The 143,452-nt window shown below is 41.9% G+C and overlaps 3 protein-coding genes and 1 pseudogene across 7 annotated transcripts in view; 3 read left to right on the forward strand and 1 right to left on the reverse strand.

The window, feature by feature from the left end:
* The first annotated feature begins 2,451 nt into the window (after window positions 1–2,451).
* CAMLG (calcium modulating ligand) lies at window positions 2,452–15,981 on the forward strand. 2 transcript variants are annotated; one of them, XM_053566999.1, is made up of 4 exons: window positions 2,454–2,753; window positions 5,065–5,525; window positions 10,459–10,524; window positions 15,366–15,981. In XM_053566999.1, the coding sequence occupies exons 1-4, from the start codon at window positions 2,585–2,587 to the stop codon at window positions 15,555–15,557; spliced, it is 888 nt and encodes a 295-aa protein (XP_053422974.1). In that variant the 5' UTR covers window positions 2,454–2,584; the 3' UTR covers window positions 15,558–15,981. The 2 variants fall into 2 exon arrangements, with proteins under 2 accessions (XP_053422975.1, XP_053422974.1); XM_053567000.1 differs by lacking the exon at window positions 10,459–10,524 and having other exon boundaries at window positions 2,452–2,753.
* A 5,318-nt stretch (window positions 15,982–21,299) lies between these two features.
* DDX46 (DEAD-box helicase 46) lies at window positions 21,300–110,163 on the forward strand. 2 transcript variants are annotated; one of them, XM_053566406.1, is made up of 23 exons: window positions 21,300–21,480; window positions 26,440–26,628; window positions 30,520–30,663; window positions 40,105–40,201; window positions 41,406–41,571; window positions 44,462–44,613; window positions 47,260–47,373; window positions 49,716–49,881; window positions 50,486–50,606; window positions 52,359–52,534; window positions 53,485–53,606; window positions 58,896–58,974; window positions 60,722–60,804; window positions 72,581–72,745; window positions 74,303–74,465; window positions 83,487–83,680; window positions 88,190–88,327; window positions 88,931–89,080; window positions 93,794–93,970; window positions 96,333–96,551; window positions 97,490–97,634; window positions 107,694–107,767; window positions 109,528–110,163. In XM_053566406.1, exons 1-23 carry the CDS (start codon window positions 21,464–21,466, stop codon window positions 109,573–109,575), a joined length of 3,099 nt encoding a protein of 1,032 aa, XP_053422381.1. In that variant the 5' UTR covers window positions 21,300–21,463; the 3' UTR covers window positions 109,576–110,163. The 2 variants fall into 2 exon arrangements, with proteins under 2 accessions (XP_053422381.1, XP_053422382.1); XM_053566407.1 differs by having other exon boundaries at window positions 93,794–93,967.
* On the reverse strand, window positions 33,905–34,773 carry LOC128568662 (mortality factor 4-like protein 2; annotated as a pseudogene).
* Window positions 110,164–124,587: 14,424 nt separating the features above from the next.
* Window positions 124,588–143,452, forward strand: part of C17H5orf24 (chromosome 17 C5orf24 homolog) — a 21,008-nt gene continuing 2,143 nt past the window's right edge. Inside the window, exons 1-3 of one of the 3 annotated variants that reach the window (XM_053566970.1) lie at window positions 124,609–124,839; window positions 132,419–132,848; window positions 134,555–137,264. In XM_053566970.1, coding sequence (XP_053422945.1) covers window positions 132,422–132,848; window positions 134,555–134,595 — 468 coding nt within the window. In that variant the 5' untranslated portion in view covers window positions 124,609–124,839; window positions 132,419–132,421 and the 3' untranslated portion in view covers window positions 134,596–137,264. Of the gene's footprint in view, window positions 124,840–132,418; window positions 137,265–143,452 lie in introns of those variants that run through there. The other 2 variants (XM_053566969.1, XM_053566971.1) reach the window with 2 other exon arrangements.

Genomic DNA, 143,452 nt, shown 5'->3' on the forward strand with positions numbered 1-143,452 from the left:
GTGGCACCCTTTGTTGCAAGGGGCCCAGAAGGCTGCTTCAACCTCTGCATCCTCAAGTGTGAACTGGCCACAGAGCCCTGTCAACAAAGGTGATGGATCCATGGCTCAGTGCCTGTAGCTCAGTGACTAGGGCGCCAGCCACATACATCGGAGCTGGCAGGTTAGAATCCAGCCCAGGCCACCAAACAACGACAACTACAACCAAAAACAGAAACAAAGGTGATGGATCCAATTCTTTCATTTTATGGCATCCACTGTTATCCTAAATAACCATTACACCCAGGGTGCTGCTGGACAGGCACTTGCAAGGCCTTTTGCCATCAATAAAGTTAGGAGGCTAGATGCACCAAGGCCCATGGTGCCAGTCAGGACTTGGTGCATTTCACGCACCTGGGAAAGTGGAAAGTATTGACTAGCTGTAAATTTAGTCTAGAGTAAAAAAATTTTTTTTTTTTTTTGTAGAGACAGAGTCTCACTGTACCGCCCTCGGGTAGAGTGCCGTGGTGTCACACGGCTCACAGCAACCTCTAACTCTTGGGCTTACGCAATTCTCTTGCCTCAGCCTCCCGAGCAGCTGGGACTACAGGCGCCCGCCACAACACCCGGCTATTTTTTGTTGCAGTTTGGCCGGGGCTGGGTTTGAACCCACCACCCTCGGCATATGGGGCCGGCGCCCTACTCACTGAGCCATAGGCGCCGCCCCGTAAAAATTTTTTTTGGTGTGGGGGGATAGAGTCTCACTCAGTCGCCCTGGGGTTGAGTGCCATCGCGTCATAGCTCACAGCAACCTCAAACTCTTAGGCTCAAGTGCTTCTCTTGCCTAATCTCCGAGAGTAGCTGGGACTACAGGTGCCCACCACAATGCCTGGCTATTTTTTAGAGAAGGGATCTTGCCCTTGCTCAGGCTGATCTCGAACTCCTAAGCTCAAGCAATCTGCCAGCCTCACCTCCTAGTAGGGAAGGAATATTTTGAAGACAACCATTTCTGAAAACAGGTGAATGTCTTGTAACCTTGTAACCTATCAGGGGGAATCTAATGCATAGTGACTGGTGACACTGCTAATGTTAGCTCTTACTGTAAAAGTATAAAACTGACAAAAGGAAATAGGGGACTGTGTGCAGTGGCTCACCCCTGTAATCCTAGCACTCTGGGAGGTGGATTTGAAACCAGCCTGAGCAAAAAGCAAACCCTGTCTCTGCTAAAAATAGAAAAACTGAAGCAATAGGAGGCTTGAGCCCAAGAGTTTGAGGTTGCTGTAAGCTATGACTCAACAGCATTCAAGCCAGAGTGACAATGAGACTCTGTCTCAAAAAATAAAATAAAATAAAAAAAAAAAGAAAGAAAGAAATAAGGGCAAGAGCAGTTCTTTGAGGAGATAATGCCTACTGCTCTCTAGAATTGCTGGCTTTTCTGTGTAATAAGTGAAATTGTTGATCTCTCATCCATTTCTCCATTGACTGGCTTGACTGACAGACTAACCAACTCGTTGGTCTGGCAACATACTTATTTGCTCAATCACTTAGTAAGTCATTACTGAGTGCCAGGGCTACAGTATGACTTTCATAGGCCTCAGGCACTTTTGCCTTCTTGGTTCCTTCGTCCATAAAAACATAACTTAAAATTATATTTTTGACTGTTGCTATATTGACGACTATAATTCAATTGGATTCATTATTTTATAGTGATTATTATTTCTAATGATTTTAAAAGAAATTAAATCATTTGCGTGGGAACCCCTTAAGTCCTGGGCGTCCTCAGCACTGTGCCAGCAGTGTCTAAAGGCTAAGTTGGCCCTGCAGCGTGGCATGCTGTGTGTTCTAGGAATTGCATCAATGAACAAAATAAAATGCTTGCCTCCTTAAAGCTTACACTCTAGTTAATGAGAAACAGTAAAAAAAAAACTTGTACCTTTGACATGCGAGGTGGTTATAAGTGCTAAGGAGAAAAATAAGATGGTGAAGGGGAATGGAGAGTGTTGGCAATTTTGATAGAATGAACACGAAAGCCTTCCCCAGGAAAGTTTGATTTGAACATGAGTGAGGTCCTGAGAACAAACAAGCTGTATATTTGAAGGAAGTACAGCTCAAAACTAAGAATTACCACCAAGAAGAAATCCCAACGTAACCCTCCCTTGAGAGTCGCTCCCAGAGTTTCGTTACTCTCTCCCGCCCCCAGGAGCGAGGCCGCGGGTCAACCGCCATTTTGCTTCCGGGCACCAAATCTCGGCCGGGGATGCTCGTCGTCGGCCATCTCTCTCCCACTCCTCAGACTTGGCGCAGGCTTGCTTTAGCTTCAAGTGAACAGCAGAGGGAGCCCAATGGCAGGTTATGGATTAGTGAAGGCCCGCCCCGCGCGGGCGGACGGGTTAGCCGGCGCTGCCCTCATCAAAGATGGCGGCCAGAGCTTTGCTCGGTCCCGCCGGGCGACGCACGCGTGCTTAGCTCGCCGTCTGGGCACCGCGCTCGGGGGCGGGTCTACAGGGGGAGGAGGACGCGCGCCCTGCGGCCCTGCCTAAAGGCGACGCGCCGCAGCTGCAGCTGCTGCCGCAGCCACCGTCACCACTCCCAGATTCTGGAGGGGAGGATGGAGTCGGTGACCGTCGCTACCGACGGTGGGGACAGGTCCGGGGTCCCAGCAGGCTCAGGCTTGTCAGCTTCCCAGCGTCGAGCCGAACTGCGGCGGAGAAAGCTGCTCATGAACTCGGAACAGCGCATCAACCGGATCATGGGCTTTCACAGGCCCGCGGGCGCGGGTGAGAGCCCCTGTTTCCTGTCTCCGGTCCCTCTTTGAATCTTCAGGATCATTCTTCCCTCCCTCATACCCAAATCCGCCGACCTTTTTGACCAAGTCCTGCTCTCTGACCTCCCTGTCCCCGCCCCTTAGTAGATAACCCACGTTCAACCCACATTCACTTCTTAGCCCCAGGACGTTCCTGATCACTACCCTTAGTTTTCCTGGGGCCTAGCCCTGAGATTGTTATCACCATGGCTGCAAACCCGTGTTTCCTGAATCACTGTGAGTCCATCTGCGCGGTTTCCTTGAGAGGGACCCTTTCTTCCTCATCCATACCTTCGCCTTTTTTGAAGGGCGCACATTTTAGCACCAGACTTCTTCGTCCCGTTAGGAAGGTTGCTTTCCTTTATTGACGTTCCCGGTGTTTTTACTTCTGGTGTCTTCCCGAGCATCTACCTTCTTTTGCTTTTTCCTATATAGCTCTCGTCCGCCCAGATCAGCTTGTCTTTACTGACTCACTGTCTGGCCTACGTGGATCAGACTCTTGGGGTCATATCCCAGTATTTGTGTTTAGTGCCCTGAACACGGTTACCTACAGGTCTTATAAAAGAGGTGAAAAAGTAGGAGTGAGCATTCTTTATAGACTCAACAAGTACGACCTGCCTACCAGGGGTTTCCTCTTCTCATTAGCTCAGATTGATGCGGTTGACATTTAGAACTGCATTTAATCCTAAAGGACAGTTTCTAATTTCTCCCCAAAGACAAGCCCGGTGAGATTCTTTAAAAGTTTTTTTTTTTTTTTTTGTTTCCATGTAAGTTTCCATTGTTTCCTTTAATAACTGGCCTTTAGTCATTGGTTGCAAGCTCATTAGATTTTCAAGACTTTTGTTCTCTGAGACTTTATTTAGATACATATCTGTGAAATTGTAGACAGTTCATGTGAGCTCAAGTGAGATGTGAGAGTTCCATTTCAAATTCTTGAAGAACAAAAATTAGAAGGAACATTTTTTTCTATCAGGATATGTATTCTTTCCTATTTCTTGTATTTCTTGGCGGTACTTTTTATATTTTGCTTTGAACATTTTGTCTTTAAAAGACTTTATTTTAAGCCAGAGTAGCACCCTAAAACTACTGTAGTATCTACCAATGGCTGTTGTACTACAGAATCAGTAGTTGTAGGATATGCCACACCCTAACACTTACAGGGGTCTGGATTCAGAAATCAGATTTTATTTATTTTATTTATTTTTGTAGAGACAGAGTCTCACTTTATTGCCCTCAGTAGAGTGCTGTGGTGTCACAACTCACAGCAACCTCCAACTCCTGGGCTTAGGCTATTCTCTTGCCTCAGCCTCCTGAGTAGGTAGGACTACAGGCGCCCACCACAACGCCCAGCTATTTTTTTGTTGCAGTTTGGCTGGGATGGGGTTTGAACCCGCCACCCTCTTTATATGGGGCTGGTGCCCTATCCACTGAGCCACAGGCACCACCCCAGACATCAGATTTTAAAATACAGGTTTTAATTATTTTATATTTTTTACCATACAAGCTAGAGCAAGCAATGCAGTCCTATTTCTAGAATATGTTATTTATTAAAAATTGGTCTTGGCCGGGTGTGGTGGCTCAACGCCTGTAGTCCCAGCACTGTGGGAGGCCGAGGCAGGTGGATTGCCTGAGCTCAGAGGTTCTAGACCAGTATGAGCAGCAGTGAGCCAGAGTAAGACCCCATCTCTACTAACATCAAAAACAGCCAGACGTTGTGGTGGGTGTTTGTAATCCCAGCTACTGGGGAGGCAATGGGACAGAGCATCACCAGAGGAAGAACATTTAAAAAAGAAGAAAGAAAATGAACAACAACAACAAAAAGAGTACTTCAGGGCAGCGCCTGTGGCTCAAAGGGATAGGATGCCGGCCCCATATGCCGGAGGTAATGGGTTCAAACCCAGCCCTGGCCAAAAACTGCAAAAAAAACAAAAAACAAAAGTACTTCAAACAAAGAAGAACGAACAAGCGAGCTGAAATTAAAAATTAAAATTTTTTTAAAAATTAAAAAAAAATTGGTCTTTACAGCTTGTTTCCTCCCAAAGACCAGTTTGTCTACTAGTCTTATTTCCTACCCACAAAGTTTGAGTTTTTCCTTCTGCAGGAATACTTTTTAGGTGATACATTTTGAGGATGTAGAGGAAGGAACTAACTTTTATTTTATGCAGAATCAGTATTTATTTCATTTCAGAGATTGTGTTCTAGTTGCAGTAGCATATTTTTAAATATTAACATGTAAGAATTTTGCCGGGATATAGTAAATATGGCTTTTAAATTTCTTTTCTCAGAAGAAGAAAGTCAAACAAAATCAAAGCAACAGGACAGTGATAAACTGAACTCCCTCAGCATTCCTTCAGTCTCAAAGCGAGTAGTGCTGGGTGATTCTGTCAGTACTGGAACAACTGACCAGCAGGGTGGTGTGGCTGAGGTAAAGGGGACCCAACTGGGAGACAAATTGGACACTTTGATTAAATCATCTGAGTGCAGTAATGATGTCAACCTTGAGCTCCGGCAGCGGAACAGAGGGGACCTGACAACAGACACTGTCCAGAGAAGTTCTCGCCATGGTCTAGAACAGTACCTTTCCAGATTTGAAGAAGCAATGAAGCTAAGGAAACAGCTGATTAGTGAAAAACCCAGTCAAGAGGATGGAAGTTCAACAGAAGAGTTTGATTCCTTTCGAATATTTAGATTGGTGGGATGTGCTCTTCTTGCTCTTGGAGTCAGAGCTTTTGTTTGCAAATACTTGGTAAGAAAAAAGCTGAAAAATATTAACTAATGTAAATTGGTCATAACAAATGAGTGCTTTTAATCCATAAAATCATTGCCAGTATTAACCTAATATCTACTAGATCCATGTGGGTATTTGGAAATGTTATAAACTTCACTATCTTAGTTATAGAATCAGGTGTTCTAATTAAACATAGAGCCTAATGATAATATTTACAATTGGCTCTTTATATGTGTGTGTTTTGTAATGTTAGTTTTATATCCACAGATTCAACCTACTGTGGAATTAAAATATTTGGGAGAGGGTGATGCTTGTGGCTCAAAGAGGTAGGGCGCTGGCCCCATATACGAGAGGTGGTGGGTTCAAATCCGGCCCCTGCCAAAAACTGCAAAAAAGAAAAAAAAAATTTTTTGGGAAAGGCTCGGCACCCATAGCTCAGTGGTTAGGGCACTGGCCACGTACACTAGAGTTGGCAGGCTCGAACCCAGCCCACGCCTGCCAAACAACAATGACAACTACAACAAAAAAATAGCCGGGTGTTGTGGCAGACGTCTGTAGTCCCAGCTACTTGGGAGGCTGAGGCAAGAGAATCGCTTAAGCCCAAGAGTTTGAGGTTGCTGTGAGCTGTGATGCTATGGCACTCTACCGAGGGTGACGTAGTAAGACTCTCACACACAAAAAAAAATCTATATATATATATTTGGGAGAAAAATAAAATATTAAAAATAAAGGGCGGCGCCAGCCCCATATACACGAGGGTGGCGGGTTCAAACCCAGCCCCGGCCAAACTGCAACCAAAAAATAGTCGGGCATTGTGGCGGGCGCCTGTAGTCCTAGCTACTCGGGAGGCTGAGGCAAGAGAATCGCTTAAGCCCAGGAGTTGGAGGTTGCTGTGAGCTGTGTGAGGCCACAGCATTCTACAGAGGGCCATAAAGTGAGACTCTGTCTCTACAAAAAAATAAATAAAATAAAATAACAAAAATATGGTAAAACAACTATACAGCCTTTATGTAGCATCGGGTGTCATAAGTAATCTAGAAGTGATTTAAAGTATATGGGAGGAAATGAGTGAGTTGTATGTAAATACTACACCATTTTCTATGAGGGACTTCAGCATCTGTGGATTTTGGTATCTGAAGAGGTTCCTGGAACCTTCCTTAGATACATGTAACAGGGCAACTGTACTAAAAACTCTTTTTTTTTTTTTTTTTTTGTAGAGACAGAGTCTCACTTTATGGCCCTCGGTAGAGTGCTGTGGCATCACACAGCTCACAGCAAGCTCCAACTCCTGGGCTTCAGCGATTCTCTTGCCTCAGCCTCCCAAGTAGCTGGGACTACAGGCGCCCGCCACAACGCCCGGCTATAAAAACTCTTTTTACATACTGGGTACTATTCTAAGTGCTTTACATATGTTAGTTCATTTAATCCTCATCCTTAATGACTATACATCATTTGAATGCATGAGGAAATAAAGACTTACACCTATAATCCTAGCACTCTGGGAGACTGAGCCAGGTGGATTGTTTGAGCTTACGAGTTTGAGACCAGCCTGAGCAAAAGTGAGAGCCCCATCTCTACTAAAAATAGAAAAACTGAGGCAAGAGGCTCACTTGAGCCCAATAGTCAGAGGTTGTTGTGAGCTATGATGCTATGGCATTCTACCCAGGGCAACAACTTGAGAGTCAGACTCAAAAAAAAAAAAAGATTCACAGGTTATATCATTTTCCCAGGGTCACACAGCAACTAAGTGACATCTGAGTTTAAACCCAGCCAGTTTCATTCTAGAACCAAAGGGTTACTGACCAATTTTCAAATAATTTGAACCATTAGTATTTGGTTCCTGTGGTTCAGAAGGCATTTCAGCATTTTATAATGTGGTAGTTTTATAATGACAATCCATTTTTGTTGTACCATGATGTGGTCCTTTTGTTTTACAGTATGTGAAAGACTTCAGAAAACCATAGCTCATAGTTTAGCGTCTTGCTCTTTGAGGTATTTACATTTAGTAGTCATTTTATTTTTTTGAGACAGAGTTTCACTTTGTCACCCTCAGTAGAGTGCCTTGGCTTCACAGCTCACAGCAACCTCTAACTCTTGGGCTCAAGCGATTCTCCTGCCTCAGCCTCCCAAGTAGCCAGGACTACAGGCACCCACCACAACACCCGGCTATTTTATTATAGCAGTTGTCATTGTTTTAGCTGGCTCAGGCTGGGTTTGAATCCAGCAGCCTTGGTGTATGTGGCCAGCACTGTACCTGCTGAGCCACAGGCGCCACCCTGTGTGTGTGTGTGTGTATTTTTTTTTTTTTTTTGCAGTTTTTGGCCGGGGCTGGGTTTGAACCTGCCACCTCTGGCATATGGGGCTGGCGCCTACTTCTTTGAGCCACAGGCGCCGCCAATTTTTTATTTTTATTTTTTTTGAGACAGAGCCTCAAGCTGTTGCCCTGGGTAAAGTTGCATCACAGCTCACAGCAACCTTCAACTCCTGGGCTCAAGTGATTCTCCTGCCTCTGCCTTCCAAGTAACTGGGATTACAGGCATCTGCCACAATGCCCGGCTATTTTTTGGTTGCAGCCGTCATTGTTATTTGGCGGGCCAGGGCTGGATACGAACCCGCCAGCTCAGGTGTATGTGGCTGGTGCCTTATCTGCTTGAGCCACAGGCGCAGAGCCTTTTTTTTTTTTTAATATTTTTATTTTTTGGAGATAGAGTCTCACTGTGTCACCCTCGATAGAGTGCTTTGGTGTCACAGCTCACAGCAACCTCCGACTTCTGGGCTTAAGCGATTCTCTTGCCTCAGCCTCCTAAGTAGCTGGGGCTACAGGTGCCTGCCACAGTGCCTGGCTATTTTTTATTGCCGTTATCATTGTTGTTTAGCTGGCCCCTGGCTGGGTTCGAACCCGCCAGTCTCAGTGTTTGTGGCTGGCGCCATAACCACTGTGCTAGAGGTGCTGAACCTAGTAGTCATTTTAAGAATACCCACCATGTAGCAGTCACGTAAATAAGTTTTCCAAATAAGATTTATATCATTAAGCAAAATAATTTTTTAATAATCCTTTTTATGCAAATATTTTTAAATAGAATGTTGAACAGATTTGATTTCCTCTCTTTAATAAATTGTCAGCATCTTTATCAATGATCTTTTCAGCATTTAGTGAGCTATATATAGCTCTTTTTGTCTCTTATCTAAAAGGCTCTGTGTTTTCTTGCTTTTATAGTGGTGTCCTATTTTTGTGCCTTTTTGTGTGAGTTTTTTTGTTTTGTTTTGTTTTTTTTTTTAGAGACAAGAGTCTCACTTTGTTGCTCTCGGTAGGGCGCTGTGATGTCACAGCTCACAGCAACCTCCAGCTCTTGGGCTTAGGCAATTCTTTTGCCGCAGACTCCCAAGTAGCTGGGACTATAGGTGCCCGCCACAACTCCTGGCTATTTTTCGTTGCATTTTGGCTTAGGCCGGGTTTAAACCCACCACCCTCAGGTATGTGTGTGGTTTTTTTGTTTTTATCATCAGTTTTGAACTGTTTATTTCTCACTACTGCCATCTAGTGATGGTTGCTCCTTCATGCCATCCTAATATTTTTAATTTTAAAAGTAATTTTACAGCTTGGCATTTTTGGTGGCTAACACCTGTAATCCAAGCACTTGGGAGGCTGAGATGGGTGGACTGCCAGAGCTCACAAGTTCAAGACCAACGTGAGAATGAGACCCCATCTCTAAAAAATAGCTGGGCGCTGTGGTGGATGCCTGTAGTCCCAGCTACCTGGGAGGCTGAGGCAAGAGAATCACTTGAATCCAAGAGTTTGAGGTTGCTGTGAACTAAGATGCCATGGCACTTTACCAAGGGTGAGCAAGTGAGAGTCTGTCTCAAAAAAAAAAAAAAGTAATTATATAAATTGTTGTTTTCTTTTTCTTTTTCTTTTTTTTTTAGGGACAGAGTCTCACTTTGTCACCCTTGGTAGGGTGCTGTGGCATCACAGCTCACAGCAACCTCCAGCTCTTGGTCTTAGGCGATTCTCTTGCCTCAGCCTTCCGAGCAGCTGGCAGCTTCCACAACAGCCCGCTGTTTTTTTGTTGCAGTTTGGCCTGGGCCGGGTTTGATCCCTACACCCTCAGTATATGGGGCTGGCGCCCTACTCATTGAGCCACAGGTGCCGCCCCTTGTTTTGTTGGAGACAGTTTAGCTTTGTCACCCTGGGTAGAGTGCAGTGGGGTCATAGCTCACAGCAACCTCAAACTCCTGGGCTCAAGTGATTGACTTGCCTCAGCTTCCCAAGTCACTGGGACTACAGGCACCTGCCACAACGGCGGGAGGGTGTCTCGCTCTTGCTCAGTCTGGTCTTGAACTTGTGAGCTCAAGCAATCCACCCACCTCAACCTCCCAATAGTTCTAGGATTACAGGCCTGAGCCACCACACCTGGCCCTTATAATTGTTATTTTGATTTTTTCTGTTTTGTCTGAGAGGCCTGATCACCAAGGCATTTTATGTCTAGTAAGTATAGCTTATCATTTAAGGACCAAAAATGGTATCTGAGTTAATTCCTCGCCCCAGGGTTTACGGAATATTGGTGTTTATTTTGAGTGCTGGGCCTTTTATGTGTGCTTGCAAGATGTGAGTTAATTCTTCTCGGTAAGAAAGGTTTCACTGCATGATGTGTTACATATCTGTCACCATTTAATACTTTAATTAAAAGATAAGTTTCTATGAGACATTTTTGGGGACACTGAAAAACTGAAAAAACTGCATGACTTGTAAAACATGTCTTATGGTTAGGAAATCACATCTATTTCTTTACTTCACCGTTCTGCACAAACAAGATTACCTTTAACCACTAACATTAAGTATTTTATTATAGTTTTTGTTTAGCTTGGAATTTTATAGCTGCTGTTAGTTTGATTTATTGTGATTTGAATGATTACATGTAGATATATTTAATTTTGTCTTCTATCTTCACAGTCCATATTTGCTCCATTTCTTACTTTACAACTTGCGTACATGGGACTATACAAATATTTTCCTAAGGTAAATTAAAATGTCTTCTAAATTATGGTGGTGTATCTGGGTTGATTGATGACTAGCTAATTTTAAGAACCTAAGAATATTAGTCCTACTTGTGCTCTGAATCACTACTACTCAAACGTGTTTTCTGTCGAGAAGAGTGGCTGTTGCCTATAATCCTAGCTCTCCCGGGGCAGAGATGGGTAGATCACTTGAGCTCAGAAGATCGAGACCAGGCTGAGCAAGAACAAGACTCTGTCTCTACTAAAAATAGAAAAAAAACTAGCTGGGCATGGCGGCAGGTGCCAAGGGGATCACATGATCCCAAGAGTTGGAGGTTGCTGTCAGCTATGATGCCCCAGCACTCTACCCAGGACAAGTGAGTGAAACTGTCCTAAAAAAGGAAAGAAAGAAATATTTGGCCAATGTTACAGAATAAAATGATGATATTCAGTGATTGACTGCAGATATATACACAGTTTTACAGGGCTTGATCTGCTTGACATAGAAGATAACCTTATTTGTGTGATTGAGTTATATGGGAGTTTTTGTCAGAAAAATGGCTACTTGACTGTTTGCTTAGTCACATCTAATGGGCAGACAGAATTGTGTGGTTTTAATGGATTTGAAACATACATATATATTTAGTTTCTGGTTAATGTGAGGGTACAAACAACTAGGTAACAATGTTCGCATTGAAACATATGTTTTTGAAGGGTCAAATATGTCAAATACAAAAAGTGAAATAGTAAGGCCAGGTGCCTTGGCTCACTCCTGTAATCCTAGCACTCTGGGAGACTGAGATGGGTGGGCTTGATCTCAGGAGTTTGAGACCAGCCTGAGCTAGAGCAAGACCCCATCTCTACTAAAATAGAAATATTAGCTAGATATTGTGGCAGGGGCCTGTAGTCCCAGCTACTTGGGAAGCTGAGGCATGAGGATCGCTTGAGCCCAAGAGTTTGAGGTTGCTATGAGGTATGATGATGATGCCATGGTATCCCAAGGCCACAAAGTGAGACTCTGTCTAAAAAAAAAAGGGGGGGAAGGCAGCACCTGTGGCTCAAAGGAGTAGGGCGCCAGCCCCATATACCAAAGGTTGCGGATTCAAACCCAGCCCCGGCCAAAAACTGCAAAAAAATAAAGAAATTAAGGGTGGCGCCTGTGGCTCAGTGAGTAGGGCGCCAGCCCCATATACCGAAGGTGGTGGGTTCAAACCCAGCCCCAGCTGAACTGCAACCAAAAAACAGCCAGGTGTTGTGGCGGGCGCCTATAATCCCAGCTGCTTGGGAGGCTGAGGCAGGAGAATCGCGGAAGCCCAAGAGCTAGAGGTTGTTGTGAGTCCTGTGACATCATGGCACTCTACTGAAGGCGGTAAAGTGAGACTCTGTCTCTACAAAAAAAAAAAATAATAAAATAAATTAAAATGGTAAAGGGAAAAATGTCATTTTAATTAAAGTGTTTATTTAGAAATTTACCCTTGAAACATTGTAGTTTTGCAGTAGCAAACGTATGGAAACAACCTGTATATCCCCTAATAGGTAAAACTTACAGCATTTGGGGCAGTGCCTGTGGCTCAGTAAGTAGAGCGCCAGCCCCATATATCAAAGGTGGTGGATTTGAACCCACCCCTGGCCAAACTGCAACAAAAAAAAATAACCAGCATTGAGGTGGGTGCCTGTAGTCCCAGGTACTAGGGAGGCTGAGGCAAGAGAATCGCCTAAGCCCAAGAGCTTGCAGTTGATGTGAGCTGTGACACTACAGCACTCTACCGAGGACAACAGAGTGAGACTCTGTCTCTAAAAAAAAAAAAAAAAAAAAAAGCATATCTATTTAAAATGAGGATGCTCTCCATGTACTGATAATGGTACATTTCTCTAAGAAATATTTCTTTTTTTTTTTTTTTCTGTGGTTTTTGGCGGGGGCTGGGTTTGAACCCGCCACCTCCGGCATATGGGACCGGCGCCCTACTTCTTGAGTCACAGGCACCGCCTAAGAAATATTTCTTGCTTTTTCTTTTTCTTTTTTTTTTTTTTGAGACAGAGTCTCACTATTGCCCTGGGTAGAGTGCGGTGATATCATAGCTCACAGCAACCTCCAACTACTTGATTTGAGCAATCCTCTTGCATCAGCCTCCCAGGTAGCTGGCACTACGGGTATGTGCCTCTGTGACACCCACCTAATTTTTCTGTTTTTGGTAGAGACAGGGCCTCAATTTTGCTCAGTCTGGTCTCAAGGGTCTTAAGCCCACTTCTGAGCTTAAGCAATCCACCTCTCTTGGCCTCCCAAAGTGCTAGGATTACAGACAAGAGCCACCATGCCCTGCCTATCTTATTATTTTTTATCTAATTTATTGTCAGATATCTTCGCTTCCAGCTTTTTTTTTTTTTTTTTAATACTCCTTTAATTATTTATTTATTTATTTTTTTTGCAGTTTTTGGCCGGGTTTGAACCCACCACCTCCGGTATTTGGGGCCAGCACCCTACTTCTTTGAGCCACAGGTGCCACCCTCTAGTTTTTGATTATTACAGCTATGAAGAAGTTTCTTGTGTGAGTCTTTTTTTTTAGAAAAAGAGTCTCACTTTGCTGTCCTTGATAGAGTGCTGTAGCGTTACAGCTCACAGCAACCTCCGGCTCTTGGGCTTAGGCAATTCTCTTTCCTCAGCCTCAGCGGGACTACAGGCGCCCGCCACAACACCTGGCTATTTTTTTTGTTGCAGTTTGGCCGGGGCTGGGTTTGAACCCTCCATCCTTGGATATGGGGCCGGAGCCCTACTCACTCAGCCACAGGGGCTGCTCATTTGTGTCTTTTTATGTTCACAAACTTTTGTTTCTCTTAGGTAACTAGCTATTTACATATATATATTTTTGAGACATTCTTATTATGTCACCCTCGGTAGAGTGCCCTGGTGTCACATCTCACAGCAACCTCAAACTCTTGGGTTTAAGTGATTCTCTTGCCTCAGTCTCCCTAGAAGCTGGGACTACAGGCCCCTGCCACAACGCCCGGCTGTTTTTTTGTTGCAGTTGTCATTGTTGTTTAGCAGGCCTGGGCTAGGTTTGAACCCTCCAGCCTCAGTGTATGTGGCTGGCGCCATAACCACTGTGCTACGGGTACTGAGCCTAGCTGTTTATATTTTTAAAAATTTTTAACCATGTGACTGTATTTGGTGATATTAAATAAATAAATGAAACAAAACTTCTAGGTGTGGCGCCTGTGGCTCAAGCGGCTAAGGCGCCAGCTACATACACCTGAGCTGGCGGGTTCGAATCCAGCCTGGGCCTGCCAAACAACAATGATGGCTGCAACCAAAAAATACCAGGCATTGTGGTGGGCACCTGTAGTCCCAGCTACTTGGGAGGCGGAGGCAGGAGTATTGCTTGAGCCCAGGAGTTGGAGCTTGCTGTGAGCTGTGATGTTATGGCACTCTACCCAGGGCGACAGCTTGATTCTCTGTCTCAAACAAAAAACAAAAAAAAACTTTAGCTTTTAATGTCCTAAAATAATGAGACTAGAAAATATGTAGGAAATAAATGTTCTCTCATGCCCCAAAATACTCCAAATTGTTTACTGTAACTTACTGCATGTGTGATTAAACGTTAATTCCTTTGAATAGCAATTAAAGCCCTACAGGATGTTCCTACAATTCTCTTACAAATTACTTACTATTCTCCAATACACCTCACATTCTACTACCTCTGACTTAAGAGACTTACCTTACAATTAATTTCTCCTCTTATGCCAATCTAAATCCTGCTATCTTTGCAGTCTTGTTTTTAATTCTACTTCATTTATATAAAACACTGTAATAATTCTTTCTCCTTTGAGCCCTATGCTACTCATTACGCATATCATTCATTTAGCAGATATTTATGTCTTGTCTAGTAATGGTTTTCCTGCTTTCATTTGTGCTGTTGTATATATATTAAATTCTTTTTTAGAATTTAGAGACAATCTCACTTTATCGCCCCTCTGTAGAGTGCTGTGACATCACAGCTCACAGCAACCTCCAGCTCCGGGGCTTAGGCAATTCTCTTGCCTCGGCCTCCTGAGTAGCTGGGAATACAGGCCTCCGCCACAATGCCCTGCTATTTTTTTTTTTTTTTTGTAGAGACAGAGTCTCACTTTATTGCCCTTGGTAGAGTTCTGTGGCCTCACACAGCTCACAGCAACCTCCAACTCCTGGGCTTAAGCGATTCTCTTGCCTCAGCCTCCTGAGTAGCTGGGACTACAGGCACCCGCCACAACGCCCGGCTATTTTTTGGTTGCAGTTTGGCCGGGGCCAGGCTTGAACCCGCCACCCTCGGTATATGGGGCTGGCGCCCTACCGACCGAGCCACAGGCGCCGCCCTAGTTTTTTTGTTGTTGTTGCAGTTTGGCTGGGGCTGGGTTCAAACCCACCCCTTGGTATATGGGGCCAGCGCCCTACCCTCTGAGACACAGGCACCGCCCAATATATATTAAATTCTTATTTCTTGTTCCCAAGATGACATGTTTTTTTTGTTTTTTTTTTTTGTAGAGACAGAGTCTCACTTTATGGCCCTTGGTAGAGTGCCGTGGCCTCACACAGCTCACAGCAACCTCCAACTCCTGGGCTTAAGCGATTCTCTTGCCTCAGCCTCCCAAGTAGCTGGGACTACAGGCCAAGATGACATGTTTTTAAAACTTACAATAGTGAGAATGTTTGCTGTTGCCCAGCAGTTTGCTAATTTACATATTTATAGTAAGTATATGCTGATGTATTGATTATTTTGAAACTTAATAGTCTTGAAATCACTTAGGTAAAAATAACAGTATCGATGGTGTTTTTATAGGGCTTAAGTAGTCTGCTAAGTTGTTAAGATTAATACGAGTCTTTCTATACAGGGTGAAAAGAAAGTAAAGACAACAGTACTAACAGCTGCACTTCTGTTATCTGGAATTCCTGCTGAAGTAATAAATCGATCAATGGATACCTATAGCAAAATGGGCGAAGTCTTCACGGATCTCTGTGTCTACTTTTTCACTTTTATCTTTTGTCATGAACTGCTTAATTATTGGGGTTCTGAGGTACCATGAAGTCTGCACAACTCAGAAGCAGCAGCTTACAAAAAAAATTCTTTTCTATATTGCAGTGTGTTTAAAGGAAGCAAACTGGTTTACATCTTTTATAATTCTTTTCCTTTATAGGGCTTGTAAAATCCCCTTTATTAGGAATGGAATGGCAGTTTCCCTGATTTGAAAAGGTTGAGTTTGTTTTAGTACTGATATGAAGAATAGAGTACCAGTGTCATTAATTTTGATTTTCTTGTTTGATTAGAATCCCTATTCTATACTTTTCCCCTCACTTATTAAATTTGTAATTCCTCATTTAAGGGCTGAGCTAGTACTTAAGAGAGCAGATACATATGGACTTAGCCAGCCCTAAGGACTGCTGCTTGTATTTGTGTCACTTTGTCCTGAGAAATGAAGTCATCTTAAAAATAAAATGAAAGAAACTGAATTGTGTAACGTGAAATCTTGCACATTGTAACTTTTCTTGTTGAATTAGTATCTTAATTTTTTTTTTTTTTGTTATCAAGACAGAGTCTCTGGGCGGCGCCTGTGGCTCAGTGAGTAGGGCGCCGGCCCCATATGCCGAGGGTGGCGGGTTCAAACCCAGCCCCGGCCAAACTGCAACAAAAAAAAAAAAAATAGCGGGGCGTTGTGGCGGGCGCCTGTAGTCCCAGCTGCTCGGGAGGCTGAGGCAAGAGAATCGCGTAAGCCCAAGAGTTAGAGGTTGCTGTGAGCCGTGTGACGTCACGGCTCTCTACTGGAGGGCGGTACAGTGAGACTCTGTCTCTACAAAAAAAAAAAAGACAGAGTCTCACGGGTGGCACCTGTGGCTCAGTGAGTAGGGCGCTGGCCCCATATACCAAGGGTGGCGGGTTCAAACCTAGCCCTGGCCAAACTGCAACAAAACGTAGCTGGGCGTTGTGGTGGGCACCTATAGTCCCAGCTACTCAGGAGGTGGGAACAAGAGAATCACCTAAGCCCAAGAGCTGGAGGTTGCTGTGAGCTGTGATGTGACGGCACTCTACCAGGGTGACAAAGTGAGACTGTCTCCAAAGAGTCTCTGTCTCCAAAGAGTCTCTGTGTGCTGTGGCATCACAGTTCAAAGCAACCTCCAGCTCTTGAGCTTAAGTGTTTCTCTTGCCTCTGCCTCTCGAGTAACTGGGACTGCAGGTGCCTACCACAATGCCTGTCTTTTTTTTTTAGCAGGCGGGAGCTGGGTTCAAACCCACCAGCACTGGTGCATGTGGCTGGTGCCCTATCAACTGAGCTATGGGCGCCACCCAGTACCTTAATTTTTACTTCAGCAAAAAATATTTGTTGCTGGGTGGCGTCTGTGGCTCAAGGAGTAGGGTGCCGGTCCCATATGCCGGAGGTGGTGGGTTCAAACCTAGCCCCAGCCAAAAACCACACACACACACAAAAAAAAAAAAAAAAAAATTTTTGCTGAGCTAAGGAGTCTGTCCACCTGTCACCCAAGCCAATCAACGACTAGCAGATGAGAGATCAACAACTTCAACACTTTATTTACAGAAAAGCCAGCAATTCGTGGAGAGCAGCAGGAATAACTCCTCAAAGAATGCTCTATTCTCCTGTTTCTCTTTGTTATTTCTATACTCTAATCAAAACTAAACATTAGTAATGTTATTAATCATCATACTTTAAACAGATTCCCTCTCATAGGTTAGAGGTTACAAAATATTTCCCTATCTTAAAATGGTTATATCTTCAAAGCATTCCTACTCTAGACTAAATTTATAGTTAGTACTTTACTGAGTGTATGAAATGCACTGGGTCCTTGACTGGCACCATAGTTTTTTTTTTTTTTTTTTGCAGTTTTTGGCCAGGGCCGGGTTTGAATCCGCCACCTCCAGTATATGGGGCCTGCACCCTACTCCTTTGAGCCACAGGTGGTGCCTTAAGATTTTTTTTTTTTTTTTTTGAGACAATCTCATTATGTCACCCTTGGTTGAGTGCTGTGATGTCACAGCGCACAGCAACCTCAGACTCTTGGGCTTAAAACATTCTCTTGCCTCAGCCTCCCAAGTAGCTGGGACTACAGGCGCCTGCCACAATGCCTGGCTATGGCACCACAGTTCTTAGTGCATCCAGTCTCATGGCTTTCTCTATGATAGAAAGGAGGCCTTGCCAGTGAATGAATAACTCCAGATGGGGGCACATGGGCTTATCCAGCCCTGCCAGGGCCTATCCAGCAGCACCTTGCAAGTAATAGTTATGTAGGGTAACGGGGTGCCATCATAGTAAATGGAAGAAATGTTGAAGATCTATACGTAGTGGTTGGGTGAGGTGGCTCATGCCTGTAAAATCCCAGCACGCTGTGAGGCCAAGGCGGGTGGATTGGCTGAGCTCACAGGTTTGAGACCAGCCTGAGCCAGAGTGAGACTCTGTCTCTAAAACTAGGTGTAGTGGTGGGTGCCTGTAATTCCAGCTACTTGGGAGGCTGAGACAAGAGAATCGCTTGAGCCCAACAGTTTGAGGTTGCTGTGAGCTATGTCTCCATGGCACTCCACTGAGGGCAACACAGTGAGACTGTTTCAAAAGAGAAAAAAATAGCCTGTCTTGTGATGGGTGCCTATAGTCCCAGTTAGTGAGGGAAGAGAATCATCTGAGTTTGAGGTTGCAGTGAGCTATGATGCCATAGGACTCAACAACCTCGGGGCGACTGAATGAGACTGTCTCAAAAATAAATAAAAATAAATCTGTTCTAGCTGTAACATAAATTCTGTGATTCTAATCTAAGCAATATTCAAGTTGTGTTTGTTTTAAAAGTTAAAAACCAGCAGAGTGTGGTAGACATCTTTCTCCCTTGAATTCCAGATTGATGTATCCCTTTACATTGCTGCTATCTCTTGGATATCTAGTAGGCATATCAAAGATCACATGACTGAAACACCAGTGACTTTTCTCCAAATCTGCTATGTCTTATCTCCACAAATTCACAACAATCCACAAAAGCTCTGTTCATCTTCATTTCCTTCCTTTCCCTCAGCTCACATCCAATTTATTAGTGATTCAAGAACTGCCTCCAGAAAACAATCCAGATCTGACCACTTACCATCCCCACTGTTTAAGACACTAGTGATTTTCTATGATTTGTAAACTGAAATCCACAGTCCTTACCTATGGCCCATATCCAAGCAATTTACAGTAACTCAAAATGCTTGGCCCTCCTTGGTGTCTAGCCTGTTTTTACCCTTAGCAGGGACCACCAGACTCTCCAGTTTCTACCCTTCAATGCTACTCACTATTGCTACATGTGAGCAAGCCACACGGGAGAAGCAGAAACTCCCCTTACTCCTTGGTTTGCTTTTTTAAAAAGACAGGCCAGGTGTGGTAGCTCACTCCTCTAATCCTAGCAGTTTAGGAGGCCAAGGTGGGAGAACCGCTTGAGGCCAGGAGTTTGAAACCACCCTGAGCAAGAGCTCAGACTTCATCTCTATAAAATTGGGCGGCGCCTGTGGCTCAGCGGGTAGGGCGCCGGCCCCACGTGCCGAGGGTGGCGGGTTCAGGCCCAGCCCTGGCCAAACTGCAACAACAAAAAAATAACCGGGCGTTGTGGCGGGCGCCTGTAGTCCCAAGCTACTTGGGAGGCTGAGTCAGGAGAATCGCCTAGGCCCAAGGATTTAGAGGTTGCTGTGAGCTGTGGGACACTACGGCACTCTACTGAAGGCGATAGGGTGAGACTCTGTCTCTACAAAAAAAAAAAAAAGGAAAAATTAGGTCAGGCGATAAGGCTCACATCTGTAATCCTAGCACTCTCGGAGGCCAAGGTGGATGGATTGATTGAACTCAGGAGTTCAAGACCAGCCTGAGCAAGAGCAAGAGCTAGACCCCTCTCTACTAAAAATAGGAAAAACTAGCCAGGTATTATGGTGGGTGGCTGTAGTCACAGCCATTCCAGAGGCTGAAGCAAAAGGATTGCTCAAGCCCAAGAGATTGAGGCTGCTGTGAGCTGTGATGATGCCATAGGACTCTTCCCAGGGTGACAGAGGTGTTAATAAAAGGTAAAAATTAGGCTCGGAGCCTGTAACTCAGCGGCTAGGGCACCAGCCACATACCCTGGAGCTGGCAGGTTCGAATCCAGCCTGGGCCTGACAAACAATAATGACAATTACAACCAAAAAATAGCCAGGTGTAGTGACTGTAGTCCCAGCTACTTGGGAGCCTGAGGCAAGAGAATCGCTTAAGCCCAAGAGTTTGAGGTTGCTGTGAGCTGTGACTCCACTGCACTCTATCAAGGGTGACATAGACTCTGTCTCAAAAACAAAACAAAAAGGTAAAAATTATACAAGTATGGTAGTCTTATTTGAGGTTGCAGTAAGTCTAGCCCTGGTGACAGAGCAAGACTATGTTTCCCTAAATAAATAATAAATAAAAGGAAAACAATTTTTTTTTTTTTGGAGACAGAATCTCACTTCATTGACCTCGGTAGAGTACTGTGGTGTCACAGCTCACAGCAACCTCCAGGCTCTCGGGTAGCTGGGACTACATGTGCCTGCCATAACGCCTGGCTATTTGTTTGTTGCAGAATGGCCCAGGCTGGGTTTGAACCTGCCACCCGCGGTACATGGGGCCAGCGCTGCCCCGGGGAAAAAAAGTTATTGAGGAAAAATTTACATACTGTAAAACACTACATTGAAGCGTACAGATCAATGAATTTTGAAAAATGTACAAATTGAGACTTTTCTTCATCATCTTTGTGTGAGAAAATAAAATAGTAGAGAAGTATTTAAAGTAAAAATGATAGCCTCTCCTCAAATCCATTACACCTTTCTTTTTTTTTTTTTTTTTGGAGAGAGTCTCACTTTGTCGCCCTCGGTAGAGCGCTGTGGCGTCACAGCTCACAGCAACCTCAGATTCCTAGGCTGAAGCGATTCTCTTGCGTCACCCTCCCGAGGGGCAGGGACTACAGGCGCCTGCCACAACGCCGGACCATTTTTAGAGACGCAGATTCGGTCTCACTCTCATTCAGACTGATCTCGAACCTATGAGCTCAGGCAATCCACTCGCCCCGGCCACCCTTTTGTTTTGTTTTTTTATTTTTCTTTTTTTGCGGTTTTTGGCGGGGCTGGGTTTGAACCCACCACCTCCAGCATATGGGGCCGGTGCCCTACTCCTTTGAGCCACAGGTTTGGTTTTGTTTTTAAAGCTGGTCATTGCAGGCAATGTTGAGGACCATTATAATCTTTTGCTTATGTATTTTTAGTTCCTCAGTGAGGCTCTTCTAAAATCTCACCTCAAAGATCACTTATTTCCTCAAGTAACTCTTTTTCTGAACCCGTCTCCAGTGGTGGCCTTTCCTTGCTCTATTACATCTGCTTGTGTTTTCATTCCCGTCTATTTCCCCCACTTGAGTGTGAGTTCCCCGCAGAATCCAGCACAGGTCTGGCACATGACAATCAAATAAAGAGAGTGTATGGAGAAGGTCATAACATTGTTTTGCGCAAATTAAGGCATGTCTATTTCCACCACTAGGCTGTGAATTTCCCCAGGACAGACCCTAGGACAGCACTGCTGGAGATGCCTCTGTGATCCTCCCAGAAAAGATCCTCGTGGGGCCGGCGAGGTTGAAGCGCTGCTGTAAATCCGGCCAACCAGCGGGGATGTGCAGGGGTTGCGGGCATCCGGTCGAGGGCCTCCCTTTTATGCCGGGCCCGGCGCTGTGCGCCCTCCCAAAGACAGGGGGCGCTGTGGAGAAACAGCGGCTTCCGGCCGGCTTTTCCCTTCCTTCTGCCGCCAGCGCCAGCACGTCCTGTTTTCTTTCGTTGGCCGCGCTGGAGTGGCCGCTGCTCTCGTAGGTGCTGCCGCCTCTTAGTGTGGATTCTCGCCTGGCTCGACGAGGGCAGCGCAGTCTTTGTCCCGTTCGCTTGCGCGTCGTACCCTAGGGCGTCGGCTTTCGCGCAACCAGAAGCATGGGCCGCGAGTCACGGTGAGGCAGCGTCTTGGGCGGGCGAGGGGGTGAGCGGCTTTTTGGGGTTGAGAGAAGAGGTGGGAGTTGAGGTGGTCGGAGTGGCGGTCGTGGTGCGGCCCCACGTGTGGCCACGGCTGCTCTGCGGCCACTGGAGAAGCCGGAGGACCTTGGCAGAGAAAATGGCTGTGCGTCGGCCAGCGACGGGCACAGGCTTTCCCAGCACTACCGTCGACCGGTTCGAGCCCCACGAGCGGGAACCACCTTCTAGGTCTAGGACGTGAATGGTTGGGCATCATATCCCGCCAATTCCACGGAGCCTACTACCCTGATCAACTCAGTCAGTAGTGATCCCCGTTGAGTTTCGTATCACTTCGCGTTTGCAACATTTCCTAGGTCTCCCATCACTCTATTTTAGTTCTTTGTCCCAAGTCAGTTTAAAGAATGGTGGGGGCAGACATTTTTGCCTCATCTACATCGTTATACGCGACCGGGCTTTTACTGCGCTACAATAGTACTTGTTGCGTGGACATTTATTTTGCAAATAGATTTAGTTTTTGTTTGTGTAACTGACTCGATAATAAAAAATTAGTAGTTCCCTCATATTTCAAATAAATTTTCAATGTTCACGTTAAAACTCAAACAAATTGCTAGATAGCCTTGAATTAATAAGACTGTAACAAATGTTATCTCAGCACGAGTAGCCTTTAACAGCTAGTCCTTGAAAAAGCAGAAAAGAAACAGAGGTCTCAGTAATAACTACTAACCAGAACTTTATAACCTCTGTTCACTGATACATTTCCTTTTCAGGTTTTTCCTCCAAACAGCAAAACCAACCCCCTTTACAGCTCTGAAATAACTACGCTTTACTCTACCTATTTGTCCAGAGATAGACAAAATAATACCACCATAGATTGTGCCCAAGAACCATTGAGCCTGTACACAAAAGAGAACCACTATTACCCCCAGCTTCATTATAATACTAAAAATCCCACCCTAATGAGCGATTTATCCACCATTTTTTATTCATAAAATACATACATATTCCTCACTGTGCTTACATGTCCTGCACTCCACCCCACACAGATAATAATGTTCACTCCCCTTATACATTATTCATTTCACCTTTATAAACCCCCCCTCACTCTGTTAATCAGGGAGGTGGATTTAAGGCTGTCTGTGCCTTCTCCTCCCAGTTAATACATCTTCTAAAATAAATCTTTTTTTTTTTTTTTTTTTGGCCAGGGTGGGTTTGAACCCACCACCTCCGGCTTATGGGGCCGGCAAACCTACTCCTTTAAGCCACAGGCGCTACCCTAAAAAATCTTATTGGTGTGGCACAGTGGCTCACGTCTGTAATCCTAGCATTCTGGGAGACCCAGGATTGCCCGAGCTCACGAGTTTGTGACCAGCATCTGAGCCACAATCAGACCCCATCTCTAAAAATGGCCGGGTGGTGTGGTTGGAGCCTGTAGTCCCAGCTACTTGGGAGGTTAAGACAAGAGAATCACTTAAACCCAAGAGTTTGAGATTGCTGTGAGCTAAGATGCCACAGCACTCTACCAAGGGTGACAGTGAGACTCTGTCTCAAAAAAAAAAATCCTTTCTTTCTTAATAATGATCATTGACTCAGTAATTAGCTTTATGTGCTGCAAGCAACATGAACCTTTCTTGTGGGCTCGTTGGCTTTTAATGTTTTCTATTCTTTTGAAACTGTGAACTGGGAGATCTTATTAGAACTCAGATCTCATCCCAGCTTTCTTTGCTTCTTTCCTTCCTTTCCTTTCCTTTCTCTCTCTCTCTTTCTTTCCTTTTTTCCTTTCTTTCATTTACTTTGAGATGGAGTCTCACTTTGTTCTCTTGATAGAGGCCGTGTTGTCATAGCTCACAGCAAACTCAGACTCTTGAGCTGAAGAGATTCTCTTGCTTTAGTTTTTCATCTTTAGTAGAAATGGGGGTCTCACTTGCTCGGGTTGGATTCAAACTCCTGAGCTCATGTGATCCACTGGCTTCAACCTCCCAGAGTGCTAGGATTACAGCCTCATCTCAGCTTTAGATTGTTGATAACTTGTTGGAGACCTTGGTTTGTGCTTTCCCTTCCCCTTCAGAGACAGGGTCTCAGGTGCTTGAATGTAGTGGTGCAGTCATAGCTGCCCACATCCAGTTAGATTCTGCACCCTTTCCCCATTCTTGGTGTCCTTGTCTTAATTGAGGCCTTGTCTTAATTGAGTAATCATTTATTGCCCAGACTATACATCTATTTCAAATTGATTCTTCCCTGAATTGATTATCTTGTTCTGTTGCTCTAATTGTCAGATCCCTTACTTTATAGCCATAGTAACATTTTTCTTCTTGCTCCAGTCTCTATATTTTGGAGTGACTTCTGAAATAAAGATGAGATCATATCCTCCTCTGACTTAGTCTCCATTGGTTCCTACAGCTTTTAAGCTAAAGTTTAGACTTAAGAGAGCCTTCAGGCTGGGGACAGTGGCTCAGGCCTGGGAGGCTGAGATGGGAGGATTGCTTGAGGTCAGGAATTAGAGACATGCTTGAGCGACAATAAGAGCTTATCTCTATTTTTTTTTTTTTTTGTAGAGACAGAGTCTCACTTTATGGCCCTTGGTAGAGTGCCGTGGCATCACACAGCTCACAGCAACCTCCAGCACCTGGGCTTAAGCGATTCTCTTGCCTCAGCCTCCCGAGTAGCTGGGACTACAGGTGCCCGCCACAGCACCCGGCTATTTTTTTTTGTTGCAGTTTGGCCGGGGCTGGGTTTGAACCCGCCACCCTCGGCATATGGGGCCGGCGCCCTACTCACTGAGCCACAGGCGCTGCCCAGAGCTTATCTCTATTAAGAATAGAAAAATTAGTCTGGCACATGCTGATAGCTACTCAGGAGGCTGAGCTGTGGATCACTTGAGTTTGAGGTCGCAGTGAGCTATGATTATGCCACTACACTCTACTTGGGCAACAAAAGACTCTGTCTCAAACAAACAAACAACAAAAAAAACCAGCCTGTAGAGCCCCGTATGAGAAGGTCCAGGTTAACCAGCCTGGGAAAAACAGCAAGACCCCGTCTTTACCAAAAAGTTTAAAAATTAGCAGGGCATGGTGGTACATGCCTGCAGTCTTCTACTCAGGAGGGTAAGGTGAAAGGATTGCTTTCTTTTCTTAAAATGTGTACACTTTTTTCGGCATCCTCTGTAGAACAGTGGGAAATCCAAGAAGGTATGATATGCGGAAGTAATTGCAGAATTGAAATTACTGATACTTGATGTTTATTGATTGTGTAGAATGAGAAACAGAGAAAAGTACTAATAATAACTGATGTTTTCACCCTAGCAACTGGAAGTTGGGGTGGTAGTTTGGGATAGAAAAGTAACAAGTTTCGGTTTCTACACATTGAGCTTGAGGTGCTTGAAGGATAAGCAGGTTACACTCAGTGGCGCCCGTGGTGTGTTTGAACCTGGCCAGGTCGTGCTAAACAACAATGACAACCGCAACAAAAAAAATAGCTGGGCATTGTGGCGGGCACCTATAGTCCTAGCTACTGGGGAGGCTGAGGCAGGAGAATCACTTGAGCCCAAGAGTTTGAGGTTGCTATGAACTGTGACACTACAGCACTCTACCCAGGGCAACAGCTTAAGACTCTTTGTCTCAAAAAAAAAAAAGAAATCAAGTTACACTCATCTCCCAGTGACTTTATCCAGGTTTATAGCTGTAAATAGCCTTTGCGTACTGATGGCTTCCCAATTTATATTTCTGAATAAAACCTCTTCCTTGAACTCCAGAATAGTATTTCACTTATCTATGGTACAGCTCCTCTTAGATACCTATATTCTGACTTTCTACCTTTCCTCCCAGGTCTGTTCCTCCATCAACCTTCCCATGTTAGTGAATGGCAATTTCGTATTTTCTTTTTCTTATTTTTTGGAGACTGAGTCTTACTTTGTCCCCTTGGTAGAGCGCTGTGGTGTCACAGCTCACAGCAACTGCAAACTCTTGGGCTTAAGGGGATTCTCTTGCCTCAGCCTCCCAAGTAGCTGGGACTATAGGCACCCGCCACAATACCTGGCTATTTTCAGTGACAGGATCTCACTCTGGCTCAGGCTGATCTTGAACCTGTGAGTTCAGGCGGTCTACCCGCGTTGGCCTCCCAGAGTGCTAGGATTCAGGTATGGGCCACCGTGCCCCACTAGCAACTTCATTTTTTGCTTGTTCCAATTCGATCTATCTTGGATTGACTTCTTTCTTGCAGTCACACATCAGTGCTACCTTCAAAACATCTGGATTTTGACATTTCTCAATATCTCTATACCTACCAAACATCAGCAAAGTCATGCTACTTTTCTGCTTAAAATCTTCTAATACCCTTCCATCTTAGAGTAAAAGACAAAGTCCTTATGTAATGGCCAAGAAGGAGGGTGGTCAATATATAGAAAATATTTTGTAAATGAAGGTACATTTAGATACAATTTCCCATTTTCCCGAGGTATGGCAATTCTAGGAGTGACTCTCAGGCACTCTGTATTTTCCACTACAAGGTATGCTGTCACAGAGGGGTTTATTTCCTCTTAATTTCAAAAAATGTTATAAAAAATACTTTCATTGGGCAGCGCCTGTGGCTCAGTGAGTAGGGCGTCCGCCCCATATGCCGAGGGTGGCGGGTTCAAACCCAGCCCTGGCCAAACTGCAACAAAGAAATAGCCAGGCGCTGTGGCGGGCGCCTGTAGTCCCAGCTACTCGGGAGGCTGAGACAAGAGAATCGCGTAAGCCCAAGAGTTAAAGGTCGCTGTGAGCCGTGTGACGCCACGGCACTCTACCGAGGGCGGTACAGTGAGACTCTGTCTCTACAAAAAAAAAAAAAAAAAAATACTTTCATTGTTTCTTGAACTCTTTTTGGAAAAAAAGTAATAAAATGAATGCCTTATAATAGAAGCTATATTTGCTGAACTTAATCTGTGACTGTATACTTGCTAGCCACTACCGGAAACGATCAGCATCACGAGGACGCTCTGGAAGTCGATCTAGAAGTCGCTCACCCTCAGACAAAAGAAGTAAGCGTGGAGATGACAGACGGTCTAGAAGTAGAGATAGAGATAGAAGAAGAGAGAGATCTCGTAGCAGGGATAAAAGAAGATCTCGATCAAGGGACAGGAAACGTTTGAGGTAAGACATTGATTTCCAAAGGACCAGTGATAAATTGGGCCTTCTTCAGAAGTATTTTTGTGCTGGAATTTGGTGGCTCATTTGTGGGCCCTCTTCTTTATCCCTAACTTGTTTTATTAGACCCAGAAGGTTGTGCCTATAAACATTTAAACTATTTTAGTTTGGAAACTTGAGGCTGTATTTCCTGTAACTCGAAAAGAACCCTCGAGGGCCCCTGAAGGAAGTAAAACACTAACTAAACCATAGGGTAACAAATTCCTCCCCAAGAAAGCTGACCACTATGTTCATAGTATCCTCTAAAGCGGACAGGAGAAGGAAATAGGGGGCAGAGACTTCTCCTCACTATTTTAAACTATTCTTCTTTTTTTTTTTTTTTTGGATGGCACTATTTCATAGGTTTCTTTTTTTTTATTAATTTATTTATTTTTATTGTTAAATCTTAGCTGTGTACATTAGTGCAATCAAGGGGTACAATGTGCTGGTTTTATATACAATCTGAAATATTCTTATCAAACTGTTCAATGTAGCCTTCGTGGCATTTTCTTAGTTACTGTATGTGTAGACATTTGTGTTCTGTATTTAGTAAGTTTTGCCTGTACCCATTCTAAGATGCACCGTAGGTGCGGCCCCACCCATTACCCTCCCTCCACGATAACCTCCCCCCTCCCTTCCCCTTCCTTGGCCCTTTGCCCATATTTTTGTGCTATAGTTGGGTTATGGCCTTCATGTGAAAGCTATAATTTAGCTTCATAGTAGAGCTGAGTACATTGGGTACTTTTTCTTCCATTCCTGAGATACTTTGCTAAGAAGAATATGTTCCAGCTCCATCCACGTAAACATGAAAGAGGTAAACTCTCCATCTTTCTTTAAGGCTGCATAATATTCCATGGTATACATGTACCACAATTTGCTAGTCCATTCATGGGTGGATGGGCACTTGAGCTTCTTCCATGACTTAGCAATTATGAATTGGGCTGCAATAAACATTCTGGTACAGATGTCTTTGTTATATTGTGATTTTTGGTCTTCTGGGTATAAACCTAGTAAAGGAATTATAGGATCGAATGGCAGGTCTATTTTTAGGTCTCTAAGTATTCTCCAAACATCCTTCCAGAAGGAACGTATTAGTGTGCAATCCCACCAGCAGTGTAGAAGTGTGCCCTTTTCTCCACATCCACGCCAACATCTCTGGTTTTGGGATTTTGTTATGTGGGCTACTCTTACTGGGGTTAGGTGATATCTCAAAGTAGTTTTTTTTTTTTTTTTTTTTGTAGAGACAGAGTTTCACTTTATTGCCCTCGGGTAGAGTGCCGTGATGTCACACAGCTCACAGCAACCTCCAACTCCTGGGCTTAGGCTATTCTCTTGCCTCAGCCTCCTGAGTAGCTGGGACTATAGGCACCCGCCACAACGCCTGGCTATTTTTTTGTTGCAGTTCGGCCGGGGCTGGGTTTGAACCCGCCACCCTCGGTATATGGGGCCAGCGCCCTGCTCACTGAGCCACAGGCACCGCCCCCTCAAAGTAGTTTTGATTTCCATTTCTCTGATAAATAAGGATCATGAGCTTTTTTCCATGTGTTTGTAGATCGTGCATCTGTCTTCTTTACAGAAGTTTGTCTTCAAGTCCCTTGCCCACCCTGAGATGGGGTCACGTGTTCTTTTCTTCCTAATACGTTTGAGTTTTCTGTGGATTCTGGTTATTAGACCTTTATCAGAGGTATAACCTGCAAATATTTTCTCTCATTCTGAGGGGTATCTGCTTGCTTTACTTACTATGTTCTTGGCTGTGCAGAAGCTTTTTAGTTTGAACAGGTCCCAGTATATTTTTGATACTGCTTCAATTGCCTGGGGAGTCCTCCTCATAAAATATTCACCCACGCCGATTCCTTCAAGAGTTTTCCCTATTTTAAACTATTCTTTTTTTTTTTTTTTTTTTTTTTTTTGAGATGGAGTCTCACTTTGTCTCCCTCCATAGAGTACCATGGTGTCATATCTCACTGCAACCTCAAACTCTTGGGATCAAGCAATTCTCTTGCCTTAGCCTCTTGAGGAGCTGAGATAGAGGCGCCCACCACAGTGCGCAGATATTTTTAGAGATGGGGTCTCACTCTTGTTCAGGCTGTTCTTGAATTTGTTAGCTCAAGCAGTCCACCCACCTCAGCCTCTCTGAGTGCTAGGATTACAGGTGTGAGCCACCACGGCCGGCCTGTTGTAAACTATTCTAATCAACTGGCCTTACGTTTAAACCATGCCCTAATTTTTATTATATGTTTACTTGGTTATATATTTCTTGGCACCAGTCAAGCAGCCATTGCTTTACCTGGATGTAAAGAACAGTCTGTGAATAAAAATAATCTTTCTCACATGAGAAAAAAAATTTTTTTTTACACAGTTTTTCATTAAAATGGGAAAGGAAGATAGCTGGGCGAGGTGGCTCATGCCTGTAATCCTAGCACTCTGGGAGGCCGAGGTGGGTAGATTACCTCAGCTCAGGAGTTTGAGGTTGCTATGAGCTGTGATGCCACAGCACTCCACCGGGGGTGACAAAATGAGACTCTGTCTCAAAAATAAAAAAAAAAAGAAAGAAAAAGAAAGTAATATCACAAGATTTTAGAGCAAGAAAGATTTTGAGGCTCAGAGCCTGTGGCTAGTGCACCGGCCACCTACACAGGGGCTGGTGGCTTTGAACCTGGCCCAGGCCTGCCAAACAGCAATAACAACTATACCAAAAAAATAGCTGGGCATTGTGGTGGGTGCCTATAGTCCTAGCTATTTGGGAAGCTGAGGCAAGAGAATTGCTAAAGCCCAAGAGGTTGAGGTTGCTGTGAGCTGTGACCTTGGCACTGTACCAAGGGCAACATAGTGAGACGCTCTCAAAAAAAAAAAAAAAAAAAAGAAGGAAGATTTTGAAATTACCTGGTGAAGTGCTCATCTTTTTTTTTTTTTTTTTTTTTTTATAGAGACAAAGTGTCACTTTATGGCCCTCGGTAGAGTGCCATGGCATCACACAGCTCACAGCAACCTCTAACTCCTGGGCTTAAGCGATTCTCTTGCCTCAGCCTCCCGAGTAGCTGGGACGACAGGTGCCCGCCACAATGCCCAGCTATTTTTTTTTTTTTTGGTTGCAGTTCAGCTGGGGCCGGGTTTGAACCCGCCACCCTCGGTATATGGGGCTGGCGCCTTACCGACTGAGCCACAGGCACCGCCCAAAGTGCTCATCTTTTATAGATGATTAAAGTGAGTTGAAGGGTGGTGCCTGTGGCTCAGTGAGTAGGGCGCCGGCCCCAGATACCGAGGGTGGCAGGTTCAAACCCGGCCCCAGCCAAACTGTAAGAAAAAATAGCCGGGCATTGGGGTGGGCGCCTGTAGTCCCAGCTACTCAGGAGGCTGAGGCAAGAGAGTCACCTAAGCCCAGGGGTTGGAGGTTGCTGTGAGCTGTGATGTCACGACACTCTACTGAGAGCGATAAAGCGAGACTCTGTCTCTACAAAAAAAGAAAGAAAGAAAAAGAAAAAAAAGAAATTCTTGCCTCCTAATCTTCAGATCAGTGATCTTTTCATATTCCTATTGTACCCATCTTCATCCTTAGGTTTTAGGCGGTCTGGTAACTAGGTTTTCTACTTGAGATTATAGATTTCAGTTAGCTGTTACTATAGATTTGTTACGTTTTTCCACAAATGTCATTGTGAAATTAGTATTAACATTTTTTCCATTAGGCACTTATCAGAATTTTTTTTACTTGTCTTGCTCTTATTTGGCTGATTTAATAGTTAATTGAGGCCTCTGCCATTAATGATGATAATAAGTCTTTTTCAACATGAGACACAATTGTGATCTGAAATAGTAGCTCTATTTGGCCATAGAATAAATGAAAAATGTCCCTCTTTTCAGACGTTCCAGAAGTAGAGAAAGAGACAGAAGCCGAGAGCGAAGACGATCTCGAAGTAGAGACAGGAGACGCTCAAGGAGTAGAAGCCGGGGCCGCCGATCCCGATCCTCCAGTCCTGGCAACAGAAGCAAGAAAGCTGAAAACAGGTAATGTTTTCATTGGACTGTATCTGTCATGTAGGCTGGGAAGTAGCTCTCTTCTCTGTGCATTCTTTTCTCCCCACCCTTAATTTATTTTTAAATTAAATTAATTATTTTTTGCTGATATAGCTTCACTCTGTTACCAGGCTAGCATGCCATGGTATCAGCCCAGCTAACAACAACCTCAAACTCCCAGGTCCAAGAAGTTCTCCTGTCTGAGCCTCCAGAGTAACACAGGTGGCCCACCATAATGGGCCATTTTTTTTTGGTAGAGATGAGGTCTCGCTCTTGTTCAGGCTGGTCTTCAACTCTTTACTTGATCTTAGCCAAAAGATTGAGAAGCGATGGTCTTGAACTCTTGAGCTTAAGGAATTCTCCTGCCTTGGCCTCTCAGAGTGCTAGGATAATAGTTGTGCATCACAGCGCCCAGCCTTTTCTCCACCTTTAAATTTGTAAATAATTGACTAGTTGATTGGTAGTGGTTTACGAGTACTTAATAACATTAGTGTCACTGAAATTGGCGTACAACCCCCCCCCACTGCTAAATTTGTCTTAAAAACATTATAATAATTACTGGATTTGGTTGGCAGAATTTTATTTTAGTAGGTTATAAAGTCTGTAACTCAAGTGGAAAATACTAGATTCTGTCAGTTTTAACATTCAGTGCATTGTCCCCTTATTTAATATATTCAATTAATGGTCAGAAGTATATTTCATAGACACCTTTGTAGGAACTCTGTTTTTTCCTTTGAAATTATTTTAGTATCTCTGACATTAGTTGACACATGCTTTTTAACTCATAGTATACCTTTCTGAATTGCTGTTCAGGATTGTAGAACAACAGTTGTGTAAGTAAAATGTACGAAATTTTTGAGATGACGGTGACATGCAGTTTTGAGGTATAATTTATATTTGTTAGATATGGTTACTCTTTTTTTTTTTTTTTTTGAGACAGAGTCTCAAGCCTTCGCCCTGGGGTCACACCTCATAGCAGCCTCAAACTCCTGGGCCCAAGTGATTCTTCTGCCTCAGCCTCCCACGTAGCGGGACTACAGGCGTCCGCCACAATGCCTGACCATTCTTTGGATGTAGTTGTCATTGTGGTTTCCCCCCAACCCCTACCCCCGGGTTGGATTTGAACTCGCCAGCTCCAGTGTATTTGGCTGGCGCCCTAGCTGTTGCGCTATAGGTGCCAAGCTTTTTTTTTTTGAGACAGAGTCTCATTATGTCACCCTTGTTACAGTGCCGTGGCATCACAGCTTACAGCAACCTCCAACTCCTGGGCTTAAGCGATTCTCTTGCCTCCCAAGTAGCTGGGAAAACAGGTGCCGGCCACAACACCCGGCTATTTTTTGTTATAGTTGTCATTGTTGTTTAGCAAGCCTGAGCTGGGTTTGAATCTGCCACCTTTTATGTATGTGGCTGGCACCATAACCACTGTGCTATGGGTGCCAAGCTGGATACGTTTACTCTTTTTTTTTTTTTTTTGTAGAGACAGTTTCACTTTACCGTCCTCAGTAGAGTGCTATGATGTCACAGCTCACAGCAACCTCCAGCTCTTGGGCTTACGTGATTCTCTTGCCTCAGCCTCCTGAGCAGCTGAGACTACAGAAGTTTACTCTTTATTTTTCTCTTGTCGATGTTTTATTCTTTACATGTCATTTTTTCTACCCTAGAGTATAGTTCATATATGGGCTAGAGTTTGTTTTCTGTATATTCTTCATATTACTATTTTTTCTCTGTTTATTTTACTCCACAAATTTTACTTTTATTTTACCAAGGTCAGTATAATACCATTGGGATTTGTTTGTTTTTTGGTTTTTTTTGCAGTTTTTGGCCAGGGCTGGATTTGAACCTGCCACCTCTGGCATATGGGGCCCGCGCCCTACTCCGTTGAGCTACAGGCGCTGCCCGGGATTTGTTATGTAATTAAAAATACAAATTCAGGCTTGGCGCTTGTAGCTCACTGACTTAGGGTGCCAGCCACAGACATCGGAGCTGGCGGTTTTGAATCCAGCCCGGGCCTGCCAAACTGCAGTGACAACTGCAACAAAAAAATAGCTATTTGGGAGGTGGAGGCAAGAGAATCACTTGAGCTTAAGAGTTTGAGGTTGCTGTGAGCTGTGACTACATGCCACTCTACCCAGGGCAACAGCTTGAGACTGTCTCAAAAAAAAAAAAAAAAATATATATATATGTATATATAAATTCAGAAAAGGGAATAAAATATAAACATGAAGTTTATAAAATACTTTTTTTTTTGAAATTTAAAAACAAATTTTATTTAAGATCTGAAATACAATTCCTAAAATATCAACTTCTCCAGAAAACCATGGCTACACAATAATGCATTGCCTCTATCATGTTAGAACATGCATTAGACTCAAATACAAAAACCATGAAACAAATCACCATCCTTCAACATTTTGAGCAAAGATGGAATGCCTAAGAAACAACATAGATGGACTTGCAGAGGATGGGCTGTTTTACTTGAAGCACCATAAAAAAGAAGAGCACAAATGCATGGGTTTTCAGGTATATACATCAAGTCAAACCTTTGGCACTAGGAATCAGGGCATTTTTTTCACGTAGCTTTAACACATATTAGAAAACTAGTGTCAAAGGAATAGAACCACCAGTGTTCAAGCAATGTTGTCAACTAGGCAATAAAATGTTCTACTGAATGTTTTGTCTTTGTCTAATTACTGCATATACTGGTAGTAACTTTGAAACAAGAACAGGAGCTTCACTTCTTTTATTTTCTGTTTAAAACAGAACAGAAAACAAATGGAAACAGAAGCCCTGTTTTTTTTTTTTTTTTTGGTTTTTGGCTGGGTCTGGGTTTTGAACCCGCCACCTCCGGCATAAGAGACCGGCGCCCTACTCACTGAGCCACAGGCGCCGCCCTAAATAATTAGTCCTCGCTTTTTTTTTTTTTTTTTTTTTGTGGTTTTTGGCTAGGGCTGGGTTTGAACCTGCCACCTCCAGCATATGGGACCAGCGCCCTACTCCTTGAGCCATAGGCGCTGCCCCTTTTTTTTTTTTTTTTTTTTTGGCCAGGGCTAGGTTTGAACCCGCCACCTCCGGCATATGGGACCGGCGCCCTACTCCTTGAGCCACAGGCGCCGCCCTAGAAGCCCTGTTATACATTAACAATTTTAAAGAACATCAATTATACAAGAAAAGGACTAAGAACAAAAAGTGTTTACAGATACCACGCTCAAAACAGGGAGTGGTCAGTAGACCCTCACAGGGCTTTGCGGTGGTACCCAGCAGAAGCCACTTTGTAATCACTGGCAGTAAGCAGAGATGCAGAATTCTTTGCCAGGTATTTTTGGAAATCATGCAAATAGCCCAACAACAATGCAAGGCTTTTCTCATCAAGAGGTGTATAGGCCAACATTGCTCTGATTCTTACAAATAATCTCAGTAGGTGTGGCGCTCCATAAACCTGGGACATTGGTGCATCAGGGTGAGCCAAGAGAATTTCAGCATACTGGGGCCTCTCAAACTTGTAGAGCAGCTGAGTGCCCAACATCACATTGAAATACTCTTTTATTCCTCCCATGACTTCGTTAACTGCAAATTCCTTATTATCAACATTGCCCTGCGACCGCTTACAATTAGCATACTCTTCAAAAACTGCATCCACGTTCTTCTTTGCAGGAAGTTGGAAAAGTTGCTTCTGCTAGTAACCAAGTCCCAGTCCTCGACAAGCCATGGTTTTAATTCTTCAGGAATCTTCACTTTAATTTCCATTCTGTTCTTAAATGCTTCTTCACTTTCAACAGTTGGATCTGCCCGGGCTCTTTTCTCCCGTGGAGGCTGAGGTGCTGCTTCGCTGATATTGCCACCATCTCCATTTCTAGGAGTCTTTTTGTTCTTTCTTGTCTTCCTCGCAGATCCTGAAGGAGGGGGGTGTCTTTGCAGAGCGACCCCCCATCTTCCTGGGAGAGCTGGCTCAAGATTTTTCTGCTGCAGAGCAGCTGTCTTCTTTCCAGAGGAAGCCCCTCTCATCTTACTTCTCTGCATGTTGCTTCTAGTTGGCTTTTTGAAATTGTCTTCTTTTGCAGATTGTTGTTCACGAGTTTGAGAACCCGGCTTTCTGGAACTCATTCAGCCCTGTTTTTATTCCAACCAACAATCCTCCTTCTTTCCCTTCTAAGAACTGCTAGTGATTTCCCAGATGGAATCTGACAGGTCTTCTGGGATGGTCTGGAAGGATGAAGTATGAAACACAACCCAAGATTCTGTAATCAGGGACGGTTCTGCAATCAGGATCAGATCTCCTGATCCCTACTGTAGAGCAAACTTAGCTTTTCTGATGGTGACCTGAAATGAGAATCCAGTTCTTCCCAGCAGATGACGTGTGATCACTGCCGTTCCTCCAACCACCATAGTCATAAAATACTTTCAAAGTAAACATCCATATACCCACTACCAACTTCAAGAAAAAACATACAGGGCAGTGCTTGTGGCTCAGTGGGTAGGGCGCTGGCCCCTTATCCCGAGGGTGGTGAATTGGAACCCAGCCCCGGCCGAACTGCAACAAAAAATAGCTGGGCACTGTGGCAGGTGCCTGTAGTTCCAGCTACTCAGGAGGCTGAAGCAGGAGAGTTGCCTAAGCCCAGGAGTTGGAGGTTGCTGTGAGCTGTGACGCCATGGCACTCTACTGAGGGGCGATAAAATAAGACTCTGTCTTTAAAAAAATTTAAAAAAAGAAAAAGAAATAAAACATTGGCTGGGCAAGGTGGCTCACACCTGTAATCCTAGCACTCTGGGAGCCTGAGGCAGAAGGATTGCCTTGGACCTAAGGAGTTCAAGACCTCCCTGAGCAAGAGCAGGGAAGTCTTGAACTATTTTTTTTTTCTCTCAAAAAATAGGCGGGCATTGTGGCAGGTGTCTGTAGTCCCAGCTACTGGGAGGCTGAGGCAAGAGAATCGCTTGAGCCCGACAGTTTGAGGTTGCTTTGAGCTGTGACTACATGGCACTCTACCAAAGGTGGCAAAGTGAGACTCTCAAAAAGAAAACATTGTCAGTACCCTAGAAGCCTTCCATATCTGTCTTTCCCTCCACTCTCTATATCCTAGATAAAACCACTACTGTTATTTTTATTTTGTTTTGAGACAAGGTCTCATTGTGTCACCCTCAGTACAGTGCTGTGGCATCACAGCTCACAGCAACCTCAAATCCTTGGGCTTAAGCAATTCTTTTGCCTCAGCCTCCCGAGTAGCTGGGTTTGCAGGTCCCCACCACAATGCCTGGCTATTTTCAGACATGAGGTCTTGGGTGGCACCTGTGGCTCAGTGAGTAGGGCCGTGGCCCCATATACCTGGCCAAACTGCAACAACAAAAAAAATAGCTGGGCATTGTGGCAGGTGCCTGTAGTCCCAGCTTCTCCAGAGGATAAGCCCAGGAGTTGGAGGTTGCTGTGAGCTGTGACACCATGGCCCTCTACCAAGGGCAATAAAGTGAGACTGTCTCTTAAAAAAATAATAATGAAGAATTATAAAAAAAGATGAGGTCTTGCCCTGGCTCAGGCTGGTCTCGAGCCTATTGCTCAGGCAATCCACCCACCTCAGCCTCCTGGAGTTGGGTGGGATTACAGGCTTGAGCCACCACACCCGGCCCCACTACTGACTTTTGTACTGTTAATTTCTTTGCATTTCTCTTTGGATCTGGATAAAAATAAGTTTTTTTCCCTAGACTCTGCATGAATGGAGTTTTTCTTTCTTTCTTTTTATAAGAAAACAGGGTCTAAGCCGGGCATGGTGGCTCACGCCTGTAATCCTAGCACTCTGGGAGGCCGAGGCAGGTGGATTGCTTGAGCCCAAGAGTTGGAGGTTGAAGTGAGCTGTGACACCAGGGCACTCTAGCCTGGGGAACAGAGTGAGACTTTGTCTCCCCCCAAAAAAGGGGGAGGCGACAGGGTCTAACTTTGTTACCCAGGCTGGAGTGCAGTAGTTCACTATAGTAGTAGTTCATAGTTCACTATAGCCTCAAACTCCTTGGATCAGCTGATTCTCCTGGGGCTATAGGCACACGTCAGCTTGGCTAGCTGATTTTTCTTAGTTTCTGTAGCATCTGAGGAGTTTCTGTAGCATCTGAGGCTTACTATGTTGCTTATGCCAGTCTCAAACTGCTGGCCTCAAGCAATCCTGCTTCAGTCTCCCAGAGTGCTGTAGTTATAGTCAGGAACCTCCGCACCTCTCTGAGTTATGTTTTCTTTAATATCTTTGCTTAGCATTATTTGAGATTCATTTCTATTACATATAACAGTAGTTCTTTTTTATTACTGAATAGTATTTTGTGATACAAATCTACCACAGAGTGGAGTAGATAGATGTTGGGGCTGTTATAAGCATTTTGTATATATATCCTGGTATACATATGCATGAAATTCTTTAGAATTTAGGAGTGAAATTGGTCGTAAAATAAACGTAGCTTTATTATTAGTAGGTAATCCCCGTTTGCTTCCCAAAGAGTTTGTACTTTTGGAAATTATACTCCACTGTCAGTGTATGAGAGTCTGTTGGTCCATCTACTTTTCTTTTTTTTTTGTTTTGTAGAGACAGAGTCTCACTTTATGGCCCTCGGTAGAGTGCCGTGGCCTCACACAGCTCACAGCAACCTCCAACTCCTGGGCTTAAGCGACACAACACCCGGCTATTTTTTGGTTGCAGTTTGGCCGGGGCCGGGTTTGAACCTGCCACCCTCGGTATATGGGGCTGGCGCCTTACCGACGGAGCCATAGGCGCCGCCCGGTCCATCTACTTTTCAATGTTTAGAATTGTCACTCTTTTAAATTTTTGCCAATTGGACAGATGTGTAATATTGTAGTTTTAATTTGGATGTCTCTGATTACTTGAGAAATTGAATGTGTTTTCATATTTTTATTGGCCATTTGGATGTCCTCTTTTCTGAAATACAGAAAATAGTCTATAATAGACAACTATTTAAAATTGCACATGAACTTTATTGCCACCCTGTAGATGTTGATGTCTTTAGGGGGTGCATAGCTCACTAAAGATGCCAACTTCTGGCTTGGCACCCATTGCTCAGTGGTTAGGGCACTGGCTATGTTCACTAGGGCTGGTGGATTTGAACATGGCCCAGGCCTGCTAAACAACAATGACAACAACCACCAAAAAATAGCCGGGCGTTGTGGCGGGCGCCTTTGAGGTTGCTATGAGCTGTGATGCCACAGCACTCTACCCAGGGCAACATAGTGAGACTCTGTCTAAAAAAAATGCCAACTTCTTGGCTCAAGCAGTCCTCCATCATGCTCAGCTGATTTTTTTTATTTTGTTGAGATGGGGAGGGGTCTTACTTTGTTGCCTAGGCTGTTTTTTTTTTTTTTTTTTGGAGACAGAGTCTCAAGCTGTCATCCTTGGGTAGTGTGCCATGGTGTCACAGCTCACAGCAACCTCACACTCCTGGGCCCAAGTGATTGTCTTACTTCAGTCTCCCAAGTAGCTGGGACCACAGGTGGCTGCCACAATGTCTGGCCATTTTTTTTGTTGTTCTAGTGGCCTGGGCCGGGCTTGAACCCATATGCTTTGATGTATGTGGCTGGCGCCCTACCCACTGAGCTATGGGCGCTGCCCCTAGGCTGATCTTAAATGCTTGTCCTCAAGTGATACTCCTGCTTTGGCCTCCTAATGTAGCATGATTGGCCAGGCGTGGTGGCTTCATGCTTGTAATCCTACTGGTCTAGGGGGCTAAGGTGGGAGGATCAGTTGAGCTTAGGAGTTAGAGACCAGCATAAATGAGAGTGAGGCCCTCCTCTCTACTTAAAATAGAAAAATTAGCTGACAAGTTGTAGTGGGTGCCTATAGTCCCAGCTACTTGTGAGGCTGAGGTAGAATAAGCACTTGAACTTGAGTTGTTGGTTTTTTTTTTTTTTTTGAAACAGAGATTGAAGCTGTCGCCCTGGGTAGAGTGCTGTAGCATCACAGCTCACAGCAACCTCCAACTCCTGGGCTCAAGCGATTCTCCTGCCTCCACTTCACGAGTAGTTGGGACTACAGGCACCTGCCACAATGCCCACCAATTTTTTGGTTGAAGCCATTATTGTTGTTTGGCAGGCCTGGGCTGGATTCGAACCTGCCAGCTCAGGTGTATGTGGCTGGCGCCTTAGCCGTTTGAGCCACAGGTGCCGAGTCTGAACCCAGGAGTTGGAGGTTGCTGAGAGCTAGGCTGATGCCATGGCACTGTAGCCTGGGGAAATAGAGTGAACTCTGTATAAAAAAATAAAAACAAATAGTTCAAGGGACATATGCTGTCTTATAATGAAGTGAGACAACCTACCTCATTCTGTGCACGAAAAGCAATTCAAGGCTCCTTAAAGACCAAATTAGATGGCAAAACTATAAATCTTTCAGAACTTTATACTGGAGAATGTCTTCTTTACCTCTGTTCTTCATCAGATCTGGAGGGATTTCTAAACTACTCAAAAGAGCAGCACATTTATAAAGGGAAAAAATAGAATTGATAAATTTGACCACATTACGGAAATTTTATATAGGCCAGGCACAGTGGCTCATGCCTGTAATCCTAGCCCTCTGAGAGGCTGAGGCGGGTGGATTGTCTGAGCTCATGTGTTTGTTCAAGACCAACATGAGCAAAAGTGAGACCCCGTCTCTACTAAAAATAGAAAAACTGAGGCAAGCGGATTGCTTGAGCCTAGCAGTTGGAGGTTGCTCTGAGCTATGACAACAGCACTCTGCGTAGGGCAGTAGCTTGAGACTGTCTCAAACAAAAAGAAGTTTTATTCATTATAAGACAATATAACTAGGATCACCATGTAAACACATTGGGATTAAATAGTATTTTATGTATATGAATTATTTTGAAGAGTATCTTGGTATCTTTCTTCATTTAATAAATTTTAACTATCCTATCTAAATTTCATGATTCTTTTTGTTTTTTTTTTTTTTTTGGAGACAGTCTTACTTTGTCACCCTTGGTAAAGTGCTGTAGTGTCATAGCTCACAGCAACCTCAAACTCCTGGGCTTAAATGATTCTCTTGCCTCATCCAGATAGCTGGGACTACTGGCACCCACCACACTGCCTGGCTTTTTTTTAGAGACGTGGTCTCACTCTGGCTCAGGCTGGTCTCAAACCTGTGAGCTCAGGCAATCCTCTCGGACTCCCAAGTGCTGGGATAACAGGCATGAGCCACTGCACCCGGCCCTCATAATTGTTGGTATGTGGTATGTATTTTACTTGGTTGAATTCTGAATAGTAATGTTTGACATTCACTGGAATTAATTTTTTGATGATATTTTCAAGGTGTTTATTAATAGAATATGAAAATCCGATTGACTTTAAGTTTATTTCTTACCTAAAAAAAAAAAAAATAGGTCTATAAAAGTACTCTGAAATAAATGTTTCTAAGCACAAATAGATGATCTCTCTCATTTTCTTTCTTCTTTTTTTGGTAGATCTAGGTCCAAAGAGAAAACAGATGGTGGGGAAAGTTCTAAAGAGAAGAAAAAAGACAAAGATGACAAGGAAGATGAAAAAGAAAAAGATGCTGGTGTATGTTTGCTAACGTAAAAATAGTCATGTAATATCAAACTTGTTTCAATGACAACATATTCTTGTTGGCTTTTTAAATGTTAATGTGCTTTTTTTTGAGACAGTCTCTCACTGTTTTGCCCTTGGTAGTGCTGTGGCATCACAGCTCACAGCAACCTCAGACTCTTGGACTTAAGTGATTATTTTGCCTCAGCCTTCCAAGTAGCTGAGACTACAGGCACCTGCCAAAACGCCTGGCTATTTTTTTGTTGCAATTGTCATTGTTGTTTAGTTGGCCCTGGCTGGGTTCGAACTTGTCAGCCTGGGTGTGTGTGGCTGGCACTCTAACCAGTGTGCTACAGGGGCCAAGCCTTGAGTTGTGTATCTGTTTTCCTTTTCTTTTTCTTCTCTCTCTCTCTTTTTTTTTTTTTTTTTTTGTTAGAGACTCAAGCTGTCGCCCTTGGTAGAGTGCTATGGTGTCACAGCTCACAGCAACCTCAAACTCTTGGGCTTAAGCGATTCTCTTGCCTCACCCTCCCAAGTAGCTGGGAGTACAGGCACCTGCTGCAACACCCGGCTATTTTTTGTTGTATTTGTCATTGTTTAGCTGGCCCATGGTGGGTTTGTACCCACCAACCAGCCTTGGTGTATGTGGCTAGTGCCTTAACCACTGTGCTATGTATGGGTGCTGAGCGTCTTATTTCAAGATGGTTTCTACTGTGATTTCATTTTTTTTAAACATTTTATTCATTTATTTTTGAGACAAAGTCTAACTTTGTCGCTTTAGATAGAGAGTACTGTGGCATCATAACTCACAGCAACCTCAAACTCTTAGGCTTGAGCAGTTCTCTTTCCTCACCCTCCCAAGTTGCTGGGACTACAGTCATGTGCCACTATATTAAGCTAGTTTTTCTCTTTTTAGTAGAGTTGGGGTTTCATTCTTACTCTGGCTGGTCTCGATCTCCTAAGCAATCCACCCACCTCGGCCTCCCAGAGTGCTAAGATAATAGGAGTGATCCGCCACACCTGGGCTACTGTGATTTCATTTTGATAATCATGAGTATATTTATATAGATGTGTGATCTACTAACAGGTTTATGTTTAGAAATTTATATGCATACCTATTTTTCTCTTTTTTATACTTTAGGGAACTTAATTTGGAAAGTAACTTTCCAAATTAAATACTGGTTTTATTTTATATTCTCTTTCTCTCTTTCCCCCCAAGAACTTTGACCAGAATAAGCTGGAAGAAGAAATGAGAAAGCGAAAAGAACGAGTAGAGAAATGGCGTGAGGAGCAACGTAAAAAGGCCATGGAAAACATAGGAGAACTGAAAAAGGAAATTGAGGAGATGAAACAAGGGAAAAAATGGAGTTTAGAGGATGATGATGGTATATTTATAGCCTATAAACAACTCATAGAATATTATGAATTATGAGTAATAGTTCATGTTACGATTTTTTTAGTCTTTTTAATTGTTTAGAAAATATATAAAGTGGTATTTATAAATGTTAACACATTTTAAGTATACAGTTCAATGATAATATGTAATTCAATATTATACAGTCATTACTACTATTTCTAGAACTTTTTTTTTTTTTGTGATTTTTGGCCAGAGCTGGGTTTCAACCCGCCACCTCCAGCATATGAGACCGGCGCCCTACTCCTTGAGCCACAGGCGTCGCCCATATTTCTAGAACTTTTTAAAAAATCTCAAATAGAAACTGTATCCATTGAACAGCTCCCCATCCTGCCGCTCACCACCCCCTCATCCTTCCTCTTGGAACCTCTACTTTGTGTTTCTATGAATTTACCTATCTAGGTACCTTATTTAAGTGGAAACATATAATCTTTTATCCTTTGTGTCTGGCTTATTTTACTTATTATAATGTCTTCAAGGCTCATCATGTAGCATGTTTGAGAATTTCCTTGCTTTATATGGTTAAATTACATTCCATTGTATGTATAGGCCATGTTTTGTTTATTCATCCATCTGTTGTTAAACATTTGGATTATTTCCACCTTTTGGTTACTGTGAATAATGCTTAGCACTGACATGAAAATATCAGAATTTCTGTTTCCAGTTCTTGAGGGTATATACCTAGAAGTAGAATTGTTATATCATAGATGCCCCTTTTCATATTTATGTTAAAGTTTATATTGGTAGGGTGTTAATTTAGTAAGTATCACAGAGTTTACATTCCAATGAAGAGTTGAGTGCTTAGGGGCGTAGTCAGTAAATAGCTCTTTAATATTTTACTACCAGTGTGAATGTTAGTAATGAGAGTGAATTAAGGGCATGTTTGCAAGTCTCTCTTGATTTTTCACAATTTAGGACAAAAACATTTTCCCTTCTTTTTTCTTTTTTTGGAGACAAGAATCCCACTATGTTGTTGTTGGTAGAGTGCTGTGGCATCACAGCTCACAGCAACCTCAAACTCTTGGGCTTAAGTGATTTTTTTGCATCAGTCTCCCAAGTAGCTGGGACTATAGGCGCCCACCACAATGCCTGCTTTTTTTGTTGTTGTTGTCATTGTTTAGCTAGCCCGGGCTGGGTTCAAACCTGCTAGCCTCAGTGTTTGTGGCTAGCGCTATAACCACTGTGCTATGGGTGCCGAGCCAACGTTTTCCTTTCATACCTGGTTTAGACTTTGAGGTTTTAGTGAAGTGGAAGATTGTAGAATTTTATAGAAAAATAGAATTTTGGGATTGGCCCCCGTAACACAGTGGTTGCAGAGTCCACCACATGCACGAGTTCAAATCCAGCCCAGGCCAGCTAAACAACAATGACAAGTGCAACAAAAAATAGCTGGGTATTGTGGCGGGTGCCTGTAGTCCCAGCTACTTAGGAGGCTGAGGCAAGAGAATTGCTTGAGCCCAAGAGTTTGAAGTTGCTGTGAGCTGTTATAAATGGCACTCTACCCAGGTTGATATAGTGATATTCTGTCTTAAAAAAAAAGAAAAATGGAATTTTGGTCCATTTTCTGTGAATGTTCTAAAGAGGAGATTAAATGGATTATACCTATAAGTGGCCTTGATGTCTTACATAAAAAATACTAGATTGTCTTGAATTAAGAGTGCTATTTTTTCTGTTTGAAAGAAGCATAATTCAAGGAAAGGAAATACAGTTTTTTTTTTTCTGTATTTCTTGACAAAAAACAAGTAGGATGATGAAACAGGAATGATACCAACCCCCACACAGTTAAAAATCCACATGTAAATTTGGCTCCCCTGAAACCTAAAAACTAACAGCCACTGTTGGTTCAAAAGCATTAATAACACAGAGTTGGTTAACATATACTTTGTTAGCCATATGTTTTAAATAGTGTATTAAAATAAGTTAGAGAAAATATGTTATTATGGGAATCATAAAAAAATATATTTACTGGCGGCGCCTGTGGCTCAGTGAGTAGGGCGCTGGCCCCATATGCTAAGGGTGGAGGGTTCAAACCCAGCCCCGGCCAAACTGCAACAAAAAATAAAATAGCCGGGTGTTGTGGCGGGCGCCTGTAGTCCCAGCTGCTCAGGAGGCTGAGGCAAGAGAATCACCTAAGCCCAGGAGTTGGAGGTTGCTGTGAGCTCCACGGCACTCTACCCAGGGCAACAAAGTGAGACTCTGTCTCTACAAAAAAAAAAAAAAATATGTGTGTGTGTGTATATATACATATATATATTTATTTATTATTCATATTGAACAGGCCGAGGAAATGATGGGAGAGGAGGGGTTTGTCTTAGTATCTCTGGGTTGGGAGAGATGGAGGAAAATCCGTGTGATAGTGAACCCAGGCACTTGAAACACCATATTCAAGGGTTACCTGTAATTAAAAATGTCATTAAGCAGAGAGAGTATTTAGTTCAGTGTCTAGCATAGCTTTCAAAGCTAGTATTGCAGATCCATTTTTTAGCACATTTTTTAGACTAATTATTTCTTTTTGTCTCTTTCCAACTAAATATATTTCATTGACATTTATTTTATTTTTATTGTTAATATTCAAAATTACATGCAGCATGTAAAAACTTTTTTTTTTTTTTGCGGTTTTTGGCTGGGGCTGGGTTTGAACCTACCACCTCCGGCATATGGGGCCAGCGCCCTATTCCTTTGAGCCACAGGCACCAACCCCAGCATAAGTGTAAGCATTCGAACTGCACCCTGGCTAGAATAATTTAGAAAGGTGGTGTTTGGGCAGTGGGAGAAAAGATTACAAAGGTGGGGTGTAGAAAGATTATGTTCTTTTGCCTTTTAAGACCTATGTACAGAGAAAGTATATTCTGGTATTTTAGATGATGAAGATGATCCTGCAGAAGCTGAGAAGGAAGGAAGTGAAATGGAGGGTGAGGAGTTAGATCCATTAGATGCTTACATGGAAGAAGTAAAAGAGGAAGTAAAAAAGTTTAACATGAGAAGTGTGAAAGGTGGTGGTGGAAATGAAAAGGTTTGGAATTTTCTCTTATTTTTAAAGATTTGTATTTGTACTTGGATAACTTGAATTCATTGTTGCATTGTCCGCCTAATTTGTGTGACTTTTGCTTTTTCCTCATCTCAGATAATGGCAGTAATTTTTCTAAGTAGCAGAAATATTGGTAAATTTTAGCTGTAAATATACATTTCAAAGTTACTCCCTCACCACCATTATATTTGTTCAGTATCTTTTCTTATGTGGTACCTTTTCCATAAATCTTGAAGTTGGACAAGATGGTTCATGCCTGAAATCCTAGCATTCTGGGACCACAAGGCAGGTGGATTGCCTGAACTCAGGAATTCGAGACCATCCTGAGCAAAAAGCCTTTTTCTGCTAAAAATAGAAAAACTAACCAGGCATTGTGGCAGATTCCTATAGTCCTAGCTACTTGGGAGGCTGATGCAAAGGCATCACTTGAGCCCAGAAGTTTGAGGTTGCTATGAGCTAGGACACCATGGCATTCTACCCAGGGCAACAGAGAGACTCTGTCTCAAAAAAAAAAAAAAAAGTCTTGATATGTCTTCAGTATACCTATCTTTCATACTTTTTTTGAAGAGACAGACAGGGTCTTGCTCTGTTAGTTGCTGGGTTTGCACTGCACTGGCAGAATCATAATTTACAAAGGTCTCAAATTCCTAGGCTCAAATGATGCTCCTATATTGGCCTTACAAGAAGCTGGGATTATAGATGTATGCCACTATGCTTGGTTAGTTTTTCTTTTATTTTTTAGCGATAGAGGGATCTTGGGGTAGCCCAGGCTGCTCTTGAACTCCTTGGCCTCAAGCAATCCTCCTAACTCAGTCTCCTAAACTGCTAGATCATAGTCATGCGCTGTCATACCCAGTCCCATCTTTTATACTCTTTACCCCTTTACCTTATTCTACTTCCTTTTCACAACATTTATTCCTCTACCCCCCCCTTTCTTTTTTTTTTTTTTTAAACAGTCTCACTTTATTGCTATCTATTGAATGCTGTAGTATCATAGCTCACAGCAACCTTAAACTCCTGTGTTCATGCCATCCCATTGTCTCAGCCTCCCAAGTAGCTGGGACTACTGCTGCCTGCCACAACGCCTGGCTATTTTAGAGTCAGGGTCTCGCTCTTGCACAGGTTGGTCTAGAACTCCTGACATCAACCATTCCTCCCATCTCTTTCAGGAGTACTAGGAATTCACCCTACTGGCCTCTTACCTTTTTTTTAAAAAAACAGATTTTCAGTCTGTTGCCCCAGGCTAGAGTGCAGTAAAGTCAGCCTATCTCATAGCAACCTCCAACTCCTCAGCTCAAGTCATCCTCTTGCCTAAGCCTCCCCAGTAGCTGAGACTACAGGTGCCAACCCCATTACTTGGCTAATTTTTTTTTTTTTTTTTTTTTTGAGACAGAGTCTTATTATTTCACCCTTGGTAGAGTGCTGTGGTACCATAGCTCATAGCAACCTCAAACTCTTGGGCTTAAGCGATTCTCTTGCCTCAGGCACCCAAGTAGCCAGGACTACAGGTACCCACCACAACACCTGGCTGTTTTTTTCTTGTACTTGTCGTCGTTTGACAGGCCGGGGCTGGGTTGGAACCCACCAGCTCCTGTGAATGTGGCTGGTAGTCTAGCTGCTGAGCTACAGACCCCAAGCCAGCCTGGCTAATTTTTCTTTTCTTTTTTTTTTTTTTATTTTTGCAGTTTTTGACCAGGGCCAGGGCCAGGTTTGAACCCGCTACCTCCGATGTATGGGGCAGTGGCCTACTCCTTTGAGCCATGGGTGCTGCCCTGATTTTTCTATTTTTAGTAAAGATGGGCATCTTGTTCAGGCTGGTCTTTTTTTTTTTTTTGTAGAGATAGTCTCACTTTGTCACCCTCGGTAGAGTGCCGTGGCATCACACAGCTCACAGCAACCTGCAGCTCCTGGGCTTAGGCAACTCTCCTGCCTCAGCCTCCCGAGCAACTGGGACCACAGGCGCCCGCCACAACGCCCTGCTGGTTTTTTTTTTTTTTTTTTTTTTTTTTGTTGCAGTTTGGCCGGGGCGGGCTTGAACCCGCCACCCTCGGCATATGGGGCCGGCGCCCTACTCACTGAGCCACAGGCGCCGCCCTCAGGCTGGTCTTAAACTCCTGAGCTCAAGCAGTCTTCCTGCTTGGGTTTCCCAGAGTGCTTAGTATTGTAGGCAATAGCCACTTCACATGGCCAGCATTTATTACCTTTCAGTCAATTATATAATTTTTTGTTTTTAGATTTTGTTCATTCTCCCCTCTATAATATAAGCTCTACAAAGGTAGCAACATTTACTTATTTCGTTTATTGATTCATTCAAGCTTCTAGTACAGCATTTGGCTTGTCTTGTATGTGAACATGACTAGTTAGTAGTATTTAAGAAATATGTAATCATATAAGATTACATAATATACAATTAACTATATATGAATGTATTATAAAATATATAATTATATTGCATTTTCAAATTTAAAAGTTTAATGAGGGAAAAATACTACTGTTTGTCTTTTCTTTAAGTTGTTATTAATACCTCAGTTAATTTGAATTATAAATCATGACAGGTATCATTATGCATCAGTTGTCATATAATTTGTGTTTCAATTTTGCAAAATACTTTATGTTCCTTTTTTATTTTAGAAGTCTGGGCCAACGGTCACAAAAGTTGTCACTGTTGTGACCACGAAAAAAGCAGTTGTAGATTCTGATAAGAAGAAAGGTGAGCTGATGGAGAATGATCAGGATGCCATGGAGGTGATTTTTCATTAATTTTGACTTTGTGTATGATATTATCCTAAATGTATTTATTAGAAAGCGTTTACGGGCGGCGCCTGTGGCTCAAGGAGTAGGGCGCCGGTCCCATATGCCGGAGGTGGCAGGTTCAAACCTAGCCCCGGCCAAAAAAAAAAAAAAAAGAAAGCGTTTACGGAGAAGTACTTTTCAGTTATGTTTAGGAGACATTCTTGCTATTCTTCTTCTTTTTTTTTTTTTCGTAGAGACAGAGTTTCAGTTTGTTGCCCTCGGTAGAGTGCTGTGGTGTTAGAGCGGACAGGAACCTCCAGCTCTTGGGCTTAGGTGATTCTCTTGCCGCAGCTTCTCAAGTGGCTAGGACTTAACAGGCACCTGCCACAATGCCCGGCTATTTTATTCTTGCTATTCTTAATAGTAGTGAAGTTTGTAGCTGTATTTATACAGTGGATAGAGCATTCTCTCCTGTCTCTCTCTCTTTTTTTTTTTTGAGACAGAGTCTCACTATGTCGCCCTCGGTAGACTGCTGTGGCGTCACAGCTCACAGCAACCTCCAACTCTTGGGCTTAAGCAATACTCTTCCCTCAGTCTCCCGGTAGCTGTGACTACAGGTGCCTGCCCCCGCTCCTGGCTATTTTAAAATTTTTATTTATTTATTTATTGAGACAGAGCCTCAAGCTGTCACCCTCTGTAGAGTGCTGTGACATCACAGCTCATAGCAACCTCTAACTCCTGGGCTTAAGCGGTTATCTTGCCTTAGCCAAGTGGCTGGGACTACAGGTGCCTGCCACAACACACGGCTATTTTTTTTTTGTTTGGTGGTAGTCGTCGTTGTTTGGCAGGCCCGGACTGGATTCCAACCTGCCAGCTCTGGTGTATGTGGCTGGTGCCTTAGCCACTTAAGCTATAGACGCCGAGCCAACTCCTGCCTATTTTTTTGTTGCAGTTGTCATTGTTGTTTAGCAGGCCGAGGTTCAAACCTGGCAGCCCTGGTGTATGTGGCTGGTGCCCTAACCACTGAACTATGGGCACTGAGCCTCACAGAGCATTCTCACTGACATCTTTCATCTCTTGTTATATGTCTACATTTTGATTCCTCTGCCCTTTGTTAGCTCACCTTAGGCATACAACTTGGAGAGAAGAAATAAAGTGAATTAAATTTCTTTGAATTAACATGTTGTAAAGGTTTGTATATTGGGAACAGCAGCAAAATTTCATTGGAGTCATCTCTGAGAATTAATTATTTGAGGTTTTTATTGGCATTATAACCTTTTTATTTATTTTTTTAGAGGCAGAGTCTATTTTGTTGCCCTTTGTAAAGTGCCATGGTGTCACATCTCACAGCAACTTCCAGCTCTTGGGCTTAGGCGATTCTCTTGCCTCAGCCTCTTGAGTAGCTGGGACTACAGGCACCCGCCCCAACACCTGCCTATTTTTTTTGCTGCAATTTGGCCGCGGCTGTGTTCGAACCTGCTACCCTTGGTATATGGGGCCAGCCTTACTCACTGAGCTACTGGCACCGCTCGCATTATAATCTTTCTATAAAGGCAAAGAAAAAGAAACAGTTGAAAAATTCTTTAGGAGGTGATATCTCTTTCTGCTGAAAATGGCAGACATTATTTGAGGTGATTTTGAAATAATAAGGTGTAAGCTTGCTGGCACAGTATGAAAAAGTTTTGCATGAAGTAGTCCGTTTTAGAAATGAAATAAAAACTAAAGAATAGTTTCTAGGAGAGGAGGATTTTTTTTTTTTTTTTTTTAGAGCCTCAAGCTGTCACCCTGGATAGAGTGCTGTGGCATCATAGCTCACAGCAACCTCCAACTCCTGGGCTCAAGCAATTCTCCTGCCTCCACCTCCCAAGTAGCTGGGACTACAGGTGCTTACCACAATGCCCGGCTATTTTTTTGATTATAGCAATCATTGTCTTTTGGTGGGCACGGGCTGGATTCGAACCTGCCAGCTCAGGTGTATATGGCTGGCGCCTTAGCTGCTTGAGTCACAGGCACCAAGCTGATTTTTTTTAGAGACAGAGTCTCACTTTGTCGCCTTTGGTAGAGTGATATGGCATCACAGCTCATAGCAACCTCCTGCTCTTGAGCTTCAGCAATTCTCCTGCCTCAGCCTCCCGAATAGCTGGGGCTACAGGTGCCAGCCACAACACCTGGCTATTTTTTTGTTGCAGTTTGGCCGGGGCTGGGTTCGAACCTGCCACCTTTAGTATATGGGGCCAGGACTCTACTCAGTGAGGCAGAAGCACTGCCCTAAGGCGAGGATTTTTAAAGCTAGAAAAATTGCTTCTGGTAAGGGGAAAACTGTAATGGACTCTTGTTTGTTTGTTTAACTATAGTATTCTTCAGAGGAAGAAGAAGTTGATCTTCAGACGGCCCTTACAGGTTATCAGACCAAACAAAGAAAGCTACTAGAACCAGTTGATCATGGAAAAATTGAATATGAACCATTCAGAAAAAACTTTTATGTTGAAGTTCCGGAACTAGCAAAAATGTCTCAAGAGGGTAAAATTCTCTTTTAATTTGTTCATTGTTTATACTGGGGGAACAGAGGAGGATACCCTTCACTTTGCTCACTGTAAGCTCAAAATCCAGAGTTCAAGTGATTGTCCTGTCATCAGCCTCCTGATGAGTAGCTGAGATCACAGGTGTGCATCTGGCTGATTTTCTTATGCTTTGTAGATACGTGGTCTTGATACTTTCCGAGGCTGGTCATTAACTCCTTGACCTCCCCAAGTTCCTCCCCACAGTGAAGTTTTTTTTTTTTTAAATCTGTCTCCCTAGTCTAGCTCACTGCACCCTTAAACTCCAGGGTTTAAGCAATTCTTCTGCCTCAGCATTTTGAGTAGCTGAGACTGTAGGTGTCCTCCTCAAAATCCAGCTAATTTTTGAATTTTTAGTAGAGATAGGATCTCTCTCTTGCTCAGGCCAATCTCAAACTCCTGAGCTCAAGTGATTCTCCTGCCTTGGCCTCCCAGAGTGCTGGGATTACAGTTATGAGCCACCACTCCTGGCCTGAAGACTCTTAATAGTATCATGTCTAATTTAATGGGAGAAGACACCAATAGAATAGTATTTACGGGTTTTTAATTTGGGTTTTGTGTTTTAGAGGTGAATGTATTTCGACTGGAAATGGAGGGTATTACAGTCAAAGGAAAAGGTTGTCCCAAACCAATTAAATCTTGGGTCCAGTGTGGAATTTCCATGAAGATCTTAAATTCCCTAAAAAAGTAAGTGGTTGGTGTTTGTCCACATACTTCAGTGTCTTGTTACTCAAAAATACCCCTTTCACACAAATATTTTTCTGAGTTACATTTTTAGTTTAATAGGAAACTTACTCTTTTTCTTCTTTTTTTTTTTATTTTTTTGAGACAGAGTCTGGCTTTTTCACCTGGGTAGAGTGCCATGGCCTTAGTCTAGCTCAAATTCCTGGTCTGAAGCATTCTTCCTATCTTAGCCTACTGAGTAGGTGGGACTACAAGCACAAGCCACCATACTTGGCTAGGTTTGTTTGTTTTTTTTAGGAGAGCTGGGCTTTGCTTTGGCTGGTCTCAAACTCTTTTTTTTTTTTTTTTTTCTTTAGACATAGAGCCTCAAACTCCTGGGCTCAAGTGATTCTCCTCCCTCCGCCTCTGAAGTAGCTGGGGCTACAGGCGTCTGCCACAATGCCCAGCTGTTTTTTGGTTGGAGCTTTCATTGTTGTTGGGTGGGCTTGGGCTGGATTTGAACCCGCCAGCTCAGGTGTATGTGGCTGGCATCTTAGCCTCTTGAGCCACAGGTGTTGAGGCTGGTCTCAAACTCTTGACCTCAGGCAGTTCTTCCTTGTTGGCCTCCTAGAGTGCTGGGATTATAGGTGTGAGTGCTTGCACCCAGCTGCTCTCTTTTTTTCTTAAATGGCTTTATTGAGATCATTTATGTATCAGAGTTTGTTCTATAAAATATGTGATTTAATGGTTTTTAGTATATTTATATAGTTGTGCACCTCTTACTATAATTTAATTTAAAAAATTTCCCTTATCCCCAAAAGAAACCTGTGTTAACTAGTAGTCATCTCCCTTCTGTCCTACTCTGGGCTATCATTAATCTACTTTCTATCTATAAAGATTTGATTATTCTAAACATTTTAGACTAATGGGATCATACACTCTTTTGTGACTGTTTTTTTTCACATAGCATGTTTTCAAGGTTCATCTATGTCGTGGAAAGTCTTAACTGCTTTATTCTTTTTTATTGCCAAATTATATTTCCATATATATATATATATTTATTTTATTTATTTTTTTTTTGAGACAGAGTCACACTTTGTTGCTCTTTGGTAGAGTTGCCTTGGCATTGTAGTTTACAGCAACCTCAAACTTGTAGTTTACAGCAATCACAAACCTCAAGTGATTCTCTTGCCTCAGCCTCCCAAGTAGTTGGGACTACAGGCACCTGTCACAACACCTGGCTATTTTTTTTTTTTTTTTTTTTTAAGAGACATATTCTCACTCTATGGTCATCGGTAGAGTGCCGTGGCATAACACAGCTCATAGCATCCTCCAGCTCCAGCTCCTGGGCTTAAGCGATTCTTTTGCCTCAGCCTCCCTAGTAGCTGGGACTATAGGTGCCTGCCACAACACTGGCTATCTTTTTTGTTGCAGTTTGGCCAGGCCTTGGTTCGAACCTGCCACCCTTGGTATATGGGCCCGGCACCCTACTCACTGAGCCACAGGTGCCGCCCAACACCTGGTGGCTATTTTTAGAAGTGACATCTTGCTCTGGCTAAGGCTGGTCCCAAACCTTTGAGCTCAGGCAGTCTACCTGCCTTAGCCTCCCAGAGTGCTAGGATTACAGGTGTGAGCCATCGCGTCCGGTCCAAATATTTCCATATTTTGTAATACCATGTTTAATAGTTTGATACATCATATTTTGGAAGAACTTATTTTTATGGGACCCAGAAATTTTAATTCTTAGGTTATCTTCCTTTGTTTTTCTTTTTTAAGGCATGGCTATGAAAAGCCCACACCAATCCAAACCCAAGCAATTCCTGCTATAATGTCTGGACGAGATTTGATTGGCATTGCTAAGACTGGAAGTGGAAAGACCATTGCTTTTCTGTTGCCGATGTTTAGACACATCATGGATCAGCGGTCATTGGAAGAGGGAGAGGGGCCAATAGGTATAATTCTTTTAATTAAACTATTTTTTTTCAGATAACAACTTTGTTGTCAGTTAATCCGAAAGTCCTGATACTTTATAATGTTCATAATTATGACAATAAAGATGTCTTTATGTACATTTCCTTTATCAATTTGGCACTTTGGGGCTGATTTCCCCTTACCAGCAGGTGGAGTGAGAATCTTCAGAGCTCTGGAGTGACATCTCAGAAGTACAAAAACAGCCTCTCCTGGCACAGCTCAGTTTTTAAACTCTGACTCGGCAGGTAGACTCCTCGTGCATCTAACTGTTTATTTATGTTGAGGTTTGTTCTTAGTCCGGTATCAGTGGATATCTAAACTCAACATAGAAGATTGTAGGGGAATGTGTTTTCCTAGGGTTTTTTTTTTTTGTTTTTTTTTTTGTTTAATGCCTTAAAAGGCAGTAGTGCCACCATTTCATTCAGGAGTAGGTCTTCAGATTGAGATTTCTTGATTAATTTTGGCAGAGTTGTCTTCTGCAAATTTGAGTAGGGTTTTGGAAAGTTGTTCAGCTCCTCTGTTGGAAACCACAGGGCACAGTCTATTTGTCCTCTGTCTGTGCCCCTCAGAGCAAGGTTGTTTCTGGAAACAGCAGTATGGCTTCTTCAGCACAGTGAGTCACTTGATTTTCTTTGTTTTGTGATTTGCAGTTGAGAACTGTTTGCATTCTGTTCAACTAAGTATTTTCCTGAGGGTCGAGTGAGGCATTTCACTTTCATTTATCTTCTTGTAGCATGTTTTTAAAAATTTGCTTATGCTCTACTTCACCACAATCTCTGCCATTGTAAAGCTCTTGAAATAGTTTTCAGAGATGCATAAAACAAATTAAAACAAAAATTAGAGGAAGAGTTATGTACGTTAAATTTAACACTTTAAGCATAGCCTGTCAAGAATTTTGGTGGTTAGGCTATTGATGTATTTGTCTTTTCAGCTGTCATCATGACTCCAACTCGAGAACTGGCTTTACAAATTACTAAAGAGTGTAAGAAGTTTTCAAAGACCTTGGGACTTAGAGTGGTCTGTGTTTATGGAGGAACGGGAATCAGTGAGCAGGTAGTTACAAAAGAAATATTCAGTTTTTCCATTCTTTTCTCAAATTGAATGATTCAGTAAACTAAAAGTGATTATTGTTTTGAATAGTGATAGCTTCTAAAATCTTAAAAAAATGTGGTGTCTGAAAATATTAGTAAAAATATGTTGTATTATGCAGGATGAATACTTTCTGGTGCTCTCATGTATGGCATGATGACTATAGTTAATATTGTGTGCTTAAAATCTGCCGAGTGTGTTGGGCGGCGCCTGTGGCTCAACGGGTAGGGCGCCGGTCCCATATGCCGGAGGTGGCGGGTTCAAGCCCAGCCCCGGCCAAAAAAAAAAGTGAAAATCTGCCGAGTGTGTAGATCGTAAATGCTTGCTGTTACCATGAAAGATAAAAGTGGTAACTACATGAGATGATAATATTTTTACTAGCCTGATTATAGTAATCATTTCACAATTTATATGTTATCAAAACATCATGTTGTACACCTTAAACATATACAGTTTTTTTGTCAATTATACCTCAGTAAAGCTGTGTGAAAAAATAATAATGGATTGTGGTCAAGCTATAATTGACAAAATTTTGAGTCCTATTCACATTTGAGTGTCCCTCTTTCCTCTTCCCCTGCCAGAGAAAGGCAGGTAGATTCTTCATTGTTTTTTGTTTTTGAGACAGTCTCACAGCAACCTCCAGCTCCTGGGCTTAGGCGATTCTCTTCCCTCAGTCTTCCGAGTAACTGGGACTACAGGCGCCCACCACAACACCCGGATGTAATTCTTAATTGTTTTAAAAAACCTTTTCTTTAGAGATAGGGGTCTTATTGCTGGAGTGCAGTGAGGTGTCATCATAGCTCGCTGTAAGCTCAGATTTTCTTAGCCTTCCCAATAGCTGGGACTAAAGGTGTAATCCACTGTACCTGGTTCATTTTTCATTTTACACATGAGGAAATATTCACAAAGATAAAATCAGTTGGCCAGTTAGTTTAAAAAATTCTAGAGTTTGCCCTAGAACTCAAGTCTTCTGATTCTTTTTTTTTTTTTTGGAGACAGAGTCTCATTATGTCACCCTTGGTAGAGTGCTGTGACTTCACAGCTCACAGCAATCTCAAACTCTCTTGGGCTTAAGCAGTTCTCTTGCCTGAGCCTCCCAGTAGCTGGGACTATAGGCGTCCACCACCATACCTGCCTATTTTTTTGTTGCAGTTGTCATTGTTGTTTACCAGGCCCTAGTGGGGTTCAAACTTGCCAGCCTCTGTGTATGTTGCAGGTGCCCTAACCCCTGAGCAACAGGCACCCAGCCAAGTCTTCTGATTCTTAAGGATTTACTGTATTTTCTTTTTCTTTCTTTCTTTCTTTTTGAGACAGTCTCATTATGTTGCCCTCAGTAGAGTGCTGTGGTGTCACAGCTCACAGCAACCTCAAACTCTTGGGCTTAAGCTATTCTCTTGCCTCAGCCTCCCAAATAGCCACAATTCCTGGCTATTTTTTTGTCGTAGTCGTCATTGTTTGTCAGACGTGGGCTGGGCTGGAAGCGCCAACCCCTGTGTATGTGGCCGGCGCCCTAACCGCTGAGCTACAGGTGCCGAGCCTACTGTATTTTTTAAATTCATATTGACATCTTTAAGGGATGGTGATGAGTAGGAGGCATTAATATCAGAGTTTCATATGCATTCTTAAGTGATGTAGTAAAACTGTAAACCTTATCTCTCTTTAGTTTGGCTTTTCTCCAGGTGTCTTCTAAATAACAATAGTCATCAGGTATTTTGCTTAACTAGAAGATAAAGTGGAGTCTTTGGTCAAAGATGTTTTGGAAATGTTAGATTATACAAAATTTAAGTTTTTTTCCTGTAAGGTTTCTAGGTCTTAAATGCTAGAAAAATTGGATTAAGTGGCATTCTCTGAACTTAACCATAAAACTCTTTCTTAGGACTAGTGTTCTAAGAACATAGCTTGGAAATATTTGCTTTGTCATTCCAGTGCTATTTTAAACACTTGAATTTTAGTTCATTGCCTTGCGCCCTCACTTCTTTTTCTTTCTTTTCGAAATAACAGGTGTCTTGCCTGTTACTCAGCTGAACTCATGGGGTTAAGTCATTGTACTGCTTTAGCCTCCTCAGTAGCTGGAATTACAGACATGCAGTAGTATGCCTGGTTTGAAACTAGTGCATTTTCTAAGTGTATTTTGTCATTTTTCTTTTCTCTTCTTTGTTCTTTTTCTATTCTTCTCTTTTCACTTTCCTTTTCTTTTTCCTTTCCTTTCCTGAGTCTCATTTTGTTGCCCTGGGTAGAGTGCTGTGACATCATGGCTCATAGGTCACAACAACCTCAAACTCTTGGGCTCAGGCGATCCTCTGGCCTCAGCCTCCTGAGTAGTTGGAACTATAGGTACCTGCCATGATGCCTGGCTTATTTTTTTTATTTTTATAGAGACAGTGTCTTGCTTTTGCTCAGGTTGGTCTTGAACTCCTAAGTGTAAGCAATCCACCCACCTGAACCTCCAAAAGTGCTAGTGTTTGCACCCAGTTTTGTCATTTTTCTTGACCATAGCCTGAAGTAAGAAATACACTTAACCAGGGCCAGGCATGGTGGCTCACGCCTGTAATCCTAGCACTCTGGGAGGCTGAGGCGGGTGGATTGCCTGATCCAGAGCAAGACCCTGCCTCTAAAAATAGCCAGGTGTTGAGATAGGTGCCTGTAGTCCCAACTACTTGGGAGGCTGAGTCAAGAGAATTTCTTTTTTTTTCATTCTTTTTTTTTTTTTTGAAACAACCCCAAGCTGTTGCCCTGGATAGAGTTCTCTAGCATCACAGCTCACAGCAACCTCCAACACCTGGTTTCAAGTGAGTCTCCTGTCTCCGCCTCCCAAATAGCTGGGACTATAGGCGCCCATCACAACACCTGGCTATATTTTGGTTGCAGCCGTCATTGTTGTTTGGTGGGCCTGGGCTGGATTCGAACCCACCAGATCCGGTGTATGTGGGTGGTGCCTTACCCGCTTGAGCCACAGACACCAAACCCAGGAGAATTTCTTGAGCCCAAGACTTTGAGGTTGCTGTGAGCTATGACGCCAGGGCACTCTACCTAGAGCGACATAGTAAGACGGTGTCTCAAAAAGAAAAAAAAAGAAAAGAAGTACACTTAACCAGATAATCTGGTACGTGCATGCATATTTTATTTTATGTAACAGCTAAACAAAAGTTATTTGATATTAAGGAACTTTGGGTATTTTCCATTCTATTTCATTTTTAAAATGTTGGTTGTGGCTGACTGCAGTGGCTTATGCCTTTAATCCTAGCACTATGGGAGGCTGAGATATGAGGATTGAAGCCACAAATTTGAGATCAGCCTGAGAGAGAGAGAGACTCTGTCTCAAGAAAAAAAATTTGTAACATAAATTGATTTCATCATTCACTAATGGTAGCAACCCTCAATTTGAAAAACATTGATATATGTGATCACTAGTTTCTTATTTTATTTTATTTACTTTTTTTTTTTTTTTTTGTAGAGACAGAGTCTCACTTTATGGCCCTCTATAGAGTGCCGTGGCCTCACACAGCTCACAGCAACCTCCAACTCCTGGGCTTAAGCGATTCTCTTGCCTCAGCCTCCCGAGCAGCTGGGACTACAGGCGCCCGCCACAACGCCCGGCTATTTTTTGGTTGCAGTTTGGCCGGGGCTGGGTTTGAACCCGCCACCCTCGGTATATGGGGCCGGCACCTTACCAACTGAGCCACAGGCGCCGCCCTACTTTTTTTTTTAAGGCTAGTCAAGTGAAGCAGTGGAGTAGAGAAGGAAGAAATCTTCTTTCTTTTTTTTTTTTTTTGTTTGAGACAGAGTCTCACTTTTTCGCCCTTGGTAGAGTGCTGTGGTATTACAGCTTACAGCAATTTCTAACTCTTGGGCTCAAGCAGTTCTCTCTCCTCAGCCTCATGAGTAGCTGGGACTACAGGCGCCCACCACAACGCTCGGCTACTGTTTTAGAGGTGGGAATCTCACTCTGGCTCTGGCTGGTCTTAAACCTGTGAGCTCAGGTAGTCCACCTGCCTCGGCTTCCCAGAGTGCTGGGATTACAGGTTTGAGCCACCCTCTTGGCCTTGATCACTAGCTTTTTTTTGTTGTTTGTTTGTTTTTTATAGTTTTTGGCTGGGGCTGAGTTTGAACCTGCCATCTCCGGCATATGGGGCCAGTGCCCCACTCCTTTAAGCCACAGGTGCCTCCCCTGATCATTAGTTTTAATTGTTCTCTTATATTACTGTCTTGGTTTTGAGGGTTGTGGCAAATTAAAATTGGTAAAATTCTCTACTTATCACTGATTTTTTTTCTTTTTTTTGAGACAAGAGTCTTACTATCACTCTCATTAGAGTGCTGTAGCATCACAGCTCACAGCCACCTCAAACTCTTGGGCTTAAGCGATTCTCTTGCCTGAGCCTCCCAAGTAGTTGGGACTACAGGCACCTGTCACAGTGCCAGGCTGTTTTTCTGTTGCAGTTGTCATTGTTATTTGCTGGCTCAGGCCAGGTTCAAACCCGCCAATCTGGATGTATATGGTTGGCACCCTATCCACTGAGCTATGTGCACTGTCTTTTTTTTCCCTTGAGACAGAGTGTCTAAGCTGTTGCCCTGGGTAGAGTGCCATAGCATCATCGTAGCTCAGAGCAACCTTCAACTCGGGCTCAAGTGAGCCTCTTGCCTCAGTTTCTTTTTTTTTCTGGTACAAGATGGGGTCTTCCTCTTCCTCCGGCTGGTCTTGAACTCGTGAGCTCAGGCCTTGGCCTCCCAGAATACTGAGCCACCTGGCCCAGACTTCTCATTGATTTTAAATTTAAGTACTGTATCTTCATGCTTCTGTTAACTACTCCTTTAGTAGTGCTTAGCATTTCTAAGAATTAAGCAGGAAGCTTTTGAATCTTTGATTCAGACCTTTCTGACCTGCCTTAGAGAGCTATGCCAGGACCCAATGCCATATATACATGTACAGGGTGTCCATAAAGTTTGTGTGCAGTTTAAAATAGTTTAACACAGTAAATTGCACATGAACTTTATGGACACCCTGTGTGTTTGTATGTATTCACACACAGGTATGTATTTTTCCCAAGAGATGAGGTCTTACTCTTTCATCCATGGTGCAGTGGCATGATTATAGCACACTGTAAGCTCCAACTCCTGCTCTCAAAGAATGCTCTAGCCTTGCTTGGTCTTGTAAAGTCCTAGGGTAAGCCACCACTTCCAGCCTTCAGGTGCTATATTCTTAAATGTTTAAGTGAGCATTAGTGATAGACTGTAAAATTTTATCTTTTCTGTTAGATTGCTGAGCTGAAAAGAGGTGCTGAAATTATTGTTTGCACACCTGGTCGAATGATTGATATGTTAGCAGCTAACAGTGGTAAGTCCGGGGTATTTTTTTGTTCTTTTTTTCTCTTAATGTTTGCATTCTGTACATTTTTCTTAAAGAAGATAACAAGAAACCAGGAAAGGGTTTCTGCATTTTTTCTTAAAGCTGTAATATGTTAAAATTTGTATTGTAACAAGTTTGTTGTTATAAACATTAATGATAATTTTGCAATTTAATTTAAAATTTCTTTCCAGAATCAGAATGAGCTCCATTTGATTTTACCTTGCATTGTTCATTCATTTCTGGCTTGGCTGTGCTTTTAAGAGTGGGAGTGCTATCCTTTCATTTAATAATAATGAAAAGTTTAGGCTTTCTCCCCTGGAGTTAGTATTTTCTTACAATACAGGATAAATTAAGATATTGCAGCTTCAAGAAATTTTATCTTTTGTAAATACTGCATGTTTTTTAGCTCAAATATTTTGCTTTGTTAAATTATTCCCTATCAAAACTGTTACTAAACTGTTGACATTATTTAACTTCTGTGGAGAAAGGCCCTTCAAGATTTATAGAACTGGGCTTCCGAGACTTAAACCATCAAAGGTAGGTAATTTAATGCTGTTCCCAACCTTGCAAAATTAATTAAGGCCACAAATGTTAGTGTGGAATACTTAACTGTTACATAGTACTTACTTTGGCTCATTTATAGTTTTTGAAGAAAATGCTTACAAATTTTCTGTTGCAGTATTAGAGTATTAAAAACTGTGAGTAATGCATGTTGCTAATAGCATTCTGCTTGAATTTATGTATAAATTTAATTGTAATCGTATATGAAGTTGAAAGTGATATTAAAATTGACAAGTCATTGTGCTTTTATAGCATATGAAAAGTTTTGGATTGAATGCTGATTAAATAATCCCTTGTTTTTTTTCTTAATGCTGCATTGATTAAGTTTCTTTCTGAAATTCATCTTCATTAATTTTACCTTTTTCCCTTATCTGTCCTTTTGGTCTATCTTTATTAACTATTTTATACGTTTTTGCTAGGTGATTGATTCAACAGTTGGTAGCAATGCTTCTGTTAATCTTTTAGAAAGGGTTTCCTGTATGTGTATTTAGTTTTCACTGGTTAAGAAACCAGTTGCATTTATTTAAACCAGTGTGAGCACTTAATAAATTTGGATTTGTATCTTTGTGTATAAAAATGTATTTATGTAATGCATTTGGTATTTGAAGTTTTTCGTAAAATGCTAGTTTCCCATATCAAATAGCTTCTCATTAATGGTTTAACATACCTATTTAAGAAGCTGCTAGATACTATATGGAAGTAGGTTATAAAGTAGTCAAAAGAGAAATTTGCTGCATCTGAAGTAGTTAGCACTGGAACTTGCTTTCCACACATACGCTGTAATCTCTAATATGTTTTTTCCTAGGTGATGCTGTCAGATAATGGCTGATGTGGCTCGATGCTTCATCTCAGTCTTAGTTTTATGATGTGTTTTGGAGAGGGCTGTTTTCTGAATTTTACAGGTTCTTCAGGCCCTATGATGGTATGCAAGAGACGAGTTTGACAAAATAAAGGGCCTCATATACCCATTGTCAGAAAGTATTTGCCACTAGATTAAGACATTATAGATCAAAACTTCTTTTCACTGTTTAAATAGATACCTAACCTACCCCTCTGGTTAAGTCAGGCATTTTAGTTCCCTTTACAGTTTTTTAAAAGTTCTTGGTAGCTATAAAACGAATTGTGACTGATTTTTAGTTTTCTTTTTGTCTTTATTTTTTTCTTCTCATCTTAGGCCGGGTCACAAATCTTCGAAGAGTAACATATGTAGTTTTAGATGAAGCAGACAGAATGTTTGACATGGGTTTTGAACCACAGGTAATTATTATATGTCTTAAGTGTTTTGAAGTGTAAATACAACCTTATAATTGCTATGAGAACAAAATGTTTGGTTCTGAAATTCACATATGTTTCTGTTGCATAGTAATAGAGAAGACTGGGGACGTGTGGGATTGAAGTAGATAAATAGATACGTATATTTTAGAGTCCTCATAAAATTTCTTCAGGAGGTATTTGTGCAGGCTTTTTAAATTTTTTTTGAGATAGCGTCTCACTTTGTCACCCTCAGTAGAGTGTTGTGGCGTCATAGCTCACAGCAAAATCAAACTCTTGGGCTCTAGCGATTCTCCTGCCTCAGCCTCCCAAGTAGCTGGGACTACAGGCACCCGCCACAACACCCAGCTATTTTTTTTTTTTTTTTTTTTTTTATGGTTTAGCAGTCTCGGTCTGGGTTCAAACCCTCCAACCCCAGAGCATGTGGCCAGTGCCCTAACCAGTGAGCTATAGGCACCTAGCTTTCCTTAGCCATCTAAAACTATCACTGGTAAAACCAGAATTGCAATATTAATAATAGAAGCTGTTAAGCTTTCAAAATTTATTTTCATTGTTATTTTATTCATTTTAGAATCAAGGCAGCTATATTCTACAAAATAGAATGAGAGCTCCTCCTTTTTTTTTTTTTTTTTTTTGTTTCTCCTTTTTTTGTGACAGAGTCTCACTCTGTCACTCTGAGTACCGTGGAGTCATAGCTCAAAGCAACCCCAAACTCTTGGGCTCAAGCAATCCTGTTGTCTCAGCCTCCTGAGTAGCTGGGACTATAGGCACCTGCCACAACGCCCATCTATTTTTTATTTATTTATTTATTTTTTATTTAAAGAGATGGGGTTTCATTCTTGTTCAGGCCTAGGTGAGCTCCTGAGCTCAAGTGATCCATCCACCTCGCCCTCCCAGAATGCTAGGATTACGGTCATGAGCCGCCACATCCAGCCTTTATGTAATGTCTTAAAAGATTGATACTTTAAATATTCTAATGTGAACTTGCAGTGATGTTGCTAGCAAACTCAAGTTTCCAAACTAAACATGGTTAATGATGTCTAATTTTTTTTTAACATTTTGTAGTCCTCTTAATTTAATGAATACTGTGTGGTATGCATTGTGGCTGCTAGAGAGATAGCAGTGAACTGTTTGTCTCAAAGTTTACTTTTTGATGAGGAGAAACAGACAAATAGTATACATCAGATGGTATTCTGTGAAGAAAAATAGCGTAAGTTAATAGAAAGTGATGGAAGGAAATGGGCATAAAGAAATGCTACTCTATCTGTAGAGTAGTTAAGAAAGGCCTTTTTTGATAAGGTGATCTGAAGTGCGATAGGCAAAGAGCAAGTGTAAAAGCCTTCAGTCGGGTGGGAGCTTGCTTGGTTAACATCCTTGGAGCAGAGTCAACGATGGGGAAAGCAGTAGAAGTAGAAGATGAGGACAGAAAGAGATATGTATGGGTATGTGATGCTGGTGGTGTAACAGAGAAAGTGCAGGGTCTTAATATACCTGTGCTCAGAATTTAGATTTTTATCCTGAAAAGTATGAGATATGGTATGGGTTTTTTTTTGCAGTTTTTGTCCAGGGCTGGGTTTTAATCCACCACCTCTGGCATATGGGGTCAGTGCACCCCTTTGAGCCACAGGTGCTGCCCAATGGTATGGGTTTTAAGCCCAGGAATTCCTGATCTGATTTCTTTTTACCTTTTAGTTTTATTAGTTAATGCATGGACTTAGGTTTAATGGTAACCCTTCCCCACATCTCTTAGCTCTTGGTGTGACATTTATCTCTGCTTCTCAAAATAGAGTGCTTTTATTTCCACTGTTTCATTTTTCTATTTTAGACAGTATTTATTGACTTTCTGTAGTGGAACATGATTTATCTTGTGTTTTCTTCCTTTCCCCGTCACCTTCACATATCTTTTCCATTCCCAGTAGTGTTGTGTTCTTGTTTTAATTGGATTTGTATACTATGTTAAGGCATCCTAAATGTTTTTCAAAGCTAAGCAGTATAATAAACTATAATTATTTTATTAACAACTTTCCTGTGTAGCTTTTTGTTTTACCTAGATTTCTTTTTCTTTTCTTTCTTTCTTTTTTTTTTTAAGAGGCAGAGTCTCACTTTGTCGCCCTCGGTAGAGTGCTGTGGCGTCACAACTCAAGCAACTTCCAACTCCTGGACTTAGGCAATTCTCTTGTCTCAGCCTCCCGAGTAGCTGTGACTACAGGCACCCACCACAACGCCCGGCGCTTTTACCTAGATTTCTTAATTGTCTTTTTATTTGCTGAGTTTCTTAGTTCTCTATAAACTTTTTTTCTTTTTTTGAGACAGAGTTTCACTATGTTGCCCTCGGTAGAGTGCTGTGGCGTCACAGCTCACAGCAACCTCAAACTCTTGGGCCCAAGCTATTCTCTTGTCTCAGCCTCCCAAGTAGCTGGGACCACCACAAGCCCAGCTATATTTTTGTTATTGTTGCAGTTGTCATGATTACTTAGCTAGCCTGGGCCACGTTCAAACCATCCACCCTTGGTGTATGTGGCTGATGCCATAATCACTGTGCTGTAGGCACCAAGCCAATTAGTTCTCTATATACTTAAAATCAATTCAGTACCAAACACACTAATTACCTAAATCTTCTACAAATAGTATCACTTTCATCTTCCTTAAAGAGTTTCTTCAGAGCCTTCTGACCTATTCCAGTCAGGGATTGTTGTTTTCTGTCTGATACTACAGCTATCATCTTGGATTTCCATTGTTCTTAGGATCTTTTGTTTCTCCCCTTTGTTGGGTTCACCAAAGCTCTGTATACTAAGAGTGTATCTTTTCTTAATTATCTCATGGTAAAAGGTTTCCTCCTGCTTGCATAGAGTTTATAACCTCCCAAATGATTTTTTACTTTTCGATTAGAGACTTTCTGTAGATGTCTGGTAATCTGTTGCTAGCTACCTATATTTGAGGGGTGGCAAGATGCAACCTTAAAAGTGAGTTCAAAGCTTTGCATGATGGAGTAGAACTTACAGTGATTTGGCTGGGTCTTTCCATTAAAGACTCCTTAAAGTTAGTATTTTTTTTTTTTGTGTGTGTGGTTTTTGGCCGAGGCTGGGTTTGAACCCACCACCTCCAGCATATGGGACTGGCGCCCTATCCCTTTGAGCCACAGGCACCGCCCAAAAGGCCACAACTAAAGTTAGTACTTTTTGCTTAGGTCCTTGAGCTGCTGAGATTCCTCTAAAGTCTTTTTTTTTTTTTTGAGACCAAGTCTCAATTGTCACCCTGGGTAGACTGCCATGGCGACATAGCTCACAGCAACCTTCAACTTTTAGACTCAAGTGATCCTCTTGCCTTAGTGTTTTGTATTTTTAGTAGAGACGGGGTCTTGCTATGGCTCAGGCTGGTCTCAAACCTGAGAGCTCAAGCAATCCACCTGCTTCGGCCTCCCAGAGTGCTAGGATTACAGGCATTAGTCATCTGCCCCGTACTGTAGAGGTCTGTCTGCTAACTCTGAAAGGCGGTTTAGGAGAGATTTGGGGTTCTCAGTATTTAGCATAATGTTCTTGTTCTCAGAATGCCTTCAGTAGTATCATGCTTTGTTTTATTCTCTCCAGAAACAGTAAATCTTTACGTCTTTTACTGGAGTATGAGGGACTATTGCTTGACTGATTAGAGGTCGGTGAAGGTCTGCTGATGTAATTGCTTGTTAAACAGACTTTATATAAATTCTCCTCATTCTAGTACTTCACCCTTCTTCATCTCCACTTAAAGAGAACAGGTTGGGGCTTCTTTTCTTCACTGCTAGCATAGGATTCTGCTTTCTTTTCTTTCTTTGTTTTGGAGTGGGCAAGTCTCAGTCTGTCCCCTTGGATACAATGCCATGGCATCATAGCTCAGAACAACCTCAAACTCTTGGGTTTAAGCAATTCTCTTGCCTCAAACTCTGAGTAGCTGGGATTACAGGTGTTTGCCCCACTGCCCGTCTAATTTTTCTAAAGATAGGGGTCTTGCTCTTGCTCTTGCTCAGGCTGGTCTCCAACTTCTGATCTCAGGCCTCTGTCTTAGCCTCTCAGAGTGCTAGGATTACAGATGTGAGCTACCGTGCTCTGTGCAGCCTAGATTCTATTTTCTTTAACTTGTTAATTTTTTTCTGCCTTCTAACGTTTTGTTATATTCACAAAATTTTATAACCTTCACTGCTATCCAATATTAGAAAAATTTTATCATTCTCTCCCCAAGAAAATCATGTACTGATTACTTACTTGCTTTTGATTTGAATAGCATCTCTGTAAATTAAAAAAAAAAATTTCCTGGTTGTAATCTGTTAGTTTTTTGAAGGATGTAAAAATAAATGTATGTGTTTAGCTACTTATCTTTACTAGGAATTTGATCTCATGCCTTTTCTTGGCATATTCCTTTTGTTTGGAGACTACCATTTCCATAGAGAGACAGCTTAGAAATAAAGAGTATGGAGGGTTTTTTCATGAGTCTTTTTATGACTGAAAAGTGTCTGTTCTTAGCCGGGCGTTGTGGCGGGCGCCTGTGGTCCCAGCTGCTCGGGAGGCTGAAGCAAGAGAATCGCGTAAGCCCAAGAGTTAGAGGTTGCTGTGAGCTGTGTGATGCCGTGGCACTCTACCCGAGGGCGGTAGAGTGAGACTCTGTCTTTACAAAAAAAAAAAAAAAGAAAAGTGTCTGTTCTACCCTTATTATTTGATGTTTAGCTAGATACAGAATTGTAGAGTGAGAATCATTTACTTTCATGCTTTCTGTTAAAAGGGTTCATTGCTTTGCTTCAAAACTTTGATGTTATTCTGATTATTAATTTTTTTGTACATTTTATATTTTTGTTTCGAAACTTTTAGGATCTTTCCTTTATACCTAATTCTCTGAAATTTCATTGATGTTCTGTGGTATAGTTTTTTTTTTTTTTTTTTCAATTATCCTGATGATTTAGTGGGTTCTTTCTTGTTCAGTTTTGAGAAATTTTCTTTAATTTATTTGATAATTTCCTTTTCTCTGTTTTCTGGAATTCTCATAATTTGGATATTGGACCTCTTCATCTCATACTTTATAAAGTTTTTAAAAGTACTTTCTATCATTTTGTCATTTTCTCCTACTAAGAGATTTCCTGAACTCCAAACTTTCAACTTTTCTATTGCATGTTTAAAGTTTTGTTTTGTTGTTCTTCTGAGACAGTCTAACTTTGTCAGGTAGAGTGACAGGGTGTCATAGCTCACAGTAACCTCAACCTCTTGGGCTCAAGTGATTCTCTTGCCTGAGCCTCCTGAGTAGCTGGATTATAGGTGTCTGCCACAATGCCCAGCTAGTTTTTTTAAGAGACAGGGTCTTGCTCTGGCCCACACTGGGGCTGGTCTCAAACTCCTGAGCTCAAGCAATATACCCGCGTAGGCCTCTGAGAGTGCTAGGATTACAGGGGGTGAGCCACTGTGCCCAGCCTTGCATGTTTAAATTCTGCTTTCATAATCCCCTCCACACATATGAGAAGTTTGCTTTCAAAAAAAAAAAAAGAACAGGGCTTGGTGCCTCTGGCTAAAGCAGCTAAGGCACCAGCCACATACACCTGAGCTGGCGGGTTTGAATCCAGCCCAGGCCCACCAAACAACAATGACAGCTGCAACCAAAAAATAGCTGGGCATTGTGGTGGGTCTGTAGTCCCAGCTACTTGGGAGGCTGAGGCAGAATCACTTGAGCCCAGGAGTTGGAGGTTGCTGTGAACTGTGATGCCACAACACTACCCAGGGTGATAGCTTGAGGCTCTGTCTCATAGGAAAAGAAAAAGAGAGAAGTATGCTTTCATACTTTTAAGAAAGTTATTTTCTGTTCTCTGAATAGTTTTTTTTTTTTTTTTTTTTTGTGACGAGTCTCACTTTGTCACCCTCAGTAGAGTGCTGTAGTGTCATAGCTCACGGCAACCTCGAACTCCTGGACTCAAGTGATTCTCTTGCCTCAGCCTCCCAAGTACTTGGGACTATAGGTGCCTGCCACAATTCCTGACTTTATTCCCACTTTTGCTTAGGTTGGTCTTCAGCCTGTGAGCTCAGAGCAGTTCACCCATGTCAGCCTCCCAGAGTGCTAGGATTACAGGCATGCCCAGCCTAGCTACTTCTTTTTTTTTTTTTTTTTTTGAGACTGAGCCTCAAGCAGTTGCCCTGGGTAGAGTGCTGTGGCATCACAGCTCACAGCAACCTCCAACTCTGGGCTCAAGTGATTCTCCTGCCTCTGCCTCCCAAGTAGCTGGGACTACAGGTGCCCACCACAACACCCAGCTATTTTTTGGTTGTAGTTGTCATTGTTGTTTGGCGGGCCTGGGCTGGATTCGAACCCGGCAGCTCAGGTGTATGTGGCCGGAGTCTTAGCCGCTTGCGCCACTGCCGCTGAGCCTAGATACTTCTTTTTAATAGCATTCTCTTGTTTTATAAATGTAGAAAATTTTTAAAATTCCCTCTGGATATGTATGGTACCTTTTTGGAATTTCATCTTCTCCATCATCTGCTTCCCTCATGTTAACTCTTTTTGTTTATTTATGCACAATACCTTTGAAAATGTTAGGTTAAACAGATTCAGAACAAGGACACCCAACCAGTCTAACATTAATTAAAGACATCAACTTTTAATTTCTCAACAAAAAACCCCCCAGTTTCTGACTTTTATTAGCAAGGTTTTTTTTTTGTTTGTTTGGTTTATTTTTACAGTTTTCCCTGGGGCCAGGTTTGAACCCACCACCTCCAGTATATGGGGCCGACGCCCTTCCCCTTTGAGCCATAGGCACCACCCTATGAGCAAGTTATTTTTCCCACATTTACCAGTTTATTACAAAGAATAGTTTAAAGGATGCAAATAAACAGCCAGATGAAAAGGTACTCAGGCCAGCCTAAGGAATAGCAAGACCCCCATCTCTAAAAAAAATAGTGGGGCATTATAGCAGCCACCTATAGTCCCAGCTACTTGGGAGACTGAGGCAAGAGGATCACTTGAGCCCAAGAGTTTGAAGTTGCTGTGAACTATGACGCCACAGCATATGGTGACAAAGTAAGACTCTGCTCCCCCTCCCCCCCAAAATAAAAAAGAAAAAGGTATTCGGGATGAGGTCTGGAGGAGTCCCGAGTGCAGGAGCTTTTGTTCCCTTGGAGCTGGGTTGTGCCACCCTCTTGACCTGTAGACAACTTATTCGCCAGCCTCCACAAGTTGAGCTGTCCAGATACTCCTCATACCCTTTCGCTTTGGGCCCTTTGTGGAGATTTCATCGAATAGGCATGATTGAAATGTGGACAACCATACAGAAATATGATTGCACACAGAGGGTATGATCTGATGTGAGTATACAGAATGGGTAAGACCAAGCAAGGCCCGTCTGTTCAGATTCTCCTTGACCTCTCTGTATGGCATTCCTTCCTCCCAGATAAGGAGTCCCTTCTAAAAACTAGAGACTTATAATTTACAGTCAGACAAGGTAGGTCAGGGAATTTCTTTATGGCCATCTCCAAGACAGAAAGGCAGAGAAATAACCACCTTGAGGGGGAAAAGGAGCAGGTAAACAGAGTGTAGGAGAAAGTCAGAGACAGAGGTTCTGTTTCCTAAGGCCTGCAGTGCCTCAGTGTTTTAGCAGAACACTGTAATGAGGGCTAAGGGAGCTGTGAGCCAGGACCGTGGATGAAAACCCAGCATAAACTGTGTGTGTGTATGTATGTATGTATGTATGTAGATATGCCGTAACATGAAAGCTATAGGCTTTTGCTTCCTCAACTCCACTGTCAGTGTCAGAGTATTATTTTGCAATCTCTGTTAGGAGTTGTTACATTGTTTCTAACACACTATGTTGACCCAGTTTTGAGGCCATTAGCCAGAGGTGGGTCATTTCCTCTTTGGCTGGCCAGCGATTAGTCCATCCCCCAACCACCTCCCTCAAGGAGCTCTCATGCTTTGGGCCACTATCCAACCACCCTGTTCACCCAGGGCTGGTACCAGACAATGAGGGGCAGCCTCTGTGCCTTAGAACCTGCTGTCTCTCTGGTCCCTGCCCTCATAATCCACGATAAAGGCGCCAGTCCAGTTTCTCTCCCTCTGGCCTTTGAGGGCAGTTACTTCTTACCTTTTGGCCTTACCACACATACATATTATAATTAGAAAGCTGTTAAGCATATTATAATTAGAAAGATGTACAGACCGTTTCACCTTACCACTTCTTTAGAATTACAGGGCGCCGGCCCCATATACTGAGGGTGGAGGGTTCAAACCCAGCCCCGGCCAAACTGCAACAAAAAAATAGCCGGGCGTTGTGGCGGGTGCCTGTAGTCCCAGCTACTCGGGAGGCTGAGGCAGGAGAATCGCCTAAGCCCAGGAGTTGGAGGTTGCTGTGAGCTGTGTGACGCCACGGCACTCTACCGAGGGCAATAAAGTGAAACTGTCTCTACAAAAAAAATAAAATAAAATAAAAAAAGAATTATAACTTTATAAATGTTACATTCAAGGTTTGCAAAAAAGGAAAGCAAAGATGATCTTGACTTGTGGGTACTATGTGGCCTTGTTCTCTTATGCTGTTCTGGCTTCTCTTGGGGACAGGCAGGATGTGTGGATTAGGCATTTCGTGTGTGTGTATGTGTGAGTGTGTTATATATACACACATACATATATTAGCAAGGTCTTTTGTTTTTGTTTGAAGAGACGGGTCTTGCTATGTTGCCCAGGCTGGAGTAGAGCGGCACAATCTTAGCTCACTGCACCTTTGAACTCCTGGGCTCAAACATTCCTCTTGTCTCTGCTTCCCAAGTAGCTGGGGCTATAGGTGTGAGCCACCAAACCTGGCTAAGTTTAAATTTTTATTTTGTAGAGTTGCTAGGATCTTGCTTTGTTGCCTGACTGGTCTCAAAGTGCTGGGATTACAGGTGTGGGCCACTATCCCTGGCCTTTATTAGCAAGTTATATGAGACATTCAGGGAATAAATTATATTCCTAATAGCCCTTTATTTCAAATTATAGCAAAGAATATTTACCAGCTTATTCTGTAAGAATAAACTCATCTTTTAAGAATATAAGGTATAATTATAAAAGTTCACTTTTATAAGTATATAATTTAGTGGCTTTTAGTGTATTAACAAAATTATGCATCTTTAGCTAGAGTTCATCATTTTTGAACATTTCCATCACTTAGAAAGATGTCTTGTCCTCATTTGTAGTCATTACCTCTTTCTACCCCATCCCAAGGAAACCACTGATCTGCTTGCTTGCTTTGTAGATTTACCTTTTTTAAAAAAAAAAAAAACATTTTCTATAAACAGAATCATATAATATGCATCTAGTTTCTATCACTCAGCATAATGTGTATAAAGATCATCCATGTTGTAATATGTGTCAGTGCTTTGTTCCTTTTTATTGCTGAGTATGGCTTTTTTGTTTTTTTTTTTTGAGACAGAATCTCAAGCTGTTGCCCTGGGTAGAGTGCCATGGTGTCACACCTCACAGCAACCTCCAACTCTTGGGCTTAAGCAATTCTCTTGCTTCAGCCTCCCATGTAGCTGGGACTATAGGCGCCCACCACAATGCCCGGCTATTTTTTGTTGTTGTTGTTATTGTTGCAGTGGTCATTGTTGTTTTAGCTTGCCAGGCTGGGGTTTGAACCTGCCAGCCTCCGTGTATGTGGCAGGCTCCCTAACTCACTGAGCTACAGGTGCCGCCTCATTGTATGGCTTTATGTCATATTTTATCTGTTCGCTAGTTGGTAAACATTTCAGTTCCTTCCACATTTTGGTTATAATAAATAATGCTGATGTGAACATTTGCGTGCAAGTCTTTTTGTGGATGTACATTTTCATTTTTTTTGAGTAGATGTGAAAGGGTAGAATTGCTGAATTGTAGCATTATGTATATTTAGCTTTTTAAGAAACTGTCAAACTTGTAGTAGCTATTCAAAGGCCAATATAAACTTGATATCAAAATCAAAAGGTAAGTTACAGTTACAGGTCTAATGAGGTAAAAACCATAAAAAGTTATTAGTGAACTAAATACAGCAATGCTTAAAATAGGTAAGTCAGCCGGGTGTGGTGGCTCATGCCTATGTAATCCTAGCTCTTTGGGCGGCTGAGGCCGGTGGATTGCCTGAGCTGACAGGTTCGAGACCAGTCTGAGCCAGAGCAAGATCCCCCCTCTAAAAATAGCCTGGTGTTGTGGTGGGCACCGGTAGTCCCAGCTACTTGGGAGGCTGAGGCAAGAGAATCATTTGAGCCCAAGAGTTTGAGGTTGCTGTGAGTTGTGATGCCATGGCACTCTACTAAGGACACCGAAGTGAGACTGTGTCTGGGGAAAAAAATAAATAGGTAAGTCATATTCAAGTTAATATCTTTTGGAACATTTGATAAAATTTTAGACCAGGCGAGGCGTGTTATGTCTGTAATCCTAGCACTCTGGGAGGCCTAGGCAAGTAACTTGCTTAAGCTCACAGGTTCGAGACCAGCCAGAGCAAGGCCCTGTCTCTAAAAATAGGCCAGCGATGTGGAGAGCTCCTGTAATCCCAGCTACTTGAGAGTCTGAGGTTGCTGTGAGTATGATACCATGGCACTCAATGGAGGGCGACAAAGTGAGATTGCTTAAAAAAAAAATTCTGGCTTGGTGCTTGTAGCTCAAGCCGCTAAGGCACCAGCCACATACACCAGAGCTGGCAGGTTTGAATCCAGCCTGGGCCTGCCAAACAACAATTACAACTAAAAAATAGCCAGATGTTGTGGCGGGCGCCTGTAGTTCCAGCCAGTTGGGAGGCTAAGGCAAGAGAATTGCTTAAGCCCAGGAGTTGGAAGTTGCTGTGAGCTGTGATGTCATGGCACTCTACCCAGGGTGACAGCTTGAGGCTCTGTCTCAAAAAAAAAAAAAAAATTCTGTATATTCCTCACAAGACTTTTTATTCTTCTCAAGTTCCAACCACTTACCAGTGTCTACCTTTGTTTAAGTCATCATCATTAATCTTATTTTCTGTTTATACCAGTCACCATGAGAATTCTTACACCTTTATTCCTCTAGAGCTCTATTAGAACTGATGCAATTGGTGCTCCTGCCTCTCTCCCGGAAAACTCTTTGTAGCTTTATTATTTTATTTCTTTGTGTAGTTCTTACATCTGTTTAATATGACTTTTTTTTTTCTTTTTCCCAGTTTCTGGCCAGGGCTGGGCCTGAACCCACCACCTCTGGCATATGGGGCTGGCACCCCACTCCTTTGAGCCACAGGCACCACCCCAATAAGACATTGATATGTTACATAATATGATATATTGATAGACATTTATTTATTTGTCCAGCCTCATTAGACTGTAAGCATTAACATAGTTACCAGAGTAAGGGAGGATGAGAGGAGGAAATTGGGAGATGTAGGTTAATGGAAACAAAATGGAAAAAATACAGGATCAGTAAGTAGAAAGATGTAATGTACAAAACGATAGGTATTTTTCACAGTGTATGGTAGTCAGGATTTTTGATAGGTGAGTAGAATATAATTAACTGCCCTTTCCACAGGGAATATGTGATGGTGGATTTGTTACACTAAACGTAGGTGGAGTTTTCATTTTTTAAGATTAGGAGACTGAGAGTAGTAAATTAGAGGGTAAAATGAACTGTGACAATCAAAGGCAACAAGTTTAAAAGTAACTTATTTATTGAACTGTGATCTGGGGAAATAAAGAAGTAATGAAAATAGCTATTCTCAAAAGTTTCTTCTACTTGATTTTAACATTGTATAAGTTTTGGAGACTATACTCATCAGTATTTATTGGTAATGTTTTCTCAGGTCATGCGAATTGTGGATAATGTCCGTCCTGACCGCCAGACAGTTATGTTTTCAGCTACTTTCCCCAGAGCCATGGAGGCTTTGGCTCGCAGAATCCTGAGTAAACCCATTGAAGTGCAGGTTGGAGGCAGGAGTGTGGTTTGCTCAGATGTGGAACAACAAGTGGTGAGTACACTCTTTGGTGAATCCCCAGTTGCTTTGATATTTAAGCACTGTGTGTTAGGATCCTTTTGAGATCAGGGTGAGGAGGGCAGATAACTTCCAAAATTAACTAATGTATATGAACTGAAGCCTTCAATATTTTGTCAGGTACAGTTGACAGTGCTGTTTCATGGAACTGTTTAAATGGTCAACTGGTCACAGTGGCACTAGCCTATATATCCAACTGCTTAGCAAGCTAAGGCAGAAGGATTGCTTGAGTCTAGGAGTTCTGGGCTGTAGTGCACCGGGCCAATCAGATGTCCACACTAACCGCAGTGTCAGTATGGTGACCAAGTAGGAGTAGGAGACCAAGAAGGGGTGAACCAGCCTTGGTTGGAAACAGCATTTCAAAAGTCCTGTACAAGTCATTAATGGACTTGTACCTATGAATAGCCGTGGTACTTTAGCTTGGGCAACATAGCAAGACTATCTGTTTGGAAATAAATTACATGATCACTTTTGTTTATCTTATCAGAAGTGGTGAGCTGCTAGATGGAAATCTCATATACCGATCTTATTCTTTTTTTTTTTTTTTCTGAGACAAAGTCTCACTTATGTCATCCTAGGTAGAGTGCTGTGGTGTCACAGCTCACAGCAAACTTTTTTTTTTTTTTTTTTTTTGCAGTTTTTGGGGCCAGGTTTGAACCTGCCATCTCTGGTATATGGGACTGGCGTCCTACTCCTTGAGCCACAGGCGCTGCCACAACCTCAAACTCTTGGGCTTAAGCAATTCCCTTGCCTCAGCCTCCCAAGTAGCTGGGACTATAGGTGCCTGCCACAAGGCCTGGCTATTTTTTTTCTGTTGCAGTTGTCATTGTTGCTTAGCTGGCATGGGCTGGGTTTGAACCTGACAGCTTCGGGGTATGTGGCTGGTGCTGTAACCACTGTGCTATGGCACTGAGCCTACCAATGTTACTCTTTAGTTACTAGGATATGAAATTAAGAGGCACAGAAGAGATGATCGTTTGCCTGCATTTGCATACCATTTACTCTTTGAAAGTTTACAAATTTTCTTTTTTTTTTTTTGTAGAGACAGAGTCTAACTGTACCGCCCTTGGGTAGAGTGCTGTGGCGTCACATGGCTCACAGCAACCTCCAACTCCTGGGCTTAAGCGATTCTCTTGCCTCAGCCTCCGGAGTAGCTGGGACTACAGGCACCCGCCACAACGCCCAGCTATTTTTTGGTTGCAGTTTGGCCGGGGCTGAGGTTTGAACCTGCCACGCTCTGCATATGGGGCCGGCGCCCTACTCACTGAGCCACAGGCGCTGCCCTACAAATTTTCTTTGTCTCACTGGTTTATACTTAAAATCAACATTTTCCTAGCCCTTACTAAAGATATAGTAAGGTATTATACTTTATTCATTCACCACAAATGTATTTGTGAAATATTTTAGTCCAACGATATTTTAGTCCAATGATATTTTCGTTCCATTAACTTGGTATAATCCTGTGTTTTTAGATTGTCTAAATATCTAATGATATTTTCATTCCATTAACTTGGTATAATCCTGTGTTTTCAGATTGTGATTGAAGAAGAAAAGAAATTCTTGAAGTTACTTGAGCTTTTAGGTCATTATCAAGAATCAGGATCTGTCATTATATTTGTGGATAAGCAGGAACATGCTGATGGTCTTCTGAAGGATTTAATGAGGGCATCTTATCCTTGCATGTCTCTTCATGGAGGTAACGATTAATTTCATTCATGCATAAAATATCTGTTAAGTATATATAACTTTACAAGCACTGTGCTGTAGTCTGAATGGTAACATTTGCTTTCTCTGTAATTGGTAACTAAATTTTATATCATTTGTATGACTTTTTACTCATAAAAGCTGTATAGGGGTAAGCATTATCTTAGAAAACCAGGCAAGCATACATTGATTTGACAAAATTCCATTGCCATTAATTAGTTAAGAAGGAATTGAACTTAAATATTCCTTGTTGTTTTTTTTTTGAGACAGAGTCTTACTTTGTTTCCCTTGGTAGAGTGCCAGGGTGTCATAGCTCACAACAACCTTGAATTCCTGGGCTCAAATGATTCTCTTGCCTCAGCCTTCTAAGTAATTGGGACTACAGCCGTGCCTGCCACAACAGTGGGCTATTTTTAGAGACAGGGTCTTGCTCTGGCTCAGGCTGGTCTAGAGCCTGTGAGCTCAGGTAGTCCACCCACCTGGGCCTCCCAAGAGTGTCAGAAATACAGGCATGAGTCACCGCGCCCGGCCTCCTTTTTTTTTTTTTTTTTTAATTTTTTTTTGAACTTAAATATTTCTGACTCATGTGATACATGCTGCCTAAAGGTTCTCATGATTTCCCTTAGAACTTTTACTGAAATTTTAAAGTAACATTTTAAGTTTTATGTATCATTGCCATTGTTATGTATATGTGGAACTAGAACACAAAACATAGGGAACAAAATGGTTCTCATTAACAAAGTGTTCATTCTGGCTGTCTAATTAGGAACCATCCCAAAATTTGGTGGTAACAGTTATTATTTTGCTTATGAATCTGTAATTTGGGTAGAGTTTTCCATGTACATCTAGTCTCTGTTTCATGTTGTATCTACTAGGACAGCGTGGACTTGGGGATCCATTTTTAATTTTCCTCACTTATGTGGCTGGCAAATTGGTACTGGCTCTTGACTGGGAGCTCAGTCAGGCAAATTGGCCAAGGGCTTTTGTGGGCCTTTGTATGAGGCTGCTTGGTCATTAGGCAAGAACCAGAAACAGGCCGGCCACTTAAGAATGATACTAGAGGGTGGCACCTGTGGTTCAAAAAGGTAGGACACCAGCCCCATATGCCGGAGGTGGTAGGTTCAAACCTAGCCCCGGCCAAAAACTGCAAAAAAAAAAAACAATGGTACTAGAATGGCCAGAGCTTTTATTTCTACCATATACCATTGGTTAAAGTAGTCAACCATCTGGCCCAGATATCAGGATGGAAGCATAGACTCCACTTTTTTTTTTTTTTTTTTTTTTGTTGAGACAGAGTCTCACTTTATGGCCCTCGGCAGAGTGCCATGGCCTCACACAGCTCACAGCAACCTCCAACTCCTGGGCTTAAGCAATTCTCTTGCCTCAGCCTCCCGAGTAGCTGGGACTACAGGCGCCCGCCACAACGCCCGGCTATTTTTTTGGTTGCAGTTTGGCCGGGGCTGGGTTTGAACCCGCCACCCTCAGTATATGGGGCTGGCGCCTTACTGACTGAGCCACAGGCACCGCCCTAGACTCCACTTCTTAATAAGGAGAATGTCATCTCACATTCAGAGCACGTGGGATAGGACATACTTTTGCTGTCATCTTTAGAAAGTACAGAGTACCACATCAGGCTTCATATGGGATGTTAAAAGAGCTTTGAAAATTTATGTGTGGTTAGCTTTTAATATTTAAAATGCCCCATTATGTTTTTGTTTTGTTATATTGTGATAAATATTCATTACATAAAATTTGCTATTTTAACTTTTTTTTTTGAGACAAGGTGACACTATGTCACCCTCAGTAGAGTGCTGTGGTGTCATAGCTCACAGCAACCTCCAACTCTCGGTCTTAAGTGATTCTCTTGCCTTAGCCTCCTAAGTAGCTGGGACTACAGGTGTCTGCCACAATGCCCAGCTATTTTTTTGTTGCAGTTGTGATTGTTGTTTAGCAGGCCCGGGCTTGGTTTAAACCTGCCAGCCTCGGTGCATGTGGCCGGTGCCGTAACCACTGTGGTATGTGTGCTGAGCCTATTTTAACTTTTTTTTTTTTGTAGGCAGAGTTTCACTTTCACCCTCGGTAGAGTGCTGTGGCATCACACAGCTCACAGCAACCTCCAACTCCTGGGCTTTGGCAATCTCTTGCCTCAGCCTCCCTAGTTAGGTGGGACTATAGGCACCTGCCACAAAGCTGGACTATTTTTTTGTTGCAGTTTGGCCAAGGCCATTTTTGAACCCACCATCGTCGGTATATGGGGCCGGCGCACTACCCACTGAGCCCCAGGCACCACCCTATTTTAATTGTTTTTAAAAGTATAATTCTGTAGCATTAAGTGTACTTTTCTATCATTTACAGATACAAACTGTACCTATGAAGCAATAACTCTCCATTTCTCTCCTTTATCAGTCCTTTATGGCCTCTATTCTGATTTCTGTCTCTGTGATTTTGCTTTTTCTGGATACTTCATATAAATGAAATCATATAGTATTTTTTATTTTCTGTCTAGCTTTTTTTATGGAGCATAATTCACCCATGTTGTAGCATGTATCAGATTTCCTTTTTATTTGGGCATAGTGGCTTGCAAATTGGTACTGACTCTTGACTGGGAGCTCAGTCAGACAAATTGGCCAAGGCTTGAGCCTGTAATTCCAGCTACTAGGGGAGCTGAGATTGAGCCTGGGAGTTCAAGGCTGTGCGATGAGCTCTAATTGAACCACTGCACTCTACCTTGGGTAACCGAGTGAGACTCTGTCACCAACAAAATGAACGAATGAAGGAGTAATTTTCTTTTTTTTGAGATAGTCTCCTTTTGTTGCCCTTGGTACAGTGCCATGGCATCATAGTTCACAGCAACCTCAAATTCTTGGGCTCAAGTGATCTTGCCTCAGCTTCCCAAGTAGCTGGGACTACAGGCACGTACCACAATGCCTGGCTGTTTTTGTAATACAGACGGGGTCTCACTTTTACTTTGTCTGGTCTCGAACTCCTGAGCTCAGGCAATCTACTCACCTGAGCCTCTCAGAGTGCTAGGATTACAGGAGTAACCCACTCCTCCTAGCTGAATGATTTCATTTTTAAGACTGAATAATAGTTTGTCAGCCCTGTGTATCCATGGGTTCCACATATATAGATTCAACCAACTACAAATTGTAAATATTTGACAAAAATTTTGTGTCTGTACTAAACATGTGCAGACTCTTTTTTGTTACTGTTATCATCATTCCTAAAGTATTAACCATTTGTATAGCATTTATGTTATGTTATATTAGATATCATAAGTAATCTAGAAATGATTTGAAGTATACAGGAAGATGTGTATAGGTTATGTGCAAACACTATGCCATTTTATGTTACGGACATGAACATCTATGAATATTGGTACTGGAGGAAGGTCCTAGAACCAGAGATACTTAGGGAAGAGTGTGTACCACATTTTCTTTACTCAATCATGTGTTGATGGACCCTTCAGTTGGTTTGACCCCTTGGCTAATGTATGTCATTCTACTGTGAGTATTGGCATACAAGTATCTTGTGTTACTGTCTTTAATTTTTTGAAGTTTATATCTAGGAGTAGAATTGTTTGGTCATTTTATAAATCTTAGTTCAGCTTTTTGAGGAATCATCAAATTGATTTCCACAGTAGCTAAGCCATTTCACATTCCCACCAGTAATATACTAGAGTTCTAGTGTCTCTACATCCTGGCCAGCACTTAATTTCTTTTGTTTTTAAATTAATAGTTATGTTAGAGTGAAGTGATATCTCATTGTGATTTTGATTCTGATTTGCATTTCCCTTATAACATTGTTGAGAATCTTTTTATGTGCTTATCAATCATTTATATATCTTATTTGGAGAAATGTGTATTCAAAGCCTTTACCTATTTTTTAAATTGACTTATGTTTTTGCTTTTGAATTATAAGTTTTCTTTATATTATTTTCTGGACAATAATCCTATGTCAAATATATGATTTGCAGCTATTTTCTCTTATTCTGAGTTAGCTTTTCTCTTTCTGGATAGTGTACTGTTGTTTTTTAGACAGGGTCTCACTCTTGCTCATTTCAGAGTGTAGAGGTGTCATCAGACCTCACTGCACCCTCCAACCGCTGGGCTCAAGCAGTCCTCTTGCCTTATCCTCCCAAGTAGCAAAGACTACAGGCTACAATAATTTTTCTGTTTTGCGGGGGGTGGGTTTGGTAGAGATGAAGTCTTTGTATATTGCTCAAGCTAGTCTTGAACTTTCGGACTCTAAGCCATTCTCTTTTATCAACCTCCCAATGTGCTAGGATTATAGGCATGAGCCACTGTGCCTGAACTCTGCCTGCTTTTAGTCACTCTCTGCTGCATTTAGGTAGTTTGTCTTCATATTTTGTCCAGAGTTCATAGTTGTTATTTGGAGGAGTTTCTACGTTGGTGGAAATGTATGCTCTTTATATAAGGAAATTATTTCCCATTTTCCATCTATATTCTTGCTTATGTCTTTTATAACAGAATTTCATCACATGCTTCATTCTCAACTATTTATAGGCAGGGAGATTGACATGTTTCTTAAAGTATTCTGAGTAAAATAAACCTGAGAGTCTATGAAACGTTAGGAGGTTTAAAAGGCCAAATGTGTTTTCATAATCATTTGATTATGTAATTTGCCTTTTTCACTTTGATTGTCTCTTTAGTGTGTAGTATTTTCTGGAGGCTACATGACATGTTATGTTGCAGCAGATTGAATAAAGAAGATGTGCGACTCCAACTATCTTCTATTATGTCAGACATGAAAGAAATTGACAGAAATGTAAAACAATAAATTTTTTATTATTTTGGAAACATTTTTCTCAAAAATTTTTTTTTTAATTTTAACATGTCATTGCCCTATTGTTACTATAAACAAATTAAGTATTTTAAAATCTCCTCAGTTCTAATTCCTAATGCATTCAATGTTGATAGGTAAGACCTACATCAACGAAAGCTCTTTGGGTATAGTTCCTATTAATTTTAAAAGTATAGAGACATCCCCAGCAAAGTTAAAGAAGTATTGGTTTACACTAAGTATGATTAACCTCTTGAAGTTGACAATTAGACTCATTTCCCACTTGATGTATACATGAGCACGTGTTGAGTTGGTGTTTGAAAAAAATTGGCATTGTTTGAAAAAGGAAGAGGGCTAATCTTTGTTGGATAGGCATCCCATATACTTCAGTTATCATATTCAGTTCCAAGGAATAAAATATGTGCAGTTGTGTTAATAGTCAGGATACCTTAGGCTAACATAAAAGTTTAGGTATTTTTAAATTGCAAGCTTAAATTTATACTGATACTGATTTTGTTAATTTGTTTTTGTTTTTTTTTCTTTGGAGGCAGGGTCTCACTTTGTCACCCTTGGTAGAGTGCCATGGTGTCATAGCTCACAGCAACCTCGAACTCCTGGACTCAAGCGATTGTCTTATCTCAGCCTCCTGAGTAGCTGGGAATATAGACGCCTTCCACAACGCCCAGCTGTTTTTAGATTGCTTTTGCTCAGGCTGGTCTTGAACATGTGAGCTCAGGCGATCCATCCCTTGACCTCCCAAGTGCAAGGATTACAGGCACGAGCCACCTCGTGCAGCCTTTGTTTTTTTTTTTTTTCTTTTTTCAATAGAGTCTTATTCCGTCATCCTGGGTAGAGGGCTGTGGTGTCATTAGAGTTCACAGCAACTTTAAACTCTTGGGCTTAAGAGATTCTCTTGCCTCAACCTCCCAAGTAACTGGGACTACAAGTGTACGCCACCACACACACCTGTATCCACCCGCTTTGGCCTCCCAGAGTACTAAAATTATTGTCATGAGCCACTGTGCTTGCCTTAAGAGACTTTTTTGGTAAGGTGTCAGATCTGAGTTTCTTTGACATGAGATCCAGTACTAATTAAACTCAATGTTTGAAGACTGTGTTTAAAATTTTAGGTAGTACAGGCAGCGCCTATAGCTCAGTGAGTAGGGTGCCGGTGGTGGGTTTGAACCCGGCCCCCGGCCAAACTGCAATAAAAAATAGCCGGGCGTTGTGGCAGGCATTTGTAGTCCCAGCTACTCGGGAGGCTAAGGCAAGAGAATTGCCTAAGAGCTGGAGGTTGCTGTGAGCTGTGATGCTACAGCACTCTACCAAGGGCGACAACATAAGACTCTCTCTCTAAAAAAAAAATTTAGGTAGTAACAGGAATTAATATTTATCAATATTTTGGCCAGGTGTTGTGGCTCATGCCTGTAATCCTAGCATTTTGGGAGGCCAAGGCGGGTGGATTACTTTCGTGTACAATTTGGAAACCAGCTTGAGCAAGAGGCTGTCTCTACCAAAAATTGAAAAAAAAAAAACAAAAGAAGAAAGAAAGGAAAAACAGGCAAGTGGATGGATTGAGCCCAAGAGTTGGAGGTTGCTGTGAGCTATGATGCCACGGCACCCTACCCAGGACAACAGCTTGAGACTCTGTTTCAAAAAAAAAAAAAGAAAGAAAAATATTTATCAATATTTAGATGCTAAATATTCCGAGCTTTTGTTAAGCCCAGATTTTTTTTTTTTTTTTTGTAGGGACAGAGTCTCACTTTATCGCCCTCGGTAGAATGCAATGGCATCATACAGCTCACAGCAACCTCCAACTCCTGGGCTGAAGCGATTCTCTTGCCTCAGCCTCCTGAGTAGCTGGGACTACAGGTGCCCGCCACAACGCCCAGCTATTTTTCGGTTTGCAGTTCAGCCGGGGCCGGGTTTGAACCCGCCACCCTCGGTATATGGGGCCGGCGCCCTATTGACTGAGGCACAGGTGCCACCCCTAAGCCCAGATTTTTTGTGAAATCTGTTACAAGCATGAGTTTCAAGGTTTGAAATTTATCCTTTTCCCTTCTTTTATTACCAGGGATTCTTTGGTACTCTATCATAAAATATTTTGTAATCTGTGCGTCTTGTAATTTAATATTTTGGTATCTTCTATTTTATTTTATTTTTTAAAACAGAGTCGCACTATGTTGTGCTGGTGTGGCATCACAGCTCACAGCAACCTCAGATTCTTTGGTCTTAAGTGATACTCTTGCTTCAGCCTCCCAAGTACGTTGGGACTACAGGCGCCTGCCACAACTCCCAGCTGTTTTTTGGTTGGAGCTGTTATTGATGTTTAACAGGCCTGGGCTGGGCTCGAACCCTCTAGCCTTGCTGTACGTGGCTGGTGCCCTGCTCCCTGAGCTATGGGTGCTGAGCCAAGGTATCTTATATTTTACTTTGTTATTGACATAGTCGTGTATTTGGGTCATATATTTAAAAGATGTATCGGTTAGGCATGGTGGCTCCCATCTATAATCCCAGCACTCTGGGAGGCTGAGACAGGTGAATAGCCTCAGCTCAGAAGTTCAAGACCAGCCTGAGCAAGAGCTAGACCTCCATCTCTACTATAAATAGAAAAACCAGCCGGTCATGGTGGCGCATACCTGTAGTCCCAGTTACTTGGGAGGCTGAGGCAAGAGAATCTCTTGTGGAAGGGGCCTGTAGTCCTAGCTTCTCACATGGCTGAAGTTTGCTTGAGCCTAAGAGTTTGAGGTTGCTGTGAGCTTTGATGCCATTGGACTCTACCGAGGTTGACAAAGTAAGACTGTGTCTCAACAACAACAAAAAAAATGACAGTGGTAATCACCTAAGGAGTGTGAGTAGGTGTTTGTTAAAATGCAAGTTCTAGGTTGGGTGCAGTGGTTCAAAACTACAATCTTAGCACTTTGGGAGGCTCACTTGAAGTTTAAGATAAGCCAAAACAACATAGACCCTACAGTGACAATTTTCTACAAAATATAGAAAAATTAGGCAAGCATGGAGATGTGTACCTACAGCCCCAGCTTATTTGGAGGCTAAGGCAGGAGGATTGCTAAACCCAGAACTTGAGGTTGCAGAGAATTGTGATGATGCCATTGTACTTTACCCTAGGCAATAGAGCAAGGCCTGTCTTTGGAAATAAATAAAAGATTCTGATTTCATTTTGGGAGGTAGAACTGGACATTCTGATTTTTTTTTTCTTTTTTTTTTAAGAGACAGAGTCTTACTTTATCGTCCTCGATAGAGTGCTGTGGCATCACACCTCACAGCAACCTCCAACTCCTGGGCTTAGGTGATTCTCTTGCCTCAGCCTCCCAAGTAGATGGGACTACAGGCGCCCGCTGTAATACCCGGCTATTTTTGTTTGTTTGTTTGCTTGTTTGCAGTTTGGCCAGGACCGGTTTTGAACCTGCCACCCTCGGTATATGGGGATGGCGCCCTACCCACTGAGCCACAGGCACCGCTCCAACATTCTAAATTTGTAACAAGCTCTCATGTGCTGCTGCTCTATTCCTTGGACAAAACTGACTAGCAAGGCTCTAAATATAAACCTACAGGAAACAAAGATCTGAATCCTGTCACTATGGGCAGAAGGTTCCCGCCTTTTCTCCTGTTGGCCCCAAAAAAGGTTTAGGTTAATGATTCTGGTATTGGGCTCCTACAGATACAGTTTTTATATATAAGAAAGAAGGCAAAACAAGGCAGAGTGAAAAGATTCATAAATGAATTAATAGCAGTAACTTTTGTTCATAATGTTAAGTTTCCTTAGTCTTTTACTTTTTATATTGTAGTAATTCAAAGTGTGAAATTGTTTTGTTTGTTCGTTTGTTTGTTTTTTGAGCAGTCTCACTGTGTCACCCTTGGTAGAGTGCCATGGCATCATAGCTCACAGCAACCTCAAACGCTTGCGCTTAAGCAATTCTCTTGCCTCAGCCTCCCAGGTAGCTGGAACCACAGGCGCCCTCCACAAGGCCCGGCTATTTTTCTGTTGCAGTTGTCGGTCATTGTTGCTTAGCTGGCCAGGGCTGGGTTGAACCTGCCAGTCTCAATGTATGTGGCTGGTGCCGTTACCACTGTGCTACAGGCACCGTGAAATTATTTTTTATTCTGAGTTTATATTCATTCTCATCAGAAGAAATAGCAAATTTTATTCGAATGTGTTGTTTAATATCTTTTCTCTTTAATTTACCTGCAGGCATTGATCAATATGACAGAGATAGCATCATTAATGACTTTAAGAATGGGACCTGCAAACTTCTTGTGGCCACCTCTGTTGCTGCCCGAGGTCTAGATGTGAAACATCTTATTCTTGTAGTAAATTATAGCTGCCCTAACCATTATGAGGATTACGTGCACAGAGCAGGACGGACTGGAAGAGCAGGCAACAAGGTAAAGAGAAGTTTTTTATTGTTGATTTCTGTCACATTCAAGTACAGGTATTTCTTTAGTATTTTATGTACTAGATAACAGGAGTTAGGGGTACAGTTTGAAAATGCTTAATCGATAGAGAGTGATTGGTTATTGTTAAAGGTTGACGTTAATAATTTGTACACATAGGCTCAGTACCTATAGCTCAGCGGCTAGGGCATCGGCCACATGCACAAGAGCTGGCAGATTCGAACCCAGCCCAGGGCCTGCCAAACAATAATGACAACTACAACAAAAAAAATAGCGTTGAGGGGCACCTGTTGTCCCCACTACTTGAGAGGCTGAGGCAAGAGAATCACTTAAGCCCAAGAGTTTGAGGTTGCTGTGATCTGTGATGCCACGGCACTCTACGGAGGGTGACATAGACTCTATCTCAAAAAAAACAAAAAAGTAAAAAATAAACAAGCTATTTATACACATATACTACATACATGTCTAAGAACTGTTAAATTTACCAAATATTTCTGCTTTTTATAGGCAGATACTTTAATACTTTGTGTCTCCTTTTGGTCTCTCCCATGCCTAAAAATTTCTGTACATATGCCTGTCAATTTAAGATGGGCTACATCCTGATAAACCCATCACAAATTACGAATGTATCCCAAGTTGAACATCATAGCTTGGTCTAGCCTACAGTTGGACATAATTATATAACACAAAGCTTATTTTGTAGTAAAGTGTTGAATAGTGATGTATTTATTGAACACTGCACTAGAGGTGAAACAGATGGCTGTGTGGGTATTTGAAGTGTGGTTTCTACCAAATGCATGCCGCTTTTGTATCACAAAGTGGAAAAATCATTACGTTGAAGCATGGCAACCTGCGGACCCCCTCTATACGCATATTTATTAATGTATATGGGTCGGGAACTTTCACTGCTTTTTAAAATAAAATTTCAGCAAGGCCTGTTACTTCAGAATTTCATTGTTTTTCTATTTATTTATTTTAGACAGTCTCACTTTGTTGCCCCTGGTAGAGTGCCTTAGCATCATAGCTCACAACAATCTTAAACTCTTGGGCTCAAGTGATTCTGTAGTCTCAACCTCCTGAGTAGCTGGGACTACAGGTGCCCGCCACAATGCCCAAACTCCTTTTTAGAGAAGGGGTTTCACTTTTGCTCAGGCTGATCTCAAACTCCTGAACTCAAGGAATCCACCTGCCTTGGCCTTCCAGAGGGCAATTACCAGTGTGAGCCACTGCATCCTGCCTTCCAGCTATTTTTAGAGATGCGATCTCGATTTTGCTCAGTCTGGTGTCAAACTCTTGAGCTCAGGCAGTCCACCCACTTCAACCTCCCAGAGTGTTAGGATGACAAGCGTTAGCTACCACATCCAGTCTCATTGCTTTTTAAAAATAAATCTTGGGGTCATAGAATACATTCTTCTCTTACACTTATCAGCCCCTTGTGTCACACATGCATATATATACACACATACATTATTTGTTTTTTTTGACTCATCTTTATTCTGGTCCCTATGTGGTTCTAACACTTTCTTTCTGAATGCAGGAGAATATTCCGTTGTTAGAGATACTGATCATGATATACAGTGTTTGATTTTCCAACCCTGTACATTGCATAATGAAGCAATGATAGCATTAATAGTAATAGCCTGCATTTATGGAAGACTTAATATCTGTTCTAAGTGCTTTACATATATCATCTTGTTTCATCTGAGATAGAAATTATTACTTTATTTTACAGATGAGAAAAATTAAGGTACATATAAGTTTAGTCACTTACCCAAGGTTATACAGCTACTAAGTAGTGATGACATTAATTATCATTATTTTTTATGGAGACAGAGTGTCACTTTGTCACCCAGGCTGGAGTTCAGTGTCACCATGATAGCCCACTGCAGTCTCCAACTCCTGGGCTTAAATTAAGATCCTCTTCTCTCTGCTTCCCAAATAGCTAGGACCACAGGTATGAGCCACTGCATCTAGTCAGCATTTATTTCTATAACCTGAGCCTTCTGAGGAGTTAGGAAGCTTTTTTTATAAAGGGACCAAAATTGTAGCCACTTAATGGTCTTTGTTACATACTTCTTTTTCTCCTCCTTTGTGTCTGTGCGTGTGTGTGCGTATATTTATATCCACCTCAAAATGTAAAAATTTTTAGTTCATGGGCAGTTTAGTACAAAAGCAGACCATGGGTCACACATACAGTGGCCATTTAGATATTCTAGAAATAAACTCTTTTTGAGACATAGTCTCACTCTGACACCCAGACTGGCATCATTATATCTCATTGCAACTGCAAATGCCCAATTAGCTGGAATTATAGGCATGCACCACCACACCTGGCTAATTTTTCTATTTTTATTTTTTTTTTTTGTAGAGACAGAGTCTCACTTTATGGCCCTCAATAGAGTGCCGTGGCTTCACACAGCTCACAGCAACCTCCAACTTTTGGGCTTAAGCGATTCTCTTGCCTCAGCCTCCCGAGTAGCTGGGACTACAGGCGCCCGCCACAACACCCGGCTATTTTTTGGTTGCAGTTTGGCCGGGGCCGGGTCTGAACCCGCCACCCTCGGTATATGGGTTGGCGCCCCACCGACTGAGCCACAGGCGCTGCCCTAATTTTTCTATTTTTAATAGAGACAGGGTCTCACTATTGCCTAGGCTGATCTTGGATTCCTGAGCTCAGGCAATCCTCCCACCTCTTCACTCCCAGAGGGTTAGGATTATAGACACGAGCCATCACGCCCTGTCCTGAAATAAACCAAACCCTCAAACCATGTTTTAAAATGTGTAACAATTCACTGGTAAGATTAGAATGTTTTGTGAAAAGGGCAGGTTGAATGGTTTAGAGAGGGAGGTGATACACCTGATCTGATTTTTACAAAAGTTAAAAAATAATTACATAAAAACAATTCAGGCTGGGCATGGATACTCACATCTGTAATCATACTACTCTTTTAGGCCCAGGGAGGAGTATCACTTGTGCTTAGGAGTTTGAGACTGGCCTGTCCCTACAAAGAATAGAAAAATTAGTCAGGCATTGTCACTCATGCTTGTAGTCTCATCTACTCAGGAGGCTGAGGGAGGAGGATTGCTTGAGCCCATGTGTTTGAGGTTACCGTGAGCTACAATGACACCATAGCCCTCTACCAAGGGGACAGAACAAGACTCTCTCAAAAACAAATCAAAACTGGCCATGTGAGCTGGCTCATCCTGTAGTCCTAGCACTCTGGGAGGCTCAGGTGGGTGGATTGCTCAGGCTCAGGAGTTCCACATCAGTCTGAGCAAGAACAAGACCCCATCTCTACTAAAAATAGAAAAATTAGCTGGGTGTCGTCATAGGTGCCTGTAGTCCCAGCCACTAGGCATGATGCCATGGCCCTCTACCCAGGGCAACTCTTTCTCTCCCCCAAAAAACCCTACAAACCCCAATCCATTTGTGTATATAACAAACATATATGCACGTATATTTATACATATAATCCATGTATGTATACTTGTATTTTTATGTTTTATTTATCGTAAAAGAAAATGTGGGAAGATACATTCTAGGAAGTTAACATGAGTAACTGTGGTGTAGGAGGAAGCAGAGGATGGGAACGCAAGGAAAAAGAAAATTAAAATACTACATTAAAGAAAATTAGGCCCGGCTCAGTGGCTCATGTCTGTAATCCCAGCACTTGGGAGGCTGAGGCGGGTCCATTGCCTGAGCTCACAAGTTCAAGATCTGTCTGAGCCGGAGTGAAACCTTGTCTCTGAATAATAGCCCGGTGTTGTGGTGGGCTCCTATAGTCCCTGCTACTTGGGAGGCTAACACAAGAGAATTGCTTAAGCCCAAGAGTTGGAAGTTGCTATGAGCTATGACGCCATGGCACTATACCAAGAGTGACAAAGTGAGACTGTCTCACAAAAAAAAATCTATAGGTACAACATAGTTATGTGTTTAAATGGCACATATTTATATTTATGCATAAAGAAATTAGAATTTATTGTTTTGAGACTGTCTTTCTTTTGCCTGGGATAGAGTGCAGTGGTGCATTCGTAGCTCGCTGTAGCCTCCAACTCCTAAAGCTTAAGCGATCTTCCTGTCTCAGCCTCCCAAGTAGCTGGGACTATACACCTGGGTATACTGTGCCCAGGTGATTTTTTTATTTTTTGTTGAGATGAGGGTTTTGCTTTGTTGCCCAGGCTGTTATTTTAACTCCTGACTTGGAGTGATCCTCTTGCCTGGACATGTCAGAGCAGTGAGCTTATACTCAAGAGCCACTGCACCTAGCCTGAATTAGATACTTTTTAGTTTTGCTTATCTTAGCTTTAACTATGAGACCTGGATATTTCACTTTGAATTATTAAAGAATTTAGTAGTCCTTTTGTGGCATTTACAATTGTTTAGTAATGGTATCAGTCTCATGAGGATTTATTAAGTGGTTCAGCTTTCATTTTACCTGTGACCTAAGTAGGATTCATCTTATTAGTGTCTAATAATTCTACTTTTTCATCATTCGTTAGGGTTATGCCTACACTTTTATCACAGAAGATCAAGCTCGCTATGCTGGTGACATAATTAAAGCTCTTGAGTTGTCAGGGACTGCAGTACCTCCTGACCTAGAGAAACTTTGGAGTGATTTCAAAGATCAACAGAAAGCTGTAAGTTTTTTAACCCACTTTATGCTTATTCAAATCATTAATGTGTTCTAAACCTTAAATATTTAATACTTTTGTTATTATTTGGGTATTTTATTAGAACTTTGTCGTTTATCTCTTTTTGTTGTTGTTTTTAGAGACAGAGTCTTACTTTGTCACCCTTGGTAGAATGCTGTGGCATCACAGCTCATAGCAACCTCTAGCTCTTGGGCTTAGGTGATTCTCTTGCCTCAGCCTCCCAAGTAGCTGGGACTACAGGCGCATGCCACAATGCCCGGCTATTTTTTGTTGCAGTTGGCCGGGGCCGGGTTTGAACCTGTCATCCTCGGTATATGGGGCCAGCACCCTACTCACTGAGCCACTGGCACCGCCCTATCATTTATCTCTTTAGAGAGGGGGGAAAAAAGATTGAAAACAATCTGATCTTTTGCTTGAACTGAGTGTTTTGTGATGCCTATGTGGAGCTCTTATTTTTTCCACATAATGGAAGAAATATTTTTGTTATATTGGCATAAACCACCTTGAAAAATATTTAATTGGTATGCATTTCTAAACATTAAAGTATTTACTATGTGATAAACTTTTTTGTTTTTGTGTTTTTGAAAGGAGGGGAAAATAATTAAAAAGAGTAGTGGGTTCTCTGGTAAGGGATTCAAGTTTGATGAAACAGAACAAGCTTTGGCTAATGAGAGGAAGAAGTTACAAAAAGCGGCTCTGGGTCTGCAAGATTCAGATGATGAAGATGCTGCAGTTGATGTAAGTATTGTTCTAACCCTCTGTTTTGCCTGTTGAAGCAGTTAGTCCTTTTGTTCTGGAGGTCTTGCCATTGACTTGTTGAAATAGCCAGTCACTGGGCATCTTCTTAGTGTGTGCTCTTCTTACCCTTTTTCTTTGTGTGTGTATGTACATTTGTGTACATGTGTCTGTTTACATGCCCTCATATTTATGTATTTTTATTAAAATGGGATCATATGCCTTTATAATCTTCTTGGTAGCAGTAGTGTGTAGAATTCTTCCCATTTTAGTGAATTTGCTTTTAAATTATTCTTTTATTTCTTTGTTTTTTTTTTTTTTAAAGACAAGAGTCTTGTTTTTTTTCACCCTTGCTAGAGTACCGTGGCGTCACAGCTCAGAGCAACCTCCAGCTCTTGGGCTTAGGCGATTCTCTTGCCTCAGCCTCCTGAGTAACTGGGACTATAGGCGCTTGCCACAACACCCGGCTATTTTTTGCTGCAGTTTGGCCGGGGCCGGTTTTGAACCCCCGACCCTTGGTATATGGGGCCAGTGCTCTACCCACTGAGCCACAGGCACTGCCCACAAGTTATTCTTTAAGAGCCATATAATTTGGGCTATATAATTTGTTATATTGATATTTCACAGTTGAATAAATGAAACTCCTTATTTTTAATATGGATTGTTTCCATGTAATTTACTCTTTGGAATATACTTTACTATTATAAATTATACTTCATTGTACATCCTTACACATTTAATTTTACAGTCTCATTAAAACAAGTTGGGTTTTTTTTGAGACAGAATCTTACTTTGTTGTCCTCGGTAGAGTGCCATGACGTCATAGCTCACAGCAACCTCAAACTCTTGGGCTTAAGCTATCCTCTTGCCTCAGTTTTTCATTTTTATAGTAGAGATGGGGTCTCACTCTTGCTCAGGTTGGTCTTAGACTCCTGAGCTTAAGCAGTCCATCCACTTTAGCCTCCCAGAGAGCTAGGATTACAGGCATGAGCCACTTCGCCCAGCTAGTTGTCAACATCTGTCGAGTACTATTCAGTTGCCACACACTGTGCCAATTACTTTACAGGGATATTTTATTCACAATAGCCATTCAAAATAGAGGACTCAAGAGTATTCTCATTTTATAATTGAATAGATTGTGGGTTAGAATGAAATACCCTTTTCAGGTTTACACAGTTATTGTGGAGAAGAACTGGAACTAGTGCTTAGTATATTCTTATCGAAGCCCGTGTTCTTTTTTTTTTTTTTTGTAGAGACAGAGTCTCACTTTATGGCCCTCGGTAGAGTGCCGTGGCCTCACACAGCTCACAGCAACCTCCAACTCCTGGGCTTAAGCGATTCTCTTGCCTCAGCCTCCCTAGTAGCTGGGTCTACAGGCGCCCGGCCCGGCTATTTTTTGGTTACAGTTTTGGCTGGGGCCGGGTTTGAACCCGCCACCCTCGGTATATGGGGCTGGCGCCTTACCGACTGAGCCACAGGCGCCGCCCGAAGCCCGTGTTCTTAATAAGCTTATGGCATTGTTGATGATCCACTGAGGAGTGACTGAGAGCTCAATCAGTTGGGGGTTTCACAGAATCTATCTTTGGAACTCTAAGAAGCTTTAGAACAGGTTGTTTCTACCCTTTCTGGAAAATTTGTTAAGTATTAGCAATACTTCCCTCTTGATGTGTAGAACATACACTATTACATCAAGGATAACGCAAAGCTTTAATTACAGAATCTTGTTTAACTTTGCTTAACCCAGAACTTCCCTGATATACTTGATCATACAATACTGTTTTTCATTTTATCATATTAAGCTTTAGCTCAAAACAGTGCTGGAAATTAGGAATTCAGTTTGTTTTTGTCATGGAGGAAATTGATGCCAAGAAAAAGTATTTGATTCAAGACCACACTGGGGATTAAACACAACCAGAACCAGAATCCAGGCCTTGCTTTCTATTAACTGTAGGCCATTTCTTTTTAGTATGCATGCTGGCTGAAAATTCCATAAAGTTATTATTTTAGTGATCTATTACTGTGTAACAAATTAAAACTTACCAGGTTAGGGCGGCGCCTGTAGCTCAGAGGAGTAAGGTGCTGGTCCCATATGCCAGAGGTGGTGGGTTCAAGCCCAGCCCTGGCCAAAAACTGCAAAAAAAAAAAAAAAAAAAAAAAGAACAATAAAACTTACCAGGTTAAAGCAAAACATTTATCTTCTCATATGTCCTGAGAGTCAGGATATCAGGAGCAGGTTAGCCAGGTAGTTCTGTTTTAGGCTTCTAGGAGGTTGTAGTCAAGCTGCATGACTAATAATAGATGATCTGCTTCCAAGATGGTTCACTCATTTTGATATTTACAGGATCCCACAATTTTTCACTCTGCCACTGTGACCTCACCACATAGCAAAGTGCATGATCCGAGAAAGAGTAAAGAATAAGCTTTAGTGCTTTTCATGACTGGTCTCTAAAGTCACACACTATCACTTGTATATATGTTATTCTATTAGAAGGAAATCACTAGGTTAAGGGGAGGCCCTACTTCTTGAAGGGAAGAGTATTAAATAATTTAAATCCGCCTCTGTCTCTTTTTATTGTAATAATTTTCCTTTATTTGTGATGTTTTTTCTTTTGCTTTTCCTTTTTCTTTTTTTTTTGAGACAGAGTCTCAAGCTGTTGCCCTGGGTAGAGTGCCGTGACATTGCTCACAGCAACCTAAAACTCTTGGGCTTAAGTGATTCTCTTTCTTCAGCCTCCCAAGTAACTGGGATGACAGCCGCCCACCACAACACCCAGCTATGTTTTGTTGTTGTTGTTCGGCAGACCCTGGCTGGATTCGAACCTGCCAGCTCCCGTGTATGTGGTTGGCACCCTAGCCGCTGAGCTACAGGTGCTGAGCCCCTTTATCTGTGATTTTGCTTTGTGTAGTGGTCAACTGGAGTGTGAAAATATTACAGTAGTATATTGTATAATATTATAGAGAGCATATTCATATAACTTTTATTACAGTATATTGGTGTAATTGTTCTATTTTGTTAGTTATTGTTGTTAATCTCTCACTGCGCCTAATTTATAAATTAAGTTTTATCATAGATATATATGTATAGGAAAAACATATGTAGGATAGTATATACAGGGCGTGGTACTTGTCCAAGGTTTCAGCCATCCACTGGATGTCTTGGAACATATCCCCTTCAGATAAAGTAGGTCTACTGTACTTTTCACAATTGTTGAAAATCTCATGATGAAATAAATTGATTGTTTCTTTGGTTGTCAAAATAATGTATAATTTTATTAAGAATATGAACAGTATTTAAGTGAATAAAGTAAAAAGCAAATTATCAACTAGCACTGTATACATTCCTCATTCTTGATTTTATGTACTTGTTTGGATTTTATTGCAGAGCATAGTACATTAAAAGTTTAATTTAAAAGTTTATCTCAGTTAAATGTTGAGTTTAAAACTAGTTGATAAGTATAACCTATTACTAGGTATTGAGTGCTTTTTTTTGTGTTTTATTTTTTGAGACAGTTTTACTGTGCCCCTCTCGATAGAGTGCTGTGGCGTCACAGCTCACAGCAACCTCAAACCCTTGGGCTTCAGAGATTCTCTTGCCTCAGCCTCCCAAGTAGCTGGGACTACAGGTGCCCACCACAATGCCTGGCTTTTTTTTTTTTTTTTTTTGGTGGCAGTTGTTTAGCTGGCTCAGGCCAGGTGGTCGATGCCATACCACTGTGCTACAGGCGCCAAGCCAGTAATGAGTGTTTTTTTTTTTTTTTTTTGTGGTTTTTGGCTGAGGCTGGGTTTGAACCCACCACCTCCAGCATATGGGACTGGCACCCTATCCCTTTGAGCCACAGGCGCCGCCAGTAATGAGTGCTTTTAAACGAAGATTAAGTTGGCTGTTTTTATTCCAGTAAAAGGACTTTCTAAATTAACTAGTATTTAAACCTGGAACAAGCTTTTCTCTGCATTTGAGAGTTAGAGAATAAAGCCTTATTAACCTAAACTGAATTTACGAAGGGATTTGTTTCTTTTTAGTCAGTGTGTCAGTAGTTACTGTTGGGCAGACAGCATTTTTAAAAGAATTGTAAATAGTAGTAGGGCTCATGTGACTTCTGGAGAGTTGGGGCTTTGATTGTTGATCTTACCTTGACAGGAAAGCCAACCTTCATTCAAAGGAGTAAGGCAGGAAGACTTTTCTGATTCTCTTACTCAGTTTTTAAGGCAAATCCAGTTGCATTTTATGAATTTGGAAGAGTTTTAGAAGCCCTGCATTAGGAACATGTTATGCTACTGCTTCTGAGAATTACTGACTGTATTTTAAAATATCCATTGGCTGCTCTTCTACCCTCTCATTGCCGTGTAATTTGGCCTCAAGGCTTGAACACTAGAGTAATTCAGCTCCATCATATTGGCTGTTCCGTCTTAACAACACGTTTCCTCATTACTGAACTGAGATGTATTTTCTGGACCTCTTAGGAGTCTGATTAAGTGGTTCATGCCTTTTTGTTGTTATTTTTGTTCACCCTAAACAACTGATTTTGAAATGAAATGTGTTACTTTTAACAACAGGTAGTATATGTTTCTAATGATTTGTTCAGTGAAATTTACTAAGTGTGATTGATTATAGCCTTTGGGTGGAAACATTCTTTAGTTGTTTCTGTAGATGTACCTAATTTTGTATTTCTAATCCAATTTTTACTGATCCTTCTTTTTTTTTAACCCTTGGTCTAGATTGATGAGCAAATTGAGAGCATGTTTAATTCAAAGAAGAGAGTAAAGGATATGGCTGCTCCTGGAACATCAAGTGTCCCTGCTCCAACTGCAGGAAATGCTGAGAAATTAGAAATTGCTAAGAGATTGGCTCTTAGAATCAATGCTCAGAAGAATTTAGGCATCGAGTCTCAGGTATTAAGTAATTTGTTCCAAGTCTCAGTCAGTATTTTTTTTTTTTTCCTTTTTTTTTTTTGCAGTTTTTTTTTTTTTTTTTTGGCCGGGGCTGGGTTTGAACCCGCCACCTCTGGCATATGGGGCTGGTGCCCTACTTTTTTCCTTTTTTGATACAGGTTTCATGTTACCCAAGCTGGAGTACAGTGGCATTATGATAGCTCACTGCAGCCCCAAACTCCTGAGCTCAAGCAACTCCCTGCCTCAGCCTTCTGAGTAGTTAAGACTACAGGCATGTACCACCATGCCTGGCTAATTTTTTTTTTTTTTTTTTTTTTTTTTTTAATTTTGTAGGGGCAGGGTCTCTTATGTTGTCCAGGCTGGTCTTGAACATGTGACTTCAAGTGATCCTCTTGCCTTTGTACCTCAGCCTCCTAAAGTGCTAGGATTAACAGGCACGAGTCACCACGGCTGGCCTCAGTCAATATTTTTTTTTAAGTTCTTTGATTTTTAAATACTTTTTAATAATCATGTTGAGTATGAGCGAATAACCAAGTTGTCTTTGATAGTAAGTTTGTTGGAATTTAACATTCTCTGTGGATAATTGCATTTGTATGCTCTCTCTAGTGTGCTTAACTAAGGACTTTATGCCTATTTTGGAACACCTATTAGGTTTGTTAGCCATAGTTTTATTTTATTAAAAATAAAGTTGTTTGTGTGTGAGAGAGAGACAGACAGGTAGAGTGTAGTGGCAGAGTCATAGTTCATTACAGCCTTGAACTTTTGGAGCTCAGCTAATCCTCCTGCCTCAGCCTCTCAAGTAGCTAGGACTACAGGCACACACCACTACATCTAGCTAATTAAAATAATTGGGGGAGGGGAGCCTTAAACTCCTGGCCTCAAGCAGTCCTCCTGTCTAGACCTCCCAAAATGCTGAGATTATAGGCATGAGCCAGCATGCCAGACTGATAGTTTTATAGAACAGTATTCTGATTGATCTTACCCAGATCTTAAGACAGTATTTGTCTTTGTTTGTTTGTTTGTTTTTGAGCCAGAGTCTTGCTTTTGTTACCCTTGGTATCGTGCCCTGGTGTCATACCTCACAGCATCCTCAAACTCTTGGGCTCAACTGATTCTCTTGCCTTAGCCTCCCAAGTAGCTGGGACTACAGGTGCCCACCACAATACCCAGCTATTTTTTTAGAGACGGGGTCTTGTTTTGACTCAGGCTGGTCTTGAACCCGTGATCTCAGGCGTCTACCTGCCTCAGCCTCCCAGAGTGCTAAGATTACAGGTGTGAGCCACTTCACCATTTTTCTTTGTTGATCTGCTTTTATTGGATAGGTTATTGGGCACATAATTCTCTGCATGTATGAACTCCCAGTTATCTGACTGTGTTATCAAACTAACATGGGTTTAAACAGTGGAGAAATGCTGTTTTTAAATATTTCACATGGCATCTTTTTCTTGGAAGATTTTGTGTCAATTTCTTTCTTTTTTTTTTTTTTTTTTGTGGTTTTTGGCCGGGGCTGGGTTTGAACCCGCCACCTCCGGCATATGGGACCAGCACCCTACTCCTTGAGCCATAGGCGCCTCCCGATTTTGTGTCAATTTCTAAGGATAAATTTTGATAGCATTTCCCAAGAATGGTTTGTTAATTTCAACAATTTGAAGATTTTGAGTAAGTAATTTACTCTAATTTATTGAGTGTTGAGTTGGGTCATAAGGGAGGAGGAGCTAAATGATGGTAGTGCTACAAAGATTCAGAAGAAACTTCTAGGAGTCACACAGTATGTAAATGATTTTGGGTATGTTTACTATATTCAGTGTTGAGAGTTAGCTAATTATCAAGTGCTTGTCTGTGATCTAGTAGAATGCAGTACAACCTCCATAGTTGACTGCCTCCCTACATTGACCACCTCCTTAAGTTGATCTAATTTTCATAGATGGGCCATAGACCACATCTACAATTTGGTACGGTAGGCCTAGTTGACCACCATCATATGTTGACTAGTTTGTTACAGTCCCTTGGATGGTAAACTTGGAAAGGTTCTACTGTACATTCCTCCATTTTCTTTTTTTTTTTTGTTTGGCCGGGGCTAGGTTTGAACCCACCACCTCTGGCATATGGGGCCGGCACCCTACTCCTTTGAGCCACAGGCGCCGCCCATTCTTCCATTTTTTTAACAGGGAGATACATTAAGGTATTAATTTTTAATATATATTGTTAAATTATACATATGGGTGGGACTATACATAAGAAATATGTTTATTCATTTATTTATTAAACTTTAATACAGAGGCTTTTTAGAGAATAATTTGTGGTAGTCCCTGTACCTTTCTCTACCCTCATTTGAGATTTGACTGTAGGTCTTTTTTAACTGCAGGATGTAATGCAACAGGCCACCAATGCAATTCTCAGAGGTGGCACCATTCTGGCTCCCACTGTGTCTGCGAAGACGATTGCAGAGCAACTTGCTGAGAAGATCAATGCCAAGCTCAATTATGTGCCTTTAGAGAAACAAGAAGAAGAGAGGCAGGATGGTGGACAGAATGAATCATTTAAGAGATATGAGGAAGAATTAGAGATTAATGATTTCCCGCAGGCAAGTAACTTTTTTTTTTTTTAACGAGAAAACTAACTTTATTATATTTCTTCCCACTTAAATTTCCGGGCTAAATATCTTCACTGACGTAACAGATTTAAACTTTTTTTTTTTTTTTTTGGCCGGGGCTGGGTATGAACCCGCCACCTCCGGCATGTGGGACCGGCGTCCTACCCGCTGAGCCACAGGCGCCGCCCGATTTAAACTTTTTTTATCTTGAAATGGAAACTCTGACTCTTTAGGAGCAACATCTAATCCTTTTCTTTGAGACAGAGTCTCACTTTGCCACCTTCAGTAGAGTGCTGTGGCATCACAGCTCCCAGCAACCTCCAACTCTTGGGCTTAAGTGATTCTCTTGCCTCAGCCTCCCAAGTAGGTGGGACTACAGATGCCTGCCACAATGCCCGGCTATTGTTTTTTTTTTTTTTTTTTGTGGTTATCATTGTTGTTTAGCAGGCCCGGAGTGAGTTTGAACCTGCCTGCCTCAGTGTATGTGGCCAGCACCCTAACTGGGGCTACAGGTGCTGAGCCGTAACAGCTAATCTTTAAAACACATGAGCATTGTAATACCCTGTTTCCCTGAAAATAAGACACCCTCCAAAAATAAGACCTACTTACAGGAAAGATAAGACTTCCCCTGAAAATAAGACCTAGCGCATCTTTGGAAGCACACCTTAAAATAAGACACTGTTTTATTTTCGGGGAAACAGGGTAATTTACTTTTTACCTAAGTAATAGGCAATAGGACAATAGAAATTTGGTTTTAATGAATAACTTCAAGGTATGTTAGGATCTAAATGAACTTACCATGTAGGTATGTGTTAATAATAGTCGTCATATTGCCCGTAATATATTAGCCATATTACTGTTTGTCAACACACCAGGGTTTTTTATCCTGTTATGATGTGATTTTTTTCTCCCCTACCCTCTTCTTTTAGACTGCTAGGTGGAAAGTTACTTCTAAGGAAGCTCTGCAGAGAATCAGTGAATACTCTGAAGCTGCAATTACAATCAGAGGAACATACTTCCCTCCTGGCAAAGAACCTAAGGAAGGAGAGCGGAAAATTTACTTGGCAATTGAAAGTATGTATTGTTGGTTCTGTTTCAGGCTTGAGTTGGATCAAAATTGATCGGGCAGGTCCTATGGCTCAGTGAGGAGGGCACCAGCCCCATACACTGGAGGTGGCGAGTTCAAACCTGGCCCTGGCCAAAAACTGCCAAAAAAAAAATTAGGGCAGCACCTGTGGCTCAAAGGAGTAGGGCGCCAGCCCCATATGCCAGAGGTGGCAGGTTCGAACCCAGCCCCTGCCAAAAACTGCAAAAAAAAAAAAAAAATTTGATGTACATGTAATAGATGCAGAGAGAATGGGAAAACAAGCCTCGAGAGGACTGAAAGTAAGAAACATCTATGAGGGCGGCACCTGTGGCTCAGTCGGTAGGGCGCCGGCCCCATATACCGAGGGTGGTGGGTTCAAGCCCGGCCCCGGCCAAACTGCAACCAAAGAATAGCCGGGCGTTGTGGCGGGCGCCTGTAGTCCCAGCTGCAAGGGAGGCTGAGACAAGAGAATCGCTTGGGCCCATGAGTTGGAGGTTGCTGTGAGCTGTGTGAGGCCACGGCACTCTACCGAGGACCATAAAGTGAGACTCTGTCTCTACAAAAAAAAAAAAAAAAGAAACATCTATGAGAAAAAAATAGTTTCATATATCATTGGAAGCTTTTTTTTTTAAGAGACAGAGTTTCACTTTGTCACCCTTGGTAGAGTGCGGTGGCATCATAGCTCACAGTAACCTCTAGCTCTTGGGCTTAGGCAATTCTCTTGCCTTAGCCTTCCAAGTAGCTGGGACTACAGGCATCCTCCACAATGCCCAGCTATTTATTGTTGCAGTTTTGGCTGGGGCTGGGTTTAAATCCGCCACCTTCAGTATATGGGCCGGCAACCTACTCACTGAGCCACAGGCACCACCCTCATTTGAAGTCTTTATGTAGAAGTTCAGTAGGTGTGCAAAGGTAAATGATCTGTTTACGGGACTTTCCAGTTTTGACAGTTGAATCAAATTAAAAGTCATTTTTAAAAGCATACATTTTGCCGGGTGCAGTAGCTCACGCCTGTAATCCCAGCACTATGGGAGGCTGAGGAGGGAGAATTGCTTGAGCTCAAGAGTTCAAGACTCGCCTGAGTGACAGTGAGACCCCGACTCATGAAAAAAAAATGGAAAAACCCAGCAGGGCCCCGTGGCCAGCACCTGTAATCCCAGCGGCTTCCGGAGGCTGAGGCAGCGGGGTGTCTGCAGCCTGAGTTAAGGTTGCGGTGAGCTACCACGCCCACTGCCCTATGCTCAGGGGCATAGGGTGGGACCCTGTCTCAACAACACTAACAACAAAAAAGTAAAGAAATAAAAAATAAAGCAACGAAATAAAATTTAAAAAGCCAAAAAAAAAATAAAATAAAAAATAAATAAAAGCATACATTTTAAGGATTGACCCATTTATGCTTGTAGTAAGTGTAATATTCTGACTTCAGTTTAGGTCCATATATGTACCATTGTACCTGTGTTGATGTACTTGACAATGTCCTCCAAGTCTCTCAGGCTTTATTAATTTTTTTGCATTCTTTTTTTTTTTTCCTGCCCTCTTCAAGTTTGATCTCAATTGACTGTCTTCAAGATCAGTGATTCTTTTTTTTACTTTCCTTTTTTGAGATGGAGTCTTCCTATGTTGCCCAAGCTGGTCTTGTACTCCTTGTCTTAAGCAATCTTCCTGTCTGAGCCTTCTGAGCAGCTGGGATTATAGCATTAACCTCCACAGTTAGCTAAATTCAGTGATTCTTTTCTTCTGCCTGCTCAAATATTCTATTGACCCTCTCTAATGAATTTTTCATTTCACTTATTTTACTTTTCAGCTCCAGAATTTATATTTGGTTCCTGTATTTCTAGCTTGTTATCATTATATACTGTAGTTAGACAGTCATCATTTCCCTGGTTTCCTTTAGTTTTTTGTCCATGGTACCTTTAGTTCATAGCAACTTCAAACTCTTGGGCTAAAGCTGTTGTCCAGCCTCAGCTTCCCAAGTACTTGAGACTATAGGCACCCACCACAAGGCTTTGCTCAGGCTGTTCTCGATCTCCTGAGCTCAAGGAATCCTCTCATGTTGGATTCCCAGAATGGTAAGATTACAGGCGTGAGCCACCTGTGCCTGGCTTATTCATTTGTTTCTTTTATTTATTTATTTATTTTTGAGGCAGAGTCTCACTACGTCACCCTTGGTAGAGTGCTATGGGATCACAGCTCACAGCAACATTCTCTTGCCTCAGCCTCCTGAGTAGGTGGGACTACTGGAGCCCACCATAATGCCCAGCTATTTTTCTGTTGCAGCTTGGCTGGGACCGGGTTCGAACCCTCCACCCTCAGTATATGGGGCAGGTGCCCTACCCACTGAGCAACTGGCACCGCCCCAGCTATTTTTTTTGTTGTTGTTGTTGCAGTTATCTTGTTGTTTTCGCTGACCTGGGCCACATTTGAACCCTCCAGCCTCGGTGTATGTGGCCGGCACCCTACCCACTAAGCTACGGGCTCTGCCCTATACAGTCTATATTCTTTTTCGTGTGTGGCTGCTATAGTCAGATAGTGGTTTTTTTTTTTTTCTAAATACTAAGGGAATACAAATTTTTTTGTTACAAGGTACCTTTTATAATGCTTAAGTCAGGGCTAAAATAGTGATTTGACAGTGGTTTCCTTAAATCCCTAGGGAAGAAAAATAGCTATTCCTTCCTGGTGTGTTTTCTGTGTGTACTGGGAGAAGCCTTCAGTTCTCAGCCAGGCATACAGTTCTGCCTTAACTCTCTTTTTATGCTTGCATAGAGTCTGGAGGTCAGCCAGAGAGAGTGAGAGCTTAACGGCCTTCTCAGGTCTTTTCTGATCACGTGCCCAGCCCTGGGCAGGCACATGACCTAAATTCCCATATGTGAGAACTTTACCAAAGCCCTTATTCCCTAAAGCATTTTATTCCCTAGTCTTTCTTATTTGCTTTTTTTTTTCTTTTCTTTGAGACAGAGCCTCGAGCTGTTGCCCTGGGTAGAGTGCCATCACAGCTCACAGCAACCTCCAACTCCTGGGCTCAATCGATTCTCCTGCCTCCACCTCCCAAGTAGCTGGGACTATAGGCACCTGCCACAACGTCCAGCTATTTTTTGGTTGCAGCCATCATTGTTGTTTGGCGGGCCCTGGGCTGGATTCGAACCCACCAGCTCAGGTGTATGTGGCTGGTGCCTTAGCGGCTTCAGCCACAAGCTCCAAGCCTACATTTGCATTTTGGTAAATGTCTCCTGTACTTCCCCAGTAGTTCTAAGTTAGTTGAAGTAAAGGCAAGCCCTTTGAGATGGTCTTTTAGGTAGCTACCAGAAAGGTCAAGACAAAAAAATGACATTTTTTGAGATTGAGCTGGTAGGCCTTCCTCCCTTTCCTCTCTCCCTTTATTTCCTACCTTCCTTCTTTCCTCCCTCCCTTCCTCTTCCTTCACTTCTTTCCTTACTTATAGGTTCTTTCTCTGTCCTGGGCTAGGGTGCAGTGGCATCATCATAGCTTCTGGGTGCCATCCACCTGTGTTAGCCCCCTGGGTAGTTGAGCCTGTGGGTTGTGTGCCACCACTCCCAACTATTTTTCTGTTTTTAATACAGAGTGTGTCTCATTTTTGCTCTGGCTGATTTTTTTCTTTCTCCCTCCCCTCCCCTCCCCTCTCCTTTCCCTCTCAGTTGCCCTGGGATAGAGTGCTATGTTGTCATAGCTCACAGCAACCTCAGACTCTCACTCCAGAGCAGGCATCCTCAAACTTTTTAAACAGGGGCCAATTCACTGTCCCTCAGACTGTTGGAGGACCAGACTATAGTTAAAAAAAAAAAAAACTATGAACAAATTCTTATGCACACTGCACATATCTTATTTTGAAGTAAAAAACAAAACGGGAACAAATACAATTCACACTGCTTCATGTGGCCTGTGGGCTGCAGTTCGAGGATGCCTGCTCTAGAGTAATCCTCTTGCCTCAGCCTCCAGAATAGCTGGGACTACAGGTACCTGCCACAACACTGGGCTAGTTGGTTTTTTTTATTTTTTTTTTGAGACAGTCTCACTTTACTGCCCTTGGTAGAGTGCCATGACGTCACACGGCTCACAGCAACCTCAAGCTCTTGGGCTTACGTGATTCTCTTGCCTCAGCCTCCCCAGCAGCTGGGACTATAGGTGCCCGCCACAATACCCGGCTATTTTTTTGTTGCAGTTTGGCTGGGGTTGGATTTGAACCTGCTACCCTCGGTATATGGGGCCGGCACCCTACTCACTGAGCCACAGGTGCTGCCCACGCTGGGCTAGTTTTTCTGTTTTTTTTTTTTTTAAAGTAGAGATGGGATCTTGCTCTTGCTCAGCTTAGTTTCAAACTCCTGACCTCAAGCAATCTATCTCAGCCTCCCTAAGTGCCAGGATTAAAGTCATGTGCCACCATGCTCAGCCTGTTTTTAAATTTTTCTTGAGTGTTTTCCTGATTTTTGTAAAGTTTTGATTAGTTGCCAAAGTTCAAATAAAATTGATTTTGGCAGGTTTTGAGAATTTATTGCCACTTTTGTGGATGATGACAGGCTTTTGCAGTTCTGTGCTCTGCCATTTTTGCTAACATCACTTTACTTTTGAGACTTTTGGAATTAATGATGAATTACAGCAAAGGTGAACCTTAAGTGTAGCCTTTATGTTTTCCATGTTTTTGCCACTACCATTGCAGTAATTTTCTTAATATTTTTAAGTGGTGTACAAAAGATGTAGGTCCAGAACTATGCACACTGCATTTGTTATTCTCTTTGTGATTCTGAGAAAATGACTTGTATCTATTTCCAGTCAAGGTTGTTTTGTTTTTTTTTTTTTTTGGAGATAGTTTTAGTATGTTGCCCTCGGTAGAGTGCCATGGCATCACACAGCTCACAGCAACCTCCAACTCCTGGGCTTAGGCGATTCCCTTGCGTTAGCCTCCCGAGTAGCTGGGACTATAGGTGCCCGCCACAATGCCCGGCTATTTTTTGGTTGCAGTTTGGCCAGGGCCGGGTTTGAACCTGCCACCCTTGGTATATGGGGCCATTGCCCTGCCCACTGAGCCACAGGTGCTGCCAGCAGAGCACAAGTGTTCCCCCCTCCCCCCAAGAGTCTCACTTGGTCGCCCTCCTTAGAGTGCTGCTGCATCGTAGCTCAAACACTTGGGATTCTCTTGCCTTGGCTTCCTGAATAGCTGGGACTACAGGTGCCCTCCACAACACCCGGTTATTTTTAGAGATTTTGGGGGGGGGGGGTGTTTCACTCTTCCTCGGGCTGGTCTTAAACCTGTGAGTTCAGGCAATCCACCCACCTCGGCCTCTCAGAGTGCTGGGATTACGGGTGTGAGTCTGTAATCCACCCAGCCTCAAGTCAGGTTTTTAAATGGTGTCCTCTCATGTATGCTGAAAGACTTTTAGTCTGCCAGTGACTCAGTGTGTTTGTAAACTGTGTGACACTGTTACTACATAGCAAAATGGGGGTTGCTGGCACTTGAGTCTTCAAGCAACAAAAATTGCAATGACATTTTTTTGCACTTGGAACCGGGCAGGTATTTGCTACTATTTTTATTATGCCTTGCAGAATGGAAATGTAGTGATACATAGAGGAATCTGATGACAAAAATCTTTGGTAGACATGGAGTCAAACTTTTATGTTCAGGCCAGGTGTGGTTATGTTCTGGCCAGCTACGGTGGCTTATGCCTGTAATCCTAACACTCTGGGAGGCAGACATGGGTGGATTGCTCGAGCCTAGGATTTGAAGACCAGCCTGAGCAAGAGTGAGACCCCATCTCTTCTAAAAGTAGAAAAACCAGGTGGGCATGATGGTGCATAACTACAGTCTTACCTACTTGGGAGGCTAAGGCAGGTGGATCACTAGAGCCCAAGAGTTTAAGGTTGCTGTGAGCTATGGTGACGCCACAGCATAGCTCACCGTGATAGAGTGAGACTTTGTCTCAAAAAATAAAAACAAATTTTTATGTTCTGTTTGAATACTATAGATGTCATAAGCAAAACAAGTATTTTAAATTCCTGCTTAAGAAGCTAAATCAGAGACATGATTATTTGCTTTGAAAAGATATCTTTTTGTAGATATCTCTAGATAGCCTGTTCTACAAAAATATATCTTTTTGTAGATATCTTTTTCTTCCCTTTTTTTTTTTCCAGTTTTTGGCCGGGGCTGGGTTTGAACCCATCACCTCCAGCTACTCCTTTGAGCCACAGGCGCTGCCCTTGTAGATTATCTTTATATAGCCTGTTCTATGACCACCACCCCCCCCTTTTTTTTTTTTTTTTTTTTTTACTAGTGGAGAATCCCTTAAAAGCAGCCAAAGTAGTTTTAGGATCAATGAAAGAATTTAACCTGGTCCAAATGGTCAGGCTCTAACTAAAGTAGGAAAAGTATTCTTCTACTTGGATCATTTATTAATTTAACGGTCATTTTTTTGGTATACTGTAATGAACATATCAAAGTTCAGTTTACTTATAACTGTATCAGAGCACATCTGGGGTACTACCATGTAACATCATGAGTGAAATACTGTATACATTCCAGAGCTTATGCTTACTTTTCTTTTCACATAGAATAGTTCTGGTTACTTCTCCCCACTGTGAACTTGCATTGGGTAAATAACATCTAATTTTTATAATAATTTAAGCAAACCCCCCCCCCATAGAAAGACAATCTTGTTGAAAACAAATCTTTAAAAATGTTCTAGAGACATAATGAATGATAGTGAATAAGAGCTGAGGATTGATAATTAAATGATCTAACGCTTTTAGAATTTTCAGAGGTAATTAAAATTTTAAAAGGATCATTTAGTTTTTGAAATATTAACCAAACTCAACTAAACACTAACAGGATGAAAACAGGTGTTGCTAGTGTGGAAGGAGCCTAGTGTCATCTGTTTCTGGTTCTGTAATTGGAGGGACCCCACTGCCTTGCTGGCTCCTTGGAGGCTCTGTTTGGCTCAGCAGTTCGAGGCCTCCCACCAGGCAAAGGGAAGGAGAACAGGAAGGACTTACGTGCCTAGTCAGCCTGTATAATTTATATAGCCTGTTCTGTGACCCTCGTTTTTTTACTAGTGGAGAATCCCTTAAAAGCAGCCAGAGTTTTTTAGGACCAATGAAAGGAAATGCCTCTTTTTCATGGCTACTTATAAACATATGTAACCTATTAACTAAAGATGTTACCTAAATCAGAATTTAAACTGGTCCAAAGGGTCAGGCTCTAAAGTAGGAAAAGTATTCTTCTACTTGGATCTAGGTGCTATTGAAAATAGCACATAGAAAAAATTACGAAAGAAAAATTAATACAGAAGTAACAACAAGCTTCACACTAACTTATGCTAAGTGATATGTTTTCTTTGGGAACTTCATTTTTGTTGTAATTATCAGTCTGACTTCATTCTTGATTCTATCCTTCCCCTCACTGTTAACCACCTCTTTTCCCCTCCAGCACCCACCTTCCCCACACAGCTTGAAAATGTTGTGGTTAGTGGCTGATAGAGGTAGAGGACTTAAATTAGATATGTTGCTGTAATTTCACAGCTATACACTTGTCCCTTTTTTTCCTGTTAAACTTCCTGCATCTTACTCTCATGCCCTCCCCTTTCTTTCTCTTTCTCTCTCCCCTGACCTCCAGTCAGAAAGGTTATTATCCATTTCTAATAAGGGATAGAATTGTCTCACTAAGAATTAATTTACTTTTTTGGTGGGGGTGTGTGTAAAAATGGGCGTCTTGCTATTGCCCAGGCTGGTCTTGAACTCCTAGGCTCAAGTGATCCTCCTTCCTTGGTCTCCCAAAGTGCTAGGAATACAGACATGACCCACCATGACCACATTACTTCTAGCTTGCTTGCTTTCTTTTTTCCTTTCTTTCCTGCTTTTCTTTCTTTCTTTCAAGCAGAGTCTCACTATATCACCCTTGTTAGAGTGTTGTGGGGGTCACAGCTCACAGCAACTTCAAACTCTTGGGCTTAAGCGATTCTCTTGTCTCAGCCTCTTAAGTAGCTGGGACTATGGGCACCCATCACAACACCTGTTTTTTGTTGCAATTGTCATTGTTGTTCAGCTGGCCTGGGCTGGGTTCAAACCCGCCAGCCTGGGTGTATGTGGCTGGTGCCATAACCACTGTGCTACAGGCGCTGAGCTTACTTCTAGGTTTCTTTGCTAGTCAACTCTTAGCATCTTACTTTGATTCTCTTCTTCACTGTTCACATCATGTCAGAAAAAAATCTTCAGCCTCAAAAATGTGCTATCATAGTGAAAACAAATACAATACTGTGAGAGTTTTGTGGGAAAACCTCTTTACTCTGCTTGGAAAAGTCAGGAAAAGCTACCGCTGCTTTTTTTTTTTTTCATTCATCCAACATTTATTGAGGCCCTGTCTGGGTCAGGCATCAGGCTGGACACTGAAACTAGAGATGGCACAGGTAGGTACCTATCATCCTGATGAACACAATCTAGTTGTGGGAGAGATGGCAGCTCCAGCATGCTAGAGGATGGACAGCATCAGGGCTATACCCAAGGCTTAGGAGATGTGGGAACTTAGGAAACGCCAGTGTCACCTGAGCACATGAGCCTTATCCTTGAACTTCAGAGAAGAAAAGGACAAACCTTTTCCTGTGCAGTACTTTAAGCCTCCAGAGTTTTTGCCCATCTAACCTTATCTCAAGAAAAGCTTCTTAAAAGTGATGTTTAAAAGTTAATTGTAGGGGTCGGGCTCAGTGCCTCACACCTGTAATCCTAGCACTCCGGGAAGCTGAGGTGGGTGGATTGCCTGAGCTCTTGGGTTCAAGACCAGCCAGAGCAAGACCCCATCTCTAAAAATAGCCAAACATTGTGGTGAATACCTATAGTCCCAGCTGCTTGGGAAGCTGAGGCAAGAGAATTGCTTAAGCCCAAGAGTTTGAGGTTGCTGTGAGCTATGATGCTATGGCACCCTACTGAGGGTAACAAAATAAGACTCTGTCTTAAAAAAAAAAAGTTATTGTGGGCTGGATATAGTGGCTCCTACTTGTAATGCTAGTACACTGGGAAACCAGGGCAAGAGGATGGCTTGGGGCTGGGAGTTGAACTCCTGGGCTCAAGTAATCCTCCTCCCATACTCAGGAGACCAGCCTGAGTAAAACAGCAAAACCCATCTCTACAAAACAATAGAAAATTTAGCCAGGCATAGTGGTACACACCTGTGGTCCTAGAGGCAGGAGACCACATGAGCCTAGGAGTTTGAGGTTGCTATGAGCTATGATGATACCGTGGCACTCAAGCCTTGGCAACAGAGAGACCCTGTCTCAAAAAGAAAAAGTTATTTTGGTAAACTACTTTTACCCACTCTGTTGTAGTATGTTTATAAGTTTTTCTAGTAGTCTAAAACAATATAAAGAGCAAGAATGAGTTTTTTGTGTCTTAAATCTCTCACAGTATATCATAGTGGTGAATGCTTAATGTCACTTGAATTTCTAACTGTATGCTTCTAATTCTCCTCTTCTAGTCAGCTGTCTTGCTATGTTCTTCATACTCTTTTCCAACCACACTAAACTTCTCTTATTCTTCAACAATTAAGCATTCTTCTGTTAATTCTAGACAGTGCACAAGTGGTTCCCTTCGCAAAATATTCTCCATGGCATCTCTCCTCTCTCCACTTGGCTAGTCTTCCTTTTGTCTTTAAGACTCTTCAAATGACACCTTTCTGAAACATTTGCAACATAATGAAAGTCCAGTCAATATTTGTTAAATGAATAAAGCAGGGAAGTTCAATTTCCCTTTAACCTTTCCTTAACTCTCTTCTGGACAAATTGCTAATTATCCTTTTCACTCTTTCTAATCAACTCATCAGTAACTCTTACTACTACATATAATGTGGCCTCTGGTTACATTTGATACCCTAAAAGTAATCAAAATAATAGCATCCATTATATAATGTGGGTGTTTCTCTACCAGATATTGAAAGGCTATTTTGGCAGTCCTGAACGTCAACTACAGTATGTTTTCTTGGACCTTCATGACATGGATAGAAGTACAGTGCAATTCTAGTAACACTAACAACATGCTTTTCATTCAATCACCAGGTGCCAATGAACTGGCAGTGCAGAAAGCAAAGGCAGAAATCACCAGGCTCATAAAAGAAGAACTGATCCGGTTGGTAAGTGAAAACCTCAAGGGCTTATTTGTTTTGTCTTAATAAGTGTTTTATTGAACTGTAACATAAATACAGACAAGTACACAAATCATCCACACATAGCTTGATGAATTTTCACAAATTTAGCACATTGATACAATCACTAGACAAGAAATAAAGAAAATTATTAACATCTCAGAAGCCATCCCCATAGTGCTCCTTGTCATCATTCATGTCCTCTGAATGTAACCATATGTGACTTTTGAAATCATAGATTAGTTTTGCCTACTTTTGAAAACTGTGTAAGTGGAATCATGTGCTATATATCCTTTTGTATCTAGTTTCCTTCACTCAAAATTATTTTGAGGAGATGAATTCCTGTTGCATGTAGCAATAATTTATTCATTTTTTGTGGCCATATACAGGTGGACATAAAGTGTGTGTGCGATTTACTATGTTTAACTATGTTAAATTGCACACAAACTTATGTCTACCCTATAGTGTTTAATTATATGGATATATAACAATTAATTGATATATTGGATTTTGGGGTTATTCTAGTTTTTTGTTTTTATGAAAATGCTCCCATCTCTTTGGCACACATTGGTATGCTTTTTTCTTGGGTATATACTTTGGAGTAGAATTGCTAATTATAGGGTAGATGTTGCTAAATAGTTTTCCAAAGGAGTTATAACAGTTTATATACTCCTGTCATTGTATGAAAATTTCAATTGTTCTATGTCTTTGCTAACCAATGGTGTTGTTGGGGCCGGGCGAGGTGGCTCACACCTGTAATCCCAGCACTCTGGGAGGCTGAGGTGGGTGAATTGCCTGAGCTCATTAGTTTGAGCCCATTGTGAGCAAAAGTGAGATACCGTGTTTAATAAAAATAGAAAAACTGAGGCAAGAGGATCACTTCAGCCCAAGTTGGAGGTTGCTGTGAGCTGTGATGCCATAGCACTCTACCCAGGGTGACAGCTTGAGACTCTCTCAAAAAAAAAAAAAAAGAAAAAAAAGGTGTTGTTGGTACCTTTAAACTTAGTGACTTCTTAATTTGAGTTTGGAAAAAGTCCTTTACAGACTTCCTTTCCTAAGGGCACAGGCACATCCCTGTGTGGTAGTGCCTATTAAGCTTGTAAACACTCTCTACGGTGTATACATAGTTTTGAGATTATGTTATGGTCCATTTTTTCACTTCCAAGAAACACAGTCAACAGTGTCCTTTCTGATTCACCCATGCAAGTTTCATTCCCCCCACCTTCACCTGCACAGTAGTGTGAGCAATTTTCATCTTGCTTGGCTGGCTGGGAGAGCTTTATTTATTTCCATCCATGTGAATTTTGTGTTTCTTGATTTTTGTATGTCTCGGAACTTTTTTAATGACCCATGTATAAAAACCATATCCTTTCTCTAAGAATGTGATTTTTGAGGACTTTTCTAAAATTCCTCTTATAGAACATTCTTTTGGGATATGAGAAGTTTGAAAGGATACACAGAACAAGAGGGAAGAAGTAAAATAGCCTAAATTAAGTGCAGAAGACTCTTTGACCAAGGAATGCTAGAAAAAAAAAACCAACAAAAACTTGTGCTTGTTGATGCTACTGCCTTAAGGAATAGTTGAGTGAACAAAGAGAAATGATGAATTATTAAACAGTTACTTCTTCCTTAATGCAATGATACAACACTTTTAATTTTGAATATCTGGTATCATAAAGGAAATGATCTTAAACATGTACCTTTTTTTTTGCTTTTTCTGATGATGTATCTTTTATTTTCTCTCATAGCAAAATTCATACCAACCAACAAATAAAGGAAGATACAAAGTCTTATAAATATCTGGAAGAAACTTTTCACCTGTGCTGGTCTGTGATACATGTGGCATTTGTGTGCAGTTTACAATGCATTGTAAATTAAGATTTTTAAAATTCTACCTTACTGATTTTTTAAATATAAAACGCAAGTATTTGCTAAGAAGTCTTCTGTGAGTAAGTACCCCTACAATTAATCAAATTATATTTGAAGCAGGCCTGTTTTCAGAGTATGATGTCCTTTGATGTACAACTTAAATATCACTATTTCAAATACCTGGATAATCTAGAGGTTTAAAATGGAAATATTTGGACTTTGTATAAAAGGAATAAAGTACACAAGATGCTAAGGGGTTCTTTATCCTATACTTTTCAATGAAATTGTGATCATTTCCTGGAAAAGATAAAATTCTCGTATTTTATATCTGCCCTCCCCTTGAGTTTAACTGTTACTTCATTCATTAGAACAACATAGGCTGGAGTTAATTTAAAAATATTATAACAGAAGTTTTACAAAATAGGTTCAGAATTTTTGTTTCAATTTTTATCTTCGTAAATGGGCAATAGGTAGTTGGACTACTTTTGGTTTTTATAAAATTAAAGATTTATAGTGTATAGATTTTTTGTATTTCTTTACATTGACTATAAAACTCTACAAATAATTTTAGAGTTCATTGCTGTTAGGTTCCCCTCTTCTGGCTCCATGCCTGGTTGCTGACTCTTTTATCTTATGTAAAAGAAAGTGGTGATAACCTATGAATATTAATTGTGATTTCCTTTTTCCTCCTGAAAGTGTTTATACGTCTATATATGTAGTATCTACAAATACCCTACTACTTTTCATGTGATTTTTCTTAAGGATTATTAAATTTTGAGTTTTCCTTTGTAAAAACTGTAAAACATGGCCAGGCACAGTGACTCACGGCTATAATCTTAGCACTTTGGGAGCCTAAGACAGGTGGATTGCGAGTTTGAGACCAGCCTGAGTAAGCAAGACCTTGTCTCTAAAAATAGCCGGGTGTTGTGGCAGGCACCTTCAGTCCCTGATGCTCAGGAGCCTGAGACAAGAGGATCGCTTGACCAAGAGTTTGAGGTTACTATAAGCTGTGATGCTCCGGCACTCCATAGAGGATGACAAAGTAAGACTCTGTCTCAAAAAAAAAACCTTTAAACCATAATTGACCCTAAATTTTAGGTTTAGACTCTAGCATCTCTCAGTGAAATTTAGTTCACAAGGAATCATAAATTAAATTTTTGGATGCTCAAGGTATAGTTCCTTAATATTCTAATTTTAAATTGTTATAGTTGAGTTACCTAATATTCTCTTCAAGGTTCCTTGTGCATTTGAGGTTCATATTATTGTCACTTTAAGAATTTTTTCAGGAATTAAATAAGTACAATTGTCCCTTTATATCCATCCACAGGTTCCACATTCACAGATTCAGCTAATCACAGATAAAAAGTATTCAGAAAATTAGTCTGGGTGAGGTATTTCATGCCTGTAATCCTAGTACTCTGGGAGGAAAAAGTGGGAGGATCATTTTAGCTCAGGAGTTGGCGACCAGCCTGAACAAGAACAAGACCCTTGTCTTTACTAAAAATGGAAAAACTAGCCAAGGCAATGCGGCAGGCGCCTGAGTCCAAGCTACTCAGGAGTCTGAGGCAGGAGGATCACTTGAACCCAGGAGTTTGAGGTTGCAGTAAGCTATGATGATGCCACTGTACTCTGCCCTAGGTGACAGAGCAAGACTCTTATCACACACACAAAATATATATATATATATAATATTTTAAAAATACAATATAATAGCTATTTACATAGCATTTATATTAAGTATTATAAGTATCATGGAGATGATTTAATTTATACAAGAGGATTTGCATAGGTTACATGCAAATACTAAATCATTTTATATTGTAAGGAAACGTGAACATCTGAAGATTTTGGTATCCATGGTTGAGGCAGGACGTGCTTGGAAGTTGTCTGGAACCAGTCTTCCCTTAGATACCAAAGATTAACTGTATTTCATATTTATTAAATTAAGAGATGTAAAAGTTATTTAAATATTCTTAACTTATAGTTTTTTTTTTAAATAAAAGCATACAATAGGATTGGCGCCCGTAGCACAGTGGTTACAGTGCCAGCCGCATACACTGAGTCTGGCAGGTTCAAACCTAGCCTGGTCCAGCTAAGACAATGACAACTACAACAAAAAATAACCGGGCGTTGTGGCAAGCGCCCGTAGTCCCAGCTACTTGGGAGGCTGAGTTAAGAGAATCGCTTAAGAGCCGGGCGTTGTGGTGGGCGCCTGTAGTCCCAGCTACTCGGGAGGCTGAGGCAAGAGAATCGCCTAAGCCCAGGAGTTGGAGGTTGCTGTGAGCTGTGTGAGGCCATGGCACTCTACCGAGGGCCATAAAGTGAGACTCTGTCTCTACAAAAAAATAAAAATAAAAAAATAAAAAAAAAAAAAAAGAGAATCGCTTAAGCCCAAGAGTTTGAGGTTGCTGTACACTGTGATGCCATGGCACTCTACCAAGGGTGACATAGTGAGACTCTGTCCCCCCAAAAATTAATAAATAAAAGCATACAATAGTTGTTAAATCATTTCAACAGTACATTCAGTGGCTAAAGTGATACCACAATATCAGTCATTATTAGTATGAAATATCCTTACTGAAAAAGTAAGCTATAACTGGGAAAATATTGTTGGATCCCTTATACATCCACTTAGATTCTGAAGGGAAGAAAATAAATAGAACACTTGTAACAACAGAAACATTTTACTCCAAAATTCCAGGCATGGCTGGGCGAGGTGGATCATGCCTGTAATCCTAGCACTCTGCGAGGCCGAGACAGGTGGATTGCTTGAGCTCGTAAGTTTGAGAGCAAACTGAACAAAGGCAAGACCCCCGTCTCTACTAAAAATAGAAAAATGGAGGCAAGAGGATCACTTGAGCCCAAGAGTTGGAGGTTGCTATGAGGTATGATGCCATGGCACTCTACCCACAGCAACAGCTTGAGACTCTGTCTCAAAAAAACAAAATAAATAGGCCGGGTGTGGTGACTCACGCCTGTAATCCTAGCACTCTGGTAGGCCAAGTCGGGTGAATTGTCCTGAGCTCAGAGGTTCGAGACCAGCCTGAGCCAGAATGAGACCCCTGTCTCTACAAAAAAAAAGCTGGTGTTGTGGTGTGCACCTGTAATCCCAGCTACTTGGGAGGCTGAGGCAAGAGAATTGCTTAAACCCGAGAGTTGAGGTTGCTGTGAGCTGTGATGCCACAACACTCTACTAAGGGCCACATGGCGAAACTTCTGTCTCAATAAAAAAAAATTTAAAAAATAAACAATAAAATAAAATTACAGGCATGATGGGCTCTTTTTCCTCCTTCAGTTTTATTTATTTACCTGCTTTTTCACTCAGTAATAGTTGGTTTCCTTTGATGGTGACAATTGGTGCTTTCTTCAGCCAACTGGATCACTTTTAGATTCAGAATTTTCTATCATTTTAACATTTTCTTTATGTTTGTATGTCTAGTTATTTTGTTCTAAAATGAAACATTGCTATTAGTGCATTTTCATTATCACACTGGCTGACTTTAAAATTTGAATGATGTACAGACTTTTTCAAATGAAATATGAATTATTTGCTCATGTTTTCTAAATTCCTTATAAAATAAAATTAATTTGATCTGCGTTTTTCTAAAATTATCTTTCCTCAAATGATTTCTCTTTTACTGCTTCTCTAATTTTATTTATATAGGTAGATAGACTCCCAGCCACTCAGGAACTTCAGCCACTAGGATTCCTGGAGGCCAGGATTTCAAAGCTATAGTGTGCTATGTTAGGGCCTGTGAATAGCCACTATGCTCTGGCCTAAACAATATAGTGTGGCCCCCATCTCTCTCTTTTTTTTTTTAAATAAGGGAAATATTATGCTCTCAGTATCATTATTTTAAAATTCTATTAATTATCCAAAATACAGTTCTATTCCAAAAATTTCTTCCTAAAGAAGCCTCTTTATCTTTGATGTTCTTTGTATTTAAGATCAGATGGATATAGGTGAAATAATAGATTAATTTGCCAGTCAGGATTTTACCACAGTGACACTCAATGAAAATGGAGATATAGAATAAAAGGACAGTGGCTAAATTTTCTCTCTTTTTTAACTTGTTATTATTTGATGTATTTTGTGTCTCACTGGCCAAGCTGTGGGGGGTATGTGTGCACATGCACATGTATATGTGTAAGTTATGAGGAACGAGAATGTGTGTGATGGGGTGGGGGTTAGTTTTAACTCTTTAGTTTAGGTGTAACCATCAGAAAACAAAATCTTATTGGGGTGAGACTTTAACTTTGAGTATAACAACATCTGGTTACATGATGCTTAATGAAACAGCAGCTCTACTCTTAGGCCAGGTCTCTGGAGGTAAAGGCAGCTGCATTTCCCGCTGTAGGTAAAGAGTCCCTAATACCAAAATATGTTGGCAATTAAAGATATGTGAAGGTCTTTTTTTTTTTTTTTTTTCTTTTTTGCAGTTTTTGTCCGGGGTCAGGTTTGAACCCACCACCTCCAGTATATGGGGCCAGTGCCCTACTCCTTGAGCCAGAGGCACCACCCCCCCCCTTTTTTTTTAAAAGAGAGTCTTACTGTGCCGCCCTCGGTAGAGTGCTGTGGCATCACAGCTCACAGCGACCTCCAACCCTGGGGCTTAAGCGATTCTCTTGCCTCAGCCTCCTAAGTAGCTGGGATTATAGGCACCCACCACAACACTGGCTATTGTTTTGTTGCAGATGTGATTGTTGTTTAGCTGGCCCACGCTGGGTACAAACCTGCCAGCCCCAATGTATGTGGCTGGCGCCCTAACCACTGAGCCGAGCCTGAAGGTCTTTCTAAAAATATATCAATTCAAGGCCTGGCGCAGTGGCTTGTGCATGTAATCCTAGCAGTCTAGGAGGCCAAGGCACATGAGTTTGTGACCAGCCTGAGCCAAAACAAGGCCTCGTCTCTAAAAATATAGCCAGGTGTTCTGGCAGGCACCTGTAGTCCCAGCTACTTGGGAAGCTGAGTCAAGAGAATCACTTTAAGCCCAAGACTTGGAAGTTGCTGTGAGCTGTGATGCCACAGCACTCTACCAAGGGCGATATAATATAACTCTGTCTCAAAAAAAAAAAAAGAAAAGTAAAAACTTTGCAACCTTACAAAAAGATATTAAAAGAGAAAATAAAAGCTAGAATTTCAGAAAAATTAGGGGAAAAAATCTAATCATTTTCAATAAATAGAAATACCTAGTGGCCTATGATTTGAATATTAGTCTTCAGTTTTGCATTTTACGGAATAAAGGATTTTAGAAGATTCGTTTGGAAAAACATATTCTTTCCGCAGAAGAAGCTTTTCATTTGAGCTTGGTAGTGGCTAGCTTTTTAGCAGCATGTCAACTCCAGGCACTTGTAGCAGCTATGGATGTTAAAGTATCCTTGGTCTTTATTCCTGAAGTCCTAAGAGTCTATCAGGTGCCTTCCAGCCAGCCATCCCAAGGATCCTTGAAGGCAGCATTATTTCTCCTTGCCTTTGCCTAAGGGAATCTTCTGGGAGCTAAGATTCCCAAAACTATACTGTGAACTTTTGAAAAGAGTCCCACCTCCCCCAAATCAACCCAGGGCTGTCTAACACAGGACTTGGAGAGCTTCGCAGAGGTGGAAGCTTCAAAGAGAGTGTAAGTTCCTCTGTAACACTGTATTGGTCAAGGGTTGTTATTAATAAGTGCATCTGGGGTCGTAATGATTCTATAATACACATGCAAATTTGGGAACCACTGATAATCTTCACTATGTTTTGCTCTTGGATTTTGACTGCCTGTAATGTAAGCAGTGGTCACCAAAGTTGGTAATTAGTTGCAAAGTAGAAAGAAAACATTGAGACTTTGCATGTATATGGGAATGTGTGAATAAATAATAAAATATTGAAGCTTCTATTTAAACTCTTTCTTTAAAAACTTGTGTAAGTTTTTTTTTATAATATGTTGCTATTTAATGTATTGTCATAATATTAATATAGTTTATATACATCATTATAAAATAAATTACATATATTGGGGGATACTTGAACAACCTTGGGTAAGTTGCTTCCATGCTTTCTATCTCAGTTTTTTCTTTTTTGCAGTTTTTTTGGCCAGGGCCGGGTTTGAACCTGACACTCTAGTATCTGGGGCCAGCACCCTACTCACTGAGCCACAGGTGCCGCCTGTATCTGTTTTTTTCATATATGAAATGGGAATATGATAATTCTTATGTGTGAGGATAAGGTGAAATAACACATTACAGCATATAAAGATATTGCCTGGCATATGGTAAGCATTTAACAAATGTTAACTATTATACTGTTATCGTTATAGCGGTAAGTGGGGTGGGTTTTCTTATGTTCACTGTTATATGCTGGATATGGGGGGGGGGGTTGTTTTGTTTTGAGACAGAATCCCAAGCTGTCACCTTGGGTAGAGTGCTGTGGTGTCACAGCTCACAGCAAGAGAGCTCACAGGAGTTTTTCTTTATGGGCACTCATGCCATTTATAAAATATGTGAAAAGAAAGCCCTTATGACCTAATCACTTAACAAAGCCCCACCTCCAAATACTATCACATTGGGGATTAGGTTCCCTTTTTTTTTTGGAGATAGTCTCACTATGTCGCCCTAGGTAGAGTACTATGCATCACAGCTCACAGCAACCTCCAACTCTTGGGCTTAAGAGATTCTCTTGCTCTTGCCTCCCAAGTAGGTAGCTAACTACAGGCGCCTGCCACAACGCTCAGCTATTTTTGGTTGCAGTTGTCATTGTTGGTTAGTTAGCCCAGGCTGGGTTCAGGACCAGGTTCAAACCCGCCAAGTTTGTCGTATGTGGCTGGTGCCGTAACCACTGTGCTACAAGCACCGAGCCTAGGTTCCTTTTTGTAAAAAAATTTCTGATGAATATGAGGGTGCAAATGTAACATTCTTTCCATTTGTTAGGTAAAGTTCAAGTTGTAGTTGAGCCCTTCACTCAGAGGATGTACTGTATACCCTTACATTGTGCCCATTAGGTGAGAGCTTGGGACTTAGGTTTCAACGGGTAAATTTTCATGGGGACAAAAATATCCAGCATAGGGTGGCCCCTGTAGCTCAACGGGTAGGGTGCCAGCCACATACACCGAGGCTGGCAGGTTCGAACCTGGCCCAGGCCAGCTAAAACAACAATGACAACTGCAACAAAAAATAGCTGGGCGATGTGGTGGGTGCCTGTAGTCCCAGCTACTTGGGAGGCAGAGGCAAGAGAATTGCGTAAGCCCAAGACTTGGAGGTTGCTGTGAGCTGTGATGCCATGGCACTTTACCTAGGACAACTATCTCAAAAAAAAAAAAAAAAAGAGAGAGAGAGAGAGAACCTAATCCCCAATGTGATAGTATTTGGAGGTGGGGCTTTGGAAAGTGATTAGGTCATAAGGGCCTTCTTTTCACATATTTTATAAATGGCATGAGTGACCTTTAAAGAGACTCCAGGGTCTATTGCTTGAGCTCAGGAATTTAAGATAAGCCTGAGCAAGAGTGAAACCCCATCTCTACTAAAAATAGAAAGCACACCCAGGTATAGTGGTAGGCTCCTGTAGTCCCAGCTACTTGGGAGGCTGAGGCAGGAGGATCACTTGAACCCAGCAGATTGTCGTAGCTGTGATCTATGATCACACCATTGCACTCAACCCCAGGGTGACAGAAAAAAAAAAAAGTAAGATTAATACTATATTAAAATTTTAAAAAGAAAAAAACCAAAGTATTGGCTTGGTACCCGTAGCCCAGTGGTTTTGGCACCAGCCACGAGGCTAGTGGGTTTGAACCCAGCCTGGGCCAGCTAAACAACTGCAACCAAAAATAGCCAGGCATTGTGGCGGGCGCCTATAGTCCCAGCTACTTGGGAGGCTGAGGCAAGAGAATCATTCAAGCCCAAGAGTTTGAGGTTGCTGTGAGCTGTGACGCCGAGGGTGACATAGTAAGACTCTGTCTCAGAAAAGAAAAAATATTTAAGAGCACTTAATGCCTCAACTAGAAGGTCTTTAGAGGCAGACAGCTCCCAGATCTTTTTTTTTTTTTTTTTACAGTTTTTGGCTGGGGCTGGGTTTGAACCCGCCACCTCCGGCATATGGGGCCGGCACCCTACTCCTTTGAGCCACAGGCACTGCCCTTGATATTTTTGTTGTTGTTGTTGATTGACCTCAAATTATAAAATTGTATTTCAAGGATGCATAATTTGGAAGAGAAAATGATGGGAGATAAGTCAGATAGTGTGACTTTTACTTTTTTTTTTTTTTTTTTTTGTATAGACAGATTCTCACTTTATCGCCCTCGGTAGAGTGCTGTGGCGTCACACAGCTCACAGCAACCTCCAGCTCCTGGGCTTAGGCGATTCTCTTGCCTCAGCCTCCCAAATAGCTGGGACTACAGGCGCCCATCACAACGCCCGGCTATTTTTTTAGTTGCAGTTCGGCCGGGGCTGGGTTTGAACCCGCTACCCTCAGTATATGGGGCTGGCACCCTAACCACTGAACCACAGGCGCCACCCGAGATAGTGTGACTTTTAAAGGTGCTCTTACTGCGAATGAAGTGATGATAAGTGGCTATGCTCTTGAAAAAGCCTTTGAGTTAGCTACTTTAGGAGGGTGAGGTGGAAGACTCATTTAAGGCCAGGAGTTTGAGACAAGCCTGGGCAACATCAAAAAGACCTCATCTCTAAAAATTAGGAGGAAAAATTAGCCAGGTATAATGGCACATGCTTGTAGTTCCAGCTGCTTCAGGAGTTGAGATGGGAGGATCACTTGGGCCAATGAGGTCAAGGCCAGCCTGCGTAACAAAGTGAGATCATCCCTAAGAAAAAAAAAATTCTAAGGATAAATCCTAGAGAAGACTATCTTCCTAAATATCAGTGTAGTCCTCCCTTGCTCTCTTCTGCAGTATAGTGATAATATAAAGTGTCTATGGACTGCAGTAAACTTTTCTGAAAGTAAAGGGTCTCAAAAAGGAAATACAGTGTGATAAGGGAAACCTAAAATTGGGTGTCAGACTTTACTTTGTCTCAAAGTCCATTGCTTCTTAAGGGGAGTCTCCTAGTGCTTTCTCTAAATCTTGTGCTGTGAAGTTACAGCACAGTCGCAAATCTGCCCTCGCTTCTGTTAATGATTGCAATTTGAGAGGCCCTAAGACTGTCCTTAGGTTCAATTCAATTAAAGGACTCAGAACTCACTGAAAGCTTTTGTGTCCACATAGTTTATCACAGTGAAAAGACAGATGAGAAGCACCTAAGGTGGCCAGGTTCAGTGGCTCACGCCTATAATCCTAGCACTATGGGAGGCCTAATAGTGGGAGGATCCTTTGAGCTCGGGAGTTTTAGACTAGCCTGAGCAATAGCAAGACCCCATCTCTACCAAAATTAGAAAAATTTATCAGAGCATGGTGGTATATGCCTATAGTCTCTGATACTTGGGATGGTGAGGCAGGAGGATTGCTTGAGCTCAGAGGTTTGAGGTTGCAGTGAGCTATGATGCCATGGTGCTCTAGCCTGGGCAATGGAATGAGATTATCTAGAAAAAATAATCAGCCAGTAGAAGAGTCTCACAGGGCAGAATCCAGGCAAGTTCCAAATTCACAGCTTTTATTTGTACTCTCCCTGCAAAGCCATGGACTATGTTACTTTTCTGACTATGTTACTATGTGTGCTACTGTGCCTGCCTAATAGAAAATACAACCTTCCCAATTAGAGAAGCTAACGTGACCCTTGGTATCCAGAGTTTTTATGGTGCTCATCACATAGGTATGATTACCAACCCATATGGCTAATTTCAGTTTCTAATTTCTCAGGAAGTGGAGCTGATAATGTGTGACTCAACTCCCCCACACTGACCAACAATTTTAAACTACCTGGCTTGACCCGAGGCCCCAAACAAAAACTCCTTCAAGCATGACATTCCCAAGAGCTTAGAGATACACCTCCAAGAAGCTAAAGGGGAAAGGCCTGACCTCTCTTTTTTAAGGTTAAATTTTTTACTATATGCCTGCCCTGATTTACATTTTTCTTGCTCCAGGATCCAGGATAACAGCAGTTCCAATGTCTGGAATTTCACGGTCCTAATGGTAAGAAGAATCTTAGAGGATTTGTTATTTTATTGACCAGATCAAGTCGCCTGGTCATGATCATGCCTGACTTTGGGGGAGGGGATGGCTAAATACAAGGGAGCTAGATAGTTTAGATCGGTTGTAATATCTATTGTAGTATGTAATAAAAGCCTTCCAGAGGTCTGTCCTCCACAGTTGAGCGTCTCAAGTGAACTAAATGAAGCATCATATTATAGAAGCAAGGAGGATCATATGACTGACTTGTGCAATTTAAGTGAATAAAACTAGTATAGCAGGTAGAGATTAATGGGAGATTGCTTTAATGTGAAGTCAAACGTTAGAAGTTAGAGCTGGCCTAGAAAGGTAATAGATTCCTACATAAAAAGGAGTTAATTATGCAGCCTTTCTTGTAATGACTATCATGAAGATAGTTCATAGTCTTTGGTAAAGTACTGTTCCACATGGTTATAACACTTGTCTGCTCCACTGAGTCTCTAAACTAGGTCAACAATAAATGAACAGCTGTGCAGGGAGTGTGTAAACCTAAAGTGAGTCTCCTCTTTTTTTTAAATTTTTTTTGTAGAGACAGAGTTTCACTTTATTGCCCTCGGTAGAGTGCCGTGGCGTCACACAGCTCACAGCAATCTCTAACTCCTGGGCTTAGGCGATTCTCCTGCCTCAGCCTCCCAAGTAGCTGGGACTACAGGCGCCCGCCACAAGGCCTGGCTATTTTTTTGTTGCAGTTTGGCTGGGGCTGGGTTTGAACCCGGCGCCCTGCTCACTGAGCCACAGGCGCCGCCCAGTGAGTCTCCTCTTAATCAAATGCCCACCAGGTAATGGTTTACCAAATGTCTGGTGACTTCTGTTTTACTGAAATTATCACCTAAAAAAGCAAGCTTGTAAGTTGGCACAGTTTTAGCTTGGTTACTAGATCTCCCCCTAAAGAGAGCTAGCTGAAGATTTCCTACTGACATTTTCTGGCTTAGACTGCTTTGTCAAAGTTCTCTACAGAGTAAATTACCAGTTTAAAGCCCACCTTTAATGCTTCTGTCAGTGGATGAAGGTTGTTCTGCTAGCATAAATGTACTTGCTGCTCTTTCTGTCATGGACACTTCAGCTTCTACTCCACCAATCTGTATCTGGCACCTTCAAATCCAAGCTCAAAACTCAAATCCTCAAGTCTTCATCACTTATTTCCTTTAATTCTAATGTGAATTTTTTTTCCTTTATTGAGACAGAGTCTCACTTTGTCACCCTCAGTGGAGTGCTATGGCATCATAGCTCACAGCAACCTTAAATTCTTGGGCTCCAGCAATTCTGTTGCCTCATCCTCCCTAGTAGCTGGGATTACAGGCGCTTGCCACAACAATCAGCTATTTTTGTTTGTTTGTTTAGCAGGCCTGGGCAGGGTTTGAACCCACCAGCCCCAGAGCATGTGGTCAGTGCTCTAAACACTGACCTACGGGCACCCTAATGTGAATATTCCTATGAATTCTTTCTTTTTTTTTTTTTTTTTTTGTTGCCGGCACCCTGCTCCTTTGAGCCACAGGTGATGCCCTCTTATTTAATATTTTATGGGAATGTTTATATTTGGTTATTTGCAAGAACAATGTAACAAGTTTCTATGAGCTTAAAAATATATGGAAAATTTATTAAGTATTTGAAAACAGTAAAATGAACCTCTCAGTACTGAGAGATACTAGCTATGTCTGGTACAATCTTTACTAGCTCATTAAATTTCTTTTTTTTTTTTTTTTTGTAGAGACAGAGTCTTACTTTATGGCCCTCGGTAGAGTGCCGTGGCCTGACACAGCTCATAGCAACCTCCAACTTCTGGGCTTAAGCGATTCTCTTGCCTCAGCCTCCTGAGTAGCTGGGACTACAGGCGCCCGCCACAACGCCCGGCTATTTTTTGGTTGCAGTTTGGCCGGGGCCGGGTTTGAACCCGCCACCCTCGGAATATGGGGCCGGCGCCTTACCGACTGAGCCACAGGCGCTGCCCTAGCTCATTAAATTTCACAGTCCTATAAGAAAGACATTGTCTTCATTTCCCACATGGGGAAACTTCTGGAAGAGTAGTGACTTGCCCAAGGTACTGTAGAGGAAAGTGACAGAAAGGCATTCGAAACCAGAAATATCTGACTTCCCCTGTTTCTCTGGCTATTTCTCTATTGGGTTCTCAATTTACTCAGCCTTATTAGTAAAAAAGTTTCTGTTTCTTAAGTGTTTTATACATATATATTTTTTCTTTCTTTCTTTTTTTTTTTTAAAAAAGAGTCTTACTTTATCGTCCCTGGTAGAATGCCATGGTGTCACAGCTCACAGCAACTTCCAACTCCTGGGCTTAGTTAATTCTCTTGCCTCAGCCTCCCAAGTAGCGGGGACTACAGGCGCTGGCCACAATGTCTGGCTATTTTTTTTGTTGCAGTTTGGCCAGGGCTGGGTTTGAACCCACCACCCTCGGTATATGGGGCCTGCGCCCTACTCACTGAGCCACAGGTGCACCACCCTGTTTCTTAAGTGTTTTTTTATGTACAAATGCCATTTCAACCAAAGTTTAGACTTATGAATTTGGAATAGTAATGATATGCAATGGGAGTGTTATGATATGTTCTGAAATTCCACTTGTGAAGAATAAAAAAGCCTTGCTTAGGCTTGGCACCTCTGGCTCAAACGGCTAAGGCACCAGCCACATATACCTGAACTGGCAGGTTCGAATCCAGCTCAGTCCTGCCAAACAACAATGACGGATGCAACCAAAAAAACAAAAATAACAGGGCGTTGTGGCGGGCGCCTGTAGTCCCAGCTACTTGGGAGGCAGAGGCAGGAGAATTGCATTAGCCCAGGAGTTGGAGGTTGCTGTGAGCTGTGATGGCACAGCACTCTACCCAGGGTGACAGCTTGAGGCTCTATCTCAAAAAAAAAAAAAAAACACAAAAAACACTTGTTTACAGAAAACTTGTTTTTTGGTAGGCTACTTAATGAGCTTTCAAATCTGCATGCGTATTTTAACTGTTTTCTATATTGGTATTTTCCCTTTTTTTTTTTTTTGTAGAGACAGAGTCTCACTTTATGGCCCTCGGTAGAGTGCCATGGCCTCACACAGCTCACAGCAACCTCCAACTCCTGGGCTTAAGCAATTCTCTTGCCTCAGCCTCCCGAGTAGCTGGGACTACAGGCGCCCGCCACAACACCCAGCTATTTTTTGGTTGCAGTTTGGCTGGGGCCGGGTTTGAACCCGTCACCCTCGGTATATGGGGCCGGCGCCCTACCGACTGAGCCACAGGCGCCGCCCTGGTATTTTCCTTTTATCTCTAAACCACACTAACATGATTAGTACTGTTTTCTAATATTTCATGGGGGTAATTAGTTGGAATGATTTTTAGAGTTGTTATGAAACCCTGCTTGCCCAAAGAATACTACCTTCCCAACCAATGAAGCTAATCGGATTCTTGGTGTCCAGAGTTTTTATACTGGAGCTCATCAGATCTCAGTTTCCAGACTTTCACTAGGTTGAATGAATGGGTTTGTTTGTTTCATGCATTATATTTGTTAGGTTGGCCAAACTAACTCTATCTTGAAATGCTATTCTGTAAGACTCTGTTACAGGTGGATGTAACTCAGATGAGAGAGACCCATGCTACAGGCTTGTCTTCCCTGGTCCTTGCACCAGCCCAATTACAGACCTACCCAAGAGAAATATGCTGGCACTCCCATAAGAAGAACCTGCTGAGAGAGTCCATACTGACAGAACATCTTTGACGTCCTGTGAGAACAACAGTTCAGTAGTCCTTGATAGAAACCAACTCCATTTGTACAGTCTAACACCGCCTTTGTTACACTTTGGTCTTGAGTGTTCTGATCCTCTCCTTTCTTCAACTTTTACCTATCAATATATTTGATTTCCCTCCTGGGTTGTGTTCATCCAGAAAAGTTGTGGCTTTTTTCTTTCTTTCCTAATGGTAAGGCAACATCTGGCTGAGGGATATATTAATGATTATGGTCGAACACAGTACTATGCACTTCCTCCTCAACTTTCATTGCATGGGGGGAAAGGACAAGCAATGTCCTTTCCTCTAGTCTCTTTTTCTACTGCTTAATGAAGCGTCTTCCTCTCAGTAGCTGCCCTAATTCTGGATCCTCTCCTTTCTGACATCCAGAAATTCACAGGAAGGAGTGAGGAAACAAATCCCTTCTCTGAGTGTGTATGACTTATATACCAGAAATCTCACGATAAATATTAATACGTAATAGTAAGCAAACCACTCTTGTCCAGTCCTTTCCTGTGATAGTTGAAGAACATGGCAATTCTAAGAGATCACAGCTCTCTTATGATCACGGATCAGAGTGGCTCACAAAATGAAGCTTTAGATAATCACATGATCTAAAGCTGAGGGCCCCAATTCCCCCAATTATTTGAATATTACCATTTTGTTTGCGGAGGGTGGGGGGAAGCTCACCCTGTTCATCCAAATGAAACTAAAGAGCAGAGGCTGAGTTCTTTGCACATGCATTTGGCAGCATCTAGCACAATAATGCATTAATAATCTTTTTGCCAATATCAATTATAACAGTCTCTAGAAAGAAACTGATGGGTTCAAATCCTGGCCACCGATTAGTCCTATAATCTGAGAAATGGGGTCAGCAGTAGTTCAAACATCACAGAATTGGGGGGAAGGAATCAATACACGTAAGGAAATTAATTACCCCTTTGGTGGGTCCTTCCAAAGAACAGTCCACACCACAACCTGAGTAGCTCGAGCCGCAACACACCCAAGCAACCGGTCACCAAGCTCAAAAGCAGCTCAATTGTCTGACCTCCCTCCCCAATCCTGTGTGCCAGGCCTGCTGGCCGGGTCTCGCGATGCTTGCGTGCGTGCGTGCGTACGTCCCTCGCGAGCTCGCGCACGCCGCCTCGCACTACGACGCTGGAGCGGCCTGTGCTTTCTGTGCCTGGGGCTGGCCTGTGCGTAGTGGCCGCAGCCCAAGCTGGGAGCCTGCGTCTGCCTTGCGGCCCTCGCTACCTGCCCGTCGCCTTGGACTATTCTCTGTTCTGTGCAGAGGCGGCGGGCTGGGGAGGAAACGGCGCCAGCGTCAAGTTCCCAGCCGATGGGAAGCCCCTGGACGCGCTGAGGGGCCGGGCTACGAGCGGCTGAGGTAGGTGGGCACGCGCGGGTTTGTCACCTGGCGGGGAGCAGAGTAGGGGCGGCTGGTGCTAGTGGGGAGGGCGAGCCAGTGCCCAGAACGAACACTTAACTGGCTGGGGAGAAGGGATTTCCGACCTGCGCCTACGGAGGGGCCCTGACCTAGCCCAGAGAGAAAGGAGGGGCCCTGGACATTGCCTGCTCTTTCCTGGGTGTGGAGCCATTACGGGGGGGAAATTCCTCCTGCGGCTGCGGGAGGGGAGCGGTCATTCTTTTCTTTGAGGAGTCAAAATACGCAGTCCTGTCTTTATCTCTTTAAATAAAAGCCTGCGGTGTACGAGATTGGCTTCTAGGTGAAGTGGTCTGTGGTCTTGCTGAACGCTTGCAGAACTCCGAGAGAACGGACGGCGGTCTGTGAATTTTTATTTTTGGAGGGCACACAACGCTTTCTCTAGTATGGCGTGTATCTTCTGCAAACTTGTTGCTAATAACGTTACTAGTCCCTTTTCGGGTACACAACAGGTAATACATTTTTAAACGCCTGATGTCAAATAAAGAGATTCTGCGCCAGGGAAACTGCGCTGTGGGGCACAATTAAGGATAGAAGACAAAGGAGTCCGTTATTTATATTCAGTCCTGGTATCAAAACTTTTACGTGGTGGGGCACAGTGGTTTATTGGCCTTTGCTGAATAGACTTTCAGAGTGATTGAGGTGAGTCGCAAAAGAACACTTAGGATTGTAAAATCGTCTATGATCGTGTATAATTGTTGGCAAATGACCTGAAGTATGTTTCTGAGAAGTATGTGATATTTGTTGGAGAAGAACAGAATTTGAGTTTCTTGAATGGAGGTTTTTTTCCATGTTTGGAAAGCTTCATGAATGCTTTGTGAAGTTACTAAAAATAGTTAATAGTTCTTTATGTTGTTAGTTACCACTGCCACATTCAAGAGAAGGGAAGGGAATTAATTGTTCTTTAAAGAACGGCTCACTTTAGGGGTTAAAGTCAGGAGTTAAACACAGTAAATCAGCGTCAGGGATTGCAGGTTTTAGTTTATGCTTCAAAAATTTAATAGCCACAATATATATAGAAGTTCTTAGTTGACTCTCTTGCATCCAGTGAACCTTTTTAAAAGATGATCCCTAACCTTTGTCAGTCTAGAGAGTCTGTTCTATAAGTCTTTGCTTCCTTTCAGTCCAGACGTAGTATTCATCCTGACTATCTTAAGAAATGTGGCCTGTATATTTTCAGTAAGCTCAGTATGGGAAGAGTCTTTCAAGAATTGTTAGCCCTGAAGCGGGTGGGGAGAGGCATTATGCAGTGTAGGGTTAAGCTTATATATGCATATACTTTATATATATATATGTGTATATATATCTTCATATAGATTTTTATGTGATGGTTGTGCACATGAGAATCTAATAGTGCTGATTCCCATTTTGATAAGGCTAAAGTCTGAAAGTAGGAGAGCATTGATTTTAGCTGTTTCCTTTTTTTATGTAGTTATTTACATGAATTGCCATAGTAAATTTCTTATCCAGTTTGTTAATTGACTGTTGAGTAACCATTATACTGTACTGATTCCTTGGCAGTAGCAGAGAGGAAAAATTTAGAACATAGGGAAGACCCATACTTTAGAAATGTTTCTTAAATCAATGTCTTGTCTTTTTTTTTTTTTTGCAGTTTTTGGCCAGGCTGGGTTTGAACCCGCCACCTCTGGCATATGTGGCCAGCGCCTACTCCCTTGAGCCACAGGCGCCGCCCTAGTGTCTTGTCTTTCAATTGGAACAATCACCTTTACTGTAGACTATTTTGTTTCATAATGCTTAGAGTAGTGTTTTGCATGGAGTTGGCCCTCAACAAATGTACACTACCTCAAAAGTAAATTAATATAATACAGACTACAGGCATAAATTCTTGGAAAGGAATTAGAGATTTTTTTTTTCTTTAATTGCAGGTCTGATTTTTTTAGTGGTATTTTTTTTTCAGTGTGGGTTGGTAATGGATATGTGGTTGCATTTTACCTTTAAAAGGCTAAGGGGGCTTGGCGCCCATAGCTCAGTGGTTAGGGCACCAGCCACATGCACCAGGGCTGGTGGGTTTGAACCTGGCCCGTGTCCTGCTAAACGACAAGGACAACAATAACAACAAAATAGCTGGGCATTGTGAGGGACACCTGTAGTACCAGCTACTTGGGAGGCTGAGGCAAAAGAATTGCTTAAGCCCAAGATTTGGAGTTTACTGTGAGCTGTGATGCTACAGCACTTTACGGAAGGCAACATAGTGAGACTCTGTCTCTACAAAAAAAAAAAAAGGCTAACAGAATGTAAGCTGAGACCAAATATCCTGAGTACTGATAGAGGAATGTGAAGGTTCTGATACATTAAGAAAAAATGAAGGGGGCGGCGCCTGTGGCTCAAGGAGTAGGGCGCTGGTCCCATATGCCGGAGGTGGCGGGTTCAAACCCAGCCCCGGCCAAAAACCACAAAAAAAAAAAAAAAAAAAGAAAAGAAAAAATGAAGTAGGGCGGCACCTGTGGCTCAGTGAGTAGGGTGCCGGCCCCATATGCCGAGGGTGGTGGGTTCAAACCCAGCCCTGGCCAAACTGCAACAAAAAATTAGCCAGACCTTGTGGCGGGCGCCTGTAGTCCCAGCTGCTCGGGAGGCTGAGGCAAGAGAATCGCGTAAGCACAAGAGTTAGAGGTTGCTGTGAGCTGTGTGACACCACGGCACTCTACCCGAGGGCGGTACAGTGAGACTCTGTCTCTACAAAAAAAAAAAAAAAAAGAAAAGGAAAAATGAAGTAAGGGGTATGGTGCCTATGGGTCAGTGGGTAGGGCACCGGCCCCATATACCAAGGGTAGTAGGTTCAAATCCCACCCCAGCCAAACTAACAAAAAAATAGCAGGGCATTGTGGCGGGCACCTGTAGTCCCAGCTACTCGGGAGGCTGAGGCAAGAGAATCACCTAAGCCCAGCAGTTGGAGGTTGCCGTGAGCTGTGTGATGCCACGGCACTCTACCCAGGGTGATAAAGTGAGACTTTACAAAAAAAAAAAAATGAAGGGAAGCAAGGTCCAGAGGGAAGGTTTTGGTAAGACTAGTGGTAGGAATTGAAAAGGCGTGAACTATAAAACATGGAAACAGATTGGCCAGTCCTACTAGTAGAAGAGAACTAGTACCTCTCTAACTTGTCTTTGTTAGAGCTTTCCGGGAGGATGGTTTCTAAATAAGACTGAAAAGAAGAGTTCACTTTTTCAGGTAAAATCTGGTCACAGGTCTCCTTGTATTTGCATATGCTTTCAAGTTTAACTTTATTGGCAATAAACTGGCATTTTGATTCTTATCCAATTCCTGTGTATATGTCTCAGTTTATTACTTGAAGGGGAGAGGAATGTGGTCAGTCCCTTGACATATTCCAAAACTGGCTTTTCTTCAATTTGGAAAACAAATCTATTTGACTTTGTAGGTGTTATCAACAGAAAGATTTTGTGGGTGTTTGGTGAGGCAAGGACTAAAGAAGTGAATAAAAACTTAAGCAGGGGCTGAGCATGGTGGCTCAGCCAGAGTGCCTGTAATCCTAGCATTCTGGGAGGCCAAGGCAGGTGGATTGCTTGAGGTCACGAGTTCGAGACCAGCCTGACCAAGAGAGAGATCCCGTCTCTAAAAAATAGCCAGGTGTTGTGGCGGGCATCGGTACATAGCTACTTGGGAGGCTCAGGCAAGAGGATCACTTGAGCCCAGGAGTTTGAGGTTGCTGTGAGCTGTGATGCCACAGCATTGGACCCAAGGCAACAAAGTGAGACTGTGTCAAAAAAAAAAAAAAAGGAAAGGTTTAAGTTGGGTCTCTGTTTTTGTTTTAGTATAGTTGAGTGATTTTCATGGTGGTGGGACGGTGGGGGGGATTTTGCCCCCCAGGGAACATTAGGCATGGTCCGAGAAATTTTTAGTTGTCATAAACTTGGGGGGAGGGAGGAGAGGAGTGTTGCTATTGACATCTAGTGGGTAGAGGACCAAGATGCTGTTACTCATCCTACAGTGCCAGAACAGTCATGTGCCTCCCTCCCACCCCCCGCCCATAACAACGAATTATCTGACCCAAGTGACAGTGCTGCTATTGAAGAGTCGTGGTGTAGCTGTATACTGTTGGGTCTGAAGTCAGATTATCAAAGTTCATATTTGGCTTTTACATTACCTAATGTGTGTCCCTGGCATGTTACTTAAAGTACTGGCCTCTGTTGCTGTAAAATAGAGCTAAAATAGTACATTCCTCAGAGCTTTATACTGAGAATTAAATCAGAAAATGTGTAAAGTGCCATGCTTATTGTTTGCCACATAGAAAAGGCTCAAAACTGTTAATTTTCAGCTAATATTATATTTGAAACTCTAATGTGTCTCTCCTTTTTTCTCATTTGAAATTAGAATTTGAGCTAGTAAAGTGATAATAACCTAGTTCTTCTTATATCCTTGGGGAATGAGTGAAAAATCACTCCTTTTCATATTTGTTTTTAGCCCTGTCTTTTATGTTCTCAGGCCGGGTGCAGTGGGTCACTCCTGTAATCCCAGCACTCTGGGAGGCCGAGGCAGACAAATTGCCTGAGCTCACGAGTTCGAGACCAGCCTGAGCTAGGTGAAACTTTGTCTGTAAAAAATAGGCGCTGTAGCGGGTGCCTGTAGTCCCAGCTACTTGGGAGGCTGAGACGAGAGAATCACTTGAGCCCAAGAGTTGGAAGTTGCTGTGAGCTATGATGCCATAGCACTCTACCAGGGACAACAAGTGAGATTCTGTCTCAAAAAATAAATAAATAAGAAGTTGCTTCTTGGGTGGCACCCGTAGCTCAATCAGCAAGGGCGCCGGCCACATACACCTAATAGAGTGGTGGGTTTGAACCCGGCCTGGGTCTGCTAAGCGACAATGACAACTGCAACCAAAAAAATAGCCGGGCATTGTGGCGGATGCCTGTAGTCCCAGGTACTTAGGAGGCTGAGGCAAGAGAATCGCTTAAGCCTAAGTGTTGTGAGTTGTGATGCCACAGCACTCTACCCAGGGCAACAGCTTGAGACTCTGTCTCAAAAAAAAGAAAAAAAAGGAGTTTCTCATTGTAGATATTTTTCCTTCAGGTTACGACTTTAAGCCAGCTGGCCAGCAGGTCTTTTCTGTTAATTCTCAGCAAATATTAAATAGTTTAATAGAGCTTAATCCTATGACTTTATTCCCATTTCCCTTTTCTTTTCCCTTATAAACTGAAGTAGGCCGGGCGCAGTGGCTCACGCCTGTAATCTCAGCATTCTGGGAGGCCGAGGCAGGTTCATTGCCTGAGTTCATAGGTGTAAGATCAGAATGAGCAAGAGCAAAACCCTGTCTCTATAAATAGCTGGGCATTGTGGTGGGTACCTGTAGTCCCAGCTATTTGGGAGGCTGAGACAAGAGAATTTCTTGAGCCCAAGACTTTGAGGTTTGCTGTGAGCTATAACACTAGGGCCCTGTATCTAGGGCGACATAGTGAGCAACTCTATCTCCAAAAAAAAAAAAAAAAATATATATATATATATAGTGTATAAAAATATATATATTGTGTATAAAAAAACATAAATATATTATGTATAATATATACATAAAATGAAGTAAATTTTCTTTTTTCTTTCTTTTTTTTTTTTTTTTTTTTTGAGACAGTCTTACTCTTTTGCCTCAAGCTAGAGTACTGTAACATTGTAGCTCACAGCAACCTGGGCTCAAGGTATCCTTTTGCTTCCCTAGTAAATGGGACTATAAGGTATGTGCCACCATGCCTGGTTAGTTTTTCTAGTTTTTCTATTTTGAATAGAGGTGGGGTCTTGCTATTGCTCAGGGTGGTCTCATACTCCTGAGCTCAAGCAGTCCATTTGCTTCTGCCTCCCAGAGCGCTAAGATTGCAGGCATGAGCCACCAAGCCCATCTTAAACTGAAGTAAATTTTTCACTGGTTTTGGCTCACGTTATTACTTATTTGTGGAAGGTAACTTTTTTTGCTGTTGTTATTGCCATTATTGTTTAGCAGACCTGGGCTGGGTTCAAACCCGCCAGCCTCAGTGTATGTGGCTGGCGGCCTACTCACTGAGCTATGGGCGCCACCCAACTATTTTTTTTTTTTTTGAGACAGAGCCTCAAGCTATCGCCCTCAGTAGAGTACTGTGGCATCACAGCTCACAGCAACCTCTAACTCCTGGGCTTAAGCGATTCTCTTGCCTGAGCCTCCCGAGTAGCTGGGACTACAGGCACCTACCACAACACCTGGCTGTTTTTTGTTTGTAGTTATCATTGTTTGAGAGGCCTGGGCCGGATTCAAACCCGCCAGCTCTGGTGTATGTGGCTGGTGCCTTAGCCGCTTGCTACAGGCGCTAAGCCTGTTTTTGTTTTTTTTGAGACAGAGTTTCACTATGTCACCCTCGGTAGAGTGCCATGGTGTCACAGCTTACAGCAACCTCAAACTCTTGGACTTAAGTGATTCTCTCACCTCAGCCTCCCAAGTAGCTGGGACTACAGGCATCTGCCATAACGCCCGGCTATTTTTTGTTGCAGTTGCCATTGTTGTCTAGCTGGCCTGGGCCGATTTCGAACCCTCCAGCCTCGGCGTATTTGGCTGGTGCCATAACCACTGTGCTATGGGTGCTGTACCTGAAAGATAACTATTTTTATAATTGAAGTCTGGGTGCACTTTTACATGTGTGAAAGGTACAGGCAAACATTTCCTAATGACTTAGAGCTAGACCTTAATATACATTCGTGACTCTAAATTACGATCCATATCTTTATCTTTCTTGTCTTGTTGCTATATAATACTGTAGTCTTCATAAAACTCTCCTATGTGTCTAAATGATATGGCTGGTTTGTTATGTTGGTTTTGATCTTTTATTTAAAAAAAAAAAAAAATCACAAAGCCAGATACAGTGGCTCTCCACACTAGTAATCTTAGCACTTCAGGAGGCTGAGGCAGGTGGATTGCTTGAGCTCAGGAGTTCAAGACTTCCCTGAGCAAGAGCAAGACTCCATCTCTACTAAAAAAATGGAAAAATTGGCCGGGCATGGTGGGAGGCACCTGTAGTCTCAGCTACTCAGGAGGCTGAGGCAAAAGGATCTTTTGAGCCCAAGAGTTTGAGGTTGCTTTGAGGTATGATGCCACTATATCCTACCCAGGGTGACAGAGACTGTCTTAAAGAAAAAAAAAGAAAAAAGAGTTCTCACCTTAACTGTTACTGTTTGGGAGTTTAGTAATCTACAAGGGAATGTAACATTTTTTTTCTACTTAAATACTTCTCTTGTTCCTAATCAGGTGACATTGATGGTTACTACCTCAGTATTATAATTGAGTTAGTTACATTATATGTTGTTTATCCATATCCATGATTAAATTGAAGAAAACAAGGATCTTTGAATCTGCTGATGTCTGTTTGTTTATAAGTGGTCTTGAGTCATGCCTATCAGCCTGATTTTCGGTAATGTGCATGGTTGTTGGAAGACAGGCTATGTTCCCACTGAATGCTGCCATACACGCACGCGCGCACACACACTTGTGTATTTGTATTTATACAAATTTGCTTTTTTAAAATTTTTTGGTAGAAAATGATGCATCCTGTTGCCAGCAGTAATCCAGCTTTCTGTGGGCCCGGCAAACCTTCCTGCCTCAATGAAGATGCCATGAGAGCTGCTGATCAGTTTGACATATACTCCTCCCAGCAAACCAAGTACAGCCACACAGTCAGCCACAAACCAATGGTTTGTCAGAGGCAAGACCCATTAAATGAAACACACTTGCAGACTACAAGTGGCAGAAGCATAGAGATAAAAGATGAACTAAAGAAAAAGAAAAATCTCAACCGATCTGGTAAGCGTGGCCGGCCTTCGGGAACTACCAAATCAGCAGGATACCGGACCAGCACAGGCAGACCCCTGGGAACCACCAAAGCGGCTGGATTTAAGACAAGTCCAGGCAGACCTTTGGGTACAACTAAAGCTGCAGGATACAAAGTCAGCCCAGGGAGACCTCCAGGTAGCATTAAAGCTCTGTCCCGTCTTGCGGATCTTGGTTATGGCTGTGGCACTGCTGCTTTTCCTTATCCTATGATGCATGGCAGAGCAGTTCATGGGGTGGAGGAAACCAGCAGTGAAGTCAAGCCACCCAATGAGTAAGTGAGGCAGAAAAAGAGGACCAGGTTTAGAAGAGTGTGAATAATTCCAAAGCTTCTCGGTTTTATTTTGACATACATTTTTATGGTCTGGGCTTTTCAAATTTGTTTTCCTGTTTGATTTTTTCCCCTGCTTTTGTTCAGAAGCTGCCATATGCTGACAGATGCACTCAGGGCATGAGCAGTGGCATTATATTTGTACATAGGTTCAAGTGTAATACCTAACAAAGTCATTTTTGCTTTTCCTTTACAGTTACAGTCATGTCTCATCTTTCATTACTACTTTTGGGCCATTCTAAATAGATGCTTTATGTGCTAATCATTTGAAACCATTATATCTATTAGTTTGTGAAGTAAATCTACAATATAATAAAGATACTGTCTAAGGTATTTTTAACTGATAGAACAAAAAAACAAATGATTCAGGATTACTTGAATCATTAATTGTTATTTGCTCACTAATTGTGAGTGCAACATTTATTTTCACAAAACCGGACACAGATATTTGTATGCTTTGTCATTTGCATAGATTTAGGTGGTAAAAAAAACCTTATTTTTAATGTTCTAGGTTTAAGCAGCTTATTTATTGACCTACATGGCTTTAATTGATTTCACCATTATTCCTAAAATAATTCTTTAGTGTTTGTCTTTGAGCAGTGATAGGTTGTGTTATTTTTTAACTGCCTAAGAGCATATATACCAAACACTATAAACAATTCATACTTAGAAAAAATTTAAACTATTTTATAAAAACAGCACATTACATTTTTGGTGAAATACCATGCATTCTGAGAATAGCATATTTCATATGATAGAAAAATAAACATTCTCAAGATCTGCATGTAGCTATAGTTACTATATTTTGCCTTTCAGATAGTGAGTTTTAAAGTATTATGTTTTAAAACATTAATGTTGGTCATTTATTTGAAATGTTTTTAGTTTTTCTGAGAAATTGTTCCATTGCATTAGCACTTAATGTGTTTTCAGGTTTATATCTACCAAAGGACACAGATTTAATGGTAGACTGTAAAACTGGTATAAACAGAATGCAGTTTTCTGACCATCAGAACCCAGATATTAAAAAATATATAGGAACCCATCTATGCATGAAACATGTAAAAAATATGTTGGTTAGTTTAATTAAAAATCGTACTGTGGCTTCAGTGAGACCACTTCATCCAAAAGAAAATTTTTTTCCCCTTGTTTGTTTTTAAAACAAGATAGAAAAGAAAAAAAAGTGTTCGATTGATACATATAATATGGACGGGGAAATCTTCCTTTTTTCCTTTCTGAAAGTACTGTTCCTTGTTAATATACATCTATTTTATTCTATTTGTTCTAAATAAAAAAAGTATAAACTTCAGACTTGAAAAAATTCCACTGAACTTTACAGTGTTTGTACTTGTGGATTTTAAATGCCTTTGAGATGAAAATATAGATGTTTAGGATCCCAAAACTTTTTAAATAATTAAAAATTTAAAAGGACACATATTGTATTGTTTGGGCTTGCTCTCAGTTAATGCAAAAACTGATTGCAAATGGATGTCATGTTTCATACCTTTTTTATCAGGAAAAAAGCAGCAAGCCTTCAGGTGTTCCAGTGATGCCTGACACAATGAGCTGGACTTTATGCTGCTCTTTACAGTAAGAGGTGTTGCATTGTATGTGGGGACTAAGTGTGCACTGGCGTCTAAGACAGTGACCTCAACAATATTAGCTTTGCACAAACCATAGAGAAAGATGTTGGAAGACTACATGATCAGTTGGAACATTCTGGCAGCTAAATTGCTACAAGAGTTTCTTGCAGAAGCTTATAATATAAAACTTTTAATAATTTACTCAGAACAGTATAACTTCTGACACACACAAATACTTGCATCTTTATTCATATGTTCATTATTTACTTTTCTTATGTATATGTCACTTAGCCGGTTTTTTCACAATGATGTTCAATAGTTGGCTGCTTAGAAATCATTTTTTTAGGGCTGGGCATGGTGGCTTCCACCTGTAATCCCAGCCCTCTGTGTGGCCGAGGCAGAAGGATTGTTGAGTTCAGGAGTTGGAGACCAGCTCCAGCAAAATCGAGACCCTGTCTCTGTTAAAAATAAAAAAATTATCTAGGCATCATGGTGTACACCCATAGTCCCAACTACTTGGGAGACAGACAGGAAGATCAGTTGAGCCCAGGATTTTGATGTTGCAGTGAGCTGTGATGATGCCACTGCACTCTACTAAGGGTGACAGAGTCAGACTCTGTCAAAAAAAAGAAAAGAAAAGAAAAAATCCTTTTTCAAGCTAGTTCCTAAAGAAAGTTGTTTAATTAAATGTTTTACCATAGAATAATATACAGCATTGTCAAAGATTTGATAGCATGTTTTAAGTCCATTTGACATTTCCTTTGTAGTTTATTTTATTCCTGATTTTGTTATATATACTCTTTTTCTCCCCTGCTCTTTCATATGTTCATTCCTCCTCCCCTGCCCTCACCCTCCAGCACATCTACTAAGTGGTGCTGTGCTGTGTGTCAGAAGATAAAACAGGTGTATTATTGTATAATGAATTTTGTATACATGTTTATGAAATCAACTAAAGGAGTCATGTTCATAACAGTGTTTATTATCAGGAGCTATGTCCCAAGAACAAAAGGGGGGAAATGGCTACCTTTGTGAATGGATAACATTATTTAGAAGGCTGAATTTTCTTTTCATGTGAGCAGTTACCTGGAATATTAGATCTGTACACTGGTGAGCATGTCCTGACTCCATTTACTTTTCTCCTTATGAACAGTTTACTGGTGCCATGCTGAAGAAAAATACATCTAATAACATGAATAAAGTCTTAAAATATTAAATACTTTACTTCTATATAATCTAAAGACTATGTTGTGCATCTTTTGTAACACTGTCTCTTGTCATGATAAACACTGAAATAGCATGTTAAGCAGTTGCCTACAATTCAGTATAATCAGTTGGGGAAAACTGGCCTTTTTCCCCTACTCTTATGATTGTTTCTTGAAAGGTAAATTGCTAATTTTATACTATGTAATTCTGTTCTTCACAAAATAGGTTTCACTATTCTATATTAAAACTGTTGGTCAGAAAATGATCTGCTATTCAAGTAAGTTTACTTTTTTCCTTTAAAACTATTTTAACATGCCTTATTTATTATTGTTATATTAACAAATAAGGAGCTAATACAGATGAAATTCTCATTTTTTGACAGATAAAACCTTGCATAACTAATCTGTAGTATGGGATGATTTTGATACTATCTTTGGAGTTTTGCACTGGATATTAAAAATACATACTGGCACAGTGTATTGAAAGAAAATAAGTAGCATCTGGTTTAATTTTTAATAAATGGGGACATTTTTTAAACCAGTGTTTCAATCAGACTAAAAAATTCTTTATATTTTTAATTTACTTTTTAAAAGAAACATCTGTCAAAGTAATATTTATTCCAAACTGATGTTTGTGTGAATTTACATGTATATTTTCATGAACTAATAATAGAGTTTCTTTGAGTTAAGGAGGGAAAAAAATTTGGATCCATTTATTGGGTTAAGGGTGATCCATTCAGTGTAAGAATAAACCACAGTGTGTGAGGTCAATTAAACTTCTACTTTATATTCTCAGAAGCTTTAAAAGAAAAATTCAGAGGATATTGATTGATCAATATCCTTAGCAATCATTGTACAAGGCTGGTTGGTGTGCTGGCTCTACTGCTACTGCTGTCATTGTCTGTATATGCAGTAAAATTTTATTATCCTTTTCTAACAAAATGTAATAAATCTCAGCAGTGAAAAATTTTTTTCATTGGACATAAAAAATTTTGATGCTATAATGTTTTGGTTTTTATTATAGCTTAATTATATGCTATTAAACTCTAGGATGTATCTAAATCTTTCCTTTGCTTTTTCTCCCTCCCCTCAAGTAGATAAGTCTCTGCTCTCAAATATAATGTATTTAATTTTTAGAAATTTCATGCTATAGTAAATCATGTGTGTGATTTAAAGTAATCAGACCACTTTGATTCTTTAAGTTTTCACGATTTCCTTTTTTCACAGGTAATTTTGGAGAAAATAATTACCAATTAACTGATAATAAGCACGCTGTCCTCTGCTGTAAAAAGTCTTAATAGATAACTGTATGTTTTTATGTCCATGAACTTGAGCTACTCGTGTGCAATTATGTGTATGGGAATGGAGTAGTGTTCATGATTTGTATCTACATCACCATATGGATGTATATTTATTAATAAAGTTATGATTTTAAAACCAACTGTATTTACTACTTTATTTTTTAGTCTGATATTTTTCAAGTAGATAAATGGTAAACATTTTTCATAACTGTGGATCTTGTATATTTCGTAGTATTTTGCTTTCTTAAATCTGCCCCCCCGCCCCCGTTTTTTTTTTTTTTTTTTGAGACAGTGTCTTTCTATGTCACCCTTGGTAGAGTGCTTTGGCGTTATAGTTCACAGCAACCTTAAACTCTTGGGCTTAAGTGATTTTCCTGCCTCAGCCTCCCAAGTAGCTGGGACTACCGGCATCTGCCACAAAACCCAGCTATTTTGTTGTTGTAGTTGTCATTGTTGTTTGGCAGGCCCGGCTGGGTTTGAGCCCGCCAGCCTCAGTGTATGTGGCTGGTGCCCTACACCACGGTGTATGTGGCTTGGTGTGAGCTACAAGGCGCTGAGCCTGTCCCCTTACTTTTTAATTATTTTTTATTTCTTTAATAGTCATAAATTCATTCATTTAATTAAAGGTGGAGTCTCACTCTGTCACCAAGGGTAGAGTACCATGGCCATAGCTCACAGCAACCTCAAACTCTTGGCTCAAGCAACCTCTTGCCTCAACCTCTCAAGTGTCTGGGCCACCATAATGCCTGGCTAGATTTTCTTTTTTTTTTTTGTAGAGACAGAGTCTCACTTTACTGCCCTCGGTAGAGTGCCGTGGCGTCACACGGCTCATAGCAACCTCCAGCTCTTGGGCTTCTGTGATTCTCTTGCCTCAGCCTCCCGAGCTGCTGGGACTACAGGCGCCCACCACAACGCCCGGCTATTTTTTTGTTGCATTTCAGCCGGGGCTGGGTTTGAACCCACCACCCTTGGTATATGGGGCCGGTGCCCTACTCACTGAGCCACAGGTGCCGCCCGCCTGGCTGGTTTTTCTATTTTTAGTAGAGAAGGGGTCTTGCTCTTGCTCAGGCTTGTCTCAAATTCCTGAGCTCAGGCAATCCACCTACCTTGGCATCTCAGAGTGCAAGGATTACCAACATGAGCCACCATGCCTGACCCTTCATTATTCTTGGAAGACTTTGCTTTAAGGGTACTTGCAACACTTGAATGATTGTACCTTCCTTTCTAAAAATCTCATGTGGCTCGGCTCCCATTGCTTAGTGGTTAGGGCACTGGCCACATGCACCAGGGCTGGTAGGTTCGAACCAGACCAGAGCCTACTAAAACAACAATGACAACAATAACAGAAAAATAGCCGGGCGTTATGGTGGGCACCTATAGTCGCAGTTACTTGGGAGGCTGAGATAAGAGAATCACTTAAGCCCAAGAGTTTGAGGTTGCTGTGATACTCTACAGAGGGTGACATAATGAGACTCTGTCTCAAAAAAAAAAAAAATAAAAATGAGATGAACAAATTTCATATGTATATAAATATATATACTTTTTAAACACATATACTTTTTCTGAGACAGAGTCTTGCTCTCTTGCCTTGGCCAGAATGCAGTGTTCTTATCATAGCTCACTGCAACTTCAGACTCCTGAGTTGAAACTATTCTCTTGCCTCAGCTCCAGAGTAGCTGGGACTACAGGTGTGTGCCACCACACCAGGCTAATTTTTCCATTTTTGTAGAGATGAGGTCTCACCATATTGCTCAGGTCGGTTTGAAACTCCTGGCCTCAAGCAATCTCCTGCCTCAGCCTCCCACAGTGCTGAGATTATAGATGTGAGGCACTATATCCAGCCAGAAATTTGGGTTTACTTTTTTTTGGGGGGGGGGCAAACTCTCACTCTGTTGCCCCAGGCTAGATGCCATGGTATCACCCTAGCACAGCAACCTCCAACTCGTAGATTCAAGCAATCCTCCTACCTCAGTCTCCTGAGTAGCTGGGCTTACAGGTACCTGCCACATCACCCGGCTAATTTTTCTGTTTTCAGTACAGATGGTGTGTCACTCTTGGCTCAGGCTGGTCTTGAACTGAGCTCAAGCACTCCTCCTGCCTCGATCTCCCAGATGCTAGGATTACAATTGAGCCACTGCGGCTGGCCAAGAAATTTGGTATTTTAAAACAAAAGATAGTGATATTTTGCCCCCCTTTTTTTTATACATTTGCCATTTGGGGGTTTTTTGTTTTGGGGTTTTTTTTGAGACAGAGTCTCAAGCTGTCACCCTGGGTAGAGTGCCATGTCGTTATCATAGCTCACAGCAACCTCCAACTCTTGGGCTCAAGTAATCCTCTTGCTTCAGTTTTTTGTATTTTTTGTAGAGACGGGGTCTTGCTCTTGTTCAGACTAGTCTCGAACCCTTGAGCTCAAGCAATCTATCTGCCTTAGCCTCCCAGAGTGCTAGAATTATAGGTGTAAGCCTGCAATTTGCCATTTTGATGTCAATTTTAATATTTTAAAAATTAGATCAGTGAATCAGTATCTCTAATGCTACATTGAATATACCTTAAATACAGTTAAGTTGAATTTTCTTTCTTTCTTTTTTTTTTTTTGGAGATAGAGTCTCACCTTGTCACCCTTGGTAGAGTGCTGTGGCATCATAGCTATCGGTAACCTCAAACTCTTGGGCTCAAGTGATTCTCTTGCCTCAGTCTCCCAAATAGCTGGGACTGTAGGTGCCTGCCGCAATGCCTGATTATTTTTAGAGATGAGGTCTCACTCTGGCTCAGGCTGGTCTCAAACTTGTGAGCTCAGGCAATCCACTGGCCTCAGCTTCCCTGAGTGCTAGTATTACAGGCATGAGCCACTGCACCCGGCCAGTTGAATTTAACTATTTCTTTTATTGCTTATTTGGTATTTCCTAAACAAAAGAACTCAAGTCTATTGGAAGCCTGAGGAGTCTCGATGAATTGAAAAGGGAAAGAATTAATAGCTGGGCGTTGTGGTGGGCGCCTGTAGTCCCAGCTACTTGGGAGGCTGAGGCAAGAGAATCGCTTAAGCCTGGGAATTGGAGGTTGCTGTGAGCTGTGTGATGCCATGGCACTCTACCGAGGGCCATAAAGTGAGACTGTGTCTCTACAAAAAAAAAAAAAAAAAGAAAAGAAATGGGAAAGAATTGGGCATGGTGGCTCATGCCTGTAATTATAACAGTCTGGGAGGCTGAGGTGGGTGGACTGCTTGAACTCAGGAGTTGTTTGAGACTAGTCTGAGCAAAAGCGAGACCCCTCTCTCTGCTAAAAATGGAAAAAAAAAAACTAGCCAGGCATAGTTGCCACATCTGTAGTCCCAGTTACTTGGGAGGCTGAGGCAAGAAGATTGCTCAAGCCCAAGAGTTTGAGGTTGCTGTGAGCTATGATGCCACAACACTCCACCCAGGGTGATATGACACAATGAGACTTTGTCTCCAAAAAAAATAAAAAGAAAAGGGCAAGAAGAACATATTAGGTAAGTAGGTAAGAGACCTTTAGGTAATGGTCTCAGGCATCTAAAAAAGGTTATTCTGGCTCAGTGCCCGTAGCTCAGTGAGTAGGGCACCAGCCACATACACCGAGGCTGGCAGGTTCGAGCCCAACCCAGACTGCTAAACAATGACAACCTGAACCAAAAAATTGCTGGGCATTGTGGCAGGCACCTGTAGTCCTAGCTACTTGGGAGGCTGAGGCAAGAGAATCGCTTAAGTCCAAAAGTTTGAGGTTGCTGTGAGCTGTGATGCTATGGCACGCAAAGGGTGACATAGTGAGACTCTGTCTTAAAAAAAAAAAATATATATATATATATACACACACACACACACACACACACACACCTCTTCGCCTGTAGCTCAAGCAGCTAGGGCACCAGCCACATACACTAGAGCTGGCAGGTTTGAATCCAGCCCGGGCCCACCAAACAACAATGATAACTACAGCAAAAACAAATAGCTAGGCGTTGTGGTGGGCGCCTGTAGTCGCAGCTACTTGGGAGGCTGAGGCAAGAGAATTGCTTAAGCCCAAGAGTTGGAGGTTGCTGTGAGCTGTGACACCACAGCACTCTACCCAGGGCAACAGCTTGAAACGGTCTCAAAAAATAATAATTAAAAAAGTTATTCTCTTATTATTTACAACATCTTCAGATGTTAACACGATAGGTCTGCAGATCTTATAACTTGATTGTAGTAAGTTGGCTCCCAGATGGTTCCTAATGTTCCTTACCTCCTGGTAGGCATGTCCCCTCCCACATTGTATTGTGACTGCCAATTCCAATAAGATATTGCAGGAGTGGGCGGCGCCTGTGGCTCAGTGAGTAGGGCGCCGGCCCCATATGCCAAGAGTGGCGAGTTCATACCCAGCCCCGGCCAAACTGCAACCACCACCACAACAACAAAAATAGCCGGGCATTGTGGCGGGCGCCTGTAGTCCCAGCTGCTCAGGAGGCTGAGGCAAGAGAATCGCGTAAGCCCAAAGTTAGAGGTTGCAGTGAGCCGTGTGACGTCAGGGCACTCTACCCGAGGGCGGTACAGTGAGACTCTGTCTCTACAAAAAAAACAAAAAGATATTGCAGGAGTGATATGTGTGACTTCTGAGGCTAGAACATAAAAGATATTGCAGCTTTAGCATTGGATCACTTAGTCATGTGAGGACACACAAAACTGCCCTAAGGAGAGCTCCATACAGTGAAGAACTGAGCCTAGCTGCCAACAGTCAGTGTCAACTTACATTTAAGAAGCAGATCTGATAGCCCTAGACAAGCCTTCAGATAACTCCAGCCATGGAGAGATTGTCACATGAGATCCTGAGCCAGAACTACCCAGCCAAGCCACTCCTGAATTCCTGACCCATATGAATGGTGTGAGATAAATAAATGTTGTTTTAAGACACGAAGTTTTGGGGTAATTATGAAGTAACAAAATACACCAATCATAAATGACTAGTAACACTAGGTGCTCACACACCTAAGGAATAGCCAACTCATGAAATTTCTCTTCCAAAATCATGTTAAAACTAAACTATGCTGAGAAATTAATAACTCATTATCTTCAATTAACTTGCTCCAAGGTCTTTCCTTCACAGTAGCCTGGCAAAACACTAACTCTGGGCTAATTTTGGCTATTGTGTGCTGCTAAATGTTATTGGGGAAAAGTGCTTAACTACTATTTGCCACTATAAGTTCTTTTCCAACCACAGCTGGATCTTCAATGCTACCAGGAAGTTCTCTTTTTTTTTTTTTTTTTTTTGTATCCTTAGCTCTTAAAGCATTCTTCACTTAGGCTATATCAGATCTCCATCTTCTGCTTGTCTTTGATACTACCACAGGCTCGCTCTCAGCAGACCACCTTTCTTCTTGACAGAAAATAACTTCATGTATCCTTCCTAATTACAATGGAGGGGGTATTCCCCTTACTGTCTCAAGTTTATTCTTCCTTGGAAGTTTATGTTCTTCCTTCTTAGAGATTATCCTCTCTTCTGTATCTTTAACTTCTCCCTATAGGATCCTTCTCATTAGTGTTTAAATAAAATTAATTTATTTAAAGCTAATATGTATATACACAAGTTATTACAGGCTGGAGTGTAGTAGCATTTTTTTTTTTTTTTGAGACAAGAGTCTCACTACGTCCCCCTCGGTGGTGTGCTGTGGTGTCACAGCTCACAGCAACCTCAAACTCTTGGGCTTAAGTGATTCTCTTGCTTCAGCCTTCCCAGTAGCTGGGACTACAGACGCCCACCACAACACCCAGCTATTTTTCTTCTTGTTGCAGTTGTCTTTGTTTAGCAGGCCTGGGCTGGGTTCAAACCTGCCACCCTTGGTGTATGTGGCTGGTGCCGTAACCACTGTGCTATAGGCACCAAGCCATCTTTTCATTGTATCTTGTATTAGCAAAATCTCTATGCTGAAGCTACTGTTTTAGGCTAGGCAAGGTGGTTCTTGCCTGTAATCCTAGCACTCTGGCAGTCCAAGGCAGGTGGATTACCCTGAGCTCACAGGTTTGAGACCAGCCTGAGCAAAATCAAGATCCCCCATCCTAGAAATAGCTGGGCATTGTGGTGAGTGCCTATAGTCCCGATTACTTGGGAGGCTGAGGCAACAGAATTGCTTGAGCCCAAGAGTTGGAAGTTGCTGTGAGCTATGACGCCATAGTGCTCTATGGAGGGCAACAGCTTGAGACTCTGTCTCAAAAAAAAAAAGCTACTATTTAAAGTGACACTTTGAGGGCGGCCCCATATACTGAGGAGGGCGGGTTCGAACCCAGCCCCGGCCAAACTGCAACAAAAAAATAGCCGGGCGTTGTGGCAGGCACCTGTAGTCCCA

Source organism: Nycticebus coucang, chromosome 17 (assembly GCF_027406575.1).
Source record: "Nycticebus coucang isolate mNycCou1 chromosome 17, mNycCou1.pri, whole genome shotgun sequence".
NCBI classification, from domain to species: Eukaryota; Metazoa; Chordata; class Mammalia; order Primates; family Lorisidae; genus Nycticebus; species Nycticebus coucang.

Coding starts and splice junctions, on each gene's coding strand:
- CAMLG (XM_053566999.1), top strand. CDS start 2,585: ATGGAGTCGGTGACCGTCGCTACCGACGGTGGGGACAGGTCCGGGGTC. Junction 2,754..5,064: donor TCACAGGCCCGCGGGCGCGG/GTGAGAGCCCCT, acceptor TTCTTTTCTCAG/AAGAAGAAAGTCAAACAAAA. Junction 5,526..10,458: donor CTTTTGTTTGCAAATACTTG/GTAAGAAAAAAG, acceptor CTATCTTCACAG/TCCATATTTGCTCCATTTCT.
- DDX46 (XM_053566406.1), top strand. Junction 53,607..58,895: donor GAACGGGAATCAGTGAGCAG/GTAGTTACAAAA, acceptor CTTTTCTGTTAG/ATTGCTGAGCTGAAAAGAGG. Junction 97,635..107,693: donor AATTTACTTGGCAATTGAAA/GTATGTATTGTT, acceptor TTCAATCACCAG/GTGCCAATGAACTGGCAGTG.